Below are 113,807 nucleotides of genomic sequence, written 5' to 3'. Positions count from 1 at the left end.
ATTGGAACATTGGTTGCAGTTAACAGTCTCCTTTGATGCCTCACTGTTCCGATACAACACTACTACACGTTTAATTAAGAACTGACAGGACTGACTCATCTGCTTTCCCTAGAAAATGGAATTAAACTAAAACAGTGTATGATGCAAGATTAAATTAAGCAGCTTATTTTTAAAAGGCGTATTTAGGCATGCATAACATCTATATAACAATTCCTCAATCAATCAGCCATCTGTAGAAACTTTTTCATCTACTAGAAGTCAAAGATAATTCTAATAGGAAACAGGAATTCATGTTCAGGTGCATCTTTTCCCCTTGTACCTTCCACACAGAACACCTGCCTGCCACAGATTTACAGCTGATGGGTCTTTACATCCTTTCACCATGAGAAAGCCTCTTAGCTTCAAGATGAGCATGTTAATACAGTCTCAAATACAAGAAGTCCTCAGAGAACACTACGAAACAACAGAATTTTGGCCAGGATATAGCACTCGGCTTTCAGTAGTTTCACAATTTATAGCGATGGAGATCTAGTGAATCTCAAGGGCGTTACAAATCAAGCTAATACAGTCCCTTTACGTATGAACCTGTTCCAAAACTCCTAAATTAACAGCAAGTGATTCTAATAGGCTTGATTGACATACCTTAAATCGAGGGAGTGGAGGATAGACAGTGAGAGAAAAAAGGGATAAATGCGAGTGCAATCGTCCAATTTCCTGTGAAAACCTCCCTGTAGGCAAATCTTCGTACCTACACAAGGAACGTGAATTTCAACCAGTGTGTCCATTCAGCACGCACTGCCCTGGGCCCCAGACCTGCCCCTTCTGCATTTGGAGATTATGAATCAAAGCAGAACCACGTGCACCTAAGGCCTTTACCCTTCAACAGCAAGTGCACGTACCCCTATAGCACTGCGGCGCAAGAAGCAAGTGTCCTTCATCGTCTCTGAGCACTTTAAGTCAAAGTCTCCTAAAAGTACACTGCAGATAACAAAAACAACTCGACAGTGTTAATGAAAACCCTCTTACAGATTTATGTACAATACATTTACTAAACATGCATCTGCAACACGCAACTCCCAGTGATAAAGGCGTTATCACGGTTCTTGCACGGGCTGACTCACTGGAAGCGATTCCATTCAAGCCATTAAGACTTCATCGTGTCTAAGACGTGACGGGGCAGCCCTACTGACACTGAACAGATTTCGCTCCTGAATCACTGCACAAACGAGCTCTTCTGTACTACTCATTAACTGGCAGTGACCCATAACCTTCATCCACTAATATGGAAGAGCCAGTTTCCACTTTGAATGAGATGTTATGTAGTCATTCCTCAGTTTAAAACCAAAACATGGGAAAACGCCTTCCCTTTGAGAAAAGCAGAACAAGAGGAGATATTGTTGCGGCCTCAAAATGAATAAAATTTCCTTCCCTGGGGCACAGAACTAGCCTGGTAATTAATTATACTTTCTCCAACAGTCAGACAAAAGATGAAAATAAGAAGCAGCGCTTTCGTAACTGAAGGGAAGGACAAGAGAAGATCGTGGTTCATGATATTTCTGTCCTCCTGTGTAGCCTCATCACATCCAGAAAAACAAAACTTGGCAATTTTCAGGCTGCTCCAGCCAACTCCACAGTTATGCACCATATTTTCTTCTCTTGTACTCTCCAATTAGTCTGTCAGTATGAGCCTGTTTCTTGCATAGAAACTACAAAACGGTTTGGGGCAAAGCAAGTGCTTTTTCCAAGGGCTCCTAGAATACTCTTACGATGAACACCCCTTTTCTTCTGGACCATCCTTTACTTGAACAATCATCATAATCACAACTTACTAGATATATAACTTTCAATTTTGCTTAAAACTACATCAGAGGTCACCTCTATCTCCTGGGGGCTCTAGATTCTTGCGTAACTACCAGTGGCTCAGTATTTGCAAGAACAAGGATATTGATAATTAGAAGCATACCCAAGAGGACTCCAAGGAGTTATTGGCAGAACTCATTCTAATGCTTAAAAGAAAAATAACTTAATGGCATAATTTTTAACCTTGAGCCATACAGTATGTGTATACAAAACTTGTTCATAGACTAATCTAGCAGCATTTATTTGCACTTCCTTCTACCCCAGAGCAATGAGAAAAGGCTCAGGGTCTGAACTTCCACAGGTATTTCCAAAGGTAGCCAAACTAATTAAAGTTGTGGATTTTATGTCTTTTTGACATGCTCTTTCTGGAAACACAGAACTACTTTCCAGGGCATGAACATTCTGGGTGATAATACTGAGAAACAAACTCAGACTTCAAGAGGTTTGGAAAGCCATACTGTAATTTTAAAACATTGAAAAACTTCCTTTTTGTCTACAAAAGAGTCTGAGTAAGGGGTGTTGTAGTGAGAACATTGTAGGGATCCAAACTACTTCAGCCTGCAGTGAATTCAAGTGGAGAAAAACTGTGCTCTTGTCAGTGTTTTCGGTGGCATTCAGCACACTGCTGAAGAACGACGTTTATGGATTAACAATCCACAAGCTGAACTGGAAGCACTGGGAATCTAACCCATGTGCCACGTAGTGTGAGCAATAACCTGAAAATCCAAAATGCCAATATCCAGCTCTTGAGATAGTTCAGCTATAAAAGGTTTTTTCCACCCTTCTACTCATGTAAGGCACCTATTTCCTCTGCGCAAGTCTGAAGCCAGTAGAAGAAACATTGACTGAGATAGGTGACATGACAAAACAACTGAAATGAAATGGGAAGGACTCTGAGGTGACAGCGGTTGGGCAGTGGATGTGCCTAGAATGGTGATATCGCTAATCACAAAAAGCTCGCTTGCAGTGATAGTAGGGTGAAGATCTATAGTCATGTTTAGAAATCAATTTACAGCAGAACAGAGTTCTGTACCTCCAAAGTTCTGCAGGCCTAAGCATTCAGAGAGTTTAATGGTAGCATACTATTGACTTCTGAGTCACTGAGAGTGCATGAATGCTTTGCATACCCATTTCCAGGACACACAGTTACCTTTACAAACACTGTTAACACTTCTTAACTCAAGCAGAGGTCCCATCTTTACAGGCTAATGCTCTTAGAGAAATCTAAGAGTCTTGGCAGAGCAAGAGTCAAAAATAATTCCATTAATACAGTCTGGTCTGCTGTTCTTGAATCACATCTTTTTAAAACCTAAAGAAACCAAAAAATAATCTTTATGGAGTCCTTACAGAACAATGCCCAGAATAAGATCTAGTTGCTTGTACAAAATAATTTAATATTAAGTACCTGAGTAAAGTATTTACAAGCTTACTGTAAAGCATTATACTAAATTTCAAACAATGTATATGCCAAAAAAATACGGCCATTATTACTGGTTAGTAGTTTTGTTTCACCTCCCTGCACAGTACAAGACAGTTACTTCTTCTGTTGACTCCTGCTGAAACCCAGAAATCTCATCTGTGTTTACAGTAGATCCAATTTTTGGTACTCGTAATAGTATCTGGGGAAAAAAGTGGTAAGTTAAATACTGTCAGTAAAGAGGCACATTCTCAAGTGTAAGAGAAAGCTCATTGATCTGACAAGCTGTTTAGATGTTCAACAGATATCTGTGGTATCATATGTTTGGAGGAACCTGAATCTTGTAGGTCAACTGTCAGTGAGAAGAGAACAGTATTTTTGAGTGTATGTACGTTCCTAATGAAAGAGAGCATCATCTGAAAGACTCCTTGAGAAGAGATGACAACATCCAGCATGAAAAACACCACCACCACCTTTAGGCAGTCTAATTCCAGATTCTCGGGCTCCTCTAGAAAAGCAGTAACAAACCCAAACTTTTGTTCTGACACCACCACTTGCTGATTGCAGACACTGTAAAGAACAACTCTAAACTTAGGAAGACATGTGCCATCCAGTGGCACACCGAGAAACTTCAAGAGAGATGGGAAAGGGAGGGGATCTTACCTCTATGGTAGTGATCACTTATTTTATACACAGTTCTCATTTTTGTTTAACAAAAATCTAGGAAGTGAAGAAGAGAGCTTCCCCTCTTAAGGGTCTCAGGAGAGAAGAAGAGAAACCTTTAGAGAGAAACTAATAATCTGTAAAGAGAAACACACCCCATCACTTGAATCGCTTTCAGGGGGAAAAATACTGGATGCTGAAGAGCTGAGTTTAGCTGAGCGAGACATAAAACACATCAATGGCTGAAAGCTGAATTCCAACATACTCACCCTAGAAATAAGGCACAGGATAATAATTTACTAAACAAGCTGGTATCTTTTCTAGGGAGTGTCCATACCAGCAGTGAAGCTCCAAGTTGTGTTTAGGAGGAACCTGAAGAGGTGCAGGTATTTCCAGAGCTACCTAGTAGCACCTTCTGGCCATAATGATCTAGCCTAGGGAATGGCTCGATTGTACTAATTCCTCTGCTAAAAATCCTTGGAGGACAAAGCGTTAGAGTAGTTTGTTAGTGAGGTACTGTTCCATGGGAACACCGGTAAGTCAGAAATCTTAAGTCTTCCACGTCTTTAATTTAGCCTTGTGATTTTTCCAAATATTCAGACTTAAAAAAACCCTCACGAACAAACAACCTTTAAACACTCAAACAGCCAGTTACCATCTGCGCAGCGAACCAGTTCCATGTTCTGTTACCTTCAGGCACTCCTTCGGGAAGGCGGAACGCTTTCGTGTTAACTGGAATTTGGGGAAGCCTGGGAGGCTTCTGGCGTGGTGAAGTTCTAACAATGGAGCAGATTTCTTGTCTGCCGCACAGAGGCTGAAAAGATTAATGACATTTCATTCACACAACTATTTCCACTGAAGAAATATTATTCTAGCTTTCTGCTAGGGAAATTAAGGGATGTCATTAGAAAACATTTAAGACTACTAAGTGTGTACACTTAATATGCTATTGGAAGGGGTAATAGAAAGCTCCAAAGCTTCAACATTCTCCTCAGCTGTTAGTAATACTGTAAGGCTTAAATGCATAGTATATTACATCATAGCATGCCAAAACTGGATTTAAGGAGTGCAATAAAATTAGAACCTTAAAAATATTCTTTTCTTCTGGACTTTGAGGAATAATTTCTTTTTCTGAGCTCAGAGATGCAGGAACAATTTCTTCTGAATTTACATATGGACCTGTGGTATTCAGGAATAGGTCTTCCCCAGGTGAGGCTTTGCACACTGGTGACAAGCTAAGCTACAGCTCCGCCAAAATACAAAACATACAGCAATAACTGCCCAATTAAATAACAGACAATTCAAACTGGCCAACATTTGTTGGCTCACACAAAAGATGTTCTATTGCTTCAAAAATATGATTTAGGACTCCAGTGATTCCTGTCTTCAGCCTCCGACAAGACCTTGATGTTCTCTATTTGCTAATCTAATATCCACAACCTCAAGTATCCCTGCAGCAACACTAGGAAAGGCCAATATGTTTTCCTGCCAAAAAACCTGGTGCAAAATTAAGCAGTCTTTCTATTGTAACAGTTTCCCTTTTTCTAAAAAATTTTCTTTTCCTGATTCAGTTGGGAGTTATGGAAGGAAAGTGACAGATGTCACTTCTATTCCTGCAGAGAAGCAGTAGTGCTATACTACCTTTACTGACAAAGAATTCAAACTGGCATTCAAATACCAAGTTTGTTTGTACCAAAGGGGTAGTGCAAGTAAGGCTACTAGGTGCTGCTTTTACATTAGAAGATGCTGTAAAAACACACAACAGATGCCTAAGGTTTTTGTTGCAGTTTAACTGTCCAGCTGATTGAATTTAACATGAGTTTGTTGTGCAATTTGTATTATAGCATAAGAATAGCCAGAATCAGACTGTGCTATGAAAAATAATTTGTTTGATTTTAATCACTAAAAAAATTATCAGGATAGACACTTACATCCAGCTCTGCAGGCTGAGCGCAACCAAGATTTTTTAGGGCTTTATCTTCCTCCATGCTCAGCATGGTGGAACTCATTTGCTGAACAAAAAAAAGAGAAAAATTCAGGATTAGTTTCCAATTCTTTGCTGTTTATTATTAGTCCTACAGTATTCCCCTAATACACAATACTATTTGTAACAACTTCATTTAGAATTACTAATAGTTATTGAACTACTGAATTCCGGACATTCACTTTTTTTTGGTCTTACGCTCTCCAAAATTAAGATAAAGAATCAGTTTACTGCATCACAGAATACAGACATTTTGAGTCCTCTTCACATCCAGGGGATAAACCACTTCCTATCACTTCTCAGATTTAATTTTAACTTTTCTCATGATTCAAAACTTTCACTTTAATTTTATGCCTTTGCTGATCAGCAGGGCACAATGGGAATACTTACCACCACAGCATCTGTCTTTTTGGATGGCAGGACTTCTGCTGCCAACCCCACTGATGTGGCAGAAGCGTTTCCTGGAGCATCAAGCTGACCAAATGACAATGTATCTTCTTCTAATGTATTAGAATCTTTTTCTTTTTTCTTACACTTCAGCCTTTTGCGTTTAGCAGTTTGACTGTCAGGCTAAAGGGTGAAACAATTACGTTTTGTGTTATAAAGTGGAACTCTACAGTCTGGTAAGCCCTAACAAATAGAATCCCCCTGCCACACTTGAGCTCTACACAACTGATTCAGTACCACTGACACAGTCGGTCTGAAAAACAGTGAGTTTAGGGAGCACCCATGACCACTGCTGCTATCCAGAGGCAGAGGCAAGCTATGTCTTGCACCCCTTTCCAGGGAACCACTACACTTCTAGGTGGGGTATTCCACCTCTACAAGGAAGGAGCAAGTCATCTATGTTATAACCTGGCTGATTTATTAAGGATCTTTCACCTTTCTTTCCGGTCCTAACGGTGAAGAACAGCGCATACCAGTTTTTACTTCTGGAGTTCTCTCTCTTGCAGCTGTAATTTTACAGACTTTTTTTCCTGTGATAAATTTCCAACAAATTAATTAACTTTGAGACAAAGACCACAGCTACTCTCCAACCCACGTCTCACAGGACGGTTTCCAAAGAGATCTATTCTAAAGCCACCCATGTAAACACACTTCCTCCCTTCAATATAATCCTCATCTCCCTCTCCCCACCAACAGAGCTGCTTTACTCCTCTCCCCTTTCCCTGAGGAAACAAGGTTGCTTATTAACCTTACATTCACCTGGCTATTTACTGCTAGACACACAGGCTGGGGGAGCAGAGGAACTGCATAATCACAGCAGTCTTTGCCAGTGGCAACTTCTGCTGCTACGACAGTCCAAATTAAGTAAGGCAAAATTATGTGGGACCTGGGCCACAACCCAGTTGCACCAGTCACAGTTCAGAACTGTAGTTACATGAGGGATTCCTAACAGTATTTATGAAACTGCTACGAAGTAAGTTCAAGCAAGGAGCATGATACAAACAGTTCTGTTCCTGGATAAGTTAAATAAGAAATGCCAATTTTCCTTGAGCATCACAGGTGATTAAATGCAAAAATGCAGGGTTTGGGGTCTTGGGGTTTTTTCTTCTTCTCCTGACACATTAATTGGAACCAAGCCTTATTTACAGCAAAGCTTTTCAGTTCACGTTTTCCCTTCTAGACACAATTGAGCTTAGCCTGTGCCAGGGGGACAAATGACCCAGTGGAAGCCTAGTTCTGATATTCTGCTATCATTTCAGTTTGGGTAGAAAAGTCTGTTGTCTCACAGATAGTAGAACTGCTTCAGGTCATATTTTACCTGCCAGAGTAGTTGAAACAGTTAATGCTGAAAAATTGTCATTGTAATTTGATGGTCTCTTTCTAGGAGAGGAGGAAAAAAAGTGAACAACTATTCTGAATGAATGTTAATGTTCAAAAAAAAACCCAAAACAACAACAACAACGTATAAGGAAACCATGGGAAAATGCGGACTGAGTGAAAATGGATAAAGCTTATTTTTAAAAATATTGTTACTGAGTTACTTCATCACACTTCACAGTTATTTGATAGTTTATCATCAAGTCACAAAGCTTATTCTGAAGATACTTGCAATTTAAGACCTATAGAAGACATTCAGTAGAGTACTCAGCACTGAAGCATACTAGGATAGAACATATTTAAGGAAAACGCAGGGAAAAATTAAGTTCACAAGAAAATTCAGACTGAATTGTGTAGAGATCTGTAACAGTAAAATTGGTATAAATGAGTTATGAATGAAAACGTCTGCATGTAAGCCTGGAACCAGCAGCACAGTGGTTGAAAGGAAGGATTCAGTTCCTACAAAAACACTCATGTTACTCAGATTTTTACGTCAGGACCTAAAGGCACCACTGTGACAAGGTCAAGTATAGAAGATCCTTCATTGTGATAAAACCACAGCACAGATGTCTTGTCAACAGAGAACCTGTCATCCTGACAACAGCAGGGTGGCAAGAGGGTTGCAGCATGGCACATTCACCACTCCGCTTCCTGGCACACATGTATTCCAAACAAGAAAACACTGGCAATGGGAAGCAGCTCGGCCCAAGGTTTGCAAAGGCTGAAGTCAGCAAGATTTTGGAGCAAAGAACTGCCCCCTATAATGCCTGATCATTTCTAAAGAACGTAAAAGATCTGCCCAAAACCTAATTTTGTCCTGGGCAAGCACAGAACTCCGGAGACTTAACAAGGACTTGACAACAGGTGCCCCTCGTACTCTGTTCTGCACAGGTAGTCCTGGCCAGACCACCTGGGCACATACATCTCGCTGCCTGCGACTGACTGAAATCTGTCACAGTAAGTGCAACTGGATAAAAAACCAATTTATTTGGGGATTTTGTAAATAAACGGCACCTTCCCCTTCCATAAAAATCCTTCGCTGAGTTTTCTTACATCCATTTCCCTACAGCTGCAAGGCCAAAACAGAAGCCTGGAAGGCAAACTCTTACCTGACCTAATGCACCAGTTTCAAAGTTAGTGAGGACACAGGTAGCTGAAACTCAACAGAACAGAAACACAGAAGTGTTTGCAGGATCAGAGGCTTATTCATACTGCCCTCTCTTTTAAATATCATTCAAAAGAGAATAACCTGAACATTTAGATATGCCAAAGATTACCTTCTAGTGTATTGGTCTTGAAAATCCTCCAGTACAGGTTCTAAAAAAAAACATAAAAGCTAAACTTTAAAAGAACAAGCTAAGCAGAATAGACAATGTTTTAGTGCACACTAAACTATAAAGCAAAATATTAGAAGCAAACACAAACACAGACCACTAACAAGGAGCTGTTCTGCATTATGCAGACACACCTCAAATGAAATGATCATTAGATATTTTATACAGGTTCCCTGCACTAGAGTGAAATTTGTTTACATACATATTCTTAGAGTATTGTAGAATAGAATTACCTAATATTGCTGAAAGATTTGAGATGTGTGGTATCTTATCTATGGTCACTGCTTTGCTGGAGTCCAGGAGAGTAGAGTTCTTGTATTTGCCAGAGTCCTCGGCGTAAAAATTACTTCTTTCTGGACATAAGAGATACAAGTGCAAGCTGCTTATGCTGAAATTCATTGAGTGATTAAATTTGTGACCAAACTGAAAGCAATCACGTCTGCAAGGCAGGAACTTTAAAGCCAAATGAAAGCATTGTTTTGGCTCAAACAGCTGCAGAAAAGTTTGGGAAGAATTGGACTCAAAGCAGATTTGTTGGTCATCTCCAATAAACAGCTTGTGCCCACTTTCAAGTTTACAGTATGATTCAAATTACACCAGGACCTGATGCAAACTGGACTGGAGGGCCAGAATACGTAGATTCCATGTTAAGCACAGGTTGGCTTATAGCAAAGACCTGACCCAATGAGTCACGCCAAGAGAGGCCACTAGTCCTTCTATTATAAGTAGTCCGCCCACATTTTCTACATCAAATAAAGCTCAAAAGAACAGAAGTCTCACCTGAAGCATCATCTCTGAATGTTTCAGGGGATGGGCAACTGTTCAGGCTGTCACTAGCACCTGTGTTATAATCTGCAGTTGAATCAACATCTAAACACTCTAGGAGAAAGGTTGAAACACCTGTGGGAAGAGTCATTCCTGTACCTAGAGAAAGAGACAAAAAAAAAAAATCTTATTGTCTTGTACAAGCCATCAGGATTTCCTTATCTAAGTTTCACTCCTGGGATGAGCTAAATACTGTCAAGTCAGTATCTTATACTGATTAATAATATAGTTAAAGAAACAAATAAACAAAGGGCATCCTGAAGCCCAACTTATACTACCAGACACCCTCCTTGCTCAAGGCTCACTAGAAATACTTGAAAGAATTTAGCCTCTGATAAGGCAATTCTTCCTTTTCAGAAGGCAAGAATTATTTAGGCATAAGCTTTTAAAAATGCAGGTTTGAGTAAATGGAAGAATTCCTGTGACCAACCAGTTCTGTCAATGATAAAACAAAGATTGTGTGGTTTTCAACAGGCTGGGCTCAAGACCATCTCAGGTCTTGTAGGTCTCCTATCCTGTTTGTGCTGCCTACAGTCAATTCAGGTGCATAAGAGGCAGAAGTCCAGCCAGTGGTCTCAAAACCTTTACTTTCTAATATCATGCAGTCAGAACCAGTACAAGAACAGCACACCAGTACTTATATAGAAATATAACTAAAATAATATAATTAATTTTACCTTTAGTTTTATACAGATATAACGACACATTTAATAATATAATGTATTGCCATTATACTCACTTGACGTCACTTCAGCATTTTTCAAACTGTCTTTACTTTCAAAATTGATTATCAGGGATTCCTAAAATTAAACAATAGATACAAACAACCTGAGAAAACAGGATGCTGACGAAGAAATGCAATTAAATGTATTCCTACATTAGCAGATGCTCAGAAACTTACCGTCTGGTACTTCACCACTTAAACTTGCTGTTCACAGTGTAATTTGTACCAGGGTTTTCATGCATCATTGACAAATCTGCAATCTGACTTACAGTTCTAAAACTCATAATAAATACTCCAGTCATTTGCTCCTACAATCTTTTCTGGATGAGACTTCCAGCGAAGACATACTGACATCAACTGAAGTTCACAAGACAGCAGTGGAGTAATTAATTTCCCTGTCTTCTGATTTATTTTTTTTTTTTTTTTGTTAAGAGGCCCAATTCATACTGCCCACTTGAGCCCTCTGCTGTAGTGGATTTCACTTCCAACACCTGATGAACTCTTTTCTTGCCACTGCAGTACTAACTGTACTGTAACACTTCTGCTCAGTCATCTGAAGACACTTTGTTCCAGTTGTACTAACAGGAGGAACAGTGCAACAGTGACTTGGCAGAGGTCTGTGCCTGAACTAGAGGCAAGTAATTCTCTGAAATCACACTCTAATGAGATCTTTTCCACACTACACAATTGCTACGGCCTTTCCTTGTTAAGGATAATTAGTATTGATGTTTTCCCATGCTACCAATAGCTCTAGCAGCTTTTATTTTGGCTAAAGACCCAGGAAAACGTCACCAAGACACAGGACCAAGTTCAGTCTGAAAAAGGTGCGTGTGTGCGCACACACACGTAACTCACAAGAAATTCTACTTGAAAATTTTCTAATGTCACATTTCTTTGATCTATCCTCCATAAACTACCGGTAGATAAAGAGCAAGACTGCATTCTCACCTTCAGTGGTACAGTGCTTTCTTCCATCTTCTCTTCATTTTTTTCCAAGTTTGTTGCTTCTTTGACATCCACTTGATTGCTGCAGTTGAAGAACAGAGCTAAGCTCAATACACAGAGCTACACTGTTACAGAGGAAGGTGACAAAACCTACAAAATATCTTCACCAGATGCCAACAAACAGCCTGACAAACATCAGATCATTCAGACTGCGCATCTCCAAGAGACATCTCATGCAGGCAAAACAATATTAATTATGGCTAGTGTTAATAACAGTGTATTTCAGCAAGTTCTAACAGACCTCTGGTGGGATGAATGGCTTGCTTTGGTGACTTCAAGGTTTTCTTTAATTTTTGGGAGCATTTTCACGCTGGACTTGCCCTTCAGTCCTGGGGAAGAACAAGTATTTAGTTTAGTAATTTTAGTTTTAATATTAGAATTTTGATCATTAGTTCTAATAGGGCACTTTTAGCTGTTCCCCCTCTTCCATGCCCATAACAGTTTTTGGCCCTATTATCACAAACATCGTAAAGCCTGAATTTGCTTATTTTTTTTTTATCCAAGCCTTTAACAGTCTATCAACAGGACCAAAAAAATAGCAGGCTTCAAGAAATACGACAGGTGTTTTAGAAACCTATTGATTAAAAAGGGGGGAAAAAAAACCACCTTGAAGCATCCTTTACCTAAGTTTAAAGTAGTCTGAGTCTAAATCAGTTTTAAATGGAGTTTATTAGGAGTATCAAAATAATTTCTACATAAACTGGTCCTCACTGTATATAATCCCAAAGGCCACGATGACACAATTACTTCGGAACCAGCAAATTTCGGATACATAAAACCACTTTTATTGCAAACTAACTGCAGCAACAGAGCAAAGTCCTGCTTCCAAAGCAGCTGCCTCCTTTCTCCTCATCGTAGGCGACCTGGGCAACAACGAACCTCTTCCCAATCCCGCAGGAGCCCAGCTGGACACAGCGGAGCGCAGCCCAGTGCGACCCGTCTGCGGGGGGCGGGGCGGGTACCAAAGCCGCGCATCCTTTCGCGGATCACTGCTAAAAACCTTCCCGGAGGATGATTAACCCGACCGACATCCCGGCCCGCTCCTCAAACCGCCATAAAAACACAAATATTGGATAAAGCACAACACAGGAGCGACTTCTCCCCCCGCAGCGCTCGCCCCCCGGCCCCGCCGCGTCCCCGCCGGCGCGACTCGGCCCCGCGCCGCCCGGAGACGGCCCGCAGCGGCGGCAGGAACGGCGCTTACTGCCGAGCTCCGGCCCGCGGGGGTCCGCGCTCCCGAAGAGGCGCCGCCGGCACGGCTGGGACGCGCCGGCCCGCCCGCCGCCCGCGCCCGGCAGCGGCGACGAGCGGCGCTTCTTCCGCGGAGCCTTCCTGCCCCGGGAAGCGCTCTGCCAGCCGCACCGCTCCATGCCGGGCCGCGCTCCCTCCGCAGCCCCCGACGGACCGGGACGGGCGCCCGGGGACCGGCCGCCCTTCACCGGCGCCAACCGCCGCCCCGGCGCCGGCGCGGAGCGCGCCCGCAGCGCGCATGCGCGGCGGCGGCGGGCGGAGCGCCGCGGGGCTGGTGGGGCGGGGGCATGGAGGGGGCATGGAGGGGTCGTCCCCCCAATCTGCACACCGGTCACGGGATTCCGGTGCGAAATGTCGGGGAATCATCCCCCGTGAATGATGGTGGCCGCTCCGGGCCGTGTTCGCTGCCGCTGGGCTTTGCGGGGGGTGGGCTCGATGCTGCTGGTCCCGTCCAGTGGTTTTGGCTAATAAATACGCTGGTAGATTTTGGTTTATAATGTTGCATCACATAGAATCGCGGAACGGTTTGGGTTGGAAGGGACCTCAAGGATCATCCAGTTCCAACCCCCCTGCCACGGGCAGGGACACCCTTCACTACACCAGGTTGCTCAAAGCCTCATCCAGCCTGGCCTTGAACACTGCCAGGGATGGGGCAGACACAGCTTCTCTGGGCAAACTGGTCCAGTGCATCACCACCCTCAGAGGGAAGAACTTCTTCCTTATATCCAATCTAAATCTCCCCTCTTTCGGTTTAAAGCCATTGCCCTGTGTCCTGTCACTACACGCCCTTGTAAAATCTCCCCATCGAAATCGCACGTTATATAGTTTTTATTGATCGTACCCAATGTTTCAGCATAAATTTATAAAGCAGAGGAATCTCATTGCGTCGTTAACATGAAGAGTTGGAGATAATCCCTCAGCATTATGGGGTTTCCAAGTGAAGGGAGAGATGCAAGTGCCCCACAGAAACTGGAATAGAGACTGAATGCTTTGAAACTTTATTGGTTTAGACACATAGTCTGAAAAAATACTATGCATTCCCAATTGTCAATTCATATTAAACAAGCATATACATTTGGTTATATGATTATTGATTTGAAATAAAAAATAGTGAAACCATTACAGAAAGACTGCTGCATCTTCAGAGAACTTCGCAACAATTTTTTTTTCGTAGAAGGTTGCTTAAAATGAATCTCAGGTTCCGATATTCCTTTGGTCGTTCTTTTATTTTACGTATATTATTTTTTTATAACACATTTAGTATAGGCACGCATTCTGAACGAGTTCACACCGATTGCGAGGACAGAGTACCGGAGTAAGGGCAGATTTTATAAAAGAGCTTTTATTGTCTGTCAGTCCACGAGAAAATCTTATGAGCGGTTTCGAGAAATGTGACAATTCAATTCTTTACAAAAGTTTCCACCGATGATTTTTTGATATACATGCTAATATACCAAAACTGAAAAATCTTTAATTACAGTTGTGTTTTTTTTTTTTTTAACAGAAATGTATGTTATCTTTTAACCCCTTCACTTTCAGTTGAAAATAAAATAGGAAACACTTAGGAAAATGCCTCATTTGTTCGCTGCTTGTACTTTGCTGAAATACATAACAAAGAGCTGACATGAAGCGAAGGGGATCTAGATGCCTCAGAAAACATTTTATTTTGGAACAATTCCAGGGATCTAAAACTGTTTCCCTCCCAGACTACAAGCATCCACATTTCTCCTCCAAAAAACAACAGCCTCAGCTTCATCATTTAACAGAAGTAAAGATGATGTAGAAACCATTCAATGTGCAAAGTACTGAAGAATGTTAATTCTGAGAAGAAACAAAGATCTAATTCCGATGTCTTTTTTTTTTTTCCCCACAGACAAACCCAAAGTGAGCTAAAGATACAAAAAGTACGTGGATAGAATTGCCTCTAAATAAAATGCTTTTCCAAATTTTCTGTAAGGCATCAAGAGGTCTTTAAGTAACCTGTTACCATGCAAAAATAGTATATTCTTTCCCAGTTTACATTCATCTTGTAGCAGTTTATTTACATATAGATGGCCAGTTTGTGCTTTTAACACATGGAAAATAATAATAAAAAATAATCTATAGTTAATTTGTTTCATTCCAGAAGATTAAATCAGATTATTTTCTGTTATATGCAAGAATTCCATATTCATGGCCAAAATGACACTGGACTTTACTGATGCTAGGATATGTTTACTAACAGTGATGACAGATTGCAAAATAGTACTTTTCTTGATAAACAACTCACCATCTCTCTCTCACCTGATGCGTGTCAACCATTTTCACCTGCAAATGTGCCTTTCAGGACAGAATAACGCTGCGTGTTTCCTGCCAACCCGGGGTTAAGACTCTCTGATATGGTTTCTGCTCACATTTGTGGGTGTCTTTGACCATTTCTGCGGCAGAACGGTATTTTCTCTGTGCAACATGAGGAAAGAACATACAAAATATATAACTGAGCACTATTCTCTTCCTGGGACATACATTTTATTCTGGTTTTTATGAACGAGCACTGGAGACAGTCTTCCAGTGATTTCACAGGTGCAGCACCAGGCCCAGGGAGAACCTCCCGTATTTAAAACGTCGGAGAACGCCGTGGCACACGACTGCAGCGTAAGCTTCGGAGGAGAGGGTGCAAACCCACTCCTCTCTCCGGGCTGCTCGAGGCCACGATGTCAAGAGTGACTTGCATTGCCACTTACACGATGGCACTCGAGCCTCAACTCTGTCAATAAGGTGAATATTAGAAATTAATATTCTAAAAACCCCTCGTGGTTATTGGCCAGCCCTGGGGATTTTTCCTTGATGGTCACAAGAAGTATTTCAGTGTAAGAAAGCTCAAGGCAAAATAAACATTCCTGGAATTTGAAAAGAAGCACGTTTGTGCGCGGCTTATGCGTTACGCATGTGTTCAAGTTTTAATCTCTTACAACATCATTACGATTATGGCAAGGGAGAGTGACCTGCAGAGGAAAATCTGCTGACACAAAGAAGCATTAAAGAGAGCTTTTAGTTTATTTATACAGCTTTTCACAAGTTCTGAAAGTATTCACACTTTTCGTGTGACAACACAATTTCTTCCAAATTTTGCATCATCTTATTGTGGCCAAGTCTGCATTTTTTCTTTCTTGTTCTTTTGGTGTTCATATCTTTGGCTCCAGTGCACCTGACATTTTGCATCAAATACCAAAAGAAGAATACAGATATATTATTCAGGAATATATATGTAAAAATAACAGCCATCTAAGCCGTAAATAAACTCATACTGGGATCTTCTATACTTATACAAAGTCAGAGTTTAGTTGTCTTGAAAAGTCTGGTAAACTGAAACCATCTTAGCAGAAAAGTAAATTAAATTCATATGATAGAAAAAGGTCAGTGGAAAACAGCTTTTCTGTACTTCTTTAGATGACTAGTTTAGGGGGTTTTATTTTAAAAGCATATCGCATTAAGACAGACAGGAAATTGTACTGAATCTAATTCTTCATTGCTCTGAAGCATGCGAATGTAATGACTGTCTCTTGGCTGATCCAAAAAGGAGATGAACTAGACTCCGCAGAGATAAAAATCCTTCGTGACTTGACCTGAAGAGCCAGATTTGATACAGGAATCGCTGTCCTCTGTAGATGTGGCAGACGCCGGTTCCCCAGGGATGCTCTTGCTGCGTACATTGGTGAAAGATGAATGTACACCACCATCAGATCACAGCAGCGGTATTTCTTGTTTGCTTTGGAATGATGCGAGTCATTGCACTGGAATCCAATGAGGAATCAGGCGCAAAATGGGATTCAGACAAATCCTTCCACGTTTGATAAATCAAATCGCTATGTTCTTTATGTGAGTGATTGTGTTTCCGTTGTATCATTTTGGTCTGAAATTACTGCAATAAATCAGTCTTCGTGTAACACTAACTCATTCATTTATTTCATTTTGAAGCATGCGGTGGGATTTCAGAGGGAAAAGAAGAGATCATTTAGATTAAAAATTCAAACTTTTAGCTTCAAAAGTCTACAGTGGATTCCAGTTTAAGAGAGAAAATAAGTGTGCTTTCACTGTCCGAGCAAAGAAGATCTAGCAGGCGCAGCTCCATGCTAGTATGCACTGGTGCAACAAACAGCAGCTATTAAAAAACACATACATTTTTAGGACCCTGTTTAGCAGAAGGAAGCCACTGAGAGTCCAAGTATTCAAGCGACTCGACGTTACAGTTTTCTCATTGTTTTGTACCGTGCTTTGTATCAGGAGAGAGCTCTAGAGCCTGTTCCTGTTCCACATGGGACTTGTCCCCTTTCCGGTGGCTGCAGCTGGCTGTGAGCTCTAAGGTTTCATCCAGCCTCCTTGCTGTTCGGTCCAGAGCTGCCACTGGAAGTGATGACAGCGGGAACTGAGGCTTCCAGACGTCTGAACGTCGAGATGTTTCCGTAGCATCCTTTCTGCAGCCACGTCCGATGTTTCACCGTACCGTGACACCTTACAACAGCGATGGCTAACGCAGCCTTTCGCCCATCCCTGTGGGCTTTTTGGAGCAATATTTCTTCCTCTCCCACGGCCAGCTGAAGGATGCCCTCCACTGCCACGTTCTCAGGCTGACCTTCCTCCCAAACCACTTTGTTTTGCTAAGCCCCATTCAGAATCGCAGCTTATAACCTTGTGCTCCGTTTCTTTAGCGCTGTTTCTGAAAGGGAGTTAGTCCGACTGGACTACGCAGTATTAGCAGCATGTAAAGTAATAAATTAGGGACCGGGAGCGTATGGGTTAACGTGAACTCCCACGGAAAGCTGCCACAGAGCCAGCCATGCTTTCACAACCTTCTCAGGATGAGTGGTTCGGATGTCCACGTGTGTGCTGTGCTGAGGGTGGCCCCAACGCGAAATCGGTGTGCCATGTGTCGAGTTCAGATGAAAAGGGAATCGAGGGAATTCTGTCCTATCGCTTCCTACCCTGTTCTCATCGTTTCAAGGTAATATTCATCCGTTAGGTGGAATATACTAACAGGTCTATTAAGTACAAATAGCGAGAGATTCATTCCTATTTCTATTCTGGTTGTTAGTTAGGTCATTAATGATTAAATCAAATCAATGTCATTGATGTCCTGGAAAATAGAAAAAACTATCACTTGATATATAAACCAACATCCAGCTTGAAGTTCCAGATCGGGAAAAATAGACTTTCACCATCCATCACTGGTTGTTTGAGGTAGACCACATTATTGAATTATCCACAATTTTAGTTTCTAATGTGTTAGGTTATATACAATCAAATATCGACAGACATACCTGAACTTTTCCTTATTTTAATTAGGAGTGTTTGTAGTTATTAATTAGGTACGTCTCCTTAATTTACTTGGTCATAGATTGAAATTTCTGTGTATTTTGTGGCAATCTAGCATTAATTCTTTAGTAGTACTGTATACATAAGGTAAAAAATAAATCCTATCAGACTTGATGGAAAAAAGAAGGAAAATTATGGTTAGTGGTGAAACCCTAGAGCAATGAAAGGCTCAAATGTAAGATTCAGATGCTTATCCATTTCGGCTGTGTCATTCTGGCTCTGTACTTTTGAGTATTATTCTACTATTGCTACAAAGTCCATTATTCAGAAGAGTCTTCCCGTGATTTCAGATGGAGATGCTTGAATATAGCTCTTCTATTTGTTTTTTGAAGTAATCTCTTAGTTCTGGTCTCTTAGCCTTTAACGTTGGTGTCAACAAACCGTTTTGTACTGAGAACATATCAGAGTGAATGTAAATAGCTTTGACCTAAAACAAAAAAGGGATATATTTATAGCAAAACCAAAAAAGGGATATATTTATAGCAAAAAATACAGGCATCGCACTCGATAAGCGTAACTTCTTACACCACCAGCCTTGCTGTGGTTACCTCTGGCTGTGCCTGGAGCCCAGGGGACCCTTCCACTGGGTCCCCAGGATCTTCCTCACCTGCCCAAGTTTTCCAAGGTGACACTAAATCCCTCCACCACCCCTCAACGGTCCCTGCGCTCCGGCTTGTTTCCCCGTGTCCGCGCTGACCCGACAGCCAGCGCAGAAGGGAGCAATCCAAGAGAATGAGCACATAAACCTCTTTTCCACATGAAACCAAGGCCAAAACACAGCGAGGCAGAGCGCAAGGGACAGTATCACCATATGTGATACTGGAACTGTGGAGGCTGACATGGTTGAAGGACTGGAAGAGAGGGGAAGGGAGTTAGGGAGGGAGGGAGGGCAGGGAGACATGCTGACAAACATCATCTTAACCAAACTGCAGAAGAAAGTAAACTGCAATAATTCGGTCTTGCAAAATTATCATGACGCTTTGCAGGCACAAAGAGCGTACACGATGATCGTCTTTAAAGAAAATTGATGATTTTTTACTAGCTAATGAAAGTGATATCACATCATTCATCCTAGGCAAACAGGATTTCACAAGGCTGCCCTCGTTAGCGGTGGTGTCTCCGAGCACAGCAGGGCGCCTGGCAGCACAGATGGGAGCCAGCTTTGCCTTCCAGTGCGTTTGTGGGAGTGCTGGTGTGGGAGAAAGCAGAAAACTGCTGCGTGACTGGTCACAGTCCACCGATTTAAGACAAAATTTCCCAGCCATCTGCTGCTGTCGCGATTCCCCAAACCAGACTGGTTTGCATTTTGTTAGACTGAGAGTTGCAGGAATACAAACTGAGAATCAATTTTTAAATTCCCATTAGATCTGTGATTCGTTTTTCCCCTGTAAGCATCGTGGCCCAGTTCCTCCCCAGTGACATCCTTCACAAAGTCAGTGTTTGTGCTATTGATGCTTGTGCCAGCTTTCAGAGCCTGCGCCCTGGCAGCTGCTGGTCAGAGTTGTCATCTCCAAGGCAGAGGTGCCATCTCCGGCCTGTGGCACTGCAGACACAGAGATGATAACGAGTGGCTCTTCCACCTAAAGGGGGTCCCCTCCCACAAGGGCTTTAGCTGTAATACCTGGCTCAAAGTTTGGGTTTTAAGAGGACTTATTGCAACAGAGATGTGAATTTTAAAGCCCTTTAGTTCTGAAATGTGAAACATTCCTCCTTAATTTTGAGAAAGATGGCAAAGATTCATCATTAATTATTTTTATTAACAAATTTATTATTTTATTATTTAATTATCAATTAATTATTAATTGTTGCAACTTTATTACTTGCAAACTGCTGGTGGAATAGATTACTTGAGGATATTTCATACTGTGAAGGCTATGGCAGGAGCAAACCAGACTTATTACCACAGACAATTATATGCATTGCAAAGCATGCTTTATATTGGATTTATTTTTTAAATTAATTTCTTTTTATGACCATTTCATTCACATGTGTAACTGAGAAACAAAGAATAACAAGTTTATCTTTAACGGTGCATCTGCTGCATTCAGATATGGTGAATTACTCATTAGAATTACCACCCAGAAACAACCAAAGCAAAAGAAAAAAGGCCCTATCTAATTATATATAATGATTAAGATGTTCATTATTTTAACAGAAATAAGCATTTAGACATTTTAAAATGTGGTGGATTTTTTTTTTTTGACTCTGCTTTTAATGTTTTGTATTCCGTGGCTGATTTCAGATCTCTCCTTCTGAAGTGTTTGGAGCTCTGTTGCAGAAATATTTACACAAACACCAGAAAAGAATTAGTGCACGGGCTGAAAATAAATAAACCAGCAGCATTTCCTGGGTCAGTTATAAGAACGGTAATTAGTGACCCAATTTCTTAACAGTGCTTTCAGTGGCAGAAGAATCAGTCCACCAGATATTTATCTTGAGCCCTGGTTGTCAGACTGGAGATTATCCATGTCCTTGGATTAGATTTTTAACTCTGCACCCAAAATTTTCACTAAATTTAATTCGAATTCCAAGCAGGAGCAGAATCACGGCGCATATACTTGGCAAAGGAACAAATGCACTTTGCCAGGAATAAAGCTCTCAGGAAGCCTTGCGTGCAGCTGCAACAAGGATATGCAGCAACAGATGAAATGCTGACAAATCCCCATTCAATACAAAGGGACAAATTGCCCGTCTGACCGCTCTGAATAAAGTATTAATTGTTTCATTTTACCTGCTCAAAGGAATGAAGTCCGCTCTCCTTACCTAACCGCACCATGTCTTCCATTATCGCCTGCTGCAGTTCCTGGGAAAAAGCACAGAAATTCCTCATGAAATGATCTGAGTCGACCTGACATGCAGTTAATGTTGTTGTTCATCAAGAAAACAGGTTTCTGAGTAAAGGTTAAGTGCCTTATTGATTGTTAATGGGTAATTAGCAAATATTCTATTAAAGACATGCACAAACATTAAACGAAGTACAGTGATGTTAGTGGGAAACGTAAGGTTTTATTTTCAAACATATATGGCACAGATGCTTAAATTTGCAATCCCTCAACCATTTGCCAGACTTAGATGCAGAATTCTTGTGCGATCTGATCTAGGTGGCCCTGCTCCAGCAGGGGGGTTGAACTAGATGATCCTTTGAGGTTCCTTCCAATCCCTGACATTCTGGGATTCTGTGTGAATTATTTCCCACAGAGGCTGGTGGGATGACCCAGTGGCATCAGTGTTCCCTGATGTGATGCAACTCAGTTACTCAGTATTAAAGCGTGTGTAAATAAGGTTGGAATCCTCACTGCAGACTCTAAAGAAGCACAACTTCTCCTACTGCCCTATGGTTGTTCTCTGCAAGACACCCTTGGTCCCCCCCATGCAGGATCTCACAGAGCTCTGTCCCATCAGTCAGCACACATCACTGCACCCAGGTCAACCCTGCTTAATTGTCAGGGAATAAATAATTCCTGCCGCTGAGATCATTAATAATAGACACCTACTGTAACTAGGGTGAGCTATAGTGAAGAAACGTCTGTGCTGCAGACAGACAGAAAGACAAACCTTATTTTTACAGAGTTCTGCGTATGTTCCATCAAACCCTCTTTTCTTTGCCCAGCCTGGCATAACTTCGGAATCAGGCACCACAATTCCCACCAGAAAGGCCTGTAGGTGAGGGAGAAGGACAGCTGCAGGCAAAAGCTGAACAACATTTAAGGCCCTACGTTGAAGCGAGCACAGAAGCTGGTTGAATTTGCTACACGTTTATCACTTCTCGTTTAGTGATGTCAATAATTTGCTAACGTGTCATAGTGAAGCATATTTTCGTGTCTGTGCCTTCTCCTCGGATGAAATGGTTCTCTGTGACTGTTCCTGCGTTTACCAGCAATTTTAACACCTTCAGTTGGGTTTGTGTTCTGCTTGGACGTTAATTAAATTGCTTGAATTCTTCACAGGCAGAAGTCAGAGCTGAACACAGCTCATATCACGCAAACTCCGATGCCAAGGGAAGCCTCGTGGTTGTGACCAATGAATGCAGAGGGATGAATCACAACAGTTTCAGAAGCTGCACATTTGTATAAATATGTGAATAAACGGGCCAAGTTTGGTCAAAATGGGCAGGCAGTGGTCGTGGACCGGCGGAGGCTTTGCTTTTGTCTGGCTTACCGCTGGCAGCGTGGCAAAGGAGAGTGTTAGAGACCCAAAGGGTGACACTGGAGCAAATTTAATGGCTTGATCTTTGGCCACAACATCCTCCAGACCACTTAGGGTCACAGCAGCAGCTCAGCTCCTGCGTGGCTGGCAGCTCCCGAACGGCAGGGAGACATCGGGGCAAAAACGTGGCGTGATCCACTCACACCTTCCCCTCATTCGTGCCCAGCTCTCGGTCTTCTATTTACAAAAAATGAAGTAATATTTTCTGAAAACTTAGTTTTTACCTGCAGGCTGTCTCCGTGGACGTAGATCTGGGCAACGGGGTCACTGCGGATGTAGATATTCTCTATCTTCTCGGGTGCGATATATTCTCCCTGAGCAAGTTTAAATATGTGCTTTTTCCGATCAATGATTTTAAGAGTCCCGTTCTGTTAGGAGAACAAATGAGAATTCCCAGAGAAGTTATTTAACCATAGAGACTCAGTAAGCAGTCTGCTTTTAACAGAGCCCTTTACCAGAAAATGCTTCACTGCCATATGGAGCTTATTCTGCAAAATATAAACTTAATCCTTTGTAAAGATAGATCTGCTTGGAAATTTGTTTAGTATTTGAAAATTTACATGGGATAATACAATTGACATAAGAGCTAAGCATCTGCTGAGTACGCACAGGTAACCATTTGCCAATGTCTCCAGTGTGAAGCCAGCCCTCCTGGTCCAGTGCTTCAGTGGTCTTCTCTTCATCTTTCAGATAACCTTTGAAAACATTTGGTCCTTTCACACAGATCTGCAAAACAGTCAGGATAAATAGTTCTTTCTGCTAAGAAAAAAATACTGCTTTATCAGGGTTGCTGATAAATCATTTTATGATTCTGCTGTAAATGCTAACAAGCTAAATAGTAATCCACTAAAATGGAAACATTTTAAAGGTTGACTTAACAACTGTGCTCCATGAAACTAAAATATATTCTGTTATAAAATCACTATGGATTTTTTTTTTCAAACTGATGGAAGTATGAAGTAGGGAATGCAAAACTGTTTTGTTTGAAGTTGGTTTGCCTTCAGCTTGCAGTTCAAAAAAGTTATTTCAACAAGTTTAATTTCTGTGCAATACAGACGTATCAGCAATGTAGAAATCACAGTAATTCAGCTCTTTTTAGCAGAGCTAATTAATTCAGTCTTAGCTTTTAAAGTAATCAGGCATGGCATTGGCTGGTAGTACTGCCACAGCCCCTTTTTAATTAATGCTTTGCTGTTCTGCTGCTGAATTGACAGTTTCCTTTCCTGAATGTAGTATGTAACACATAAGCAACCATGCACCTTACAAAGGTAAAATGCTTCTATAACTACATAACTACTTAGTACAGTGTTAACTAGTGAGAATTTGACATAAAATGTGAGTTGCTACCTCTCCTTCTCCTTTGGAAGCAAAATAATTCAGCTCTTCCACATCCTTCAATCTGATTAAGTTACAGGGCAAAGGGGCTCCTACATGACCTGGAAATCAAAGTTATCAAGTCACTTGTCATCTCTCCTATAAACAATAATTAGCATTTCATTATTAGTTGCTTGCATAGTTGTTGGTACAGTGGATGTTCTTGAAGGAGCTCTGTCTGTGTGCAGAAAAAATTTCTTTATGTAATGTTTTGCACCATTTTCTTTGTTCCAGCATTTAATTCTGACAAACATTATTTTAAATTCACCTCCAGTGCTCTAGAGAGGTGAATTTACTCTGCTGGGAGTGCAGAGCTGAGAGCATTGCAAATAACAGCTCAAGGGACAATTCCAAACCTTCCCAGGCAAACGTGCCCGACGTCTGATCCCTCTGTATTTATTCTGGACTAGTGATACTTTCAAGAACATTACGTTTGCTGAAGATTATTCACACGGTGGCAAATGTTGAATAACACCCTGTGATGTTCCAGTACAGAATTTTCTGAAGAAATGTGTGCTTCTTTTCTTTCTGGAAACAGTGGAAGAAAATTGTTACCTGATGTCCAGTCACCTGGAGTCGTAAAGGTGCATCCAGCTGTGCATTCTGTTTGGCCGTAACCTTCATAAACCTGACAAAGAAACGGGTAACTTGAGAACAGCAAAGGTGATTTCACTGTGACAGAACAAAATTCTACGTGTTGCCTTCTGTCGCCCAGCGCCGCCAGCTCATCCTGCCCGCTGCGCTGCGCGGGCACATGTTCAACACGGGGCACTCTCCCCAGCTCTTATAGAATCACAGAACGGTTTGGGTTGGAAGGGACCTAAAGATCACCCAGTTCCAACCCCCCTGCCATGGGCAGGGACACCCTCCACTACACCAGGTTGCCCAAAGCCTCATCCAGCCTGGCCTTGAACACTTCCAGGGATGGGGCAGCCACAACTTCTCTGGGCAACCTGTGCCAGTGCCTCACCACCCTGAGAGTGAAAAATTTCTTCCTTAGATCTAATCTAAATCTCCCCTCTTTCAATTTAAATCCATCACCCCTTGTCCTATCACTACACACCCTTGTAAAAAGCCCCTCTCCAGCTTTCCTGTAGCCCCTTTAGGTACTGGAAGGCTGCAATAAGATCACCCCGGAGCCTTCTCTTCTCCAGGCTGTATTCTCTTACTGAATACAAAATCTCATTTACATAATTATGAATTACCATGGTTCTGTAGAGCTGAAAATAATGAGCAGATGAGTTCAGCACTTAGCTTTGGAGTCAAGAAGTATGTTAATCTATGAGAGGAATTTATTAGTGGGGAAAAAGGATATTTTTGTGGGACATTTTGAGAATACATCTTTTAATTTTTCTTTTTGCCTAATTTTAGGCTCTAATGAAGCCTTTTAGTTGCCCTGGCCTTCCTAGACAAAGAGAAATAACGCAGTGGACATCTTAAGTGGGTTAAATTGCCATCTGAAGATTCTCTTTCTCCAGTGTTAACTAAGTTCCTAGCACATGCACAAGCACATTTAATTGCACACACTCAATTAAGTGCTGAGAGATGGGTGGGATGAATCATAGAATCACAGACTCACAGAATGGTTTGGGTTGGAAGGGACCTCAAACATCATCCAGTTCCAACCCCCCTGCCATGGGCAGGGACACCCTCCACTACACCAGGTTGCCCAAAGCCTCATCCAACCTGGCCTTGAACACTGCCAGGGATGGGGCAGCCACAGCTTCTCTGGGCAATGAGTCTATGCTTTTTTTTTTTTTGGCAGCTGCCCACAGCAGAAGCAACCTTCGCCTGCTGCTCACTTCCCAGGGCCACCCGTCAGTCCCACTCCAGCCCCATGGCTGTGGGAGCAGAGCTCCGGGGATCAGGTTGATGCTGGTAAAGCTGTTCTAATGCAGTTCTGAGGTCCTAACCTATCTCCTAATGCAGTTCTGAGGTCCTAACCCATCTCCTAATGCAGTTCTGAGGTCCTAACCCATCTCCTAATGCAGTTCTGAGGTCCTAACTCATCTCCTAATGCAGTTCTGAGGTCCTAACCCATCTCCTTCCTTAAATGCAGTGGTTTCCCAAGCTAACAGTAAACGAACACCTCCAAACAGCCGCACGAGCCCACCTGACATCCGAGGGCCGCGCGGAGGAAGCCCAGGACAGTCGGAGAGGCAGGGGCAGCACCTGTTACTATCATGCGAACGCACCCGCCGAGACTCGCCTGTTTGATAGCACGAGAAAGCAAAAGAAAGCATCACAAATTATTACAGATGGCAAAACCAGCAGCGTGTCTGTGAGTATTGCTTACACAGAGCTTGCACAGAATGCTCTCTCTAGAATAGGTGCTATGGGAAGGTGAACCAGCCCTGAGTCTTTCCTTAGGGATAAAAAGCCAGCTAAATCTTAAAAGCAATAACTGTTCCCCTCGCAGGTAGAAATAATGCTCAAAAAAAATCCATTTGACATATGAGGGTGGGAGTCAGTCCCACATCTCTTGGAGGATGAGCTGCCTGTGCCCCGGCACGCAGACCTGTGCAGGAAGCACATCTGTGTCTGGAACTGTTGGGTAAAACCCAGACTCTTCCTCCCTCCAGTTTTCTTTGCTAATTTGCTCCTCATTGTTTTTAATGAATTGGCTCCCAAGCCATCTGAAACAATGCTGTCCCTTTTTTAAGGCAGATGACCTTCAAATATTTCTGGAGGGTATTACATCGATTCCTGTGTTGCATTTTACTTCTTTTCCCCCCCCCTCTCTTCATTTCCTTTTTCTTATTCCAAAAGTGAAAAGAAAACAACTCCTGATTGAGCCTGCCAGCCTCGCCAGACCCTGAATCAACATGCAGCCTGGCTTGCCTCGCGTCTGCGCTCCGGCAGCGTCGGTGAACTCTGCTGTCTTGGCACACTGAGGACAACTAATCCGCAGACGAAAAGTACAGTCAGTTTCTTTAGTTAAAAATAAAGTGGCATGTCTCCAGGTAAGTTATCCAATTAAAAAAATGAAGTAATCAGAGCCTCCTGGAGTAGTACAGCGCCTGGAAAACCTGGTTTTAGAGTCAATTTAATCTTTTTTTTCCCCCCGAGATGTGTGGCACACGGCAACAGCAGGGCATTCTGATTTCTTTCCCCAGTTGTTAAATCGTTATTTACTTGTGCATTTTTCTCTACATCCTTATTCTTGTTTTCCTGGGGAAAAAAAGCAGTTTTGAATATCCCCAACTGAGACCTGACCCTAAATCCAATCGTACCTATAAAGAATTTGCAAAAAACTTTGGAGCAACATCTATTTTATCAGTTCCTCATATTTTCCTGACCACCATCCAGAATTTCATCCCCAGAGGGAGGAGGCAGGAGTGGGTTTAATGCAATCCTCTCCCCTGCCTGTTGCTGGGTGTGAGTGGGGAGAAACCATTTACCCGTGGGGCATGGGCAGGGCCTGCAGTGGGTACCCGGTCCCGGGCAGGGCTGAGCACCCAAATACCAAAGGAGGTGACAGCAGCCTTGGCATCGGGCAGGAGGCCACGATCATGCTTCTGAGCAACTTCACCTAGCAGAGGGCAACTGCCCCTGCACCACATCATGTCCCTCCTTGGTGCCTGTGCGGGGGCACAGCTTGTATCCGAGAGCTGCAAAAAATAGGCACCATTCTGCAAATAGGTGATTTCTCGGTGCTGCTGAATCTGTCTTGGATGTGGCAAAAGCAGTCTTAGGCTGCCTTGCGTTTCCTCCTTCACCTCTGGAAAACCATCCCTAATGGAAATGAAATTTTGGCATCTTGTGCGCGGTGTTTAAAAATAAATACAACAATAAAAATAAGTGTGGCGAAAGTTAGTGGAACAGCAAACTGTTCTATTTCCTTTTCTGTTCAATTTTTCAGTCTGCCAATTTGCACGTGAGTAGCAGTTGCCTGCGGTTCATCCTCAGGCAAACAGACCACGCTGACTTTAAGCAAAACCAGTCATTGCGAGAAGAAATGACAGTTCCTTGACTTCAGACTCACTTCTTCATCTCCTTACCTGTATTTTATTAAAGAAAAGTTTATCCCACAAACTGTCGTTTCTAATGATGCCGTTTCGAACTTCCGCCTTTTTCCGTTTTGCAGCGAATTCCAGAATCCAGCGCTTGAGGGACGTGTCTGCCTGGCTGAAGATCTGCGGGAGCGCGGGGCGGCGGGCGATGCGGCACCCAGGAGAGAGAAAACATCAACAGCTGTTCTTACAATTACAGCTATGCAGTTCTGCTGGTGCCAGGGGGGGTACAGGTACATTAGCAGTATGGTGAAGTCTATGCTACGGCTTTTTTATTGGATTCAAAGAAAGGAGTGGTTTGTTTTCCTCCGTTCACTATTGTGCATGCTATTCCTCTGGGGGAAAAATGAGAGAGGATGGTAGGGCAGGCTTTGACTAGATATACACACTGGTATTTTGGTATGATTTCCATGATAGGATTCAGTGAAATCATGCAATCTGAGCAACGAGGAATGAGCAACATGAATCGTTGGCAGCTGGAGCAGGTATCAGCGCTGGCTGATGAGCTGATGGGGGCTGCGTTTACCTAAGCTTGATCAGACACCAGCACGAGCCACGTCTCCACAAAGGAGAAACCCCCAGTGCCCATCCCTCTAATGAGGCACCAGATCCCCTGATCAAACAGTCCTGACCTTGGGGAAAAATTAAATCAGTAGCTTGTGCCTAAGCCCATCTTTAGAGGATAAGTCTTCTGAGGAATAAAAATATTCCCAGCCGGTCAAACAGATTTAACATGATGACCAGACGTGTCTTAAACACCTTTCAAGACCATCTCTTAGTTTTAAAGATTTCGAGCTCCAAAAGCCAACCTCATATTTACACTGCCTAAATCCTCACAGTCGTCTTGCCGTTCCTGATTTTCACCTGTCATTGCCACCAGAAAGAGATTCAAGTTCCAAAACGGGTTGAAGGGCACAAAAAGTCCTGCTGCATCCAGGTTTGACTGGTGTTTCTCTGATGGAAAAATCCTTCCTCTCTGGAAATGTCACTTTTAAGCTCAGTGAGAACAGGGTAAGAGGCTAAACCAGAGGGATTTCCTATTAACATGCAATAGCCACGTCTGCAGTCTGTATAAATCAACGTGATATAGATTTAAGGATTGGAGGAGCTGTATGGGTTGGTAAGGACGTGTTTGCATCAAGGTAGAAACAGTATAACCTGCTCAGGAAATCACCACGACTAAGGGAATTCTTTCACATAAGTACTAAAGGGGCGTAAACTTTATTATTACAAAAAGAGCAAAACTAAACTCACCTTGTCATACATCCTGTTCAACAGCCGCGGCACGACAGGGAAGATGGTTGGACGCAAGGCTTTCATGTCGTCAGATAAGAGGCGAATGTCTCCTTGGAAGAACCCAATTCGCCCCCCGTGGCAGTACACTACAGACTGATGGGAAGAAAAAGGAACACGTGTCACCTCTTGGCTTTTCCTTCCCACGGCAGAGCATCCCTCCCAAGCGCAGAAGTGCCTTTCCTGAAATCCTACTCTCAGTAGGGCAAAAAAAACGAGGCTTTAGAAATATATATAAAAATATAACTGTGAATTTTGTACTGAATAGAAATATACAGAATGACAGGACGAGAGGGAATGGCCTCAAGTTACGCCAGGGGGAATTTTGGTTAGATATCAGGAAGAATTTCTTTCCAGAGAGGGTTGTGAAGTGTTGGAACAGGCTGCCCAGGGAGGTGGTGGAGTCCTCCATCCTTTGGGTGGAGTCCCCAAACCGTGTGGATTTGGTGTTGAGGAACATGGTTTAGGGACCATGCAGGGTGAATGGTTGGACTCAATGATCTTGAGGGTCTCTTCCAACCAAATGATTCTACGATTCTATATGGGTAGTTCTGGGCACTTATCAGAACTGGCAATTTGGCATCCACCAAATCTGCCACTGTTCCTGGAAGAACAAGGAACCAAAGCTTTTAGAAAGGGTTTCCCTTCATCCCCCGCATACGGGGATGGAGAAGTCAGAGTTATGGTCAGATTTTGGATCTAAACTTCTCTGAAGCCCAGACCTACCATAGCAGCTGACGGCGTGAGGACCTATTGTCCATAAAGAAACGCACAGGAAGAAACATTGCAAAACATGCTGAGCAGCAGCCGATTTTTAGATGTTAATACTTTAGTTTTGCGTAAATACAACAATATAGACTACGTTAGCAGTACAGTGCCTCATCCTGTATCCCAGAAATAGAAGCCCACTTCATCAAAGGTGCTTTACTTGTATGGAAATGACAGATCCAGAAGTTTGGACACTTGGAAAGAAAACGGGCCGCTTAGATCAGAATAGGGCTGGACATGTGGGATGGGGCAGGGCAGGAATGTCGTGCCGGGAGCTGAGCCCGGAGCAGTGCGCTCACTTTTCCGAGCTCTGCAAGGTGTAGACTGAGAACATCAGCTCCCTTTGGTCGACTTTTCTCCCCCAAATAACTAAAACAGTTAAAAATTCCTTAAGCAAACCACAGGAATTTTATACATGTGATGTGGGTTTAAGGAACATCACACTGCCAAATCTGTGTTTTACACTGCACGTGCACATGAATTTAAAAAAATATATATATATAATTAGTGTGCTCAGTGGGAATTATACATAACAACTAGGCAATTTTAGCTTTAAATAATGTATCTGTATAATTTTACCTGTAAGTTCCAGGAACTAATAATGTTGGCTAAAACTAGGGAAGCTGACACAGTGTTTGCTGTTCAGAATGCTTTTGAAAATGATTTTTAGCCTTTTAAAAAAAAATCTTTATGAGCTTTTTTTTTTTTTAGCAGGGAGGATAAACCTGACCATCCTGTGGAGGCTGCCCCTTTCAACATGGCAACATCCTGTGAAATGCAGTTATTTCAAATGTTTCTCATTTTTGCCCCTGTCAGATGACTTTTTAACAATTATATTCTTGTTTGCTGGCACAGTGGTTTGCCTGAATAGTGGTGGCATACTGACCCACGTGCCTTACAAGAAAGGCTGGGCTGTGATTCTCCAAATCTTTCATGGACTTTCACTTCCAATGTGTAACAGGGCAGAATATGTTATTTCTGGCACAGATGTTACTAAGAAGTGGGAGGCTCATATTCAGATGCTTGTCTGACTCAAAAAGTACGCTTTCAGCCCAAAACAGTCCTCCCTGAGAAAGTACAGAGCTGCAACTGATTCCACATCCAATCTTCACGTGTTGGATCAGTGTTTAGTTCACAGCTTTTCAGGCCAGAACTGACGTGATGCTCTCATCTGACTTGCCCAAATTATTGCCCAAATTGCACTGATTGCAGCACAAATTGTCACCTGTCTTTTCAGAAAGGGATGTGAAAAGCCAGTTCTGCGGCTGGCACCAGTTAGCACTTCTATTTGCCGTTATTTCCAAGGGACACTGGCTTCCAGTTAATGCCCACCGTACGCTGCCCTGCCAGGAGGATCACGTGTGTCACACCATCGTCTTAGTTTCCTCTTTTTCAGCATCTGCAAGTTTTTTGCAGATCTGGTTGTTTATGCAACAAAAGGATTTTAGCTGATGTAGAAAACGGCACGGAATTATTTGTATTCCCATGACACCTCATCCTAGAGTGCTCGGAAAAGCTGCCCCCCAAATTGCGCAGGGAGCAGTCTCTGCTCGTTGGCAAAGGGCCGTTTTCCAATCTCAGAGCTACTGGTGTAAGCTGGAGAGCTTGGGAAACTCTCCGGGAATCACTCTGGACTCATGGCCGTGTCCCCGAGACCAGAGGTGTTATGCACGTGGCACTTCTGGAGTACAAGCTTTTTTTTTAGTGCTACAAGATATCACTGGTTATTTAGTATTTTATTCATTTTATTTTTGTTGGCGTGGAAAAAGATGATTTCCACTGCCACTAGGACCTTACCTGTACCATTCTCTCAAACATGTGTGCTAAAGGCAAATAGGAAATGTGTACATCCTCACAAGTAGGAGACCACTGACTCTGGAAGAAAACAGAAGGAGCCCCACGAGGCCTCGTCAGTTCAGGCAGGTTTCTTACCTGTATAACTCTTTCAAACATGTGAGCCAGAGGCAGGAAGGAGATGAGCACATCGTCCTGTCTCGGAAAGATCACTTTCTGCAGGTGAAGGGCATGGGAGACAGAAAGGAAAGAAACACTGACAGGAAGACAACAAGAAAGTCATAAAACAATAAAAAGAAAAATGGCACCAGAGGAGTAAAAGGGTAAAGATTGTCGAGAGAGGAAGGGAGCGGCGTACAAAGTGAAGCGTTAAGCCACAGCGTCAATGAAGCTCAGTTAGCAGGAGGAGTAAAGAGCACGGAGATGTACACAGAGGGCAACGGAGAGGTCTCTCCATGGCAGAAGGCACGTCGTACCCACACAGCTCGCGCTGGAGACAGGCTCACCCTGACGCACAACCCAATTTTTATTCATTGCGTTCTACCACGAGATGCTGAGACCACGATTGGCGCTCTCAGCTGCGTGCGGACCTGCAGGATGCTGGTGCAAACCTGGAGAATCCCGGTGCAAACCTCCTGGAAACCAGCGGGGCTCTACAGGAACACCATTTTTCCGCAGTGCACAGAGCCCGTCAGAGATTCACGGTGTTACTAGAGTCAAAGCTACAGATTTTTTTCTTTTCCTTAGCTTAATCATCGATTTGAATCAGAATATGTTGGCAAAATTAATGGGTTTTTTTCAGCTGAAAAAAAATTGATGATTTCAGTTAGTGTTTCTTGTCATTTTAAGTGATTAAAATGTGATTTGAAGGACCAGGTGCAGTGGGAAAAAAGAAGTCTGGACAAATTATGCGAAAAAGACAAATGACCAAAGTCGTTGGTTTGCCAAGGTTTTAACTCTGTCTCGCAGGCTGGAATAAACAAAGGCCCCGAGAGCCTTACCTGATCCACGTCCCAAAGGAAAAGCAGCCTTTCTACCTGCCTTTCCAAGGGTAAGGCTTGCCATAATATTATGGATTAGAAAAACTGAAAGCTTGACTAGCCAGTAACTTGCACCAAGGCCAGTGGTTAGTGGAAAATGGGTATAAAATCTCTTAGCTCACAGTTATTAGCACTTTATACCCACTTTGCATCTCCACTGCTGTGACAGAATGGATAGTCCGTGACCTGGGACACGGTGGTGGATGGAGGCACAGGAGTTCCTTCCTCAAGGAATATTTTATGGGAGTTAACTCTGGGCAAGTCATTTTTGGGTATGCCCTCCCAACCATTACCTGGTGAAGTCAAACATGATTGACCATGTGGGTGTTTTCAGCATCCCATTTCACATTATTTTATGTGTCAGTCTGAATTAAGCCTTTAGGGCCTGCAGATCTATTTATACATTATTTCAAATTGGCCTCATTTTCTGCAAGCGCAGTAACATAAAACCATTAGCATCACTAGCTATATTGGTTTGGGGTTTTTTTAACACTGCTTTAAGTGCCTAGACAATAAATGATTTGGTCTTAAATTGGACCAAAACGATGACATTGAATAGTATTTCACAGTTGGCACAGTCGTCCAGTTCAACACAAAAATGAAAACAGCTTCTTGGCATTTGAGAACAGCCTTATAATAAAAGCTCTAGGTTCACTTCAAAAAATGTTACGTTTATAAAAATCACTGAACTAAGCAAAACTGGCGCAAGAGTATGTAAACAGCGAACCTACAGTACTCCTCAGCTTTAGGTATTTTACTCATTGATACTACTCTCAAGTATTTTGCACTCTGCTCGATTTCATGGCTGTGGTTAGATGTTGCCCCAGTCCTGTGGATCGGCTACGGGCGTCTACACTCTCGCCAACACTCTGCTGACTGAAGCTATCAAATTTACAACCACTTACACCAGACCTGTGTCTCGATCTGATACCTTCAAGCATCATCAAAGAGTCCCATTGCCATCACCGAACACTAAATCCATTTCTGTGGGCCAGTCCTGGAAGACACCAAGTTCCCTCAGCTCCTTCTAAATTAGTTCTCTTCCAAAATAAATATTCCTGCCTTTTGAAGCTCAGAGCTACCTATACATCAGCTCTGATCTGTGCATCTCACTGCCTCTGAAGCCAAGGAAAGCTCCGGGCTTCGCTGCAGCAAGCTGCTGTACTGGCATTTCCTACTGCAAATTACTGGAGTCACAGCCCTGCAAATACTGGGAGCACGTGAGTTCAGTGGGATTTCTCACATCACGTGTCCGAGTTTTTTTACCACAGTGGTGTGGAAGTCTCAGAAAGTTCAAGGATTAATACCATAAGACTGTAGTATTTTCAGCAGCAACGATAAAACCAGCAATGGGTATAAAGCATCCCGTGTGTACGTTGCTACTTTATAGAATTGCCTGTTTCTACAAAAAAATAGATGCTTTATATTTGTTAGGTACAAGCTGCATATAATCCTTGATATGTTGTGCTAAAGCAATTCTGCTTCCTATATTGTTTCTATACACCAGTTTACACATTGCAAGAAACATATTACATGCATACCTGGCCAGTGCTATGCTTTTTAAAAAATACGTATAACAGAAACCAAGATATACTTTAATATCAACGAAATTAACCATTCTTGTAAAAAAAGTCCACGTTCTTATATATACACACACTTCTGTATGCAGAGAGCTTTCAAATCAATGAGGACATTGTGTGGGCACAATGGGACACAGAGAGCACAAGCAGACTCCGTACTCTTTTTCAAGAACCAGTTGCAACTGTGCAGGGCTTGTTTGCTCTCCTAATTCTTTAAAAGGAGTTAATTAATTGATTTACAGGAGCCAACATTGCTCCTCAGAAGCACTTTGAGCCCTTCAGAGTCAGGGAGTCAGTGCTAGAAAGGGGATTTAATGGCCTCCAGTGCTGTAAGCTCAGACTGGCTCCCATTTCCATGGATTTGGCCCCCGTGAGTAAGAGAAATTTCACCTCTTATCTGCAGGAGCACATTTCCAGCCCATGCAGGGACACAGCTTAACCCACACACTCTGCACATGGCAACATTTTCTAACTCAGGGTATTCACCTCCGTCACTTTCAAAAAGCCTGAAAAATCAGCGACCACGTTCCCATGAGTCAGCATAGCACCTTTGGGGTTTCCTGAAAGGAAACAAAGAACAATTTTAAAAGACGAGTCAGTAGGTAATTTCCAAAAGCTTAAAAAAAAAAACCCAAAACCACCACCAAAAAACAAACCAAACAAACAGGAAAAGGTTAAAATATTCAGTTCTCTTTGAGTTTTAAAACTTGTCATTTTCACAGTCATTTCTGTACAGTAACATGCACCAAAACCACTTATTGCAATCCTGAAAATCTAATAAAAAGATACTGCAAACATGGTGTAATGAGTATTTCTACTGGAGACCCTGAACAACAGTTTCCAGCAGAAACAGCGCGATTTATGACGGAGCTCGGATGAAGCCGCTTGATGAGCACGGCCACCAGACCTGGCTGGCTGTTCCCAGCCTCTCCAGGTAGGAATTATTTCATATAGATTTTGACTAAGAATGATCTCAAATACCAACAAATCCCATTTAAAAAGGCTGTTAAGCTCTTACTCAGCCGGTGCACTGGATAACCTGAGCGATGCAGACAACGGGTAATACACGGTAAAAATTAGGCTGCAAGAAGACTCGATGAAACTGCAATTAAGGGAAGTCATTAACGTTGTCAGCAGCACAGCAGAGGTGTCCTGGAGACAGCACCCATTAGGGATCTGGCAAAGCCCTGTGTCGTGTCCCTGCGCCGGGCACCGCGCCTGCAGCGTTTCACCTCCCCACTGGCAATATTTGCTTTTTCACCCTCTTTTCTCTCCTGGGCTGAGGATCCCCCTTGGCACCACGATCCATCTTTTGCATTTCATATCTGTTTGGACGCCAAAATATAGGGTTTGTGAAGCAGCAGACGCACAGGCTGGAACCTCCGGCGGCACGAACGGGAGCCGAGGGTCCCATCGGAACGGCGCTGCTGGCAGCGCTGGCACAGAGGACTCCACACATCCTCCTGTCGCAGCACTGTCCCTTTTCATCACCCTCAAAGGGTTTATTTCCAAAAAGAAGGTGTAGCTCAGCTCGTATAAAGATGACAGAGCCAGCCTCTCCCTCCAGCGTGTTTTTAAGCAGATCGGTTTAATTCCATCACGCCACCGCGGCGCAGCTCCCGCTACGGATCAGAGGAGCTTTCCCAGTAGGTGCCCTGCGTGGCCCTGGCACGGCGGGCACAGCGATGGCCCCAGGAGCTTTGTGCTGCTGCCACAGTTAGCGATGGATGCGACAGCCTTGGAAAACTGTAAATCAGCAAGAATTTCATTATGAATCAGTTTCAGCACAGGAAAATACACTTAATCCTCTCGGTTTCAGCTGCGTCGCTGGCAGCTCCTCGGTGTGGGCACGTGCCCATGTGGCACAGCCCGGCTCTGGGAGCCGTGGTGCTGAGCCCCGTGCCATGCTGGCTTCCCCGGCATCGCTGCCACCCAGTTTCTCAAATAATTCAAGAAAGGCCCAAACAAAAGCAGCAATTATTGCACGCATTTATTGCGCTAAAGCAGGACATGCTGAACACAATGTGTTTCACTGAATATCCATGTTTGGTGCTTCAAGTGCGTTGGAGTAACTCAGTCCCAAATACTTGGGGATGAACACCGCACACAGGGGCTGTTCTGGTCTCACACTCATCCTCATCTGAGCTCAGAGGCGAAGCTGGAGCCAACATCTTTGCCAACCACAACTGCTCCTGTCCTAACGCGTCGTACAGGCTTGCGGGCACCAGCTCAGCCAGGCAGCTTTTGTTTTGAGGTGCTTATTTTCACAGCTGGGTACACACGTGGATCCAGACCTCAAGAAAACTCTGTGAGCCAACATCAGCTGTCAATACATGCCAACGACCCAGAAATTGCTCGTGTTTTTTCAGTTGTGTCGAGCCAAGTATGTGTGCCCAGCCCCTGCAGCTCTACAAGCAGCTGTGCTCCCGCAGCGTTGCACAACCTTCTCTGCATCACACACCGGTGGAGAGGACATGCTCAGTACTGCTTTGGCAACTCAAAACTGCTCCCTCCAGCTATACCAGCAGCAGATCTGGCTCCTGCACCTTGACACAGCCCTTCAGACTTTTTTGGAAGATTTCTCAGATGCTTTGAGACCTCAGACTCATTTACTTACTCCGCCAATGACTTGTGTTTTTTATTTTTTAATGCAAATTCAGTGCCTCTGCTCAAGCCATGGTGACGTGCCTGGAAGTGGTGTGGATGTCCTGGCTCCTTCCCCCACGTCCTGCCCGCAGCAGGTTCGGCATCCTGGGCAGGCTGTGGTGTTAAGGGTATCCAAGCAGAGCAGCAGCCAGGACAGCCTTCATCAGGAGAAATCCAGAACAAACCACGCTGCCACAGAGGAGCTGGAGCTTTTTGGGCTGGAATACCTGTAAATTTTGACCTTCTTTAGTTCTTCTGTTTTAAGAGTTAACCCAGCAAAACAGATGCCCCTTGCTACAAGCCCTTTCGCAGAATTACCACTTGGAGAGAAAAAGGTGGCAGTGATACTGCTTTTCTTTTTAAAAGTCAATGCAGAGCTGTGCTACTGCTCTCAAGTTTGAATTGCCTCATAAAGACACACCTTGTGAGTGTCCTGTTATGGAAACGGCTGCACTGTGATCTAGTTAATAGCCCAGGTATGGCAATTTCTCCTCGTTTTGGTGCCAAGCTGGTTTGAAGCTCCCATAAGTGACAGAAGAACCTCTTCCGTGTTGCTAAATGGATCTTTCAAGCGGCAGCTCCAGCAATAACTTGGTGGTGTGATCCATCAGTGTTTTGGGATGTAAGTGTTTTCCTCTCCCCAGGAGCCCTGGATGTGCACTGCCAGGCTGGGAGAAACCGCCGGGAAGCAATTTGGATCCAATTGGTTACAGGTGGATCCTTCAGGGAATGACTGTTTGCTTCTCTGGAGTAGCCAGCATGAAAAATTGTATCCTAATGGTTTGGGGACATCTGTGTCCCTTTTGGCCATTTATGAGTGCTGTTGATTTCTTGATGAAACAATAAAAGTTGGTCTTGTCGTCTCAGCTCAGAAATCAGTCTCTCCCTTCAGCCTGTGGAGGCATTTCGACACCTGATCCTATCAAAGAAAAGTGCACATTGAAGTCCACTTCTGGATTGTGGGTGTTTTTTTTTTTTTTTTACAAACAGCTAAAATTGTTTCCAATTCTACAATTTCCAGGTTACAAACTCTTTAGCAAAGATTTGTTTCACATCATACGAAAATATTTGGAGCCCTTCGGAATTGAAAAAGCCCTTGAGAACGTATTCTTTGGAAGAAAATTCCAAATCTGGTCATTAAAAATATCCTGACGTGGGCTAGACATGAGCCAGGCCTTTTACAGCAAAACATAACACAGAAAACAGACCAGAGTGATGATGCAGCCCCTGGAAAAGCCAGAAGGTGATGTGCAAAGTCCTCCAGCAGCTGAGGATGGGCTGGTGGTTCACGAAGCACTGCTCTCTGAGAGTTTAGTTTGCAGAAAACCTGCACAATTTGAAATCTCTGGTTTGTGTGGGAGAAGGCCAATGAGCTCCCTGGTTGTCCTATTTCTTCATTCACGTGCCTAAAAAAAGTACAAAGTCAGAAACTGGCCTTCTTGCAAATAAAAAAAGAAAAGAAAAAAACCCTTCTCTATTCAGAACTTCTTATTTAGAAATAAAATTAGCAGCAAAAAATGTGACTTGAAAAAATAATTGCTCTGCACTTTAAAAATCCACACAAACAAGTTGTGCTCCGCTGCATCTGCCGGCACGGCTCCTTCCGTTTCCGACTGCTCCCATCTGTGCCCGGCCACTGCATGGGCACAGCCGGTGCTCACAGCGGACACGGCTGCCATGCCCGTGTCCTGCACTGGGTTCAATCTTTTCCTTTTAGGAATTCCCACTGCTGAGACAGAGCAGTCACAGGCTCCTTTCACGCCGTGCACAGTGTGCTCTGAAGTGCACAGATCTCAAAACTAAGGATGATGCACGAAGGTAAAACACCCAAAGCCTTTTGATAAAGTTTGATTCGTACTTGGAGTTGATAAAGCAGTTGTGTACCGAATCCGCAGTACAAGTCTCCTCCAGGAAGTGGAAGATGATGAAGATGAAGATGTCCCCTCTTGCTCAGCACTCTGCAGGCTGAGCAGCACAAGCAACCCCTCTTGGAAGGCAGCCTGGGGTCAAGTGGCATCTTCTGCTTGCCTAAATGAGGGGAGGCCAAATCGAGGATGCTCTGGGGTAGGACCAAGCGTTAGGCAATCCTGAGAGCACAGGTGAACCTGGAAGAGCTGCTCCAGCAGTCCCTGGAGCATGGTCCTTCCCTGCAGGGAAGTATGGAAGCAGTTTCCCAAGCCATCACGCCTGTATAGCTTTTCGGTAGATGTTACAGAGGTTGGGTCTCAAGAGTAGGAAATTCCTGCAAGCTGTATGAAAACCAGGGTCTGGAGAGAGGAGAAATCACTGCTTCTGCTGAGAACAGGCAGGAAAATGATGCTGCTTATCCTCTCCAAGAAAAAGGGGCCAGCAGCGTGTGAGCACCAGCAGTGTGGGCTGCCCAGGCTGGTCCCTGAGCCTGCCCCAGCACACATGCCCCGGCGCCAAGCCAAGGAGATGGGCACAACACGAGCAAGCTGAGGCACGCTGCAGAGGAGCTGGAGGTGCTGGGGATGCTGGTGGGACTGGGGACATTGGTGAGCTTAGGATACAGAGAATGGAAAGCTGTGGACTTGCATTTCCTTTTTTTTTTCCCTTTAAACATCTGCAGAAGATAAATACCAATCGAGCGCTTCATAACTGCACTGCAAAATGGGAAGCAGAAACACGGGCAGATTTCCAGACAACTGCAGAATCGTACTGCCTACGTGTACGTCAGGGAGTTCAAGTGGAAAATAAAAACATCATCATTTTTAATTTGCAGTCTACAGAAAGGTATGTGCATATATATTCTTAAATATTAAAAACATATAGAAATATCATTGCCATATCAGTATCACAGCATGTTTGCACATATTGAGGTGGTATTAATAATTAATTTGATAATCTATTCTAATATTTTTAGAAAATGCCTCTTTTTTTACCTGTAGTGCCACTAGTAAAACAGACAATTGATAGATCTTCTGGTCGAGGAGGCTAGAAATACACAAGGAGAAGAAGAAAATCACATCAACCTCAATCAAATGCAGAAGGGTCAATGGTAGACTGTTGTCATTGTGCAAACTTAAAGATCAAACCAATTATATTTCAGCTCTGCCCTAAAAAGCTTTCATTCCCCTTGGCAAATATAAAAGACCATCATAAAACTCTTCCTATTGTGTTTCTTCAGTTGATGCAGACTCTATTCCTCCCTCACATTTTGCTCCAGCTGTGTTAAGGGCATGCTTTAGTGTAAGGAGTCTTTGATGGAATATTTGTGTCTTGCAGTCAGAATTTTCAAAGACACCATCTACACCTGTAGGTATGTGGGGAAACTTGAGATAATTTACTGATTTCCAGATAAATTCTGGAAACGGGTGGTTATCCACAACAGGGGACAACTTTCCGAAGCTGCTGATTGCTCCCATTCCCAGTAGGATCTCTGTATTCTCAGCACCACTCCTGCCCGTGCTATTTTGGGTCACCAACGAACAAATAAGCGCCCTGAAAATCAGTGGCTGCTTTTGAAAGTTTTGCATGAGTATGAGCAGCCAGCAAAAAATATCAATGCCATTTTCCAAAATCTATCCCAGAGAAATACTGCCAGGTAGTTTTTCTGAGCTATAGAACCCCTACCAGAAAGCCAAGGGTGCGAACACATTCCTCCAGCACCACCTGGGTAAGGCAGTGCAATTAGTGTGGTTTAACAACGGCGTTTAATTACTGTCCTGTTAGCGTGTTCAGCGAGGATGAGCTATCCCAGTTGTGTCCCACATGGAGGGCATGAAGCCAACAGTGCACATCTCCAGTGGATGGTATTGACAGTCCCTGGGCTCCTCCACCACCTCCCACGTGGAGACGGCCACAGGACACTGCCCCTGAACACACACAGACTTCCTTCTGCCCAGAGCACACCCTTCCCTCTTTTGTGGGTGAAATAAGTGGGACACAGTCAGCTGGGATGGGGAAAGCAGCACGCCAACACTCACCACGGGCACGTGTCGACTCTCACGGCCGCAATCCTGAAAGAGAATCAAGTAACAAAAATTCCCTTTAATTCCTGTGGTGTAACCCATTTGCTAATAACCTGCAAACTGCTAAGGGAGAGCGTGAGCTACAGCAGAGAAATTTGTGGCTGACACTTAGGTCATCTTTTCTATCCCAAGTTTCTTGCATCAACTACAATGCCATCCTTGGATTCCAAGCAGTGCTGGATCCAAGTTGAGCTGGATCCAGGCTATTTCATAAAAGTGTAAAGGCTTATGTGTAGGAGGACAGTGTCTCAAACAGCAACCCCCCTTTCCAGGCTTAGTTAGCAGCTGTTATCTTATTTGAGCAGGAAGGGTTGAAATGTTGGCTCCTATCAACAAGGAATAACACTTAAGGGATAACTGAACTGCACCGAGCATCAATATCAACAGCCACAAGCTGCTCTTTTGCTCTTTCCAGGCACTGAACCTGCCATGCAGTTCACAAGTCCCTGTATGTTTTCCTCTCTTTTTACAGAAACTACAAAATACAGTAAAAAGAGAGGGAGAGCAGACTTACCTCCACCTCCTGCATGGTCTGGATGCGGACCCCACAGCGTCTCCCTCTCTCCGTCAGCTCCTTCTCAAACGGGTCCATCAGGATGATGGAGCTCAGACCTGGTGTTTCTCTCCTCTCCACGTGGTCGAGGAGTACTCTGGCTTTTTCAGGTTTGTCACAGATGACGGTGGAAATGTCAGCTGGAAGAAAAGCAGCCAAACAAGGTGGCCCTGGAGTAATTTCCACTTCCAGAGCAGCTGCACCCACAGCTGTGACCAGGCGCATGGGAAACGCAGCAGAGGTAGCCCTGACCCAGCACGAGATCCCTAGAAACCTCTCTAAGTGACTTCAAGACACTCAATAAGTAAAATCGCCCATCTTCTGGAAAGCAGAAGAAAATGAACCATTCTGAGCAACAAAACTGCTTTCCGAGAAGATTACATCAATTTTGGTTTTACCTGTGTTGATGATGTAACGAATGGCTCCGGGACCCAAGGTGTCGTAGAGGGGAACCACCACCATGGAGTAGGTGTAGCAAGCCAGCTCGGAAATGATCCACTGCAGGAGGACATCAAAGCATGAAGGTGAGAAGGGGGCCGTGGAAGCAGATTTAACACACTTGAGAACAAGCTCTAAGCATAAAGCAAGCTCACAAGTCAGGAGCATTATTAATACAGCATCAAGTTGAACTTAAAATCCCACCTCTGGACGGTTTTGAGCAAAGACCCCAATGAACTGCTTCGTGGATGGCTTGCAGCCCTGCTGAAGCAGCCCTGAACCCAGAGCTTCTGCTCTTTCAGCCACCTGGAATTTGGAGAGAAAAAAAAAAAAAACATAAAAAAAGAGGAATATAAGCAACACCAAATTACAAGACTTATCTTACACAAGGAGACTCTCAAATTATTGTATTTGCTATTGAAAAGCCCAATTTTTTATGTTTTCATGAGTCAGTAGCAGCTGACTAGCAGTTGACCTCTGGTTGGCAATGCCCCCTGGCTCCGAGCACGTCAGTGCTGCTCTCAGGAGCGGGTTAGTGGCATGGAGCCAGCTCCCAAAAGCCAGCACACCTGTATAATCCCGGGATGTGCCTGGCTGGGGAAACAGAGAGCCCTCGCCCGGCACGTTAGCAACCTCCCGGCGTCGCGTGTGCGCGTTACCAACGGGCACCTTAACCCCCCTTCCTCTGCCGGGCAGGGTGCGAGCACTGGGGGAGAGGACTGGGGGGGGGGTGCGGATCGTTTCCAGCTCACCTCCTTGTAGGACAACCACTGGTAGGGCTGCTTGGGCTTCCTGAACCCCAGGCAGGGGCCATTTTCTGGAAGACACAAGTGGAGACGTCGGAGTTACGGGGGCAGCGCCCGGATTTAACGCGCTGCCCAGTACCAGCGCTGCGGGGATGCAGCAGCAGCAGCACAAAGAGTAAATCTGTTGTTCTGGGGGCCAGCTCTGGCTCCGGGGGCAGAGCTCGCAGCGAGCCCAAGCATGGCTCACTGGAGACCCCGGAGTGGGTGCTGGGATCTCCCAAACGCTCGCCCCGGTCGCCCCCACTGAGCTGCAGGGGGGCAGCAGCAGTTGCCCCAAAGAGCCTCGTTAAAAGATATTTCTCGGAAGACGGTGTCTGATGAGGGCGTTCCTCCCACTGCTTTCACTGCCTTTTGGTTCAAACACTTCAAAGTGAAAACTGCTATTTTTAGCACAGCCTCCTCTGGAGGAGGGTAAAACAATCCTGCGCTACGTGACCGGAGGAATATTCGAAAAGTTTAATTTATTTCCTAACTGTACTTATCTGCACATGATCCATCCCTCCATGCCCCTACTGAGTTATTTATTTACCCCTGTCCTGTGAGGTGGGATATTTTATTGCAGCCTTCCAGTACCTAAAGGGGGCCTACAGGAAAGCTGGAAAGGGACTTTTTACAAGGGTGTGTAGTGATAGGACACGGGGCAATGGATTTAAACTGAAAGAGGGGAGATTTAGATTAGATCTAAGGAAGAAATTCTTCCCTCTGAGGGTGCTGAGGCACTGGAACAGGTTGCCCAGAGAAGTTGTAGATGCCCCATCCCTGGAAGTGTTCAAGGCCAGGTTGGATGGGGCTTGGAGCAACCTGGTGTAGTGAAGGGTTTCCCTGCCCATGGCAGGGGGGTTGGAACTGGATGATCTTTGAGGTCCCTTCCAACCCAAACCATTCCATGATTCTATGATTTGCAATTCCACTGAGGCTTTTGGTGGTGCCGAAAACAATAATCTGACAATGAGATTGTTGTGTTCAACGGGGTGGGACGTCATAAGCAGCAGACACAGAAACAGTTACGATAGAGCAGGGGAGAGTCATCGCAGCTTTCAGAGTGGGAAACGATGTCTGACAAGCGTGTGAGAGCTCTTTGGTGGTACCATCAATCGTGGAGGAAGGGCGATAAGACACCACACTCAGCTTTCCTAAGAGCTTTTGGCAGAGTCCCTTACCCTGCCCTGTTGTGGGATAAAAGATAAGCTGGAGGAGCACTGGTCACAAGGCAGCAACACGCAGAAATAAGTGTCAGCAGCGGAGGAAGAGCTCTGTTGGGTTCACAATTCTACTCCCAGACCAGCCCTGTTTAATGCATTCATAAATGCTCTGGAAATTAAAAATGCATGATGAGCTTTGCTGATGCTGCAAAATTCAGGACGTTAAGCTCTCTGCCAGTGGTGGCAAAGAGCTCTCGTGGTACCAAGAGACTGCTCAGTAAAATTCAACGGCGTTAAGGGCAAAATAACACACCTTGCAAATAACAACCTTAATCGTAACGTCCACACTCCTCCTTCCTTGGCCTCCACTCCTTGGACTTCCCAGTCTCTGGATCTCCCGCTTTCCCGGCCTCCACCTCTTGGGCTTCTCACGCTGTTTGAGACTCCATTTCTGGGTCTCCTTTCACTTCGTTTCCACTCTATTGGCCTCCACCCTTTGAGCGTCCCATTCTCCAAGATGTCCACTTGCTGGGCCTCCCACTCTGTGGTCCTCTCAGTCACTTTCTCCCTCCCATACCTTCTCGGCACCCTCACTCTTTGGGCCACTATACTCATTTGACCTTCCACACTTTTGTGGATTCCCATGTTTTTAGGGCCTCTTCCCTTCTTCAGCCACCCACAGGTTTCCATTCTCCCACACCCTCAGTGGGGCTCCCATCTCTTCATCTCCCCATGATGATGTTCTCTCCTGCAGTCCTTGGACCTCCAACAAGTTTGGTGACTCTACATTCCTTGGGCCTTTAACCTCTCAAGGGGTGTCCCACGTCTTTTTGGCCTCCCACACCTTTTTTAACCTCTATACCTCGTTGTCTTCCAACATCTTTTCATTCTCCCGCACGCTTTTGGCCTCCCACACCTCTTCAGCATCTCCATCTTGTTGGCCTCCAAAACATTTTTCAGCCTCTACATCTCATTGGCATTCTCATACCTTTTTAGCCTCCCAAATTTTTTTCAGCCTCCCATATTTTCATCAGCCTCCCACGCCTTTTTCAGCCTCTACACTTTGTTGGCCTTCCACACATTTGCAGTCTCCCACTATACAGTTTCTGGGCCTCCAACGCTCTCTTACACTCTACGCTCTCTGAGCTACTGCACTTTTTTAGCCTACCATACTCTTTCAGCCTCCCTCTCTCCTTCAGCAATTGTATCTCCTTCAGCAATTGTATCTCCTTCAGCTTCCCACACTGTTTTTGGTTTGACACTCTTTGTGCCTCCTGCACCTTTGGGGCTCTCCTACACTTTTTCAGCGTCTCCACCGTTTGTGCCTCCCCCATTCTCCCAGCCTCTCGCACTCTTGACTTCTACAATTTTGCAGCTTCCCACGTTCTGGTCGCCTCCCATTCCTTTTTGAGCCTCCCACGCTCCTTTGGCCTTTGAGTCCGAATGGGCCTCTGCACCATTTGGGCATCCCACACTTTCACGGGCTCCCACGTTCCTTCAGCCTCTACAGACTCTGAGCTTCCCTAGGCCTTTGAGCTGCCTTCATCACTGGAGCTCTACATCACCTGGTCCTCCACCTCTCCCCACCTCTGCTCCCAGGCCTCCTCCTCATCGCGCTCTCACCGGAGATGCTGAATCCTCTCCTGAAGACCTCGTACATGGTCCTGGCGTCATCATAGTAGTGCGTCAGCAGCTGCGGGCTGTCCCCAATCACCGACCGGCGTGCCCCGGCCAGGCCCTGCGCGACATGATGTGACACAGCCATCAGCACCACCCGACGGGCAGAGATGGGGAGACCCCAAACCATAAAGCATCACACTCTCCAAATGCTGGAGGGACCTCTGCTGCCACCACTGTGTTCCTGCCCCAGCACCCAAAGGGATGGGAGAGGTAGGACATCCACCTCAGCACCCCAGTGACATGGACAACCACCTGTCCTGAGAGAAGCACTCGACTCAGCTCGTTGCCACAGGAGATGGTTGATATTTCTCAAGGAGATTTGAGGAGGAATTATAAATCTGCAAATAATGGAGTGGGGACGTGCTGGGTGGAGCGACTGCTCTGGGCTCCACCGGTCTCCAGGACTGGCACCACGGGCACCTTCTCAGGGGCATCTAGACCAACACCAAGGACAGATGAAAGCAGAGACCAGACCCCAGAACCCAGTGCGTGGGTTCCATAGGGGTGTTTTAGGAGTGAGCAAGGGGAGGCACGTAGGGCAAAAGTGACCGAACCAGGACTGTGCCGTGAGCCAGGAGAAAGTCTCACTAAAGCCCTAACCACAGAGGAAAACTGTCTTGGAAAATATGAATTACTCCCACCCTTTAAAAGACTGTTGGAATTAAAGACAGTAACATTTTAGAGAGAACATCACAAAAGGCTTTAAGAATTCTCATCGCACTTTCAGATATTAATCTAAAGTGGAAACAATTTTCAGAAATATTTCTGCTCTTTAAAGCAGAGCAGCTTCATTAAACTTTAAAACCTTTTGCAAGCATGAAAATTAATAACTCCTCAGCCTCTAAGCATGGATTCGGATCTTCTTTTCCCTAGTTTTACAAAGCTTGCAGCAGCAAACTCAGTACTGAGCCCACACAAAGTGCCAGCTGATCTGATCTTGCCAGCTGTTGGCTTTCTGTGGTTCCTCCCATGCAATGGCAGCTCCTGTAATTTTTGGTCATGGATGGTTGAGAAAAGCCAAGGGAACTGAAAATCCAAGGGAGTGAATTAACGGGCTGTATTCTAGTTTTCCAGTTTATAGAAAAAAGTGAATTAAGGAGTGAAGGGATCCCTGGCATAGCGCTACACAACTGGTTTCAGGGTGAGGTTGGGGAGCCCTCAAAGCAAACAAAAGCACCTCCTGGCATCCCCTGCCGTCATTTCCAGGTGTGCAAACCTCGGGTGAACCCCAGCAGGGTGCCCCTGGCCTCACCTCGACTTCCTCTGACTGCATCCGCAGGTCGCAGGGCGGCTTCACGGCGCGGGGCCGGCTGGCAAACCAGTAGGCGACGACGGCCGCGAAGGCACCGATGCCCACCAGCGCCGTGGCCGGCAGGTTGCGGAAAAACTGGCTGAGGTCGTCGAACTCGGGGAGCCGCAGGCTCCGCAGGATTTCCTGAGCCTGCATCTTCTCCAGCAGCGAAACGGTGAATTCTGCAAGAGGCAGAGGGATGCGGTCAGGCCACGCTGCCAGCCGGGCATGGGCAGTGCCAGTCTCTGCGTGGCTGGGGAAGAGGAGGACATGCTTTTCCTTGTCAGCCATGGCAAACACGCTGCTCTGCGGGCACAGGGGCTGCCTACCACCACCAGCCTTAACTGGAGAACAGCATCTATGGAAACGATATGAGAAAGGAGGAAACATCCCTGCAAGGGTGAGCAGGAGCAGACAGCTCCCTCCTGAAGGACAACCGAGTGCAAACGTACGTCAGGCAGTGCAGCTGCAGTTCTCTGTAGCAGACAGATGCTGTGACAGCCTCTGGGATCCAACTACGACCAGGAACTCACTCTGCCTTCCTTGAGCAGGATGGGGGCTGCGTGGTGGCCACAGCCCCCGGCAGGGACAGGCAGCATGGCAGGGACAGGCGGCACAGTGCCAGCTCCGGGCACAAACCTGCAGCTCACAGAGAGCGGGGCAAAGCCAGCGTGCCTCTGTGTGCCAAACACGGCACAGACACGCTCAGAAACACCACCTTCTGCTAGCTCCACCTTCTCAACTTCGAGTTCCTTATGATTTACATCAGGGTAAATTATAGGTGATTCAAGCCAAGGAAAGTTTAATTTCGTTGCTTAAATGTTTCCTGGAAGAAACAAGAAGGGACTGCAGAGCGGGGATAAGGGAGTGCTGGGGTATCAGGCGACCACAGGGTCCCCACCCTGCAGCCCCACCAGATGCGATGCCTCCGGATGCTCCACGGGGGAGGTGGGTGGCTCCTGGGAGGGAGAAGTGCCAGGGCATTCCCCAACGGGCATTCCCCAATGGGCATTCCAGCAGGGAGCAGTCCCGGCAGGAGAAGGGCTGGAGCCCGGGCTCCTCAGACACAGTGGGGCTGCAGGGGACCCCCCAGCCCCTGCCCTGCTCCGACTGCACTGGAACTAAAAGCAAAGAGGAAACCTGTTCTCCGTGTCTGCGAAGAGGGCTGGGCATGGAGGAGGCAGGCGAGGGGACGAGTTTTATGACACAGGATGGTAACGCTCTGCCATCCCCAGCTCGTTCCCTTGGTACCTGCCAGCATCCCCTTGCTGTGAGCGCAGCGAGAGCGGCTCTCGCTTGTGCCAGGCTCTCAGAGTGAGCGCTGCTCGCTGGGAACGCAGAGGACAAGGAGCTGAGCGGGCATCCTTCCGCGCACAGCCGCCGCAGGCTGCCTTACTTTCCTCTGGAGAGAGCAGCCGGGCACCCGGCTCGCTGCTCCTGGGGCAGAAGCATTTTCAATAACTCGTATTTGCAGTAAGGGCACAGTATCGACTCCCTGCCAGGGTGCCCAGTAACGGCCAGCCCTGCAAGGGCCAAGCCAAGCAGATGCTGCAGAGGAGGGATCCAAACGGTTCAGGTTTCCTGCTAAGCCCCGCAGCTCCAGTTGTGACTTTACCAGCAGCCAAGATCTGAAAGAGAAAGCTTTTCTGCCACAGGAGCCCAGGCAGCCCCTTTCCTCTTGTCCTCTGGCCTCGCTCCAGCTCGTGGAGCTACAGAGTGGTGCACGGAGGGGCTTCGCTCCCATGGCAGGGCCAGGGCTTCCTGCACAATGGCACCACTGACGTTAACACAAACCAGCTTTTTTCCTCCTGGGAACAGTGTCTGGGTTGTGCTGAAGGTCAGGACTACCCTCTCGCAGCCTTTTCCTGTATTTGTGCCAAGTGAGTTCCAGAGGCGGGCACAGGCCAGCCTGCGAACAGGGGACACCTCTTGCTCAAGGCTCTGGAGGAGTTTTTAGGTTTGCATGAGCAAAAAAAACCCACAACAAACAATTAACCTCACCCTCTGTCAGGCTAAAACATAGCAAGGGGCAGCAGGGAGTGGTGGCAGTGACACAGAGACACAGAGCCCATGTTCGGGGCCACCTCCCTCCTATGGGCATCCAGCCATCCCTTGGGCCAGATGCTGCACCCCGGTGCCACCCCGACATCCCGCAGCCACCTCTGCTCCCCCAAGAGTTCCCGACTGTGCAAACCCTCTGGGACCACAACTCGCCCCCTCCAAGAACAGTCACGATGATCCCAGCAAATAAACCAGCATCCAGATGTTGTTACTGGGCAATGCCCACCCGCAGGGTAATTTTCTCCTGAACTTTGAGCGTTTTTGCAGAAATCTGCTCATCCAGTACAATATTGACTCCGTGGCTGCGATGTTAGGAGGAACTGAGATGGAGAGCTGCTTTCTGCCTCCAGCCTTTCTCCACGTCAGGCTATGAAAAGCAGCTTGCCAAACACGCTTTTACCAGCAAACTACAAAAAGTGGGAGAGCTCAGCCAGGGACCTATTCAGCCACTGATGAATTAGCTATTTGTGCAAAAAGCATTTCAGCCAGTCCGGCCTAAAGCTGTTTGCTCCCAGAAACACAGCCTGTCCCACCAAAGGCAGCCTCCCAGTTTGCCTCGGTTGCTGGTTACACTGAAATCTTGAGAATAACTCCCTCGACATTGGCCTGTGAGCAGCGTTTTGTATCCACCTGTGCAGCCAAGTGGAAAGCTGGGAAGGTGCTCGTGGGAACAGCGGAGCAGTGATGCCATGGAGGGATGCTCGGCCACAGCCACATGCTTCTGCCCTGCTGGGCTGCAGGGATGGCCTGGGGAGCACTGGGGCCAGGCCCTTCTGCACATCTGTCCAGGTACAGGGCACCCACGGACATCTGAACTTGGTAGCCCTGGCACAAGCATCACGAGAGCCAGGGCTGTAATAAAAAGAACAAGTGTTGGAAGCCAGACTCTATACAATATGGGAATAAATTTCTGTTATAACATGGATAATGAAGAAAGCGTGATGACACCTTTACTGACTTTGCATCCCCCTGACATGTGTCAGGTGTCATTTATGTCAGTACCTGGATTTTGAAAAATTTGCTCCAGTGCCATCAAAAGCACCCTGTTAACCTGCCAAAAAGGTACGATGCTTTCCTACAGAATTAAGAATCACTTATAATTGCTGGGAAGTATTTGGCCTGAGCAAAGCGATGGGCATGTTGCTCCTTGGCTTCCCACGGAACATATTCCCTGTATTGGAGCAGTGGCAGGGACACTACGGCCCATTGAGTGCCATGAGCAGGGGGCTGTTGGCAGCATCTGCCTCCATGGTGGGGCAAAACGTGCTACAGCAGCCAAAGTTACACCAGACCTACAGGGAAACTACTTAAACGCCACTCGTTCCATCTGTTCCCAGGTGAAAAGTCAGAACATTCATCTCAAACTCTCAGGGTACATTTATTATTTCTGACCACTTGTGCCACATTCTGCTGCCTTCTGCTAAATTCCTACTTGGGACATTGTTTCTCACTGACCTGAAGTTTTTGTCATGCAGCAGATCATACCCCTGGAACAGGTGGCTGAATCCTTCATTCCTAACCACATCAGCTGGATTAAATAAAGACGTATGACTGGAAGACAGAATTGCACTTTTCCCTGCCCAAGGGAAGCTGCTGGCCCATTTCCATGGGGAACTCGGAGATTCCTGTGACCACGAAGTCTGCAAGATTTTTAGATCCTTTGCATTTAAATAAAAAAAAAAACAAACATGTAAATTCTTCTTGTTAGTGACTCGTTCTAAGTACACTGCAGAGCATCTCATAGGATGCCGCAGTGACAGAGATATAAGTAATGGCAAATAATATCAGAAAATGCACTTGGAAGCAGAAATCCTTTTAGTTTTCTGCCCAAATGCAGCGACAAGTGTGCTGGAATCCCTGGGAGAGCAAAGTAGAAGTGCTACTGGTAAGCAGAAGGTTGACAAACTCATTTGCTTATGTTTTCTCACTTTCACTTAATAATCTAAGTTCAATGAAGACTAAACATATACATTAAGAACAAGATCCTGTTCTCAACAGCGAACTTACCCAGTCAAGGGAAGTTCTCAGCACCTTTGAATCCCCTCATTCAATCTGAGACCTGTAACCCCAGTCACTGACCCTCCTTTGGGATGGAATTCAATTTTTGCACTACAAAGCTCATCCAGCTTGGCTTTCCCAACAGTTAATCTTGATTTTGCATCTCAAAGTGATTTCTGATCAGCCCCTACTTGATCTGCTTGGGGCAGCAAACCTGCCTTGGGCAGGTGGCCAGGAAAGGGCCCAGGTGTGTTTGGGAGGAGCAGCACGATCCAGAGAGAGCAGAAATGCCCCAGCACCCTCCTGCCCATGGGAGGCTGCTTCTCCCTCGCCTCGGGGACCAGGGCTCGGAGCTGCCCGGATCCCAGCCTGCTCCCACGAGTCGAGCTGAGCAGGTGAGCATCTCGCAGTCAACGCACGCTCTGTGGATGTATTTCTCATGTGATCAGGAAAATAACTACTAATAGCAATTTTTTTAAAAGCCAGCCCAACCGTGCTGGGTCTCCCATCGCCAAGGGCTGGGTCTCCCATCGCCAAGGGCTGGGTCTCCCACCACGCGAGCGGCCGCTGCTGTCATCTCAGCCTCAGGAGCAGCAGCAGGATGACCACTGCACCCCTTCTCCAGTGGTTTTACCCCATTTCTGTTACCTGCAGTGAACCCACTGCGGTGCACGCTCCCCGTGAGCAAGCCGAGCACCACGGCTGTCTGTGCACGTGGCACAGGGAAACACCGACATTTCCATTTATTCCAAACAGGACTTCACAGTACCACTGGATTCCTAAAGTATTCCCACATGGCAGAGAGAACAGAAACAAATATGCAAGGAAGGACGGAAGAAAGTGGTTTTGAGAAAGGAAAAAGTGCTGGTTAGTTGCTGGGAGGGAACATGCACGGGTGAGAGCCTGGGGCTGCCCGAGTTGGCCGGCGTGCCCGAAACCTCCCCCACTGGGATGTGGGGTGAACGGGGCTTCTGCAGCGGGTCTTTGGGCAGTGAGGAGTGACCCTGGGCTCTGAATCACGACCAGCCTTTGTGAACAGCCCATCACCACACAGACAATGCTTATTTATTTGGGTTTTTTTTGGTTATAAACGGCACTACTGTGTGATTCGGTTTTGATCTTTTCCTGCTGGAAGCGATTCTGTAACTCCAGCACGGTCAATGGACTTTTAGTGACAGACACCAGTGTGGGAACAGCCTCGAACTACTGGTGTATGCATAATGCAATTAAAACATCACCCGTCCTGTGCAGCCGTGCCATCACATCCTTCCTACCATTGCATCAGCGCTCGGGCGCCTGCTTGGGAAGCAGAACTCTTGGGAAGCAGAACTCCTTTTGAGATGCCTTCGTCTTCCTGCCCACCATGTGTTCCCAGCGGGGTACGGAAGAGGCGGATGATTCATTTTATGCTGGAAACTGGGCAAAATGTCTAATTACTATCCCTATATTGAAGCACCAAAAAAAAAAAGGCTATTTTCATTTGACTTTATAGGGCTAAACCAAAATGAAACAAGCAGCTTTTCGGTCTGTCTGAGAGAATTAACTATTTGCTGCCAGGAGCTACAAAGCGCAGCCGGCGGACACGCCATGGCTCCGAGCCCGCAGACCCACGGCTTCGCTCCGTGAGCCGTGGCGAGAGGGACATTCCCGGCAGCCGGCACTCGCCCCAGATCCGTGTCCTTGGCTACGGCACCGGCTGCTCACGCATTTCACTGAGGAAACGGAATTTACAGGACCTAAACCATCTCAATCCAGAGGCAGTTTTAGAGGGATTTCACCCAAGCGAAAGAGCAGGAGGTTTTTTGAACTCTTCAAGCTGTTCTTTTCCCACAATCAGCTCCGCAGACCCCAGACTCTGAGATTTGTAGTTGCTTTCCTAGAACGAGGGCGGTGACAGCAGATTTGCACAAGGCAGCACACAGCAAAATTTGGGCTGTTCTCCCTCACCTTCCTCTGCAGAGGAAAAACCTGCTCACAGTACCCAGTACAGGCTCGGGTGACCGAGACGAGGATTCACATCATCTCATGACTATGTCACTACGTGAAAGTCTCCGTTCTCACAGAGCAAGGGAGCATTGGAATTCACAGGGACACATAAAACTGGCAGTTAGTAGTTGGGCTGCATGGCTGGAACTCATTTACTAATTTAAATGAAAGCTATTGCAACAATTAATGTGTTTTGAGGAACGCAGGCTGCTGTAACTGCGCAGGCAAAGGGCATTTGAGGATTTTGTGTATTGCTTGCAGAGTACAATCCTTTTTTTTTTTTCCCCCCAAGCCTCATGCTAGCATGCACTGAGCCAGCAACCCCAGGAGGAGCCAATGTCATTAAATGCAGCTCAGGTACCACCAACTTCCTCTCGCTTGGCCGGGGCAGCAGCTCCTGGGAGACGACAGGCGACGAATTCCTAATCACTGCTGTAATTAAAACCAGGGATGGTGCCAAGCTGGTCTCTGCCGTGCACCTCCACAGATTTCGCTTATATGGGCACAGAAGTCAAGGAGTTGGATGAACCCTCAGTTCCCAGCCCCAGCGGTCAGGCTCAGCGGAGGCGGCAGCACCCCGGCCGCTCGGCAGCACACGGGTCTCACGCTCACGTAGACAGAGATGCAAAAAGATTGCACAAGAGCAGATGATGGATTTGTTGTGGATGCCCCATCCCTGGAGGTGTTCAAGGCCAGGTTGGATGAGGCTTTGGGCAATCTGGTGTAGTGGAGGGTGTCCCTGCCCATGGCAGGGGGGTTGGAACTAGATGATCTTTGAGGTCCCTTCCAACCCAAACCATTCTATGATTCTATTCTATGATTCTATGATCTCATGAGATCCCCAACCACAAAAAAATGAATTCCAGCCTTTGTCGTGCTTCAGTTTGTTCCAAACCTGTGTATTTTTTTTTCTCATTTGTTTTAATTAAAGAGAAGAAAATTTGGGAAACTCAGAGCACTTGGCCACCTTTCTATTTTCAGCTAGTTTGAGAACAGGTCCATTTTATTCTCCATTTTAACAGTTTTACACCGTAGCGTTTATGGAAATGGTAATGCCATGCTCTAGAGCGGGCACAAAGCCAGCTGAACAGCGTTAATCCCAGAGAGGAAATGCCATTATAGACTTATTGATCATTACAGATAGCTCCAGAAAACCTCACAGAAGGGCTGCCCTGCCGTGAGACAGGAAGCCAGACAGCCCGTGGGCCTTACAAACGGCTTGAGAAAGAGTAAAGGCGTTGATAAATGTAAAGGGGAAAACACGAGCACCAAAAGTGTCCGAAACTATGGAAGAATCAACGTGCAGAAACCCAGTAAACAGCCCCAAAATGAAGCAGAAGACAAGCGATACTTGGCTCACACACTTTTGCAGGACTCCTACCCGCTCCCTGGCCTGCACTGGGGTATAGCCCTTTTCCTCTTTTAATGTCTCTCACCTTCAGTCAGATCACACTGACCTGAACTCCCACGGCTTCCATATGACATATCACTGCTTTCATTTTTGGGACAGTATATTTTCACCAAAACTGTGTTTTCCATTAGAAACAAAAATGCCCCCTATCCGCCAAAACACACTCTTGCAGGCACTTAATTTTACCCACTGTGAGTGAAATAATTGACTCTCAAGTGCAACAATATATAAACCACAATTACTGTGTTTTACTTAGATTACAGAATTCTTTGCAGGGTCAAATCATAATTGTATATTAATTTAAGAATCAAAGCAAAGGTGTTAGTCATCGTTGACTATGGTTCCACTACAAACCAGTGAGTCATAATTGGGAAGAAAAATAAAAAAAAAGAAAAAAAATTTAAGAAAAACAAACCAATTTAGAGATTAAATTGCTTTTTTTTGGATTATTATACTGGGACTCAGACAATATAAGAAGGTGTGAGAGGTGATGGATGCAGAATACATATTTGCTCTTGGACATCTCTCTGCACGGATAGCGAACAAGGGAGGAAAGGCACACGGCGCCGCACGCTGCGGAATCACCCAGTGAGCAAGCAATGTAATAAAAGCAGGTTATAATTTTTGTATTTTATTTTTGCTAATAAAAAAACCCCCCACATCCTTCTCCCCTTCCTTTGGGAATCAGACCCATCCAACCTGTTAAACTGGTCATTTGCCAACAAGGCTACTGAAGAACAAGGTTTCAATGGTCTCTAAGCCTCTTCAGCTCAAATTGTTTTCGTGCCAGCCGAGGGCTCGGTGCACCCTGCACCGGGTGTCTGGGGAAGCAGACACGGGGCTGCGGTGAGGTCCCCATCCCACTGCCTCCCTGCTCACCCCCACCCCGGGCTGTCCCTCCGTGGCCAGCGAGGCAGCGTTATCTGCCGTGGAAAAAGACTTTGCCTTCGGGTCAAGCCTCTCTGATCTGCTGCAGAGGAAGAAGGCACATGAGGTTCACGGCGAGGAAGCCAGCAATGCTTTCGTGTGACCTCTGGTCACTGCGAGGAGCGGGGAGAGGACAGGGATGCATGACAGGGTCCGGCATGTGGTTGGGGCCATGGTATAAATTTGGCCCAGTGATGTAAGTGGGACTATTTTTTTAGGAGAGGCAGGCAGAAAAACGCCTGGTGCTGAAAAATTGTCTCAGAGAGAAGGCTGCCAAAGGATTGGGTACCATTATACATATATATACACACACATGGAATTATAGATCTGCATACATGATGTATAGGCTTGTGTGTATGCGTGCATATATATATTAAATATATAAAAATAAAATTTCCTTCTGCTCTGGGTGACATGATTAACACTTGTGCCACTAGAATAATAATTGCAGAGACATCTCATGCTCCTGCTCCATGTTCCTGAAAAGCTCCTTCTCCCCAAATATCTGAGGTGTGAACAGCATGGGCTCCTCTCAGCCCAACCACAGCATCACGCTCTGCTGTGGCTCCCGGGGACGGAGCCAGTGGCAGAGCCCAGCGCTGGGCACAGGGACCCCCTGACTCCCCCCCCAGCGTCCTGGCCACCCCAATGCCAAGCACAGACAAAGGATGGGAATCTCCAAGCAACCCGGAGGAGCAGCACTGGCCTCCGCTCCCTCCTGCTCTGTGCTGCCGAGAAATGCATTTGCAAGACACAAGAGCTTTGCAAGCATCCACTAAAAAGGGAAGGAAAAATGCTAACAAGGAGCTCAATGTCCTGCAAGTCCAATTTTACAGAAAGAGCACAGTAATCGCACATAAACAGAGATATTTAAAGTATCTAAAATCTCTACAGCATACCAGACCCTTGCCAAGAGAAATCATTCAATAAATAATTCAGTGGTGGTGCAGAGATCCTACTTTACACACTTTGATGTTTCAGAGAGCAAAATCTGGCTGGCTGGAAATGGAGAGTGCTCGGAGCCACGCACCAGCTCATCCCTCTGCATCGGGTCCACCTATTCACCTGCTGATCCCAAATCCCCCCGGAAAGCTCCATCCCTCCATCCCACACCTCCTCGCCACGCTCCAGCACAGCTCACAGACGTGAACCAACCCAAAAATACCCTTCGCATCCCCAAGCAGATGGGCACCGCAGTACTCTGAACCACCGTGACTCACACGTACAGGAAAGCCGAGACTGGGATCCTGGTCCAAATCTGCCACTCCTCTGGATAACAAAGCATTAGGAAGCCTGTGCAAGTATTTTAAGTTTTCTACCAGAAAGGAAAAACTTAACAGCTCAGAGCTCTGTTATCCCTGAAGTCTATCGATTGCCTCAGGCATGGTGATGAAAAAGCTCCTCTAATTCCTGAAATGTCCTTAAACCATTACCCGGTGCTGGCACATGATGAACCAGTCACAAGCTTTCATTGACCAGGTTTAAAACCTCAGCCTGTGGTTGCAGAGGATGATGTTCGGATGGCAAAACCCACCTGGGATACTTTGGCACCCACTGCCCCCTCATCATAACCCCTCTCGCGCCAGCGCGGCTGCTGCACGCTTGCCCAAAGCGGGCTCAGGACATTCCCCTGAGCTAGATCGTAACCCAGGCAGAACCAAAAGCAAAACCCCCAAGGCTGTGTGGTTTTCTGGCTTTTTGGTCTTTTGCCTGCAGCTCTGTCGGGACCGCTCACACAGCTGGGCCAAAACCAGCCCAGGGGCTGCAGCGTTTCACCTGGGGAAACCACAGCCTGAGCCCTCCCTGCCCACATCCCGCCCACGCTTGCGGGCAGAGGACTGGGATCCTGCAAGCAACCCACGGAGGTGACTAAAGCAAGTGAGAATTTGCCCCTCAGCCTTATGGAAAAGAGTTTACAGGTGCCAGTGAATCCTGGGCACGTTTGCCAGGGCTCCCGCTGAAGCACCAAGCCCTGCTGGCACGAATGAACTGGGGCCGTTTTCCGTCCCTGCATCCCACTGTGGTGCTGCCCTTGCCAGGGCTGGGGTTCAGTTCTGGAAACCGCTTCCGGAGCGTCTGCAAAGCTCCCCCACTTCCCAAAGGTACCCATGATCGTTCCTAAATATCGATTCTTGTGAAGAAGAGGTTTTGTCGGGGGAATTTTTGATGTTTTTTTTTTTTGTTCGAGTGATGTTGATGGTTGGTTGTCCCATATCCTATCCGGTTCTTGAATGCCTTGTGACAGGCAGCGAACAAACAGCTTAAATAATTGCACAAAAATAGTTATCTGGGGCGGAGTACAAAGAGGAGCACTGAACGGAGAGGGAGAAGGCAGCTGCACCCATGACAGCCGGTTTTCCAGAGCGGAAAGACAAAGGTGCTGCGCAAAGAGCTTGATGGCTCGTTGCCTGGCAGAGTTTTGACGTTTGCCTTCAGATTTCAGTTGGAATTAAATAAACCTTAGTAGCATCTTTAGAGGCCACAGTCCTGCTAAGAACCCTGGTAGCCCAAGGTTTCCGCATGGTCGGTGCTGGCCATTGCAGCGGCACCGGGATCTCCGGCCGGGGCTGGTGGGGGAAGGAAAGGGGTGTCCAACCACAGCACCCAGCGGGCTGGGGAAGTTCAGCTCCAGACCTTGCTAACTCCTATTTCACTGTTCTGGTTTCTTTTTTTTTCCTCTTTTACGGACAGCACACCTTCCTTTGCTCAGTGAAGGCTGCAGTTTGCAGTAGAGCCGTCTGCCCCCACGCTCCCAGCCCCGCATCGCTTTCTGCACCCTGCAGACCACGCGCTGCCCTTCGCCGCACCCAGGGGGGATGTAACCCCCCTCCCCAGCCTGCTGCAGAGCTCGTTTTCAGTCTCCCTGCCTCGACATGCCAGAGCCAGGCCCTCCATCATCTCAGCCTGCAAAGCCTCCAGACCGGGGCTGGGTGGAGGAAAGGAGATTTGGGGTGAAATCTTCCACTTTCGTATGCACAGGCGGGGAAGAAGCAAGCGCAGGAGCGTGCCTTGCCCTGGCTGGTGGGGGCTGGCTCTGCTCCGGACCCACAGCCATCACCGCCGGGCACGGACAGGCACGCGGGCAGGTCCCTACGCTGCCAGTTCCGTGCCTGGCTCAGCCCTCGGCCACGTCCGTGTGTGCGAGACGGGTCGCAGTGACTCCGGGGGCTGGAGGGGCAGCAGAAGGCAGGAGCTGGCCGTGCCCGCGCTCCCGCTGCGTGCGCACGCTGCGCCAGGTTTGATTGCTGTTGCTCTCTGTGCAGCGGGATAGAACCATGGAATCATTTAGGTGGGAAAAGACCTCAAAGATCATCGAGCCCAACCGTTAACCCAGCACTGCCAATTCCACCACTAAACCACATCCCTAAGTGCCACATCTACATGTCTTTTAAATACTTCCAGGGAGGGAGACCCAACCACTTCCCTGGGCAGCCTGTTCTTTGACAACTCTTTCAGTGAAGAAATACTTCCCAATATCCAACCTAAACCTTCCCTGGGGCAACTTGAAGCCATTTTCTCTTGTCCTATAATTTGGCTGGGGTGACCCAAACCCAAAGCACGGCTGGATGGGGCCACAGTGCTCCCCTCTGCCTCACACCCACCCTGGGGTGCACGGCTGTTGGCTGGAGCAGGCAGCTGAGCCGGCACGAAACTAACTGTCCTGCAGAAACAATGATAAAAATCGTTAGTTGCCAACCAACCCCCCGCCTGGGGTTATCATATGGCATCACACGCACCAGTGCCACGATGGGGCCAGAAGCATGCACAGAGACAGGGAGGGCAGCTGGAGACCTTGGCAGCAGTACAGTTCCGGGTGGCTTCGTTAACGTTGGAACTGCAGAGCCTCGTCACAGGGACCAGTCACCAGAGGCACCCTGTGCTTTGCCTGGCCCCAGTCAGTGGGAGCAGGGCAGCCCCCCCTGCCCCCCCACCGCAGACCCACCTCCCACCCTGCCTGGAGCACACCACAGCCGAGCCCACGCCGGTTCTGATGCCCTACTACATCCCCAGCTGTGGCTGGATGGCATAACGAGTTCTGACAGTGCAAGGAGCCCTCCTGCCTGCCTCCTGCCATTGTTCCTACTCCCACCCTGCCTTTCCCAGGTGCCAGCACAAATATTTGTGCAGCAGCCCAGGGAACGGCGCAGGGGGACCGATCCAGCTGCAAACCTTTTTAGGTTTGTTGCTGCCCTTTCTTTTGGCAGCAGCACCAGCTTAAAGTCATTTCTGAATTACACGGAGCATCCTGCATGGCTATTGCGTTATATTGGGGTAAGCCTGGCAGCCCTGGGAATGCATCACCCAAAGCAACACAGAAACCTAAACCCTTCCAAAACGCTTAAGAGACAACGCAGTGGCACACTCAGAGCTAGTCCTGCAGAGGACAGGAAAGAACAGGAACGTTTTGTCCATCACTTCCCAGCCATGCCTTGGCCTGCGTTGTTTCACAAACAGCTCAGACTGGATTGAAACTCTTACTTGGTCAAATTTCAATTTCATGTTGCCTTCTGTAACATGAACAGTTGTGTAGAAAGTGTTTGCAGCAGGGCTAAGCGGCCAAACTGCAGCTGGCGTTGCTTCCAGCCATGAAGATCCTGGAAATTGGGCCCGTTGCATGGGCAGCATCCTACTGCAGATTTTCATCGGCCGCTGCAGAAGACGGAGACTGAGGCCAAGACCTGCCAGCTTGTACTGTATGATAGCCAAGCACTGTCTTTTTTATAAGGAGCCATTCTCTTAAAGCCAATATTACAGCTTGAAGAGCTCCAAAACTTACTGACTTGCCACTGTGGTGAAAGCAGAGCCCTACGGACAAACCAGCGGCCCAAAGGGCCCTCTGCCAGCTGCATGTCAAACGTGTGCCCATGCAGACAGTGTTGTGACTGTCACACCGGGATCTGAAACTAGAAAACGACATCAAGAACGGGAGGATAAAAAAAGCAACACTAGTGTCATGGTCTAACTATAATAAATACAGTTGTATCCCTCGCTTACAGTAAGCTGTCTATAATTAGAGCAGGTTAATTACCAATGAAGTGCCCTGCAAGCTGTAGTGCTTTTCTGAAGGACCCTGTCCACGCAGACAGGAGGGAGCGAGGGGACCCTGAAGGCATAAGCGTACCTGGAGAGAGCAGGGCTTTATCCAGACCACGCGCACGTAGAGCGTGACTGCCTGCATCAACCCAGGCTTTATCCCACCAAAACAAACTCGCAGCCAAAGGCGGCTTTGAAAGTTGCTCAAGACTTATTTGGCAACCTCGCAGCGCAACGAGGGGCGAGAAAATAAGGGTTAAGAAAGAGACGGGTCCTGTGCCAAAAGACCTGAAGGAAAGCAACCCCTTTCTGCTGCTGCAGGACCGAAGGCAGCGGAATGGGCAGGAGAAGCGTGGCACGGCAGCCTTGCCTGCTGCACAGACCTGCCAGCTCCCGCCGTGCCCTCTGCCTGCCCAGGCCCTGCGCCAGCAGCCTGCGGTCATCACCGAAACACCGTGCTCGCAAACAGCCAGAGCTTCTCAAAATAATCTCTGCATGTTTTCCTGCTCGTGAGAGCATCACTGCGCTTTGAAAGCAGCATAACTTTGAGTTCTGCTCGTGCATGTGAAGCCAGTAAAAACAGACTGATCACTGCAGAACCGGTCACCGCGTGAGGGACCGCTCTCACTGGGACAGTAAATCGCAAATAACCACGTTTGGTTGGTGCAGAAGATCTTCCAAGGAGGCCCAGCAGCTGCACGCAGCCACCTCAGCAGTTGTACCCGGTGGCCATGCCAGACCCACCATGCTGTACACCTCCAGAAACAACTGGGGACCCTCCAGGAGCCTCTCTGAACCCCTGCAAGCATCCTCTTCACATCCCCAACCCAACTGGTCCCCAGGATGGGATGCACCAGGAACAGGCACACACTAATGCAACGCAGCAAACAAGACACCACACTTAACATCCGGAGCGGGTATTTCGTGCCTACAGATAAGGTTTCCACGTCTGTGCCCAGCACCGGGGCACAGCCCCACCAGCAGGCTCTTCCCACCAGGACGGAGCACACACGTGGCTACGTGCTCGGAGGAGGTGTGAAATCCCCGGGTTTGGTTAGGAAGGCACGTGTCAGCCCCCAGCATTCGGGGATCCCACCCATAGCGACATCCGTCACGATAAGCCTATCGTGAAGTCGGGGTGGCTGAAACTCGATATACAGAAAGCCGGGAAACCCGCGGGGTGCCAGCCACAACTGAACGTGTCTGCTGGGCTCTGCAGGGCTCCTGCTCTCGGGAACGAACCCCGACCTGTGGGACCAGGGCTTTGGGGCACAGCCCTCCCGGGGCACCCCCAGCACCCAGCCTCCTCCATCTCTGCATCCAGGTGACCTTGGCGGGCTGCAGGCAGAGCTGCCGTCACCGCTGAGCCCACAGAGGTGCCCCGGGGGGTCCCCGAGCCCCGGGGGCTGGAAGCGGCTGGAGCCCCCCGGCCCCCGCGGGACCGGCCGCCTCCGGCGCCGCGATCTGCAGCCAGAGCCGGGCCGGAGCTTTCCCCCCCTCCCGGCTCTAAGGCTCTTAGAAACATCTGAAGCAACAGGAAACTGCAAAAGCCACAAATTTGCTGGTGCTGGTGGTTGGGCCCGATCCTGCCAGCACCGCCGGCGGACTCTCCCCCACCGCAGCGCCGAGAAAAGCAGCCGAGAGCACCTTTTCCCGCCGCAGCAGCACCCGAGGGGTCCCCCACTGCACAGACGGGTTTCCCACAACACTTCTTTTTATATATATATATTTATTTTTTTTCGGTTTTGTTTTATCGGCATCCCGGAGCCCAACTGCCGCGGAGCCTGCGGCTGCTCCAGGACTGGGCGAAGCCCTCGGGGATCCCACCCGGAGCCACCCGCGCTCCTCACCGAGACTTCAAGAAGACAAAATAAATAAATAAAAATAGCAGCGGACTCACCAGCAGCAGGGAACCCCTCCTCTCCCCTCGCACGCATCAGCTCATGGCTGGCGATCCTGGACTTGTTGAAGAACTGCTGACTCCAGGACGTCCCACCCCCTTCCCATCTGCAAACTGCTGAAAGAAGTTAAGCTTGGCTAATATCAGCTTAGGCTGTATTAGCGCGGCAGCAGCAGTGCCCCAGTGTAACCCTTGAGGCACTGGAGACTCCGCATCCCGGCGCTGGGAGCCTCCTTCCAGCTTCTCGCAGATGGGGAAAACTCAGCCCTTCTGCTGCCGAATATCGCACGGGTTTGACACATCCTAACAGGCTCCTAACAGACTCGAGGCAAGGCTTTTGGGTGTGAAACTGCAAAGCCTTCCTGCAAATGCTCAGTTTAAGATGAAAGACAGCATCATTTTTTTTTTTCCTTTGGGGAAAAAACGTCATAAAATGAAGTTTCTGACACTGGAAAGTCTGCGTTGCCAGCACTAGTCTGCTGGATGAGAAACTTCATTGCTTGAGTAGAATCAATAAAGTAATAAGAGAAAAACTATTGCCAACATCATCCTTACATTGTTGCATATATTAAAAACAAAGAAAAAAAACCGTGGCGTTTGAGCCAAACCCGGGTTTTGTTAATTTAGACCAATAATAACAAACCGAAAACTTTGCAATTCATTTGTGGTGGCAAAATTATCAATATTGAAGATTTGAGAGGTATGGCTAAGACCTTTATCCTAAGGAAAAGAACATTCCTTTCAACTGAAAGCCAACAGCCTCTGCTGGCTTCCAAGTCCCCACTTCTGAGCAAAGGTAACCCCGGGTGGGCCACTGCTCCGGGCCCCACCGGGAGCCTCTCTCCATGTGGCCTCGTTATTTACTGTTCAATTCCTTCTTAGAATTGTGGCAGGTAACACGGCACTTGCAGGGTCTGTCCCTCCGAGGAGGGATATCTGGTTTTGTTAACATTAAATTATTGTTTTCCTCATGTCTGTCTTTTTTCCTGAAGCAGTATATAGGTCTTGGCAATCACTTGTAGAGAAGAGGGGAGCAGGGGGGGAGATGCTGTCCAACCATTCTCCTACTGTTTTCACAGTTAATATTAAGTTTCTGTTTGACTTGTCCTAAATTGCACTTGCAATATTACACACTTGGAGTCGTCAGATTCTCCAACACATCATACTGCCTCTGCAGAGAATATTCAAAGAACATTTAACTCTCCTGAATGAAGAGGGACAGATATTTAATGAGATTTCAGGCAAGCTTGTCAAACATCACTCCTTTGGCTCAGATGTGGGTATTCTGCAATCAGGCTAATTCATAAATTTGCCAGTGTAGGGCAGGGAGTACCGGCTTAAATGGTCTGCAGGTGTAAATCAGCATAACAGTGCTGGCTTAATGGGCCCTCAACAATATTCACCAGCTCAGATTCTTGCCCTTTTGTTCCTTAGGAGCCACAGGTGACAGAAACATTGTAGTCAGGAAAATGGTTCAGGTCTGTGAGCAGCCCCGGGGCTGTCTGGGTGCTCAGCTGCAGCCCACAGACACAATACGGTTGTGTTAGTTATGGAGTGCTCCAAAGGGGATGTGGGAATACTGATTTTAAATAAATATTGGATTAAAAACAAGTTACTGTGCTGTGTTTATTTATAAGATGTCTTCTTTCAAGTAGCTATTGGGAAGGGATGCTCTTGCCTGCCTCCATGGAGATCATGGTGGGGGATATACCCTCAGCGTAGGTGCAGGGCTTCAGTAAAACAAGTGTTTCAGGACAGCTTCAGACCCTTCTGCCTCCCCAGTCAGTACCCTGAGCTGTTATTCCCGTTCTCTTGTCTCACTTTCATTGCACATACATATAACATAAGGACTCACTTGCTGGAAAAGCTATAGGAGGAATGTGAGGCACAACGAAGGGAGAAAACTGGATTTGGGCTTCCTGCCTTAAGCGAAGATGGACATAAGCACACTTTAAGTAATACACAGAATAAAAGCTCCCCCGATGTCCTAGCGTTTTCTGCCAGGTGATTTGCAGAGCAGAGCAATTGGGAAGATGTTTTATGGGAAGACAACCTCCTTTTTTGGACAGGCAGCCGAGGGAAAGCACGCGGTTCACCATAAACAGGGGTTTGCTCTAAGAGCCTCTGGCTCTGGAACTCAGAGGACAGTCCAAGTACGTGTGAAGATCCTCCTGCAGATGTATTAGTTGTGCTCTGCAGAACGCGAGGCTGAGCCCAGAGGTGCTGAGCAGCCAAGACCTGGCCAAGGCAAGAGGAGCCACAAAGCCCTTTGTGCTTCAAACCAGGACTCAGGTGGCTTCTACTTCTGCAGAAAGCTGTCCCCAACTGACCATCACATTAGTGTGTTAAGTAGCAGCGATGTTTATACTCTACAAGTACAAAGGAAACAAGACTTCACCTTTTGTGCTGATTACTGCTCAGTCTAAAGCCCAGTGAGATCCAACTACCAGTAAAATCAATGGAAAGACTTCAAAGGACTTTTATGGGATTTGGCTGAGACCTCACCTGTCCAGGAAAAAAAAAAAAGTTATATCAGTAAATCACAGTGCTTTTAATGCTCACAGTCAAATACAATGTGGAAGAAGAATACCGTAAGAGACAGTAATCTGTTGAATTTCTATGCTTTATCAAAATTAATGAGAAATGCAGATTAAGGTTGAATTTTAAACGGAGTGATGCTTATAGCCAGGAGGATGTAGAGCCCTCGGCACAGCTAACCCAGGCTGTGCCACCAGGAAAACATGCCAGGCTCAGAGCTGGCCTGTGAGCTCCTGGACTTTCATCGCTCCACGGCCCGTATGACACTTCAAAATTCTGAGGCTAACTCAAGAAAAATTGCTACTTCATCTTCCAGGATGTTCCCATTACCCAGGGCAAGAGCTTCAGTTACTGAACAGAAATCTGCCAACAGTATCTCTATGTTCCTAAGGCCCATCCATGGAAAATCCTGCTGCGAGTAGAAATAAAAAATAGCCACTGATTAAAATAATGCAAATCACGTAAAAGATGGGGGAACTTTACTCCCTTATTGTTTCCTTTTCGCAGTCACTTTTTCCTTTCTATGTTTTTTGGTCAGATATTAAGCTTGTATGGATTATACAGATGCATTTTTGACCACTTACAAAGAGCAGCAGGAAGGAAGCACACCGTATGAATAGAGAATTAATTCAATAATTAGGAACACTAATAGAAGGCTCCCAGGCATGTGTTTCTGCCTCCTCTCCCTCTAGCCCTCCATTTCCTTACACCGCAGGGATGCCAATGGATGGCAAGGGAACAAAAATAAACCCACGATGATGATTTTATTGCTTATGCATCTCTCCCCAGCTGTCATCCTCAAAACAATTTACAGGAATCCAGATCCCAGTCTCCATTTTGCAGCTGAGCGCGGTGGGTGCAGCATGCGGTGAGGTGCAGGGGCCGAATCCTGCCCCGCTTCACGGGGCTCCCTTGGCACCCTGGCACAGCAGCGGGGCTGACACCCACCAGCCACAGCCCGTGCCCAGCTCCAGCACCCCCAGCAGCCAGGGCTCGGCACTGTGCCAGGAAATGAGGGAAAACTGGGGATTGGCATCATCTCACAGAAGATTTTTTTGAGAAATCTGTGGCTGGGCTGTGATTTGAGCTGTCCTTAAATACTCAAAAGTCAAATACTTCACTGAAACTTTCATTTCTTCTGACAGCAATAACAAGTGATTACATTGTTTGAATGTTTTAAAACACTTGGTTTATGTTGGGGATCTTTGTTGTTGCTTTAGTTCACTGTTTGTTGGGTTTTATTTTTGCGTTTTGTTCACTTAAACAGCAATTAGGCTACTTGTAGTTTTGTTTCTAGTCAGTTCCACTTTCTGATTTCACACCCTGCAGCACATTTCTGTGCCTGGCACTACTGTGACTTGCTCTTACTCTCCTGTTTTCACAGATATTTTCAAGTGCTCGCAGAGGCCGACTTTTACAAACTCCCCAGCTCTGTCTGCGGCTGCACAAAAGCGCATTTTCAGTTCCGAGGTGCCTGGCACCTTTCCGCTGTCGGGCTTTTCCTCCATCTCCAGCCCTTTCGCCCTTCCCTGATGCAAAAGCAGCCTTCAAATCCCCCTTTCTGGAAATTTTAAGACGTGTCTAAAGACACTGGAGCAGAGTTTCAAAGAGTTAAGGCGGGGGGAGGCCCTCAGACAGCCCATTCTTCAGTCTCAACGACCCAAATAAAGGGAACAGAGGGTATGCAAATGCCTTTTCCGAAAGGAAAGCCAGCCCCGGGCTGTCGTTGGCGGGTCAGGGCATCACACCACCCGCCGCAGCCGCTCAGCTCCGCGGATTTGCCGCGCCCGGCAGCGGCGGCCGCGCTCCCCGCGCACAAAAACTCCTTTTCAGGGAGAATAAAGCCGAGGCTCGGGCAGAGGGAGGAGGTCAGGGATTCCCACCCTCCCCCCCCCGGCCCCTAAACCCCGGCTGGCTCCTCAGAGAGGCTCCGTGCCCCCTGCGGGGGGGTGCGGGACCCCTCCGGGAACGCGACACCGTGGGGACCCGTCTCTTCTCCCGAAGGTCGGCGTGGCTACACCTCGGGTCACCTTTGGCGAGCAGGGTGCTCACAAGGTGCTCTGAGCTGCTGGAAGGAGTTCCGTAAACATTTTGTGAAAGAAAAAAAAAAATAAAAATTCTGAATTAGGTCACCTGGCGTTACGGAGAATGGTGTCACCTAAAGCTGAGCTGTACTGGAGACACGAAAGAAAATACGTTTAACACTTCAAAAGGGATTCGAATATATTTGTCTTTTTTCTCCACCATCGGGAACGATCTTGAAACAAGTTCTAAATAATGTTCTTTCCACTTTTTGTACCTAAATACTGTTCTCTGCAGCAAAGACTTTTGAATCTGCATCATTCACATCTTTTGTAATTTCAGTGCAAGTTTGGCCTCGATCACTTCCAATTCATTGGAATCAACAGCAGAATGATTTATTCTCTTTCTAGATACTTTTTCAAAGGGAAAAAAAAAAAGTTAAATTAAATCAGCTTAGCAATTTCAGTGCTGGTTCCTGTGCCGACCAGCTCATACTTGCCCTTGGAGAAAAAAAGAAAATCATGAATCCCAGCTTAGCAAACAGCTCGGTGCTTTCCCCAGCTCTCAGTTGGTGCCATCTAGCAGCGACTGGGACACCCCAGCGACCACAGCAATGTCTGTATTGCTCGCTGAGCTGATTTTTGGGATTCGGTAGCCCTGGGAAAGGAGCTGGTTGTTGCTCTGGAGGCAGAGGGGAGCATGGCTCTGACCCTTGCCATGCGGAGACACTCACTCGTCCTTCCCTGAGCCTCCATCCCTCCCCAGGCACCATCACCAGCCCACGTGGGTCAGTGGAACCCCGAGGGCTGCTCTAGCTTGAGCATGGGGCAACTCAGCCTCGGTTTCTCAATGGCTGGTGAGAGAAGGAAAGGTCAGCTTAGCCCCTGATCTTCTCAGCCATGACCAAACACAGTGGCTTGGCTTGCCTAGCCCAGGAAAGGAAGGCAGTGCAGCCTTTCATCCAACGACAGATCAAGCCCGAAGAGAGACATGGTGCCCTCTGCACCCAGCCATGCATAACAGGAGAACCCCACCCTTTCCAAAGACTGTCTGCCAGCTGAGGAGGGGACCCAGCTTCAGGGGCAGAGACCTGCCATGTGGGGAACCATTCCAGAGAAGAGGGTGGATTGTGGGTCAGGAAGGAAACACCAGAGTGGTGGTGGGGAACAAATGTTTCGGCTGACACATTGCACTGGCATCCAAACAAGCAGGATCTGGATTAGTCATAAGCAAATCTGAGCTGTTTCAGAAGATTTTGGAGCAAAGGTTTCTAAAATAACTTTCCAAAATGAAAGTGTGTTCACAGCAGGGAGGATCACACTTCTGCAGAAGGGTCAGCCAAGGTGGCACCCCACACCAGGTCCCTGCAACCTCAGCAACTCAGAAACAAAGGCTTTGCAGTAACTGCAATTAGGCTGATGGCCTTGAAGGTGACCATCCTTCATCTGTGGTCAAAGCACAATCCCAGGTGTCCAAATGGAGCACCTGAGTGTCTGTTCCCAGGCATGGGACTGGTGCTCTCCTTCCTACCATCACCAAAACCCTCAGCAGCAAATCAGGCTGTCTTGGAGCTTGGTCATTAGAAGATGGGTTTATACAGGTAACCACCTCTGCCGCAGGCAACAGCGGACGAAAGGCCCTTCTCTGGGGTTGCTATTTCTCTGAATCACCCACCATCTGACCACTCGTGCAGCACCCCGTCAGACAAGAATCACTGCCCCCTGTGCCGAGTGATTTGGTTGACCTCAGTGAGCAAAGCCCCGAAATAAACCCCAGGTATCTCTAAAGCCCATTGGCCTCACCAACAACTCATCCAACACTGATTTTGCAGCATTATTTTGCAGAAATGAAGTGGAAACTGTTCACTGGAGTTTGTATGTGGTGTTTCTGAGATGGTATCTATACCACAGCAGCCGCATCGTTGAGCAAATGGAAATGTGAGCTCCAGTCTTGCAACACCACAGCACAGAGATCTAAATATAAAGACTTTTCCTCCCTAAACAGGGGTTTTCCTAATGAGATGGTGATTTCCACTGAATGATGCTTTTTTTTTTTGACAAGTGACACTTTCTTCCTGTGGCGCAAAAGAAAATGACTTGGACAAGGTGGTTGGATTTATCTTCTTTCCACGTTTTGGAGAGCGGTACACCACACAGCAGCACGAAGGACAGAGAAGCACATGGTGGGGCTGTCGGGAGCTTCTGGGACAGCAAGGGCAATAATACTTGGGTTTTGTGGGAGAATCATGGCAGGGTCTTGCCAAAGCCCACCGTGAACTCAGCCCACACAGAGCAGGGGCTGCATCCTCAGCCATACTGTTCCCAAAGCATCTGCCACGCATTGTACCTACATCACTGCTTGTAGAAGCCCAAGCGATGAGTAAAGAGTGGGTAAAGCGTGGCTGCAGGAGGGAGTGTGGGGACCAGTACCAGGGCACTGCAGGGTCATCTGGGGGCTGAACTGCTCCTGCAGTTTTGGAACTCTTCCTGGCAGAAATCCCAGCTCATCTCAGTGTCCTACCCTTTCTCATCACCAGCCACCAAGTTTTCCACAGCACAGTCTCCAGTATAAAGGTAGAATATTTATAGTATTATCTACATACAGACCATAAGGAAGAAGTAAAAATCAGGCAAAGCCTTCCTCCTCCTGCCCCTTCCCTCCCTCACCTGCCTCCCCACCAGCTGCAGGTCACCTTGAAGGCTCCATGGCAATGTTTACAGCACAAGGAGGATTTGACACAGTAAACGACTTGTCACCAGTTAGCACCGATAGCACACCATAGCAATCAATCCCAGCCCAGTAAACATTTCCCTGTACAGTATCAACACAAAGTTTCTTGGAGTCTCCCAAAAAAGGATTTGCAAAGACTTTGAATCAGCATGTCTGGGAAGAAAAGCCCCTGGAGAGCCAAGCGTGGCTCATAGCACACTACAGGAACGTGCAGGAAGGAGCGTGAGGGCTCCCACTAGGGTTTTGTGGATTTTACAGATATATTTCAAGCCTATTTATCCGTATTTTAAAGCCACATGCTCTCTGGTACACCTTACTCCACCGTGTTTGACTAGTTCCCAGGCTAAGAGGATATCTGGGCTCACGAGTGCCATAAGCCCTCCTGTTCGGAGGGAGAGGAGGAGAGAGGCTGAAGCAGTTTGGACATTAGTACCTTCTCCAGAGGGACCAAGGACAAGAGGTGCAGGAACAGAGTGCACCTCCCCAGAGCTGCCCGTGCTCCTGGCACCCGCAGCCCTGTGGGCACGGCAGCAGGGACAGATGGGACCCCAGTGCCAAGGGCCTGCAGGGCTTTGGCTTTGCACAGTAGCACAGGAGACATAAATAGCAGTGATGGAAGAAACTCATTACTTGTATTGATTCATCACCAAAGAACACACGCAGAGCGCTTAAAAATAAATTTAAAAAAATATTGTATTAATAGATGTTCTTTCCTGTTCCTTTCTGATCAAAAAGAGGGGGATTAAGTCAATAATTTTGTTTGGGTCAGTATGGAGAAATAATCTAGCACAGCCAAGAAAAAAAGACATGGGAAAAGAGTTGCCTGGATGCCTGCACGTCTATCGAGAGGTAAACATCCCACGTCACCTACCATCGCTCCTTCAGTCTCACCCAGACTTGCTTCTAGTTTGCAACAAGTTGCTCAGGTGCTGGTTGCAACTCAGCAGTGATGAAGGAGGAAGACGCTGGTATTTCTCTCAAAGAGCTCTCAGAAATGTGATAGTGAGGAAAGGTTTAAACCCTGTGATGCTCTGCAGTATCTGGTGATGTCAAAACAACAGCAATTATGCTCTTACTGAGGTAATGTTGTATTTCTTTGTTCCTGGCTCGCTCCCAAGTCAGCTTTCCTATTTGTGTGGGGATTCCGTTAATTCAGTTTACCATCTGTCTTCAGAGCTTTTTCTCCTCTTTTCATTACTTGAGTATATTTGTAATATCCATAGTAGCGTGGAGACAAGAATCAAATGAATGTCTGGATTAGGCCAGAGCAGCAGAGAAAAACTGCAGTGTGCTGTCTTTCCCTTCGAGCAAGCAGGGAAATCCAAATAGATTTACTCTTTCCTTTTGATGGTATCCAGCAACTGTTCAAATGGAGCAGTAATAGAGGAACGGAGAATAAAAGCAACTAAATATACCTCAAACAGCACAGGCTTTGCCTCTTGTGCAGCAGCCAGTGCTCCGCGGGCTGCCCTGAGCAGCCTTGGGCATCTGCTCCGTTCCGTACACAAAGCACAGCAGGAAACATTTCTTCTCCAGAGACCTGAATTTCGGGGCACCAGCAAGGACTCCCGTGTCACCGCGCGAGAGCCAGGTTTCGGCACGGGGCTGTAGAAGTCTACTGCAACATCAGATGAACCTCCTGCTTCCTCTGCAAGCACACTGAGAAATATTTGGAGATGCGCTGGTGCCGGTGGGGAGAAGGGACACCGTGATGGCAGAATTGCTTTCTTGTGCCTCTGCACACATGTGGAGGTACCAGCCGGGGTCTCCAGCAGCTGCCAGGAGAGCAAACCCTCCTCTTCCTCGCTCTGAAACAGGACTGGCGAGTGGCTCAGGGTTGCACGCACATGAAATGAGGGGGGGAAGAGAAGAGCAGAGGAGTCTCCAGGATCTCCTACTTTTACACAGAGGAGAGGAGCACAGGGTGAACTGTAACCTCGTACTGCTTCAACCAAACCAGCCCAATGTGCAAGTCCCCAGAGGAACTGGTTGTTGGGTTTCTTTTATTTTACTGTACTGTTCTGTGCATCCATCAAACCATCCAAGTCTGCACATTAGGAAAAAATTAGCTTTGTCTTTCTCTGACTTCTACCATTACTTCATTGAGGTGAGCATTGCAGACCTGTTCTCAACTAGCCAAAAACCTTGTAACGATGCCAGAAATTCATTTAAAATAAACAAGAGTGTGGCACGGCCAAGGACCCCCTTGTCTGGTAACTCAGCAGGGCCACTGTGACTCCTTTGCAGCATGGAGCAGTGTCTGATGGGATGGGCCACCAGAAAACTGAGACCACGTGCGAGAGCAGCAACTGCGGGCACACGGCTGAGCAAGGGCCGCCCGTGCTGCCGGGTCAGGCAGGGCCCTCCCCTCCCTGGTGGGATCCATCTCCCAGAGATGACCTCTGTTGATGTACATCTCAGCTGGTGCTGAGAGTGCTGCTGAAAACAGCAGTAACAGCACATCTGTCTTCCAAGGGCACCTATTTGTAGATGAAAACTTCAGGCTAAAGTCATGGTCCACGTTAAAATAAAATGAGCACAGCATTAAGGGAGGCTGTGAGTCAGAGCAGCCCCTGAACGGACGCACACCTGGGGACAGTGGAGGCACAAGGGACATTTGTTTGGATGAAGCAGAGTAAACACGGAGATGGGAGGCACGGGGATCAATACCGCAGGGTGGACGTGGAGGCCTCAGAGCAGGAGCTCACACAGGAGACCGGTTCCCAGCAGGCCCAGTTCTCCTCCCATTGTCATAAACAAGCCTGGTGCATCCAGTAGTGTAGCTCAGAGCAGTCCCTGGGGCCTTGGGCCCAAAATACTGTAAATAACACTCGCCTGCAGCCTCGGAGCCAAGTCCTGCTTTCTGATTCACCCACGTAATTCCCTCCGGGCCAAATTTGCACTGCATGAGTTTTGCTACAGTTCCAGAGCAGCTGATTCAAGCTGCTGATAGAAGCAACTGTAAGCCCACTGACTAATGGAAGCCACCAGGATATTTTCAGAGACAAAATTCAGGCCAGTGATATTAGGTTCTCTTTTTTTTTTTTTCAGTGTGAAACATCCCTTTTCGTAATAAAACCCAAGTAGATATGAACATAAATAATTACAATATGTTTTCCATTTTTGGCGCTGCACTCCTACAGAATATTTATCTAGTGACGCACAGATGCTATCTTTTAAAATCATTTTCCTCTTTCTACTTCTTCCCCTTGGAAGTCTGCCTGCCTAGAGGAAAGCTGTTGGATAGATAAGGGGGGAACAGCACATACCTGGAACGTTACTTTTCCTTAGGAAAGGCACTTTGCACGGATTCAAAGGACCTATTTCCAATCAGTGCAGCAGATCGTTTAAAGCCGAACCTTTCCACACCTTGCAGAGAACCTCCTATTTCAGACCGGCGACAATTTTCTAGTCCAGACCCACTTCGAATCGTCACCACCCGCCCACAAAACAATGGGATTCACCGGCACCCCCCGCCCAACAGCCCTCAGGCACAGGCACCCACGCGCACCCCGGGGCCTTTACAAATCGGCCCAAGCGAATAAAGGGGCAAGAAGATTTGGGAGAAATTATGTAAGGTATTTCGAGCGGAGCTGGCTCCATCGCCCCGCAGTGCCGGCGCTCGGGCTCTCCAGCCGCACGCACAACCGCACGTTTCCATCTTGGCCATCGTGCGCGCCCCCGCCTGCCTTTTCCTTTCAAAGCGCTTGAAATACCCGTTACACCGGAGCAGGGGAGGCGGGTGGGGGGCCGGAGAGAGGGTCTGGAGGGGCGACCAGCGCTCAGGGCTCGTTTCGGAGGGGTCCGGCCCGGTATTTCCCTGCCGCTGGCGCCCAGCGAGACCCCGCACGCTGCGGGGACGGGAGCCGAGAAACACCGGGCGGAGCTGGGGAAGGGGATGCAGGGGCCGATCCAAAATCCCGAGGCGGTTTTTTGGGGGAGCACTCACCCAGCAGCAGCCAGCCGGAGCCCGCGGAGCCCAGGAGCGGGGCGAGCATCCCTGCGGCGCGGCCCGCTCCGTGCGGCCGCGCACTGCGGCGCGCTCCCTGCGCGCTCACTGCGCACCGAGGCGGCCCGGCCCGGCCCGCCGCGCCCCGCACGCTCCCCCAGCATAGGGCGGTATTTTTAGCAGCCCTCCTCCTCTCCCCATCCTGCCGAACCCTCCCAGCTCCGTGCTCAAAGGGGCGATGCTGCGGGCTGGTGCGCGGGGGGTGGTCCCTTCCCCCTCGGAACGGCCGAGAGCGGCAGCGGCGGGGGAGGGCAGGGGGAGGAGAAGGAGAGAAACTTCACTCCGTAATGGCTGATATCTTTCGCCTCTGGCCGATGAAATTGTCACTGGACGGGTGACCTGCACAGGGGCGATCCTAAAACACGCCGGCCAAGGATGCTGGAACAACTACAGCTGCATCAGCAGAGCCTGCGAGACAGCTGGACGTTGCTTCGAGGTGTTTTAACGTCTTAAAGCACAGTTAAAGCTACTTGGGAGACAAAGATGCTAAAATTCATGAAGGGGAATAGCAGATTTGTGTTCTTAGCAATTCCATCTTTTCTTGGAAAAAAAAGAACAGTTGCAGAAAATTAATCTCTGAGCTCTAAGGTACAAGAGGGGCTTCACAGAAAAAGGCTGCACCAGTGGTGAGCTGGTATCTCACATCCCTCTGGCAATCAGAGTGCCAGGGGGTAAAACAGGACAGCAGAGGCAAAAAGCAGAAGACACTGTCTTTTTTTTTCCCCCAGCCTTTTGAGTGACTAACATGGCAGATCTGCAAAGCAGGGAGAACTGCTTGCTCAAAACTGTAATATGCAGCTGTTTAACTCTTTGTGAGCACGGACCAAGATACACTAAAACATCCCCTGCCTGTACCAGACAATAAGCACTACTTCAGGTACAATTACAGCTGTCCAGGGTACACATTTCCTTTCAAGATAAAGACTTTTGGTTTTCTTAAAGGTGAGAATCAAGTTGCTGTAAATGAAGAATTTCCATTTCATGGCAATTTTTCACAGCAGAGTTCCCTTCTGATTCACTATGAAAAGGACTTTCAAAAATTTCCTGTATACAGAGGACCAGCAGCTGACTAAACCTGATGTCACTCATGTTAGTGTCACTGCTGCCCGCTCCTGAAAGCTGTTAGAAAATTGCCACATCCATTTTACTCAAGGGCTGTTGGGCTTCCAAGATCCACAGTCTCAAAGCAGAAAACCCTCACTGAGTGTGCTTTCAAGTGAGCAGGGAATCAAAGACAACCGTACCTGGGTCCTCAGGCTGCAGTTCTCACAGTAAATGCCTCTACAGCAATTGTGACTTCAGCTACACCTGGTGTCATAAAATCAAATAAACCAGCGATAAAATAGGACTCGGCAAAATCATTTCTCTACTGCCATCTATTTTACTTAAGAGTAAAATGGATTACAGATTAAATACTGCACAATTTTATTTTTTTAAGAGTTTTGTCTAGCCTATTCCTACAATCTTCTCTTTCTGATAAGGAAGAACAGTTTCTACCCCACTTTTTCCCTTCTTCCCTGCAGCAAATTTTGTGTTGGAAGGCTGTTAGCATGTCTCATCTTCAGCAGGCTACCCAGATCCTACAGTCCCTGTGTCTAAAAAGGCCCACATGCCTCCCTGAACCACCAGTGTCATCTGCTGAGCTGAGTTCCTGGAAATCTCTGTTAGCTAGAAATGACAATACTGAAGCTCATTGATAGGACAAATTGAGTTGTCCTAATGATACAGGATCTCTTTGTCTTTCACTAGATGGACCTACTGAGGAATCAGTAGAAACTGGTTGAAGTATATCAGCTCCCAAAACTCCACTACAGATTTTCTCATACAGTTTTACAACAAACAGATTTGCTCATACAGTTGCACAATGAGTCTCGAAAATGCCTTTCCTCCATCTCACACAGGTGTCAAGATCATTGAGAGAACAAATACCACCTGGACCTCCATGCCCTCACTTTGGGGACCTGTGAGGTGGCTGCCTGTGCTCTGCAAAGAGGAGCTTTCCTGACCTCATCCTCTCCTGCAGCAGCTCCTCCAACCTCTATGCAGATTAGAAAAAAAAGACAAGTGACTTCCTGTGTTTCACCACAAACTTCCTGCCTCTCTGTGAGGTTCTCATGAACCTCTTTCTAATTCTTGACTTTAAAAGCTTTGATAGCTTTCTGCTTCTCTGTACACTACAGCCCAAGGCAAACTTGGCACAACTGGTTATCAAAAGGCCCAGCTACTACATTTTCTGAAGCTGTTCACCCCTGGAGAGCAGCCCATTCAAGTGCGCTCCCTGAATTAAGCACTCTCACTGTCTGTCATCTGGGATGATAGTAATGGAGATTTTGTGTTCAGAGGTATAACTGTGACAGACACCTGTCAAGATGATGCTGACATTTTCCACAGTGAGAAACCAGCCAGAATTTTATGAGTCACAGGTGTGCCCCAAATTACTACTCCGCAAGCTGTGCCTCCTACCTTCAGCCATCAAGAAATTTAAGTCACAACCACAGGCCAACAGCAATCTTCCTAATAGCCAGAGCTGAGGATGACATCAGAAAAGACTGGCCAAGGAATCTGAGCTTAAACCCCTCCCTAAACCATGTTATGTTTTCCAGTTCACCCCTAGACCTGTGACTGCCAGAAGAACCCTCTGCCCTGTGTTCCTTCACAGCCTGGGATGGATTATAGAGAATATGCACTATAGCACCTCCTTGTCAATAAACAAATCCAAAAGAGCTCCTACTTGTTCCCACAATTAGGTGCAATAACATTAGTCTATCAGAGAAGAAATACCAGTTTCTTATTTCTTGTTTGAATACTTTTATGTGTCTATTCAACAGGCCAAGGTAATCTGTTTGCCTCAGGTAACACTAATATATATAAAAAAATCATCTTTGAAAGTGTTCCATTCTGTTAAATTTTCTAAAAAAATATGTAATATACTTACAGCTGCCACTTGCCTGATTTTTATGTCAGATTTTTCAGCCTCTCCTCATTGCCAGCCAGCTGGTAAATAGTTACTATGGCAGCATTTAATGCAGAGTGACTCAGCACTCCCCCACATTTCAGTAGCAGCTCTGCCTTTCTGCTTTCTTACAATGATAACCTTGCCCTCTCTATCATTTCATTGCAGAATTATGATTTTAAGATCATTCTTCCCTTGTGCAATTCAGCATTTATTGAGGGAATCAATGCAAGAATCTGCTAAGTAAAGATCATACCTATTCAGGATGCTGTTTCAGCTTTCCTTTTATGTTGATCACAAAAGGGGATTGAATTGTTTCCATCATCCCTCAGTGTCCCTTTGGAGCTTTGTATCACCTATTGCCAAGTGAGCTAGTCTAATATGAAGCCACAACATGCCCAGCTCCAGAATGTCCCAGTCTGGTTGATGGTGAGCAGAAATGTCCCTTCCCTTTGTCATTGTTCAAAGCTCCTTGCTTTCTGTCCCTGGCAGGAACTTTTTTTGTTTATTTACCTTGCTTTGAAGGTTGTATTTACACTCTGAGTTTTATTCTTAAGGCTTTCTTTGATTTTTAGAGGTGAGCTGGTCAACTGGTTCTCAATATTACTAGCAGCATTGCTGTTTGGGTGCAGAGAGAAGCTACATACCGTTTTACCTGTAGCTTAAAGCAAACTGTGGGGAACAGAAACCTGCCACAGCCATCCAATTTACCATGTCTGAAAGCACCAGAAGGTTTTGGCAAGTCATCAATTCAGAGATAATTCATTTTGATAACAGCCAAACCTGCAAAACCTGTGGCTTTCCACCTCAAGGCTGGATGGCCCCAGGGCTAGAAGGGTGTGAACTCTCTCATCACGGCTTTTCCTGCAGTTGAGGTATTTCTTTTACCTTCCTCCAGCATGTGATAATACAGGGGAGTCTGAGTTGACTGGCTGGGGATCTCATCTGAGTTCATTTCTTAACTTTCGCTTTCTAAAACTGCAACTGACGTAATTACAAGACACAATATGTCAAATATCTGTAGAAAGGGTTCAGGTACTTTTGCCATACACTTAAAAGTCAAGATAGTTTTTTTTTTTAGACCTGCAATGCAAACGTGCACCTGAGGAAGAACCATTAATTTTTCTGTAAAGCTCCTCAGGTGCCTTCTGCTTTCCTCTTGGCTAGTCCCGAGCACTGACAACCCTGATGTCATGCCCGAGGTGCGAAGGCCTCTCCTCTGCCTCAGCACCTTGTCCCGGAGGGTGCCGAAGGACGAACCATGGGGACGATCGCGGCTGCCTCCTCCAGCACCACGGACAGCGGCGGCGGCGCCCCGCCCGCCACCGGCGCTAATTAAAACAAATTTAAATAAATTAACCCGCCCTTTGCCCCAGCCAATCACTGACACTTGCCATGGGTTGCCCGTCACTCGCCAATATTAGAGATGACGACATTGATTAACACATTACCTGAGAAGTTGCAATTGTTCCTTCCCCATCTTTCACTTCTGTGCCGGTCTTGTCTTCAGCCTTTTAGTTTTTTCTACCTATGGAAGAGAACATCAGTAGGTTGTCGTGGTTTAGGCTGATCCAGCAGCTAAACTCCTCACAGCCACTCACTCACCCTCCCCCACCCCCCAGGGATGAGGAAGGGAATTAAAGGAGAAAAAGAAGAGAGACCCGTGGGTTGAGATAAGAACAATGTTCTACTACTGCTACCAATATATATATGTACAGATATGTACAAGGATAAATATATACAAACGAGTGATGTACGGTGTAAGTGCTCATCACCCCTTGACTGAGGCCCATCTCATCCCAAACTAACGATCCTGAAACAGGTAAGTCCAGATATCGCAATCCCCAAGGAGCAAGAGGCCCCAAAATAGAAAGCAAGACAGAGAGCACTCAGAGTTCAAAAATGAGAGTCCTGGAAGAGCAAAGGTCCTTCTTTCCAGCTGTCCCTCACTTTTATATTGGGCATGATATGGAATACTAATTGGCCAGTTTGGCCCTCAATCCTAAGTCTAGGCACAAATCATAAGGAGAGTCGTGGACCCCCCGTCCTGGCTATGCTCCCTCCTATCCTGTTGTGCTCCTGCACACTGGCAAGAACACAGCAGCTGAAAAGTCCTTGAGACCTCAGTGCCAACTATAAACATCAGTGCGCTGTCAGCATTCTTCTCGGAGCAAGTTTCAGACTAAAACCAAAACACAGAGCTCTTCTAGCTGCTAAAAAGAAGAGCTGATTCTGTCCCAGCTGAAACCAGGACAGTACTTCCCAATGGTCCTCTCATACAGATGAATGGGGGCTTCTGAGTGAGGGCTGGAAGGCAGCACGTGTGTTCATGATGAGCAGAGGGTATATTCACCGGAGGGAGAGCACACTGGTCAGTGCTAACTGGCAGCCCAAATCAGGATGAAGGGATAAGAGTCACCCTACTGTAAATCTATTTTGCATCTCATAGCCAAGAGAACAGTACAAACTGCTACTGAAAGCGATATAAACATCCTGCACAGTGCCATCTTTCCCTACCTGATGGACCTTGAAGACTTAGAGTAAAATATTTTGGCTAAACAAAGGGATAAGGACAATACCTTGAAGGCAAAGGTAACTCTTCCTTCAAGTCAGCAGAAGCAGTTACTTTCTCTGACCACTACATAAGCGTGTAAAGCATTCTTAGCTTTTGTATTATTCATATTAGCTAGCAGCTCTCATCTAATCTATGTTTCTGTCAGTCCATATCTTACCTTGCTGGCGAGCATACAGCTACAGTCGGGGCACAGTGAGGGCTGGCTGCTTCCTGAGGTAGAGGGAGCTCGGAGCCACGTGCAATAACACATCTGACCTCACTGGCCAGGGTGCAGTCCCATGGTGTCTAAGCACAGCAAGTAGGGCAGGCCTCAGGATGGCAACTGGAGGTCAGCCGAGAGCCCAAACCAGCAGGTAACTGCATAGTGACACGGTAGGTCCAAGGTCAGGAACTCAATCCACAGGCTGGGGTCCAAATCAACAGGTCCCATGGCCAAGTACAGGTATAGCTGCGCCTGAGCTGGAGATACACATTCCCACAAAACAGGACTCAGTCCTGGGACTGGGCTTAAATAGGCTCCTGGAAGGGTGTGGGCAAGAGCCCAGGTGAGGCTGGTCGAGGCCATCAAAGCCTCTCAGTGCCCTCAGGACTCCGACTGTTAAAAACTTTCTGCAGCAAGAGCTGGCTCTTACTGCTTGGCTCCAGCTACTTGGCATAACGAGGGTCCCAGATGACACTGTAATAGCACTAATTAACTGTCTTTTATCTGTTAAACTTTCACAGTAAAGACACTTAATTTGGTAAATGCATATATATATACACACAAGTTATAGATCTTGGACTCTGACGCGATTTACCAAGTGCGAATTTTTAATGTGTTCCATTAATTTCATGAGATTTCACCTATGCATGACTGTTAGCTGAGATGAATAACCCTAGTGCCAAAAATCTTCCTGGCTACAAGGAAAAAGCTGGACACAAAACCTCTGCCTAAATATTCACAGGAAAAATCAGTTGATTGCCTGTGCAAACTAGGAAAAACAGAGTATTTCATTTTGAGGGTACAGAAATACCAGCATCTGTTTATCATCATGAACTGTCTGAACTGCTTCTGGCCGGGTTACACAAGGAGAGAGCAGATGCTGCTGCTGCTCAGCTGCTGCCCCGGTCAGAGGCTCCAGCTGCAAAAACAAAGTAAAAACTTACAAAAGCTTTTTGAGAAAAAAATAAAAACCCCAGCCCTGCTCTTCCTACATTAGAGTAATAAATGAGAAAACAAGTCGTTCTGTTATGGTTGTTATGTAACAAATTAAGATATCTGAGTTGGACAGAACTTGTTTGAGTTTTTTAACCCTTCGTGCCAGCTGTGCTGAAATCACGTAAGGCAAACACAGGTTTTCTGTTTAACCTCTTCTGGCTTAGGGGACATACCCACGGCTTGAATCCGAAAGACTCCTGTCAACAAACAGGAGCAAGCTCTGGTCTCAGTTATGCCGTGGTCACTAAGGATTGACTCTGTTGAAGGAAATTATGTTACACCTCCGTCAGACTGGGAGTAAAGCATCAACCCCTTTGTATAAATACACCTCGTAATGACTTTTGCAATTTCATTAGACCAAAGCTCTTCTCTCTGGATTTGGATAATGGAGAAATACAGATGTGATTTGGCTTGTGGCTAATGAGCCACAACCTCTAAAGTAAGGAAGTGACCGAGCCAATACCTTAGCACATATGGAAGTGTCATCTTTTTGCAGTATTTTGATGGGAATTCCTCAACTTTAAGTGGAGTTTTAAAGGAAAACTTACATATATAAAATAATTTTGACACCAATTTGGGGTGGAGGATTCACCAGAGCATAATGGTTTTATACTAACTATTAAACTACCTGTGCTTCACTTTCCCTTCTTGCCCAGCCCATGGACGGGTGTCAGGAGGTGGGTGGCTGGGAAGCTGGTGCAGACCTGCTAAGGGCAGTACTGCAGCGTTGTGCGGGCAGTGAGGTCGTGCAGTGACTGTGAAGCAACAGGTTGTTCACACCGGTGATTCAGTGGTCGACTGCATAATTTAAAAAGCAACCAGGCTCCTTTCAAGCTCTAAATGCTGTGCAGAGAAACAAAGCACTCTGCTTCCCCAACCTAGGCGAGGACAGAGATGCCCTCATGGCTGAATGTTGCTGTTGATCAATGATGTGACCTTGTCACCAGCAGCAGGCTGGCAGAGAGCAGTCTGAGCTTTCTCCTGCAGCAATCCCTTTCGCCCCTCTGTTTTGGAGGACGCTGCCATCTGTGGTCAGAAGCTCCTGCAGACACACGGTGCTGGCGAAGGAGCCAATGCCAGTAGAAGCAACAGAAATCAAAGTGCTGCAGAAATAGCCCATTGAAGAACACAGGTGGAAGTGCCTTTTCTCTGACTTCTTCTTACTCTTTCTCACACATTTCTTCATGATTTTATATACTTAGCTTGCACTGAAATGCAGCATCTTTTAAAGAAGCCTTTGCATTGCAAGCAACGAGCGATTTAAGCCAGTCCATCAGGGCTTTTGGTGTCATTTGCCTTCTTGCCATGAGCAACTGCCAGCTGCTTGTTTGTGTTGGTTTAACTAAAAGATAGAACAGATAGGTCATGTAATTTTTATAATAGTGAGGTTAAGAGTCTAGAAAACTGCTCAGAAGGAAAGATGAAAGAAGTTTGAATATCGGAGCTGAGCCTGAACATGGCAGGAACTTTAGAAGCACAGTAGGAGCCTCAGCGCGGAGCCCGGTTGTGCCACGTGGAAAGAACCGATCACTGTTCACCAAGGTAACAGCAAAAGTGTTAGTGAAATAGTGCATCTTGCATTAATACTTTGAACTGAGAATATACCTCGCAGGGGAGTAAAATACACTGTATGCTGTAGTAAATGGATGTGGTAGAAATGAATCCCAGTCTGAATGTGGGGCTGCGGAACTGAATGTGTAAAAAGGGGATATAATGAAAAGCAAAGCGATAAGGGGTTTGGATCACTTCAAAGGGAAAATGCCATTGCATGAAACAATTAATTTAGAGGAATTACTCACAAGAGCATGTGTCATCGGCAGGGTTTAAAGCCAGAAGTAACAGCACAAAAGACTTGCATTGCCTAATGTCTTGTGGAAAAGGAGGTGGAGGTAACGTGAGAAAGCGTGGAGTGATGTCAAGCACTCTCTGAGGCTGAGTATGAGGCATCCTGGTAGGGTGTCGCAATGACAAGTGACTGGGCAAGAAAACAGCACAGAACTTTCAGTGCTGAAAAGCACAGACATAGACATGGGAAACACAACGTCGCTAAAAATAGCCAAGGGCTCTACAAGAGCCTTACTCAGCCCAGGAGCACTGCAGACCTCCTCAGCATCAGCTCAGCGTATTCAGCAGCTGTGGGAAAGGCTAATGAAATATTCGGAGTTGTTTGGAAGTGATTTAAGTATAAACGAGAAAAAAGGGGATGTGTGTGGTGTCTGTATCTTAAATACTGTTTATTGGTCTGATTGCTCCATCTCCGAAGGGCACGGCAGAGTACAAGGGGGGAAGGAGAGACCGGAGGCACAGAGGAGCTTTCTGAGCAGGAGACACTAGGGAGAGGAGGGGCAGAAAGGGAGACCCTGGGCTTTGCAGTCAGCAGAGGCAACAAGAAGTGAATGCAAGTGATAATTCACTATTTTTCAAAATAGAAAAAACAAATTCATTCAATAAAATTGTTGGGGAGCAGGTTGGGGAAAAAAAAAGAAAAAAAGAAGAAAAACAGAAGTATATTCTTGCTTAAAACTTAGTTAAACCATAAGATTAATCACTGTGGAGTATAATGGAAGGAAAATCTGCATGTGAGTTCAAAAAAATGTTGCACAAATTCACAGATCATAACACTGTTTGTAGTATTAAATTCAACCACGGGGATCGTTTGTCTCAGAGATTTCCTGCGTAGCCAAGGGTCAGGTGTCAGGAAGACATTGTAGGGAAAGACCTTTCTATGCAGTCTCAAACCATTTCCTCGGATATCCACTGGTGCTCGTAGGACACTGGGCAGTGACAGACCAGCACATGATAGATTCATAGATTCATAGATTTCTAGGTTGGAAAAGACCTTAGAGATCATCAAGTCCAACCATCCCTAATCCCCATTAAACCATATCCTCAAGTAGATCATCAGGTCTTACATTCTTCGGTAACATTGGGATGTTCGAATGTAAAAGCTCAAAAAGCTGAGGGCCATCACATCACAAAATTAATTGACTTCATTAAGGGCACAAGGAATATTTTTGCTGAGCTAAACTTTTTATACCTAACAGGGGAGAAGGTCACTCAGCTCAGGTCACTACTGTGATGGCAACAGAAACAAGGGATGGTGCTGCCAAACAGGAAAGGTACAACCAGCCAGAAGATGCCACCAGTCTGGATGCTGGCGGGCTGTGAGCCGCTAGGCCACTATTAAATAATTTAAAAATGAAGCAGCTCTTCTGTGAGGACTTCAAAATCCATGCTTATCCATGCTTATCTTTTCAAAACCTGTCTTTCCACCTGCAAATCCGTAACCACAAATACAGCAATGTTCTCAGTGAAAGCAAAGTGACAGGCATTCAGGCATTGCTTCTTTCAATTTTTGTACAAAGGGTGATTTTTCAGAAACGCTCTCAGGTCGTACATCTCAAACTGGAGACTCCTACAGAAGCAGTGCTAATAATTTCATGGTCTCAAAGATCTGCATCATCAGTAGACTTTAACATCTAAAGAGACACTGGAGTGACTGTGGAGTTATGAAAAATTTCAAAATTATGCTTGCATATCCTCCCATTTCTTGGACTTCAGCAGCTACCTAAATTATTCCATGGGACGGTGCTTATTCCCACATGTTTTGGTGACAATTTCCTCAAAAGAGGAATTAGCAAGGCAGCTTCAGGCTGACTTGAGCAGAGTTTGAAATAATGGCTGTGGGACCAAAAGGAGGAAGTTGCTTAGTGAATCGAAAAAGGGATAAAATTAGCAGGAAGAAACCATGAATTGTTTCGGCGTACTTTCCACGAGAGCAAGGAACGCAATCAGGTAAATTCTGGCTTTCAGTCTTTCCCCTGTGTCTTAGGGAGAGTTTCAGGCAGCGTTTCTGTTCTCGTGTGTCTATCCAAACCCATGGCAACACCGTGATGTAGCTATTGACACGGATTTTTCAGACTTTTGGAACCAAGAAGCAGAAACAGGCCCCAGCTGAGCAGGTTTGGTGGCTGAACACAAGTGAAATGTTGCAGAGCTGAGTCTAACGACCGGCGATACAGGGGGACAGGTCAGAAGGTCTGAGAAATCCAAAAGCTTTGACTTTCTATGATTCTATGATTCTATGATTCCATTTACATCAGTATTTCGAAAACACTTCTTGAACGCTAAAGCAGTTGCCTTTAAGCACACCAGAGACCTCAAGACCTCCTCCTAAGCCAGGACAAGCTGTTCCCTGGAGAGCAATTTTCCCTCTGCCGCGCAGAGGAGAGCAGGAGCAGCTGGAGCTGCCACCTGGCAGCATGGAAGCAAAAAGGATGTTGTGCTGCCTGTGACACTTCTGGCTAACGGTGACAAAAGCACTGTCTGCTGCTCCCTTTAAAATAACACCCTTACTCCCAGAACCTACATCTCTTTTCCTGAGGGCGGGAAGTATTGAAATGCAGTAGCTTATTCAACGACCAAATGAGATCCAGAAACCTATTTCTCAGCGCTCAGGTTGGGAAAAACAGACTGAAACCCTCACAGCAAGGTGAAATCTCCCCCTTTTTTTCCTCTGCTGAATAACCTGAGTCTCATACAGGTCTGCTTTCCCAGCCCCTCAGTGCTGCCATCGGCCTCCTTGCAGCCAAGGGGATGCTATTCGGCACGCACCGACGGGCACGGGCTGAGTACCACCATCTCCATGGGGAAAGCAATCTAGGAGGGATAGGGAAAAAACTGTCCCGGTTGTTTGAAATGGACGAGAGATAAACAGTCTCTTTCTTTTTGTTTGTTTAAAACTAGCATAGCGATTCTAAACATTGATGTTCATCTCAGCTGATTTGGAAACGTCAGAAACTTCCAAAGGATGTGATTAATCTTCCAGGCAGAGCCTCTTCCAGCTGCTGAGGAACCGCAGAGGGCTTTGAGAGACTTTGCTCCACAAACTTCATCCAGGGCTCTTTAACCTCTGACTCTCAGCATTTTTGTCATTAAGACAGAGCTGATCATGGAAAACCTTCTGCCTGAGAAAGTCCTGCCTGTGGCCGTGCAGTAGCTGGACCGTGGCCACTCACCGTCTCGCCCCAGATGGGAAGATGCAAAGGTGTCCCGAGATGTAAGGTTGGGTTTCGCTGTCTCACAGAATCTTCTGTTTTCAGTTTCACCCATGGTTTTGGTCAACTACGAAACAAAACAGTGGTGGAACAATGGTGATTACTCCAATATTACTCATGCTGCTTTTCAATTAGTTACCTGAAACGGAAAAATGTGGTTTATTTTATCTATCAGTGAGGAAAAGGAAGATGTTAAAGCAAAGGGACATACATGATATAGTGACAAAGCTGGAATTGATAGCTAAATGCCTGCAACTTGAATAAATCCAAGGCAAAACAGGTTGGAAGGTATTTATCCTTCTCTGAAGACTGCCTGTATCCAAATAGAATACCTATAAGAGAGTTATTTTGATTTTTAGAGATTTCCATGAAAAAGATGGAAAAAGAGTAAATATAGTTTTTGACACAAAAAATGGCCAAAAGCAGGGAGGGATGGGGAGCCGGCATGAAGGCAGCGCTGCCGAGGCTCATCGGGTGTTGGGTGTCCTGGGCTGCATCACCTTCTCTCACACAGCCACAGGTACTTTTTCCATCTCACTGAATCCCACTGGTTTTACCAAGTGGGATGTGACACTCTCTCATAACGGACTTTTGAAAGATGCACCTTTTCCCTTTTACTGGGAAGCCTCGTGCACTCCCTGTCCTTTTCTTTTGCCAACAGACTCACCGATGTTTAACCACCAGGTCAAAATTTTCCACGCTGACTAGGTGCTTGTCTTGAAGATGTCAGTTCAGTAGTTTCTAAAAATGGGACTAAGGAAAAAAAGTTGCTTAGTAAGACCGAAAACATAAAAATGACCTTTTGTTTGAAATCTCTATGGCCTTATATAGTGCAGTTCACCGAGTTTCCAATCATCACTGTGACTCCACCAGGTACCTTGCCTGGGATTATTGGTTTTCGGTCTACTTGATAAAATCCCTCAAAATTTGGTAGGAAAAAACTGCCTGAAAGGATTATCAAGGTGCAGAGCAACCTCTTAAAAGTCAGAAAATGGTAAAACAAGACAAGTTCTGCAGTCCAAGAAGGTCCACCCTGAGCAAAGTAGGGGCTGAACGAATTTTTCTTGGGAAACAATATATGAAATATAACTAAAGATAGTTCGAAAGCAGAATGTAAGGAGACCAATTTATGGCCACATAAGCAAACTCCATTTTAGGATTTCCTTGCTTCCGAGGGTTTGACTTTGGTCTTATTAGCAATAAGGTGTAAAAAGTGGTAAAAAGATCATTGCACAGACAACAGAAGAAGAGGTCAGGTTTATGTAACGTTATCAGGTCACTTGTATCCCAGACTACTATAAACCTGTAAAAAACGCCCAGGTAAAAACCTCGGCTACGAGGACCCCTCAGCACCTGTGGCTTTATGCCACAAGTACTTGTAAAAACTGAATTTCCACTCTCTCTGCTGTCGCTGTGCATAGGCGGATCCTTCCTCCGAAACAGAAACTGCCCGCTGCCACTCGATGGCTACTCCACATCATCAGCTCACCACCACTGGGAGCGAGGAGTTTCCAGTCCCATCCCACCACCACCTGTGTCCCGGCATGCCCCACGCTGCCTTCCACATTGTCATCAATAATTGGAATTTTGTGTCGCATTTATTGTGTAGAACATCCCAAACTACTTGTTGTACTTAAATCTTTCTTGTCTGCCAGGTCACGGACCTTCCCTGATTTGTGTTCGTGGACCGATTGTCATTGTGGGCTCACTTCCAACCCCCCAGTGCTATTGATAATGTCTTTCCTTCGTGTAACACCAATACAGCCATCTCAAGCTCCTGTCATGAAAGTATTTATAAACATAAGCCCTCCCCGTACTTCCCTTTCTGTATTCAGCCACGACCAAATGCACCGAATTTATTGTGAGTCTGAAAACAAGAAAAAAAAACAAAACAAGAAAAGCAGAGATAATAAATGAGTTGTTCTAGTCACTGCACAGATTATCACAAAATATCTCGAGGTATTTCTTGGCCACGTGTGAGCAAATCGCACGAGAAGGAAGCGTGCCTGGGCTCAACGCCAGAGCCGTGAGATCCCAACGGGATGCAGGGTTACGCGCACGGAGGGACAGACCTCAGGCTCTGCCGGGCGCTGGGGAGACCCAGACCGACCCGTGCAACCCACCTCGTGTTATGGTTTGTATTTTTACTGTCTGAACAAACGTGCCTAAACACAGTTGATGATCGGATGGCAAACGCAGGTGAGGCAGCCAGGCTGCAGCCCAGCAGAAGACTCATCTTTGCATTTTCACGGCAGGCTGACAAACCCCGTGACGTTACACCTGCTAAAACCTGGAAACCTTCACATAACTCAGAGCAACTTTTTCAGAGGTCCATTTCACAGCGACAGGAGTTTGGGTGCTCGCCAGAGCCCTCGTCAAACCATTGCATTTTTGATGTCTTGATTAGACCTCGCAAAGGATTCACTAAAAGCACAGAAAAGCACTTGCTATCTGTACTTGTGGGTTTTATGACAAAGCATCTGTAAACTTCCGTAGGAGACTGGAAATGAAGCCTGTGTAAGACAGATTAACTCTCTGACGTGAAGATTTCTGCTACTCTTTTATTCCCTCAGGAGTTTGGTTAATTAAACATAATTAACAGGATTATTTAATCAAGATCACCCAATATTAAGTCTTGATAGCTCCAGGAGAAAACATTATATGTTTGTAAACACACACACATTTCAGAATAAGTCATTGGAAGAAGAGTAAATAAATCGAGATTACTGGCCATGGAAGAAATTTACCCTTTTGCAGAAGCTCACTCCAAGAGTGGGCATCCCAAAAATCAATTAGTCTTCAGCTCAGCTTACTGGGAAGCTGAGTGTGAGAGTAACTCAATGTCTTGCAGTGCAAGAGCAGACTGTTGATTCACCCATATTTTGCCATCTGGTTTCCAGTCCCCCCATCGCTACAGAAGTCAGATGCTGTCCTATGTGGTTGCACACAGTGAACAGCAGTGACAGCTGTGAGGTGGGATCCATTGCAACTTGGGTTACGTACTGAAACATCTGGATTTTTTCAGGGTTTACCCTACTAACAGCACAAGCTTAGTACAATGTGCTGCGTTCAAAGAAATTAATTTCATTTCATTAACAGGAGATTGTGTTTGGAGTCAGAACAGAGGGCACTCTTCCTTCCCCTGTGTCTTCTGGTGTTGTCCTGCACGACCAAAAGAGCCTCTCTGACTTTGCACATCTCCCATCACCTCTAACCGAACGTACAGAAAAAGCACATAGGCTGACGTAATTGCCACCGATGACTATGCATAAATCTTCCTCTGCACCACTCTCCAATATAGGTCAGCACTGGTATCTTGCCACAGGTACGCTGCTTCCTAGAAAGGGCTTTCGCAGGTTTCTGCGAACAGACCTGGACGTTCTTTTGGGAGGAACCTGAGTTTCATACATTGCAAAAGTTGGCACAGCGGCTGGATGCTCACGGTTTTACAAAACCCTATTGCAGTTTGAAGTTCTGCGCTTTGGGGAGATTTTCTGAACTACAGATAATAAACATCAAGTGGGCCAAACTCTGAGATGTATTTGTGAAGGAGAACCTATGTGCTGACCACATAACCCTCTGTAACTGGGTTATCTATTTAAAGCTCTTCCTTTGCCACCAACACACAGCTGTTATTACTCATCTATTGCAGAAATCTGGAGCAAAGACTCTGTAAACCAGGATGTATGTAGGAGATCTGGTCAACAAAACACACTAGTTGTCTTCATAAAAAAAGTATGAAAGAATATTTAAATAAGACGGCCACAGCTGAGTCTGCAGGACATGATGCAACGAATTTTTGAGCTCCTAAGGCTCTCTGCAACATGACCGTGGATGACTGGAAAACATGGAGGACTGTGGGAATTTCTGGGAGTGGAAAAAGCTAAACACAGCGCGGGGTCAGAAGAAAGCTGAGAAGCTTGGATAGCAACCAGCTCAGCTTGAGCTGCGGGAGGATCTGGGAACCGATTCTCTTCCATGACAAAATAAAGTCATGGAAGAGACTGACAGAGAATCATGGAATGAAAATGAATTTTAGAAATGGTGGGTATTTGCTGTGGCACAATCCGTTCTTCACAGTTGAACTGTTCTTTGCCAGGCTGCCTGCCCTCGCGGGCCAGGGGGAAGGTGCTGCTGGGCTCCTGGCAGTGCCTGGCACGACAGGCTGAAGACTGAAAGGCTGAAGTGGCTGAAGACATTTTCCAGAGATGCCAACAGCAGCTGCCTGCACGAGAGGATGAAACATCTCGTCATTGCAGACGATTTCCTATCAAACGGAGAGAATGCACTGTGGCCAGATATAATAAATATAATAAAAAAGATAAGTAATAAACTATTTTAATAATAACCCAGGGACAATCCTTATCAGATTTGAGTGCGATGTGCTCTTGGGAAGACCAGGCACCAAGTGTGACACTGAGGGAGGCAGATGGCCAAAACACGCCGACACAGAGCGGCCGAGCAGCACCGAAGACCCACGAACATCAGCTAGGATTGCCTGGTGCTGACTTTTTTTTTTTTTTATTCCTTTTCTCTTTTTTTCTTCCTGCTTCACATTTTATTAACGTGCAAACTCCCTTCGGGACGTACCAGCAGGCTGTGGAGGTGTAAGACATGACAGATACTGTCCTGCACCTCCCTGGAAACGTAAGTGTCTCACTCCTGTAGTGCAAAAGCCCTTCTCCGATGAAGCACTTCCTCGGAACGATGACTCTGACGCCAGATGGGAACACTGTTTTTCCATAACCTCCTCTGTGCAGCTATTTGCTTTCTCTGACAAGCTAGATCGAATCAAACAAAGCAACCATAAAAGTCATGGTCCTGGCATTTATCTCAGATTATCACCCCAGAGTTTATCAGCAGCTTATGTTTTTTCTGGCAAGTGTCTTGATTGCAGGACAGCTGAGTAACTGCTTCGTGCTAGTCCATTGTAAATCATTTGCTGTATTTCAATTATTCTTACTAATATGTTTTACACCTCTTGTTTTCCTCCCGGACCACTCATCCCTGTCTGCCTAAGCCGAAGGCTGAGCCTTCAGCCCTCACCACCACACCGGCTCCCCTGCCTTGGCGTGAAAGGATGTCCAGCATGATCAAAAAAACCATCCTGAAATATGCATGACCCTGACAGCTGCACTAAAAATTTGGGGAATTACCAGAGAAGTGTCATAGAGTATTGCAGGAATGTGGAAGGAATTATTAAGCAGGGCTGAAATATTAGTGAAATGATGAGGAAACTATAGCTCATTGCTGGAAACTACCCCTTAGATGAAATGTATAGATACAGGGGAGCACTGAGGTGGCTGGAAGAAAGCTGACTGATGCTGTGATTTGATAGCACATTAACTTAGAAGATATGCTTTCTCCTTTCCCCTCTAACTTTGCATTTTTTAAAGGCTGTGCAAACTCACAGCATCGTCTACGAAGTGCTTGTCACAGCGCGATCTGTGGCATATTACAGCAGGGGAAAAGCAGATTGTTACAGCAAGGTCGACATTTCAGGAGGTGAATGTATTCAGTGAATTTAACAAAATACATCCTAGAGATGGAAAAGTGCAAAACTGTGTGTGACGAACACATCCGATAGCACGGGAGCACCCAGTCCCCTGACCTGCTCGCAGGCTGGGGGAGCGTCGTCCTCCTCAAACACCCCCTTGACTATGGTCCAGCCAGAATAACACCACGGCCTGCCCAGGAGGCAGCCTGGTTTTAAAACCTCTTCCAGTTTCCAGAGGGCAATAATGAACGAACAAAGAGCAAAGCAGATCATATCAAACATACCGTTTGGAGAAAAGTTTGCTCTTTGGACTTTCACTTTGGTTAGCAGAAAAACATCTATTGGAATTTTTGGTCAAGACTGCATCACGTTCTCGTAAGAAAAGTAGGGGAAAATAAATGACACGACCACAGTAAGGCTATCACTGCTCAAAAGAGCAGTTAAGCAACAATTCACCATCAGCTTGCAAGGTTGTGCCTAGCCCTGGCTGTAAGGTTCTGGTCTGGGTCTAGCATTAGCCAGGATTTTCATTATTTATTGGATTAAAGAGCAAAATATACCGTAATAAAATTTCTGAGTGACAGAGCGTGTGCTACTGCTCCCTGCTCTGGAAGTGGCTAGGCACTGGGTAGAGGATTCCTTTGCCTTCCCAGGAGTTGGCTATGACCACATCCAGCCCTTGCAAGTGCCCAGGAGTTAATAAATACCCTGATAACACTCTGACACGGAAATTCTATTTTCAGACTTCAATAAAACATGGAAAACTACTGCTTGGTTCCCGTCTCCACTTGTAGTCCAAGACCAAATCAGTGCAAGACGCCACAGCCGTCATGGCCAGGGTGGAGCTGATCTAATACCTCTTTGTCAGGACTCCAGCATCCACAGCTGAGTTTTCTCTAATGCCAACCTAGGGGACAGATGTTCTTATGAAATCCGATTTTTTTATCTTCACAGCCCAGTAGACTTCTGATTCATTCTTTACCAAATTTCTCCACTTGAGATTCATAATTAGCTTGCCCTGTACGTTGGCAGCTCTACCCATATTAAATGAAATTTGATTGCAAAATTTGTCAGTTGCTATTCAAGTTTTGGTTTTCTCCTCAAAGAGCAGAGAAACCTACCCTGAGGCTACGGTGCCTTTCCTAAGAGCCCCAACACCTTGGCACCTCTGGCCTGACTCACAGTCAAGTTGCAATATATCTCCTGAATTTAGCCACAAAATTCTGTGTGGAAGCCGTACAGAACAGTCATGGTAGTCTTAATATAAATCTTTAAAAAATCTAAGTGTCAGTGTTGAGCATTATAACCCTGGTTTCCTGGGAGAACCTGTGCGTTTTGTTTAAATGACCTCCAAATTTTTGGAAGTGCTGAAAAATTAATATAAATCGAGATTTAGTTCTCCAGTATCTACACTTGTGTGTATATTTGTCTATATATGTCCACGTATAGTCTGTGAAGACATACTTGAATAGTTTTCCATGTGGATACAGATATCTGTCTACACTTTATCCACACCAAGAGTCGCACAGCTCACCTTGGAAGTACCTAGTGCCGAGGGGTTCAGGTATAGAGTCTATAAAATTACTCCTGGTGTAGAAAGTGCGTAGACTCTTACTCATTTGAATAACCAGCAGATTCCATTCTTCAGGTAAATCTTCCCCGCCTCCCCTTTAGCAACAGCATGTTTGTGGTTAAGATATTAATCATTTCCTCCAGCGCTGTGTATATAAGGAGAACCCAAGGCAGAGCCACACACAGTTCACCCAGCTGAAGAGCAGAGCTGACGTCGCGATGCTGGTCCAGGTCATGGCTTTGCTGAGTCTCAGGATGCTCTGCACCTCGGCACCGATGCCGGCGACCAGCCCCACCGGCGTCGGGACACGCTCACCGAAGGAGGAGCGCTCCAGAGCTTTGGTGAGATTGATCATTCGAGAAGTTCTCCATGACATGCAGGAACTAAATTTGAACACAGTAAGTTCCTTTATTTTGAACAGCTTTCGCCCAGCTGCTTTTCCATCCCAAGTTCTGTTTCGAAGTTGCTAACTTCATTTTCTCTCGGGCAGGTTCCCAGCGTTGTCACTGTGAATGCTACGGTAAGAAACTGCATACTTGCCTTCTATTTAAAATTAGTGTCTCAAAAATTTCTTTTCCACTTCAGAACTTTGATAGGACTGAGATAGATCTAGAAACCCAGGGAAATGCAAAGCTGTGGCAAGAAACTACAGACAGCTGCTGCCAATGCTAATATCCTTCAGACAGCTCTCAGTAGCCATAGGTCTTATATGTGCACTGGCATCTTCTTGATAGCCTCAAAATTTCACTCTGAACCCTCAGTTTTAGAACAGTCCAAAAATACTATTTCATCTGTATCCCATACAGACCCATTAATTTCACTAAGCTTTATTTTCCTGCAATCCAGTGGACAAAAATGAGCTTTTTATGGAGGAGATGGGCAGTACAAGTGAGAAGTAGGAGCCCATCTCCTATTCAAAGTAAACGGGAGACAAACAGCATCAGCCCCTCTTACTTTTGGGGACTAAGGTTGAAAATTCACACTGGTAGCAATAATTACTTGTATATCATTAAGAAAATTCTAGTCTAGTTTCAGCAGAGACGTGGTAGCAAGGAATGAAGCCTTAATGTAGGAATTCCTTCCCCTCAAGGAACAAATCCCTCCAGTGTTGGACACCTCTAAATTTTAAATGTCCAGTTTCCAGTGGCACCTGCCACTTCCACCCAAGGCAGTGGGTGTGTTTTTTTTTGTCCCTGGCATGCTTTTAAATGAAAGTTATAGATTGTGCCATGGCTTCCTGAATTTGGTGTCCGGTAAATTGCTGACTATAAAATCAGGAGTTGTGTCTGAAAATACAGCTCTTAATTCCTGTAGGTTATTATTTTTCACGGGTATTTAAATTCCTGGGATATGATGTGTTATTTATGCAGTATCACCATATCATGCAACTGTTGAAGTAGCTATTTGCTGTCCTTGCAGGTGGAAAGGTGTATGCAGAGCCACCTGAAAACCTTTGCTGGCACCTTGGCAGCTCTCGACAGGCCCAGCAAAGTGATCGCCAAAAAACTGACCAAAATTAACAGCCACAACAGCATCCTCCCCGAAGTAAGTTTGACTTTGTGGCATTCGATAGCACAATATCCAGCAAAGGCTGGTCCGTAATGGGACACGGCAGCTGGGACGGGCGCTGGTTTGGCTGCAACGGGCACTAGAAATTGCATCTGAAAATTAATATAATTAAGAAGGGGGTAAATACATCCGCTTTCTTCCTCGAAGCATTCTCCCATAAGGAGCCAAGTGCTGCCACCGTTCCTCGCAGGAATCTGAACTGCAGGAAAGACAATAACACAAAAACCAAGCAGGAGCTGGGGCAGCAGCGGGTGGGTCATGGCTCAGGACATGGTCCGCGTGCCACCGCGCCGGTCAGCCGTCATCCGCGCATCCTCATGTGGCCTCGGAGCTCCCAGAGAGCCAGATCCCCAACCACACCGCGGGGTACCATAGCCCACGCTGCCAGTGTTCTTTGGAAAATGGGTGTATCCAAGAACATCGACCTAACTGTGATATTCGAGCCACACGGCTGAGTTACGTTGTCCCTTTTTTTAAAGGATCTTGATAAGGACTGCAGGACGGCACAGGTAACGAGTGACGTGTTCCTGGAGACATTGGACAGCTTCTTGAGGCTGCTCTCGGAGAAAATTCAAAACGCCTAAAAAGAGCAACTGTGCCAAAGCCCAGAAGAAATGAAGAACCTGAACTCTACTCCAATCACAATGTGATTTGATTATTCACTTATTCTCAGGAATATGGCCATAGAGTATTTATAGAGAGACAGACATATAGTGTGTGTGTATATATATGTTTTTAAAATATATATGTATAAAAAGAGATGTTATGACAGCAGGCATGTTCTCTATAATGATTGAAACATGCTGCTCTGTTAAAACACAAGTATTTTAAATATTATTTAAGTATTTTACGTAGTTTTAGCATTTTAACTTATGTAATATTGATTCATAAAGAGAGAGTATTTATTTATTTATTTATTTATTTATTCTATTTATCCAATTAATTTATGGATATTCTGAGATATTTATTGTGATGATGCTGCATTTAAGTATTTACTTTGGGAAACTGCTGTCTAATGGTGTGTGAGGAGGAGCTCTGTGGATCTGGTTTTGGATTTGCTGTCACACTATTTCTCTGGCACACTATCCCAGGGCACAGCCCCCGGGCTCGGCTCTGCATCGCCCCAGGGCTCTCAAAGCTGGGGCAAAGCCACCCCACGGGATGGGGACAGGGGCCAACAGTGCCAGCCAACACCTCTACCTCCATCTCCACCAGCCGGACCAGTGCCAGGGCTGCAGAAGATCCACTTCAGTTCTGAGCTCCCATCTCTGTTGGCTCCCTGGACATTCAGATACAGCAGATAACTTCAACCACTACAGGTTTCATTATTGATTAAGCCAAATCAAAACAAATTCTGGATAAAACAAATACAAACAGGGCTCTGACAGTCTTGTTTGCTTTTCCTCAAAGTTTATTCAGCTGATACAAGGTGTTTCCCACATCTCGGGTAGGCTGAGCTTCACCGAGCTGAATGAGGCAATACTTGTTTTTCCAATTGTTTAAGTATCCATAGCAATGGGAGGGACTCAGAAAGCACATACTCATGTAAAATTACCAGTGTAGATTCTGAAAGTTAATATTTAATAAAATCATATTCAAGAGGAATGTTACTACTCAGGCTGGTTTGTGAGGACACATGCTATGCGTAGCCTATGCTGACGTCCCCATTACCAAATGTTTGTAACCTTCCCTGAATGTAGACGGAACTTTACAAAAATAAACACATTTTCTTCCAGAATTAAGTGACCTTTATTTGTGAAGGGTGAGGGATTTCAGAGCTGTTCAGGGGAGCTGGGTGCGATTTCCAGGTGGGATGGACACGCGGATGCTATCAGGGATGGGGGAGACCCACCCAGTTCAGGGTGAGCATCCCACGGTGCTTTTGCATTCAGTGTCACCCCGTGCAAACTGGGGTCGGATGGATGGACAGTGGCCCCAAAAGCCCCCGCGGTGGGGACACGGCCACCAGCCCTGGGAGGGGCGAGTGTCCTGATCACCCCTGGGTACCACAAACCACCCAGGCTCTGTGGGCAAGGTCGCCAGTGCATCGCTTTATACTGAATTCTCATAGGAACAAGGAAACCTGTAAATTAACCCAAACTGTGAATCTGTTTACTAAAACCAGAGAAAAGGAGAACCAATGTCCAGCTGCGCTCCCTCCGGTTAAACAGAGCCAAGGAAACCTCTGGTCCTGAGCACTGTGATAATTCCAGTAATAATAATATGAACAACCCTGAAGAGACTCTTACTGCCATTGAATTTCAAAGTTTTTATCCACAACGAGGTGTTTAATTTTTCACATGCGTTATTCTGAATTCCATTTAAATATTTTCCATTAAATTTTCAGTTCGCCCTGCAGATAAATGGGAAGTCGTGGAATCGCAGCTATATGAAAAAGAGGAAAACGTCAGGGTTTTATGTAGAAAACGTTACTCAGGCTCAGCATTCTTGGCACAGCAGTCCAGGAAACTCTGACAAACAGACAAGAGAGAAAAGTGAAGCGTTAATAACTCAAAGTCAAGACTGGGCTGGCCGTGGGCAAACGCAGACTGAGCTGATGTCCGGGGCAACAGTCTGCTGGGGGAGAAAAATAGTGATGGGCTGGCAGCTCTGGCACCTTACGGGGTGCAGGCAGCAGGATCCCAGCTCTGGATGGAGCCTCCCAGCCCCGGTGCCAGCAGAGCCTTGCAACACTCTCCGGCACAGCACGGCACGGCACAGCCCTTTGTCCTCGCCGCCCTGCCCGAGCGAGAGGAAAAGTAGATGTTGCTGGGGTTTCCAAGAGCCCTGCCCTCATTCTGGTCCCACGCAGGCTCCTAAATAATCCCAATACCATTAAACTGACCAGAAACTGCAGTGCAAACAGGAGGGAAGGGTTTCAAGCAGGCGGTAGAGTCATAGCAGCAGCGTGACTGCACCGGCGCGCGGAGCACAGCTGCCGGAGCGGGACAACCCCACTGCTCCATCGCTGCTTCAACAGTGCTGATAAGAATCTTACATCATCACAACACAGCCTTAAAAGCGTAGTTATGCCACGACTCTGACTCTCAAGGGCTGCTGCAGACTTGTTCGTCTAGAAAGTAGATTTTTTTTTTTTATTAAAAAATGATTGTTGTGTTTCCCACGTCGGGGGCAGGAAAAGGAAGAGCCTCCCACAGCTCCGTGAGCCCCAGGTGGGGACGAGATGTGTGAGACGGTAGCATCACGGGGGAAGGTCTGTATTACAGAGGCATGTTCTGCTTTTAGAAGTTGTAGGTGTTGGTTATATTTAGCACTCCCCATTTGGTCAGCAATAAATTATTCCCAGAAAAAGCCATCTCCCCACAGCACTGGCAGGAAAGCAGACTCCCACCCTGCCCAACCTCTCCGAGGTGCACACCCCATGCCTAGACCTGCCCATGCCCATGGGCTCCACGAGGAGCCCTCCGAGGGTGGGAGAAGCCTCATCCACCCCATGTAGGACCAGCCACAGTTTTCTGGTTGCCCTCCAGATTCTTAATGGAGGCAGTTGTCCTGTGCCACCACCATGTGCAGGGCTGGGAGAAGGTTTGCCGAGACGTGTTGGGCTCTGGAAGTACATGGGACAGGTGACAGCCCACTCTTGCATGGACACCAGCACCTCGAGGCCAAGTTTTGCAGCTCAGTCCAGGGCTGTCTCTCCTAGAGCCTTGATTTCCAGGCTGTTGATGGCTCTGGAAGAGCTTCTCCTGTACAGGGGCGCATGCTGGGGCAGCCATAGGGGAGCCAGATGGCCCAGCATATCCTAGAGGAGGGCTGCCCAGCTCGTGGGCAGGGTCCCTGCCAGAGGTTCCCGCTGTTACACCAGGGCAGAGCCAACAGAAAGCAGCTTGGACACAGGAACACTGTTCCCATGCTCCATCCTTCCCCATCCTTCCCGTCCTGCTTCAGCACCGCTTCTGTTGCCATCACCTCTTAGCCCCAAGGCTGAGAGGGACAGAGATCAGCCGTGGCATCACTCTCCTGATCAGCCATGTACAGGGGACAATGATGCCATCATGGCCAGATGAAGGCAGCTTCAACTGCATCAAGTCACAACCAGCAGCTAAATCTGGGTTAATACTCTAGAAGGGTAATTCCCCCGTTTTCTTTTTATGAAATATTGGATTACTCATTTTCTGTTGTTATTTTACTTCATTTTTCATCTTCAGTTCTCATTCACAAACTGTTTCTTTTTTCTGCAGAACATGATCCCACTTTTACAGGTGTGGGATAATTTTTTTTTTATTTATTTTCTCATTCATACACAATGTCTTGGCAACCGAAAAATTGAGTCCCTTTCCGGCCACCCCCTCTCCAGAGCCAAATTTCAGCTGGTCAATGGGTGGGGCTTGAAAACACCCATTACAGGTTGTTTGGATTCATCATCTGTGTTTCCCTCAGACTCGCTGGGTTTCAGACGGGTGGCTGAGAAGACCATGAATCACCGTTACACACCGCCGGCCTCCTCTGGCTGCAGCAACTGCCAAAGCCACCACGCGTGTGCGACAGGCACCAGCGGAAAGATGCGAGAGGAGTGGGGCTGGGGTGGTGCCTGGGGAACTTGGGCAGCATTTACACCATAAACTCAAGCCCAGAGATGTATTGCAATTGCTCTCCATGGACAGGAAGATAGAAGAAATTGTAGACACAATTTCTTTCAAAAAATAGGAAAGACTTTTATTTTCTTTTCTACTAGGGCTGGAGGGTGAAGCACGCACACGACAATGTATGTTGGTCCATGCACACCAAACTGCCATCACCGGGGCCGGAGAGGTGCCGAGGCTGCCTGTGACATCTCTTCTGACAAAACAGGCATCTCGTTTCCTAGAATTTAACACCAAAATCCAGAACTTATCTCTAAGTTTGCCTGAAAGGCAAGGAATTTGTTGTGGATCTCCAGGACAACATCTCTGTGAGCGAGCAGGGAGGTTTTCCTTACTTTCCCAAAGTTGAGTACTTACAAAAAGGTCCACAAGTCCTAAAGCATCTGGTCCCTGTTAACCCTCATCAGATAGAGAGACTTCGGCAGAGCCTCAAAAGACAAAGGGATTACAATGGAGGGCAGGGGGTCAGGAGGTTGAGATGTGCAGAATGAGTTGGCTTTGGACTCGTTTCTGGTTTCATTTGTCTGTACAATCCTCCCCTGGTCCTGCAGAGGAAAGGCTCCCCTCTCTGACTCACAAGCTTTATTTTTTTTTTTTGAGTAGCTACAGAGGAAGTCATACAAACCATGAGGAACACCTTTTGATCAAAGAAAAAGTGGTTCTGTGCCCAGAGCCTGTTTCAAGACGCGCAGCCTCTGCTCTTCAATTAGCCTGACTTGGACCCGTGCTCCAAGGGCCACTATCCAAAGATGACAGCCAGCTGTCCAGACGGCTGGCCACGGACCAGCGACCGCAGCCAGAGCACGAAACTCAAAAGGAATGTCCTTGGGCTGGGGAACGGACCTGCACATCTGCTGCAGATGCTCCGACCCAGCACAGTCACCAGCGACGACGATTTCAGTTTCTTCTTGTTTCTGAACAGTGTTTGAAATCACCCTGCACCCGTAGAGAAGTATGGTTTCCGTCCTGCTGCAGAGGCAGACCACAGAGACACAATGCTGTTTAACTCCTTCCAGTAGCGAGGCAAGAAGGTGTTGATGCTGCTGCACAAAGAACGTTGTTTCAGCCTCCCACATTCAAGATTAATTCAAACTGGAAGAGATATAGAGGAGGGCCAAGGAGGGGAAGAGGGAGCCCATCGTGTCCGGAGGTCCTGATGGTTTGGTCTGAGGTGTACGAGGGCAACTGCCAGCTGGAAACATGGCAGGGGTAGATGTTTGAGGAGAAATAAAAACATTTCAAGGTTGCACAAGGATGTGTAGGTACGAATTTGACACAAGTGTGCAGAGGATATTCAGCGGAGTGAAAAGGAGCGATGATCAATCTTTTTGTAGAACAATGAGAGCAAGAAGATAATTTTAATCAGCAAAATTACTTCCAAAAATGTTTGCTTTCCTCCTAATAGGACAGGAAGGCTCACAAGAGATGCTCCAGCTGGCTGAACTTCCATTCAAGTGGTTTATATGTGGAGATGCTCATATACTGATCACCCACGTGGTGGTGACCCAGAAGTTCTCCAGCAAATCCTTCACAGGGAGTGAACTTCGCTCAGAAGGAACAGACTCTGTACCAGAGCTATATGGAGACTTCTCGCCAGGATTTCCACTCTAGTTATACAAAGCACAGCTCATAAAAATGAAGTCCATCATCTCTCCAGGCCTAGAAAAGTGGAAATTTCTGTTAGTTTTCAGTTAATTTTCTGTTAAGCTTTCAGTTAATTCCTAATGGGCTAGGCCATTTTCTGCTCATTAATTTAATTCTGTGTCTGACTTGGATATGGATATTTCAGATGGCTCTGCCCAGGAGCAAAATCGTATCAGCGATTTACATCTCGTTAGAGCAAATCCTCCTCGGACACTTTGGCGGAGGTGGAGTTGGACGAAGGTGTTGCGGCATGAGTCCTCGCTGGAAACTCCCTCCTGCCATCTCAGCATCCCGCAGAATCTGCCCCCTAAGTGCAGAACGGGGAAGAAAGGCCAGCGCTGATCCTCCGGTGAGAGGAGCAGAGTGGTCATGGTGGTTTCATTTCGGAGTGAATATTTACAAATGAGTCAGCGCGCGAGACCAACCGATCCATCCGTGTACGTACATGAGCCTACCGCAAGTTCCATCTTCCTTTCTGATTTTATCAGCTGATTTTTTTTTCCACCCTGGCTGCAATCTAAGAATGTATTTGCATGTCATTAGCGGCTATAAAAAGAAAAAAGAGAAAAAGGTGGAGTCTCAGCTTCACAGTTCTGTTTTTTCCAGCAGTAAAAGTCCATCCTGCCCACACCTTTTCCTCCCGCCCTCTCTGCAGGGACTCTCATTTCTTTAGTCACCTTTGAGACAAAAGCAAAGTCCCTGATGCTCACCGATAAGTTCAGCTGCAGCCCTAATTCCTACCACCTCTTCCAAGGGAAGAAATTCTTCCCTGGGATTTGACCCTGGCTACGACACATGGTACCAGAATGTACACTCATCGACGCGATACGTACGATCCATCGCTTCCCTTTAAATCATACTGCATTCCATTTTGTCTCCAGTGCCAGGGATGTGCAAAGCCCTGAACCAGCCGCTCACCGGGAAGGCAGCAGAGACGGGGCCGAGCATCTGAGCCTCGGCTGCAATTCTGCTCCCTGGGGTGTGTAACGCACGGCGTCACGGGAAGGGTCCACGCTATCCCTGAACTCATCACATTCAGAAGAACAGTGTAGATTTCGATCAGATCTAAGGAAGAAATTTTTTACACTGAGGGTGGTGAGGCACTGGACAAGGTTGCCCAGAGAAGCTGTGGCTGCCCCATCCCTGGAAGTGTTCAAGGCCAGGTTGGATGAGGCTTTGGGAAACCTGGTGTAGTGGACGGTGTCCCTGCCCATGGCAGGGGGGTTGGAACTGGATGATCTTTGAGATCCCTTCCAACCCAAACTGTTCTGTGATTCTATGATTCTTAAAAGAGACCACGGTAGCTGCTGTTCACCTCTGCCCACCTGCCATCGGGCTGGTTGATGTAAATCTCTTGATGGCACAAGGCAAGGATGGCATTTCGATGGACACTGCCCCAACAAGGTAATGCACAAAGGTCTAACCTCAGCTCTGAAGTAAAACTGATCTGATGATTACAGGGAAACATTGGCAATATTCAGGTGATTCCAGCAAGGCAGGAAAACTATCCTAGTTCCTGTGCCACCGGAGTCATGGCATTCCGGCAAGGGAGCACAGTCTGCTTGGCACCCAGCTTCTGTTCCCAGGTCGGTTCATCCAGCTCGCACTGCAAAGGCTCCCGAAGGCTGAGCTGAGCTGTGGGGAACAGCAGGGAAGGTGTCTTACTCACCAAACAATTAATAAAATGATTGAAAACAAAGAACTGAGCAAGATGGCTCCTCAGGGCAGGGAGGTGCCCAGCAGCATCTCCAAGACTTAGTTTGTAGCTAAGACATGGTGGCTTCTGATGTAATACCATGCAGGGAAAGCGCTGGAGTTCCAACACGTGCTCTGTGAAACATCAGCTCAGGGATGAGTGGGAAAGTGCCACGTGAGCATAGGACAAGCAGCAGCTGGACTTCAGTCACCTTGGATGGCACACGTGCATGTGACTCTCCTGCCTTCGCCTTAGCGGAGAAGGAGCATCTCCAACAAAACGGTGACTACAGCTGTGTACCACTTGATTTTTTTGAAGGGTAGGAAAACCTAATGCATGTTCAGGAATGTTAGTTAGATAGTAAAACTCCTGTAGTGTTGAAATAGCAAAATCTACGTTACATCAAAAACATGTGCACAAACAATTCTGAATTTTTGGATAGTGAAGAAGCAATGTCCTGCAGACATAATCCTGGCACAGTCTTCATTCCCCTCGGTGCGAGCGCAGAGGAGCTGTGCAGCGGGCACAGAGGCTAAGGGCAGCTCCGATCTCCTCCCAGCTCTGCTGGGCTGGAGGGCAGGAGAAGGCTCTGCACACCCAGGACCCACCATGGCCACCCCAGAGCCCACCCTGAGCTTGAGGAGCAATTGTGCCAGAATCACCATCAATGGGATGCACCCCCATCGCCCAAACCTCCTGTAGATGAAGTACATGGAGATATTGGCCAAGTGGGTTCAGCCTCCTCAGGAGGGCACAGAAACTGGGCAAATGCTCCTTCAACAGGAGTGAAGGAGCAGCTTCTCTGCCCCCACCGAGATGCTTGGCTGGTCCCTCTCCCCGGCACGCTGCCGGGCTGACACGGCACCCTGCGCTCTCAGGAGGGGTCTCCAATTTGTCATTTATGTGTGAGCATGGTACCACTGAGTTACTCGTGGAGTTCCTTATGACAGCCACGCAGAACAACGCAGCAGCATTAATTAGTAAAGATGAGAGTGTTATTTGTAATTGTGATGTTAAGTAGGGTAAATGTGAATGTAGAGATCTGAGAGACACTTAGGTAGCCCTGGTTTATCTTGCACCAATCTTTGGACAATATTTGTTCATAAAAATGCTTCAGCATCTAAAATCAGAATAGGATCAAACAGCTGAATTACGTAGCTCCTGCTGAACTTCTGGGGGAACCCTTATTTTAGAAACATGTAGTTTCCTCAATCAGATAAGAAACTAACAGCTTTCATTCTACAGGTGACTACTCACTCATCTTCAGTTTAGGCATATTTGTGGTATTATTAATCACTTCCTTGCGACGGGGCACATATAAAAGGAAGCCGGGAGCCAGCCGTACCCAGACCTAGGAGAGGACCTCAGCGCCTTCACCACGATGCTGTGCCTGCTCGGGGTTCTGCTGTCCTGCGGAGCGCTGTGCCTCACATCCCCTGTGCCGCCCACCGCAGGAACCGACTGCGCCATCAGCTACCTCATCCAGGAAACCCTCAGCGACGTCGAGATGCTAGAGTCAAAGGTTGTTCCATTTTCCTTGTGCCCCGCGTCTGACTTCTCGCACTAGTGAAGAACCTGCTAACATGACTTTTGTTGATCTCTTTCAGGACCACAGCAGAATCATGACTCCGGTAAGATCACTTTCTGGTTCACGTTGCGTGTCGTGTGCTTGTGGCGTGGCTGGTGTGCTTCTTGAGATGGAAGGGGAGAGCAGCTATTGCCAAAGCCCGTTCACGATGTCTGCAAGCTCTTATGCTATTAAGACAGGTCTTAGATGGCAACCAAGTGGTTCACGGGCTTTGCAGGAGCGGTGTGCTGGAGAGAGCTGTGCTTGAACGTGCTGAGGGGTGATGTGTGGGGCTTGGCTTTCCCAAGGCTGCGGCGAGATGAATCCTCCTCCATGCACAGTTATCAATGCACAGTTATCTGTCTCCCCGAAAAATCAGTGCTGGGGCCAACTGCCCTCAGTACAGAGGCGCATGAAGCCTTGCTTCCAGCCAGCGCTGGTTGTCTGTCTTTGCACGGGGTAGATAGTCAGAACTGACCATCTCCTGATGTCAGGTGGAGGCAGGAGCATTCCTGCCATCAGAAAGTGGGGGGACAGTCTGTCCCCATCTGCCTTTTCTGGAAAAGAAACAGAAAAGATTCTGTGTGTTGGAGACCAACACCACCAATGGCATCGGCACAAGCATTTCACGGGGGGAGGCTCAGGTGAGGCTAAGAGCAGGGAGCCGGGTTGGAGGTCGGAGGTGCTCCTCAGCGTCGCTGCCTTCCTGTGTCTGCGCTACTAAGGAGACAACTAAAACCCAAAAGGTGCCCGATCCTGCCCGGTTTCACCTCCACAGTCTCGCTCTGCAGCTTTTGAAGGCAACGTCAGTCCTCAGCTGGAGGGAAGCACCGGGTTGCAGAGTTGGTTCCTTGCTCTAAAGTGTCCAAAGTTATCATAAAATGTTGGCCTTAGATTATTACGCAACATTATTTCTGGTAGTTGGCATTTTAATTGTGTTAGTGTGATACAACCTGTGCCAGGAATACGGGACAGAAACGGCTAAACTGTGTATTTCCAGGACATACTGAAGGCGGAAGGGAACACAACCACCTATCTGGAAGGATTTATTGAAGTCCTAAAAAGCAGCGGAGAGTCGAAGGAGGGACAAATAGCCCAGAAGCTGCAGAAAATCCAGGATGCCAGAAAGTCATGCCTTGGGTGGACGGTACGTTTGGGTTGGATTTTCTGTTTGCTATTTTACGCTGTTTAGATGACTATAAGAGACCCTGTGGGCTTTGTCCTGTTGGCACTGAGGACAAGTGCCTGACCAAAGCACATGGCTGCCTCGCAGTCGGGTGGCTGATGGAAGCGGTTCCAGCCAGCAGCTGTCCCTTGGCCATGGCCCTGGTGACTCCTCCGCTCTGCTCTGCCCTGCTCCCCTCTTCCCGCTGTCCCCTTGCTGAGAGAAGGTCCCTGACTCCATGGAGGTGCCCCGGTGGACATGGGGACAGAGCCCCCCACAGCTGCCCCAGCCCCAGGGGCTGCTCTTGCTGAGGGACGGCTGCACTGGATGCGACCTGCTGTCCTGCCCCTCCGTCTTCCTCAGAGCCTTTATGGTCTTACAATTAATTATTAAGAAAAAAACTACAGTCAGGGAACAAAATGCGACTTGCGTGTCCAGATTCTTTTCTTTTAACTCTTCTCTTTTCTGTCTGCCTCCAAGGAAGAGGACTGGAAGCCAGAGGAAGACGAGAATTTTTTCAGTAATCTGGACAATTTGTTGAGGTTCCTGAATCATAATGCCCCCTGGGAGGACATGGTCTAGTCTTCAAAGAAGTTTGAAGCCCCCCTGGCCCAGCCTGCCAGGAGACCTGAGCTTTGCACATCCTCATTTGCATATTCTTATTGCGATGAACAAAGCTATTGGGAGCTATTATTTATTCCTCTATCTATTCATATTTATTTATTCTATTTATTTGTAGAGACTCAAAGTTATTTATTTTTACAACAAAGAAATGCAATAAATAGTTACTTTAGGAAACTGCTGTTTAATGGTGTGTGAGGAAGAGCTCTTTGGGTTTGCTGTCACACTATTTCTCTGGCACACTATCCCAGGGCACAGCCCCAGGGCTTGGCTCTGCATCGCCGAGGGCTCTCAAAGCTGGGGCAAAGCCACCCCACGGGATGGAGATGGGGCCGTTGGTGCCAGGCTGGAGATGCTGCCCAGCAGCTTCACCTCCCTCTTGGCCCCCAGAACTAGCCCCAGGGTTGAGATGCAGCCTTGGGTCCCCAGAGCCACCACAAAACACGACCAACGGTGGCTCTCAAAGACATTAACCTCAGCAAACCCTTGAAAACACTCAATGGCTCATACCCACTGAGAGTGCCTGAACGTAAAAATGACTTTCACTGGCTCTTAGAAGTGCCTGATAGGGAAAAACCACCTAAATCAAACCTGATGACTAAGAGCCTGGTACATACTATATTCCTCTTATTTTCAACCAAACGAAGTCTTCATACAATATGCTTTAATGCTGTCATGCTCGGGCTATTTCAGCGTTTTGCTCCTGCAGCTGAAGTTTCCAGATGCCTTCAGAGCAGTTTCACATCTCTTTAGGAGGTTAGGGGCGTTTTCAAGGAGAGTCTTACTTTTAAAATTATGCTTAAGTACTTACATGAACTGAAGAATATTACTATGCTACGAGCACAGCGACAATAATTTTAAAATGTAAAAACCGTGAAGTGCAAGTTGGGGAAACATGACTGTTCTTCTTACAGCTGTGTGCTGCCGACAGATCACATATACTTTTTTTACAGTTAAATATTTGGGAAATTTGTATGCAGAACTCTATGAAATGTAACTGAACCCTAACAGAATCTATGGAAAATAAATCTCTTGCACAAAGTTGTAACTATTATATTTTTTTTATTTGGTGATGGTTTATGATGGTATAAGGAATATTTTATCTTAAAAAATTAGATTGATCAAATCAGAGTCTTCTAGCAGTGAAGTTTTGACAGATTCAGAGGATTTTCTGTTCAGCAATATATCAGTTGATTATATACTCTATAGCTGATTGATTCCCCTGTGTAGAGGATCCACATGAGGTCCAGATACCACCTAAGACCACCTGTGTTTTCAAATTTGGGTAAAAGTAGCACTGAAATAGCGAGTCAGGATTTTGTTTCTTTGCTCTCACTTCTCGGCAAACATCTCGCTGCATCACCTCTCCTTTTCCACCTGGTTGGACATTCTGATTTCGGGAAGATTCACCCATAGAGAAGAAAGTAAACATTTAGAAAAGAGCCATAAAAACCCTCTTTAGGGTGGGATGGGGGAGCAGCATCAGCCCTGCAGCTGCGCCTGCGTCCCCGTGGACCATCGGGGTTGTCGGGCACACTGCTTCCCCTCCAAGGGGATTTTCCCACTGGAATTTCACCTTCAAGAAGCAATCCCAGCCCAGCCCATCATCTTTATCTACTTTTGCAGGCATCACTAAGCACCTGAAAAAATTTCCCTAAATATCATGATTCATGGAGAATTTAGCAGAGAGCAGTGCTTGTGCAAGGGGTGGTGTGTCCGTGGGATCCCCCAAACACCACACTGCCTGCAGGAAAGGGCAGGTTGAGGAGGCAGGGAAATCCATGCTGGAATCTGCAGGGATTACTTAAGACAACTCACATGTTTGAAGAATTAGCTAATATTTTTAATAACACCAGAAGAGGAGTTTCTTGGAGGCGGGGGAAGGCAGACACAGTAGTCATCGGATGAACAGGGAGGGGAGAAAAAAAATCAATGGTGGGTTCATTCATCACCACTGTGTCTCCCAAAATAGCCAAGAATAAAGCGTTAACCAATACCTACAAAAATACAGACTGTGTAGAAAAGGAGGTTCAACGTTTTTAGTGGCTTTAGGTCAAAGCAGCCCATCCTGTGAGCAGGTGCCAGGGCAGGAGCAGGATGATGCTGGGTATAGCTGTGCTTTGGGACAGTGCCCACGTTGCCCGTTGGGACAGCCTTGTGAGGGACCCGAGGGGATGCTCTCATCCCATCTCCACAAGACTGGCACACAGCCTGCTGAAAAGCTAGTCTTAAACGGTAGTTATTGACCTCAAAGCTCTTTGGAAATCTGGATCACAATCCAACATACGGCATCCAAAGCCGCTCTTGTTACAACCATCCAAGGAGGGAAACGCTGCTGGGAAAGGGGCCACGACCCTCTGGGATGCAAGGGGGGACTCATGGCAAAAGGCTTGGTTTGCTTCCAAAGCAAGTTTTACATTTGTTCGCACAAAACTTTGGAGAAGGAGATAGAGCAGTGGGCCAGGAGTAGCGGGAGATGCTGTGGACCATTGCACGTGGTGGGGAAGGAAGGTCAGAACACGGTTCCCCTAGAGCAGGTTGAACCCGTCGTCATCGCTGCTGGGTGCTTGGGGAACAGCAGGTACACATACCCCCAGATGCTACCCCCTATCTTCCACACGTACCCCAAGCTACCTTCCCCACCACTTGTTAAAATGCAAACAGAAATTAAATTGCCACCACTATAATCCAGGGGACCTCACCCAGGCAACTCTTGGGGCTCTGAGGGGCGAGTGGCAGGGCGGGCAGCTCACCCTGCTCCAGCTACCGCACACGCTCAGGATGTGCAAGGTTTGGCAAGTGTTTTCTTCTCTGAAAACGAGAAAATCCAGCTGTCTGTAACTAGCAGAGGCTGTTCTGTAGGTGGCAGCTCTCGCCCGTCCCTCCGCCGTTGCAAGAGGATGCAGCAGGAGGAGGAGGAGGGCTGCCAGTTTGTTACTCGCTCGGGTTTTTCATCAAGTTTTTCTCACTATGACTACGAAGAGCCCAGAAGTGTCACAGAAAGGTGAAGGAAGATTTCAGATGAGCTGTTTTCTGAACAAGCCTGAAAAAAGGCTCGTGTGCCTCAGGTTCTCCTGCAGTGTCCCAGCCAAACCAGCTGACAAAGGCAGCCCCTCTCTGTACGGACTCCAAGTCTTTAACATTCATTATTTTCCTGTATTTTGGGGAATTTAGTGTTCTTGCCTGCTTATCCCAGCTCCTCAAAACTCCCTTCTGCCTACATTCTTCAGCGGGTTACCAACGTGAACAGTCCTGTTTATAACATCTCTGTTATAAAACATCTTTTTGTTACCAAAAGGCTACAGGTTAAAAAGGTTTCACAAAGCACAGCCGATTCTTGCCTCTCATTGCCAAAAAAGTTAGAACAAAACAGCGCAGCCACAATTGTATCAGGCCTAAAGCCCCGCAGAAGGTGGTGGCTGTGAGCAGGAGTTGGCACACGGGCACGAGGACTCGGTGCCCACACCCGGCCCTTGCAGCATCGCTGAGAGATGCATCCGGCGCACGGCCCTGGGAGCTGCTTTCTCTGAGCTTCAGCCTGTTGATAACATCTCACCACTCCTCTCCAGCAATTCTAAAGCTATTTGACATTAAGTCAGCGCATGTTTTCCAAGTGGGTGAGTATTAAAAGGAATATTGTGGTTCCGAATGGTATCTGGAATGGAAATAATTCAATAAACGGATTCAGTAGGTGTCAGTATTTGCCGAATGGCTCAGATGAACATACAGCCTACGTCGTGGTTTGCATCTGGTCAATCCGGTTATTAAATCCTCATACGGAATAAGATGGTGGTTGAACTTCTTGTCAGCAGCTTCCCCTGGGTACAACAGCCTGGGCAGGAGTAGGAGAAGGTAAAGGAGTCGGGCTGTCCTGCCCTCTCCTCTTGCAGGGATAAGGAGCAGAACAGACTCCTCAGGGTTACCAAGGAGAAAGTCCAGGGATGTCTCTCTTGGGCTTTTACATCTTTTGGTGTGCCAGTTCAGCACATTTAAACATTTATTTTAGTGACTCATTTCAACCAACTCTACCTCAGGTTGTCAGTCAAAAAGAGCTTCCAGAGGCCGAACGCTACTTAGTCTCCTAACAGCTTGGTTGGGAAACGAGGGGGCCTGGACACCAGAGGACCAAGAGCAGTGTGATACTCAAGTTTTGCCCTTTGAGAGAATGAATCAGGCCTTCCATCAGAGAGGTGAACTGAAGCAGGGCTGGAAAGCACAGTCGTGGCAACCGTTTCCCATGTGGTTGTTGCTACAAGAACCTTTTGTGTAGCACTGGAAAAGGTAAATACCTGCTCTGCAAACTGGAGAAGTTAAGTGAACAGTGAATAACCTGGCCATGGTTAACATGCAGACTTGTATTTTCCAGTAGGGACAATCCAAAACATACCTAGATAAAGAACTTAAAACATCATCCAGTCTCAAATTTTGGTATTACATTTGGAAGACTACGCAAAGTGAAACGTATCCCTGACTCAGCAGCAAAAATTTCCCCAGTCAAATCTGGTAAACCCCATCTGCCATTTCTGCACTTTGTCACTTGGTATGAAATACCATATCTAAATATCAAATACAGATTTAGAATAGAAACTGGACCATATAGGAGACATTTAGGCCAGATCCCCAGCTGGTGTGGGTTGGTAGGGATAGAATCATAGAATGGTTTGGGTTGGAAGGGACCTCAAAGATCATCTAGTTCCAAACCCCCTGCCATGGGCAGGGACACCCTCCACTACACCAGGTTGCTCAAAGCCTCATCCAACCTGGCCTTGAACACTGCCAGGGATGGGGCAGCCACAACTTCTCTTGGCAACCTGTGCCAGTGCCTCACCACCCTCTGAGTGAAAAATTTCTTCCTTAGATCCAATTTAAATCTCCCCTCTTTCAGTTTAAAGCCATTGCCCCGTGTCCTGTCACTACACACCCTTGCAAAAAGCCCCTCTCCGGGGATGTTTGCAAAGCTCCGTGCTGATGTGCTGTGCCAAGAGCCCGGCTCCACGCTGGCCCTTTCCGAGCAGCACCTGCTGAGCACATTTCCTCTGGCATCACACAAGGACGTCCTCGCTGCTCTCTTGCTGTTATCATGCCAAGCACGAGGCGAGGCAGCGCGGGCGCTCCCCAGGGGGGTGACAAACCTCCCGCTGCGCTGCTGGGTGCAGTTGGCACTAATGCCAACCATGAGTGATTTCCCTTTCCTTGGTGGCCAGAAAGAATTCCTCACTGAGAGCTCCCGTGATGATGCTTCTTTTATTAACTGCAATATTAATCGCCACCCAACCTGGAACAAATCGGACTTTTTTTTTTGCTTTAGAGCTGCGTTATCTTAGAGTTATCTAAGCCCTGGCTCTGCAATTGCTCTGGCAATTCTGCTCTTCAAATACAGAGTTATCCAGAAGTGAACTCCCTGGTGTTTACTCTGCTCTTACTTGCTTGCCCTGGGGAGAGCCGCAGTTCTCCAAAAGCCGGGGAAAACCTGGCTCCCCTCCTGGGGGCACGCCGGGGTCCCACCCCGAAGCACCTCCAGACCACGCTGCTGTACAATGCTCTGCTGCCCTTTCAGCCCTTCTCCCCACTCACTTAAGGGTTCACACATGCACGTAACACAAAGCACCTAATTACCCTTGTGAAGGGCCCAAGAACCATTAACGAAGCAACCAATGTTTCCCCCATGAACAAGAAGCTGCAGTTGACAGCTGAGACCGAAGATTTGCACAGTACTGTCATAAAAATTAATTACAGCAGGGTAAGATCTGGCCCTCACGCTTACTAATTATGATGGACAAACCACCTTTTGTTGTCTTTTCAGGTCAAAGAGAAGATATTTTCCATGGAAAAGCAGTCAGGTTTGCAAGGCTGCTATACCTGCCGCCTACCCAAGTCACACTGTAGAGATGTGGGTGGTTGATGAGGTCCTACGGGCTCCACCTTCAGCTGATATTAGCTCCAGAGGCACTGAAATCTTTAAACTGCAATAATTTACGGCAATATAGGATGTAGCCTCATCTGACAGGAAACAATCGGCCTCGTGGCTGTGTCACTATAAGCAGAATAATTTCCTCAGATATCGACACGTTCTTCTTTCACGGTATCTGGTACATCATTAGTGCCCTTGCACATGGCTCTGCCTTGCATCGAAGCATCGCTCTGGTCTTAGAGGCTTTAGGAAGTTTATGAGAACATTAATCATGTTTCTCAAATCAGATACGCTGCTAATTCGACTGCTCAAGTTGTTGTCTCTTTCCTTTTTTTAATGATTTATGAATGAGATAAGATAGTAATCACATCCTGCCCTTACTCAGCTTCTCTATATAAGTGAGCTTAGTATCTGCCAAGAGAGACGAGCCTGAATTTACAGATAAAAGGGGTCGAGCTCCCAAATACAACACCTTTAAAATGTACCTTCACTGGTTCTTGTTACTATTTAGCTCTGGGGCATGCGGTTACTTTCTTCCTCTGAAGGAAATGCTGCACCTACAGAACGAGACTAAATATTCGATCATCGATGAAATGCTTTGCTTACTCGAAGCTGAAAATGACTCCATAAAAGTAAATAATTTCCTACCTTCCCCCGACCCAGATTTGCTTTTTGGGCTGATTTCCGATTTGTAACTAACGGATTTCTATCATTTTCAGAAGCAGTTCTGCAAACCGCTCCACATAAAGGTAAGAAGCTGTTTTTTCCTGTCCTGTTATTATCAGTCGGAGTCTCCAAAGGGAACTTGAAGGGTAACTCTGGTGTAGCAGGTCTGAGGACACTTCAAGGCCAGTCGTGCCGTGCCAGCTGCGGTGGGATTCCCGTCCGCGGAGCCCAGCTGGACCCAGCAGGCAGGGAGGGAGCTCCAAGGCTCGACCTCATTCCTGTCCACTGAGAGGCACCTGTGCTCCTCTCACCCTTCCAAAATCCCGATACGATGTCGGATTTTTAAAAGATTATGTCAATGTGGCTAATAACCCATTCTAATTGCTAACAAGGATAAATAGGATGCTCTACCTCAGTTTTTATCGGTTCTTTTTAATGCTTTGCCAGAGAACTGTCTGTTGGTGAAAAGGTTGTAAAAGGCAGGTTGTAAAGCCTGGTCTCCAAATCACTGGTGATGATAGAAAGAAAAATGGTTAAAGCAGCTCTCTGTAAGTGTCCTACTTTCAAGGCAAAGACAAAAAAAAAAAGTCACTCTCTGATTTAGATGGCATTGAATCAAATTCCCAATGTTGTCACATCCACCATTGACTGAAACTGCAGCATTCTTATTGCAAAGTTTCCAGTTATAATAGTTACAAAGACTGTACTTATAACCCTGCTTCTTAAAAGGTGTAAAAAGATAACAGAAGTTAAGATTTCCAGAGAAAAATAACAGATGGCATATTCAATACGATTTATCTACAGTTCTTTCAAGAAAGAAAAGCTTTCTGCTTGTAGACCAGAACACTACTTACTTTCCCTTTTCCTCCTAGAACCAAAATTGTGCACATAGTAACACAGAAAAATTTATTCACGAACTAAACAAGTTACCCACATGTAAGTGTATGAAGATAGTTGAGGAAGATATGAAAGAGCTAGAAGACAAGTGTTACATTTTGAAGGTAAGCTTTTACTATTTATTTGAGTTTCAAATATTTTCTTGCAGTTATCCATTTATCCAGTTTTTTCACACTGGGTGATTTTGTTCAAATGCCTGGTAGCTCGCCCAGGCACATGCTGAGCAACCTGGCAGCTGGAAAACCGTGGCCCCTTCATTTTTGCATAGGATAAGGATAAGGCATGATTCTTTAATTGAATCTATAGATATGCTGGAAAAAATGTCATAAGTTGTCCTTATGATTTAAAAGAAACCACCAAGCTTCCCCAAAAGTTAATTTCCCTGATGGAATTAAAAGAAACATTAGTGGAAGTCATTCAGTAAGACTTTGCCTGTCACTTAACTTCTTGCTCACTTTCTGGTAAGTTCTAATTCAAAGTTTTGAGATTTGTTGGCAAAGAAATTTTTCCTCCTTTTCAATTTTGGACCAGCTGCAGCCTCCAGGAAGGATCTCGAGGTTTGGCTATCTTGCACAAATTTGTTCTTATATGGACAATATTAATATAGGTCATTTAGACCTGCAGTAATGAAGATTATTTATTAGGTGCAATAAATAGTGGCCTGTACAGCTTGTCCTTCAGGAAGGACAGGGCAATTAATAGCAGAAAAGATACAGACCAGGAGTACTACAGAGAAAGGAATCTGCCTTTTGAATGCCAAAGAGAGAAAGACAGGGGAAATAAGGGGATGGAAGAGAGGGTTTGCATGTGTTCTGCCAGCGGCTGAACTTGCAGCAATGACTGTGCTTAGACATTTACCCGGAACAGAGAAGCAGGCTTTAGGAAGAAAACCAGATTTGCATCAATTTGCTAATTCCTGCTGGTTGCAGAAGAAACCAGGTCTAAATCAGCGAACCAAACGCATGCTGAGCTCCTCTCTGTTGCTGCCTGATCCTCTTCTGCTCAGCACTCAGAACGAGCGAGGTGTGATGCTGCTGGGACCCCGTCCTGCATCCCACGCTCCCTCCCTGTCCCCAGGATTTGGATATTCCAAGAGAAGTCTTTTGACCTGATTTCCCTTCTTCCAGTTTGGCAGATAACTCC

At 46.6% G+C, this 113,807-nt stretch overlaps 2 protein-coding genes across 4 annotated transcripts; both read right to left on the bottom strand.

The window, feature by feature from the left end:
• Positions 1–3,432: 3,432 nt before the first annotated feature.
• Positions 3,433–13,030, bottom strand: MEIKIN (meiotic kinetochore factor). Of its 2 annotated transcripts, XM_086621736.1 has the most exons (13): positions 12,841–13,006; positions 11,874–11,965; positions 11,580–11,696; positions 10,647–10,707; positions 9,863–10,006; positions 9,316–9,435; positions 9,026–9,065; positions 7,690–7,751; positions 6,807–6,901; positions 6,315–6,494; positions 5,872–5,952; positions 4,631–4,754; positions 3,433–3,479 (listed from the first exon to the last, which is right to left on the bottom strand). In XM_086621736.1, exons 1-13 carry the CDS (start codon positions 13,004–13,006, stop codon positions 3,433–3,435), a joined length of 1,329 nt encoding a protein of 442 aa, XP_086477862.1. The 2 variants fall into 2 exon arrangements, with proteins under 2 accessions (XP_086477862.1, XP_086477863.1); XM_086621737.1 differs by lacking the exon at positions 5,872–5,952 and having other exon boundaries at positions 9,316–9,412; positions 9,852–10,006; positions 11,580–11,658; positions 11,878–11,965; positions 12,841–13,030.
• Positions 13,031–16,214: 3,184 nt separating this feature from the next.
• ACSL6 (acyl-CoA synthetase long chain family member 6) lies at positions 16,215–62,237 on the bottom strand. Of its 2 annotated transcripts, none has more exons than XM_086621507.1 (21): positions 62,173–62,237; positions 46,817–47,037; positions 45,508–45,622; positions 42,689–42,753; positions 42,141–42,242; positions 41,897–41,996; positions 41,460–41,638; positions 40,901–40,933; positions 39,857–39,908; positions 34,794–34,867; positions 31,826–31,903; positions 29,087–29,221; positions 27,821–27,955; positions 25,933–26,028; positions 24,375–24,447; positions 23,793–23,881; positions 23,055–23,171; positions 22,670–22,813; positions 21,795–21,896; positions 20,971–21,042; positions 16,215–18,666 (listed from the first exon to the last, which is right to left on the bottom strand). In XM_086621507.1, the coding sequence occupies exons 1-21, from the start codon at positions 62,207–62,209 to the stop codon at positions 18,526–18,528; spliced, it is 2,160 nt and encodes a 719-aa protein (XP_086477633.1). In that variant the 5' UTR covers positions 62,210–62,237; the 3' UTR covers positions 16,215–18,525. The 2 variants fall into 2 exon arrangements, with proteins under 2 accessions (XP_086477633.1, XP_086477632.1); XM_086621506.1 differs by lacking the exon at positions 31,826–31,903 and adding an exon at positions 31,691–31,768.
• Positions 62,238–113,807: the final 51,570 nt, after the last annotated feature.

This window comes from Tauraco erythrolophus, chromosome 16, assembly GCF_009769465.1.
Source record: "Tauraco erythrolophus isolate bTauEry1 chromosome 16, bTauEry1.pri, whole genome shotgun sequence".
Lineage (NCBI taxonomy): Eukaryota > Metazoa > Chordata > Aves > Musophagiformes > Musophagidae > Tauraco > Tauraco erythrolophus.
Note: the sequence above shows the minus strand (reverse complement) of the source record. Positions and strands in the feature narration are given on the sequence as shown.

Coding starts and splice junctions, on each gene's coding strand:
- MEIKIN (XM_086621736.1), bottom strand. CDS start 13,006: ATGGAGCGGTGCGGCTGGCAGAGCGCTTCCCGGGGCAGGAAGGCTCCG. Junction 11,697..11,873: donor ATTCATCCCACCAGAGGTCT/GTTAGAACTTGC, acceptor GTAACAGTGTAG/CTCTGTGTATTGAGCTTAGC. Junction 6,495..6,806: donor CGTTAGGACCGGAAAGAAAG/GTGAAAGATCCT, acceptor TTCACCCTTTAG/CCTGACAGTCAAACTGCTAA.
- ACSL6 (XM_086621507.1), bottom strand. CDS start 62,209: ATGCGTGCGAGGGGAGAGGAGGGGTTCCCTGCTGCTG. Junction 31,904..34,793: donor GCTTTTTGAAAGTGACGGAG/GTGAATACCCTG, acceptor CTTCACCTGCAG/AAAGTGATCTTTCCGAGACA. Junction 23,172..23,792: donor CTTCCAAAGGAGAAGGAGAG/GTAGCAACTCAC, acceptor ACTGTTTTGCAG/ATCTGTGTGAAAGGACCAAA.